A 144,179-nucleotide genomic window follows, 5' to 3' on the forward strand; every position below is an offset into this window, starting at 1 on the left:
ATGCCATGATTAGGACACCTTGTGCATATCACATGGCTGATTAGAGATTTGGCAAACCATGAGATTTAAAAGCACTCAATTGAGTGTTTTCACTGTGAATTGCCCCTATTTTTTCCCACCCTTTACATCCTGCATATGTAGCCATTTGTATGACTTATCATTCCAATTTAATTACTATTTTGTTAAAGGAAAACATTTTCAAATAATTATGTGGAAAAAATATGTATACAATTTTATAATTAGGGAAGGTTGATAGAAAGGTATATCAGATAGAAGGCAGATGAGGAAAAATGGCCAAAGGCATGTATACTTCAGATTGGGACAGAAGGAGAAAAGCTGAGAGAAGGTTGGCTGAGAGACCAGTGCAGGTGTGTGGATGGGAGTGGGGTTGGGAGTGACAGCAGGCCAGAGGGAGTACTGTCATACTTGATTTTATATCCCAATTTATGGTTTGCAAAAGTGGCAAGACTTGGTTTTTATGTAACATTTGTAAATCAGACACTCCGAGTGTTACCTAGCAATTTATTTTTCCTTTTGAATAATTTACAAAAGCTTGATTTTTGGCAGGTTGATGGTGTGGCCCAGGACAGTGTCCTCCAAGTTCTAAGGGAGTCTAGAAAAGAAACTAGGATTTCAGTGCCCAAATAGGCTCCCTTCTTCATGTCTTCCGTCAGCTATCCATAGCCTAATACATCAATCACAAGTGAAGGCATGTATTTCAGGCCTGATATGTGGGTCACTAGGCAAGAAAGCAACCTGTACAGGACTCCAGGGTAGAGAGAGAGGAAGTGAAAAGACCCTCTTCACCTTGTAATTTCACATATTTTGTATCCCATGATTCCAATTTTCTGGCCCAAAAGAAAATAATGACTCAGAATCCAGAGTCCTAGAATTAGAGGGTGTGAAAGCTTGGACCTTAAGACATAGATGCTTGCCCTACCCGACTGTCAGGTAAGCTCTGCATTGTGTGATCACACAGATATTGTGTAATGCTACTGTTTTCTCCTATAACTATTTAAAGTGAAAAGAGAGCTTTTCACATTTTGTAATGACATGGTGACATATGAGGCAGCCGTTTTAAAATGAATTACATTTGAATACGTACTCACTCAGATATCTTTTGCAAAAAAGCTTGAATGAGAAACAGGTGAGATAGGATTCATTAAAATCACCACTGGCTGTGAAATCATTTGTCAAATGCAGCATCTAGGAGAGGGACGCAGGCCTGTTACCACAAGTTCACATATAATGCATCGTAGTATTGAATTGGCAGGTTCTCCAATCCATTAGAAAATGGCTTCCAGTTCTTTCTGTTAAATTATCAAAAAAAGAAGAAGAGCTTGACCATGAAAAGCGAACACATTGCCCTTGAGATACTTTTATTTTCAACCAAATTATTATACTTGCCATGGACAAACTCTTGACTGGGATGTGCCCTAAGAGGTAAGCAGGACTGACTGCCTGGTTTTATATTCCAGCCTTGCCATGTGTAGAAGTGTGATGTTGGCAGATTACTTAACCTCTCTGTTCTCCTGTTTTCCCCTCACCTCCTATGAAGACCTACCTCTTTAGGTTAATATGAGGATTAAGCAACTTAATAAATAATAAATACTTATAATAATGCCTGGAAAATGCTATGTAAGTGTTAGCTATTATTATTTCTACCCAAGTCGAAATGTGATCATTGGGTAGAAACTTGGAAGAATGTGGTGGAAATAAATTTTTGACAAAGTAGATTTAAGGATATAGGGGGAACAACTATTTCATTTATAAGTAAAAAAGAATTGCAAACCTATTAATAAGAAATTGTAGCATAATATTTATTTCAAAAGATGTAAAAGACATTGCCTCATATGAAATGGATCACCACTGCCCATTTCTCTCTGGCTTGGACTATTGAAAAAAGAGAGAGAGAGAGAAACCGAGTGACCTTTTTTCTCTGCCTGAACATTGATTCCTTTAGCACCATAGAGCCATTGGAACCAGTGCCTTCTAGGCTGGCTAGAACAGCCTCCGTCCTTTATTTTTTTTTAGCAGATAACTAATCTTTACTCTTCCTAGGGCTGCCCCAAGCTCAGCTTCTTAATGTTAAACTTTGAATAGTGATGCCGTTCCCTGTGGCTTATTGTTATAAGAAATGTCAAGAATCCTTGGGCTACTGATTCTCAGTATCTGTCTAATCCAGCTAACTAACACTTGGAGGCTTAGAGCCAGAGCCTGGAATTTCGTACATAAAGCACAGTGAGGTTATCTGAGGCAAACTGGCCTGTGATGGACCTGAAGGCAAAGACATGCCTGAACATGCTGTGGCTCCATGGCATGGCTGCAGCACGGCAGCCTCCCCACGTGTGCCTGAGGGACTTTGCAGCGTGCCCCAGGACTCCTCGGATCACTTTTAATGACTGTGTCATGGAACTAACGTGGTGTCTCATGAATATACAGGTTGGCCATTTGCGGTAACTCCTGGGCTGGTTGGAAATAGTACTAATATCTCCGGAGTGCCTGAAAACTACTGGAAAAATACATGAAAGAATAGAAGCAAGTTTAAGGGAAAGGAAATATAAAAAAAGAAAAAGAAGCCCCACTACGAGCAAAGTGTTCATTTTCTTGCTAAGTTACCTTTTCTGCCCACCCCACACCACGTTTCCCATTTCAACCTCCACCTGACCACCAGAAGTTTCTAACACTGATCTGATCGTGTCACTCCTCTGATTAAACCCTTCTCTAGCACCTGTAAATCGAAGTGTAAATTTGTCAGACCTTCATTTTGACGTGGATATCAGGTACCCATTATACCTTGCAGGTTTCATCTCCTGTCTCCACCTCCCTGTCTGAACCAACCAGCCCCAGTCCCTATACCATATGTTCTAGCCACATTTAACTACTTAAAATTCCCTGAGCATGACAGGTGGCATCTTGTCTCCATGTCCGTTATGCCCTTACGCCTCCTGTTTCAGTGGTAAATGCTCCTAGATTTCAAGGCCTAGTTCAAACCACTCCAAAAATGAAGCAGCATTTCCCCCTTCTTTTTTCTCATTGTGTTTCTTTCAGAACTTTCTAAGATAATGTTTACTATTGATGCTTTTCTCTTTCCTCCAGTAGACTGTAAACTCCTCAGTATCAAGCCTGGATATTATTCACATTTCTGTTCATAATACCTAACTCAGAACTGCAGGTGTATGCAGTCAGAGAGGAATGAAAAAATGAACAAGCTTGCCTCTCTTTCATTTTCTATCCCCCTTTATTATTGTTCTCACCAGGGAGTCATTTTGCTAATCACAGGTGGCAGTTCTCACTACTCTGATACTGCATCCCTGCAAGAACTCAGATATAAATGAAAGGTACATCTCAGTGACTCCTCAAGAGTAAATGAAGGATGATCTATGGAAGCTCCTAACACAAAATTATAACCTTATAAAAACAGCTGCCCTGCCTCACCTGCTGTCGTCACTGCTGTTCCAGAAGCTGCTAGCAAATTCAGCTTTCTGATAACTCAGAAGCTATTCAGCAGCCTCCCTGCTGATTTGCTTTCTAGTGGAGCTGAATAGAAACCAGCTTGTAGTCAGAAGGCCTGAATTCTAGTCTTGGCTCTGTGGTTGAAATTCATATGACTTCCTATAGGAACTGAGTCTGTTTCCTTGTGTGCAAAATACGGAAAACAATCCTTTCTCCTGTTCTGCTGACCTTACTGGATTCTTCAGAGGATGTGAAGAACTTGAAATCACTTTATGAAATAGAAAATTCACCAGAGGGACAGAGAGTTATAATATAATATTGTTTATATCTTAACCCTGCCGGTCTGTTTTCCTCAGGAAGGTCAAATTAAATAAAGTGCCTGAAATACAGGCCTCTATTTATTCAGCAGTTATCAAGTTGACTCCAATGCCTGAGACCCGTTTTATAAAGCAAGTGAAAAACCAGCCTCTACCACCAGTAACCTGGAAGCTTTCCTACACTGTCCCTGTTCAAAGCATGTTGACCAGTTGTCACCATTGGTAGCATTTATTTGTGAGGCCACATGTCCAGACTCAGTTTAGCTACATGGGACCTGGGCATTGACTACAAGGCAAATAAAAGCCATGTCTACAAATATCTGTGCACCTATTAGAGAGGTGACTCACTAACCTTCATGGACAATCCTGGTTATATCCTTAGAGCAATGGTGTGGCTCTATGTTATTAGACATACAGAAGGACATATAATCTTATTCTGCTTAGAATAGAATAATAAATCTATTTTGGTTGAAGTCTTTAAAATAAATCTATTTTGGTTGAAGTCTTTTTTTTATAAATAATAAGGAAAGCTGTTGTAGAGAGTAATAACAGCTAAGTCCTACAGAATGGTCACTATATACTAGGGACAATCCTTAACAATTGTCCTGCATTCTCTTAACCTGCACCAATCCTTTGAGGAAGGTTCTCTTGACAGCTGTATTTTACAGTTAAGAAAAATGAAGTCACAATGCTTGAGCGTGCAGAGACTGACTCCACAACCTGGATGCCTAACGCTATGTGTGATTGTGAGACTGTGTTTTAAGCAATAAGATGAAAATGGAAGCATTTTGTCCATAGAATAATTTTGTGGTATTGAAATAGAAGAGTTCCCTGATTTCCTCTCACAAGACGTGCACCAGGGGTGCGACTCACCTGTTTGTGTCATCCCACAGCTCAAACACCTAGGGGGAGCTTGCAGATGGGCAGGTGCAGAGGCCAGGATAAGTGCTTTGGGCTCTCGGCCCTGCTGTAATGTCTAGGACTGGGTGCTGCAACCCCAGTGTTACAAAGCTCTTTCAGCTTTGCCATCTGCAGACGGCTTGAGTGTTAATCAGCTCAATGGACCCTCTGCCTTATCATAAGGGCAAATGGCCAGTGTGACAGCCTTCTGTGTCCTGAGCTCTTGCCCAGTGTCCCAGAAGAATCGGATCACACACAGGCTCAAAGGATGACTGCAAGGTTTTATTGAGTGGTGGAGGTGGCTCTCAGTGAGATGGATTGGGACCCGGCAGCCGGGATGGAGTGGGACGGTGATCTTCCCCTGGAGTCAGGACACCCAGCAGCTGGACTCTTCTCCAACTGCCCCCAGCTGAACTCCCCTCGGCCTCGAGACGTTCCTCCTCTTCTCTCTTTCTCTGCCACGTTGTTCTGCCATCACTGGTCTGCTGGTGTGCTGATCTGCTGGTCTACTCTGAAGCTTGAGGTTTGGAGTTTATATAGGGGCAGGATAGCGGGTGTGGCAGGCCAAAAGGCAACTGTTCGGGCATGAAAACAGAAATACCTGTTCTGATTTAGGGCTCCGGGTATCTAGGCTTGAGGGTGGGGCCTTTGCCGGGGAACTGCCCTCTTCTACCCAGTATGTCCCTGTCCTGTCTGTATCAGTATTTACAGAAAAGGGAGTTGACGCAGCTGAGAGGAACATCCTCTTTCCTCCTGCTTCTTCATTTCTGTTGTGTGACACACAAACACGAAGGCAGAGCCCTGGTAGTTGTATTGGACCATGAAGTGACCTTATGCAGAGAGACAGAAAAAGCCTGAGTTCCTAATTACTTTTTTGGAGTATTCATGTCAGCACTGCTACCCACTTTACCTTCTTTTATACTAGAAGAATAAATCTGAGAGTTTAAGTAAATGCTATTTTGGTTTTCCTCTTACATGCAACTACAACTAATCCTAATTGATATGAAGATTACCTGGTTTGGCTTCTGTTTCATAGACATTTCACCGAGGATTAGCATTTCAACTACAGGGAAGTTGCAAACTTAATCCTGTTCACTTTGCTTACTTTTCAATACAACTGAGAAGAAAAATTTTAGTCCGGAAAAAAGGCTGAATTTATTGATTAAAATAAAATCTGGAGGTTTCTTTCTTTTTCTAGCCCAAGTTAAAATAACTAGTCAAGAACTAATTGGATTTGAATCCTACAAAGAGAAAGAAAGACAGCCCTTTTCATCTTCTTTACTCACAGGGTAGTGTTGTAGGAAAGATCCAGGCTCTTGTCACACAACCTGGATAATGTAGGCATGTGGACACATTGTAGGGTGAGTAGGACAGCGTATATTGGGTGAAAAAAAAAAGGGAAGCAGGAACCCTCAGCAAAGTGAGATAGAGTCCTGCTAGCCAGTGTCTCGCCCCACAGATTGAACCCCAGGTTGTCACATAGGAACAGGAGAGGCAGGCTCCTCGCCTCCGCAAACAGCACAAACTTCTGGAGGCGCCAGTCGTCTTCCCAGTGCGCAGGCCGGTCAGAGATTCTCCAGCCACCCCTTTTTACTTGGCTGTCTCAGTAGGAGGTTTGTCCTTCCTTAGATAACAAGTATTTTCTATTCTATTGTTGTAAATTATGCAAATTGCCCACGTTGAGCCTAGTTACGTAAATCAATTACTGCTGGCCAATAGTCAAACTGGAATTTGCCTGGGTCTAGGGTAACTTATGAAATTATAAAACTCAAGTACATTTCTGAGGTATCTCTAACTTTTGTTTCAGAACACTGTGAAATATATCCATTCACAAGTGCTTTGAGGAGACTGATTTCTGGCACAGTAGTATGAGAAGCTCCAGGGACCTGTTTTCCAAAAAAACTTGCAAAAATTATTTTTTAAAAGACAAAACAAACTTTTGAAGCCTCTCTGGAAACGGTCATAAGGGTAAATAGCAAATGATGAAACATCTATGAACATATGGTAAGAAAGATGAGAGTCTGTGGTAGCTGAACAAAGATTGCTTTTTTCCTTTTCCCTCCAAGCTAAGCCAGGTGCAGATTTCTGCAACCAAGAACACAGAGCCCCTCTCCCTTTTGCTCCCAGCTAGAGAGCTTCTTCCAGGGAGACGCAGGAATTTATCATTCTGCCTTCAGCTGCTCATTGCTGAGCTTAAATCCGAAGTTGGTGTGATCGCGTGGAGGCTCCACTTCTCCACCCAATTTCCACTCATGGATCTGAGACTCCACCTTGAGTGTGATATGCTTAAAATACTGCAGCCCCCTAAAAGCCCTCTGCTAGTGAGGTGCTAGTTTCACACTAAAAGTGACAAACCTAGAGGACCCCAGACTATTGAATCTCTTCCCCTTCCCCTTAGCTCTCAGCTTCTAGAGTGGCGTGTCACTGGGAAAAGAGCTTGCCATTGTCCCCACCTCCACTTCCAGAGCCCCGGCTCAGAGGTTTTGCCTGGAGAAGAAGCCAGCCATGTAACAGATCACGCCTAATCTCTTCCCTAAAGCTGACTTTAGGTGCAATGATACGTGGAGAAGTTTAGGGCCACTCTGCGGATAGTAGAGGTTGGAGTACTAGAAAGTTGGGAGGAGATCCGTGGGTCTAGTGAAGATACAGCCTAGACTGTAAGCCAGCCACTGTGCAGGAGAGAGCCAGGGAATAGGACAGCTGGGAGAAACACTTCTAGAGTTAGGACAAATACCAGACTTTTACCTCGGAAACTGTTCTGTCAGGGTTACCTCGGAAACTGTTCTGTCAGGGAACTGAAAGTTGATCAGACTGGTTTGAGGAAGAATTTATCCTCAGAGCATTCTTGAAAACAACAGAACTCTCAATGGGCAAGTAACAGCTAGAAGGTCAGTAGAGATTAACAGCTGGATATGGTCAGGAAAAGAGTAGAACATAGTGAACATAGACCAAGTTCCATCTCCCTGAGCACAAATATCAGAGGCTGAACGCTATGGAGCTGACAGGCTAGATTTAACTAAACCTAGGGAGTCACTCAACAGATAAACAAATAAAGAATAATTAGAAGCCCCAGAGTCCTGGCAGTACCCCGAATTGCTACCATCTAAAGTGTTTAGTTTCTAACAAAAAATTACAAGGCATGAAAAGAAACAGAAAACTATGATACACCTAAATAAAAGAAGGCAAGAGAAACTGCCTTTCAGAGTGACCAGATGTTGTAACTGCCCAAGGGGTTCACCTTGCCCTCTGCCTAGACAGAGCTGATTTATCAAGACAGGGAATTGCAGTAGAGAAAGAGTTTTATTATTACTCAAATCAGTCTCCCCGAAAACTCAGGGATCAGAGTTTTTAAGGATAATACGGTGGGTAGGGGGCCGGTGAATCAGGAGTGCTGACTGCTGGGCTCGGGGATGAAATCATAGGGAGTCGAAGCCGTTCTCTTCTACTGAGTTAATTCCTGAGTGGGGGCCACAGAACTGGCTGGCAGGTCCAGGTGGGGCTATCTGGTTGTTAGAAATGCAAAAACCTGAAAAGACATCTCCAAAGGCCGATCTTAGGTTCACAAGTGTCACCTCGAAGAGAAACTGGGGAGGCTGCAAATCTTATGACCTCTGGAATTATGGCTGGTAATATTTAGAATTCCAGCTCCTCTCATCTTGACTTGGTGGCTGCTGGCCTTTCATTTGTTTTGCAAGAACAGTTTAGCCTTTTGGGAAGGGCCGTTATATAAACTATATACTAAATTCCTTTCCAAAGCTAGTTTGGCCTATGCCCAGGAATGGACAAGGACAGTTTAGAGGTTAGAAGCAAGATGAGGTCAGCTAGATCTGATATTGTTCACTGTCATAATTTTCTCAGTTATGATTTTTGCAAAGTCGGTTTCAATGTCAGACTAACAGAAAATGATTTTAAGGCAGTTATCACAAATATATTCACAGAACTAAAGGGAAGCATAATTAAAGAAGTAAAGGAAAGCATGATGACAATATATCAAGTAGAGAATACCACTAAAGACATACCAGTTACTAGAAATAACCAAATGAAAATTCTGAGGTTGAAAAGTTCATAATTGCAATAAAAATAACTAGATGGGCTCAACAGTAGATTTTATCTGGCAGAACAAAGTACTGGTAAAGGAAATTAAGAAATTATAAAAGAAACTATAAATGCATGTGTTTCCTCTTTCTTCTGCTAATAGATTTAAAAAGCAATTGTATAAAATAATATATATATCAGCTGGGTGTGGTGGCTCACACCTGTAATCCTAGCACTTTGGGAGGCCGAGGTAGGCAGATCACCTGAGGTCAGGAGTTCAAGACCATCCTGGCCAATATGGTAAAACCCTGACTCCACTAAAAAGAGAAAATATTAAGCAGGTGTGGTGGTGCACGCCCGTAGTCCCAGGTGCTCAGGAGGCTGAGACAGGAGAATCGCTTGGATCTGGGAGGCAGAGGTTGCAATGAGCCAAGATTTTGTCACTGCACTCCAGCCTGGGAGACAGAGCAAGACTCCTTCTCAACAAATAAAAAATAAATAATACTAATAACATGTATCTAATGTATTTTGGAGACTATAACAATCATATAGAAATGTAATGTATGTAATGTATTTGCCAATAAGAGAACAAAGAAGATGAATGGGAGCAAAACCATATTCCCTAAGGAAATAAAGATAGACAGTAAATTAAAATTATAATAATATATTGTCAGGTTTTTAACATTAATAGATATGTATGACAATACCACAAACAAGGAGGAGAAGGGAATAGAGAGCTAACAGAAGTAACGTTTCTTTACATTACTAAAATTAAGCTAGTATAAATCCAAAGCTGATTCCAATAAGTTAAAATTCGTGTAGGAAACTTTAGAGCAACCATTTAAAAAAAAAAACCTCAAAATATATGATGGAAAAAATAATGGAATTAAAATGCTACATTAGAAAACATTTACTCAGTGCAAAAGAAAGCAGTAAGGGAAGAATAGAGTAACAAAAAAGACAAAAGACATGGAAAACAAAAAGTAAAATGGCAGACATATCTAAATATAGAAAAAATAAAATGTGAATGGATAAATAACCCAATCAAAAGGTAGTTATTTTCGGACTAGACAAAAAGCATACTCTAAAGCCTGTCTTATGTAGATCACATATAGTAGATGAGCATGTCTTATGTAGACGACATATAATAGATGATAGTCTACTATATGTCATGTACTATATGTCATCTACATAAGGCACACTAGTCATATCTAGTAGATGACTACATGTCATCTACATAAAACGCACTTTGGATTCAAAGACACAAAAAGATTAAAAGTAAAAGAAAGGGAAAAGATATATTATGCAAACAGCAATCTCAAAAAAGCTTGAGTGGCTATATTAATGTCAGACCAAATACATTTTAGAATACAAAAATTACTAAAATAAAGAGGGACATTTGATAATGATAAAAGGATCAATTAATGAGGAAAATATAACAATTATAAATATGTATGCACCTAATAACAGATCACAAAAATACATGAGAAAAACTGACAGAAATGAAGGGAAAAGGAGAAAGTTTAACAAGAGTTGGAGACATTAACAACCCACTTTCAATAGTGGGTGAAACTAGACATAAGGTTAACAAGGAAATAGAAAAAAACTGTAACTAACTATACCTAGAAGACAGCTACAGAATATTTTACAAAACAACACAATATGCATTTTTCTCAAGTGCACACGAAACATTCTCTAAGATCAATCACAGTAAAACCATGAGAAAAAGTTTCAGTAAATTTGAAAGAATGTAAATAATGCAAAGCATGTTCTTTTACAACAATAAAATGCAATTATATGTCAATAATGGAAAATTTGGGTAAACTCACAAATATGTGGAAATTGAACAACACACTCCTAAATAATCAATAAAACAAAGAAGAAATTAAAAGAGAAATAGAAGATACTTTGAGATGTATGAAAATGAACACATAGCATAAGAAAGCTTATAGGATGCAGCTAAAGCAATGCTTAGAAAGAAATTTATTACAGTAAAAACCTATATTAAGAAAAAAAGAAATAAATCAATAGCCTAATTTTGCACCTTAAGACACTGAAAAAGTATGAACAGACTAAACCTAAAACAAGCAGAATGAAGAAAATAATAAGAATTAGAGTAGAAACTAATTATATAGAATAGAAAAAAAATAGATAAAATCAGTGAACCCAAAAGCTGGTTCTTAGAAAAGATCCACAAAATTGACAAACTTTTACTAGACTAAAAAATAAGAAAAAGACTCAAATTACTAGAATCAGAAATGAAAGAGAGGACATTACCACTGACCTATAAAAATAAGACGGATTATAAATAAATACTATGAACAATTGTACGCCAACAAATTAGACAACTTAAATGAAATGGTCCAAGTCCTAGAAAAACACAAATTACTAAAACTGACTCAATATGAAGTAGTTATTCATAATAGACTCATAATAAGAGATTGGATCTAGAATTTTAAAACTATCCATGAAAAAAGCCCAGGCCCAAATGGCTTCACTACTGAATTCTACCAAACATTCACAAAGGAATTAATACCAATTTTTCATAAATTCTTCCAAAAAATAGGATGAGAAGGAACATTTTCCAAATCGTTTTATGTGGCCACTATTACTCTGATACCCAAACCAGAGAAGGGCATTACAAGAAAAGTAAAACTACACAACAACATCTCTTATGAATGTGGATGCAAAAATCTTCAATGGCATACTAGCAAACCAAATCCAGCAACATATTAAAAAAATTATACTCTATGACTAAGTGGGATTTATTCCAGGAATTTGAAATTGGTTCAACAACTAAAAATTAATTAATGTAATAATTCATATCAATAGAACAAAAAAACTCACATGGTCATTTCAATAGGCACAGAAAAAGCATTTGACAAAATCCAACACCTTTTAATAAGAAGAAACCCTCAGAAAACTAGGAATAGAAAGAAACTTTCTCATTCTGATAAAGACAACCCATAGAATAGGATGAAATACTTGCAACTCACATATCTGATAAGGGACTTCTATCCAGGATATATAAAGAACTCCTACTAAAAAACTCTTATAATAAAAAGACAACCAAATTTTAAAATGGGCAAATGATTTGGATACGCATTTCTCCAAAAAAATTATACAAATGGCGAATAAGCATATGAAAAGACACTTGACATTAGTCATCAGCATCCACTAGGATGATGAGAATAAAAACTAACAAGAAATGTTGGTGAGGATGTGGAAAACTCAGAACTTTCATATAGTCATAGTGAGAATGTAAAATGGTACAGCCACTGTGGAGAAGAATCTGGTAGTTCCTCAAATGATTAAACCTTGAGTTACTATGTAACATAGCAATTGCACTTCTAGGTATGCATCCAAGAGGGATGAAAATGTATGTCCACACAAAAGCTTGTACAGAGATGTTAATAGTAGCATCTTTCATAACAGCCAAAAGACGGAAACAACCCAAATGCTCATCAGTCTACAAATGGATCAACAAAAGTGGTATCCATACAAGGAAAATTATTTAACAGGAAATGAAGTACTGGTACATGCTATAATGTGGATTAACCTCAAAAACATTATGCTAACTAGAGGAAAACGTTACAAAAGACCACTAATTATATGACTCCATTTATTTATAAGTCCAGAATGGAGAAATCTAGAGAGATCGAAGTATGTTAATGGTTGCTTTGGGTCGGGGCAGTGGAAGAGATGGGGGAATTGTGGAGTGATTGCCAAAGAGTAAGATATTTCATTTTATGGTGGTGAAAATCTTCTAAAATTGATTGTTATGACGATTGTATATGTCCTACAAACCATTGAGGTGTACACTGGAAATACAATTTTATAGACTGAATTATATTTCAATAAAGCTATTTAAAAGTTTTTAAATTACTTGTCTAATTTTATGTTTCTTTTCTAAATACATATAGAGACAGATATCCCTCTTTATATTTTCTGACAAATGATATCACAACTGTCACTTATCTATGTGTAAAATAATATTTGCATGAGGAAATGTTCATTTGAAGCAGATTTTTCCCTACCACGAATGCCAATTCTGTTAAATTCCTAAACTATATTCAGTTTTCACTGTTACACTTCCTCCTTTTGACTTGGATATGAGAATCTTAGCGCTAAATGAATATCATGTTCAAATGTAGTGAATCACTCAGCAAGCGTCTAGCGTTGTGACTAGCCATAGTAAGCAATCAATACATAACAGCTGCCATCATCATCAGTACCAGCGTTGCATTACCTCCACCACCACCCCAGGTTTTTGACATCTAATCTATGCCCCTTTTCTGCTTGGTTTCTGGTATTTTAACCTGATTTGACTTGTAGTTGTTCCATAGTGTGTGTAAATATGTACATATTCATATGCATTTGTGCCTGCGTTTGTATTTATGTATGTATGTGTGTGTGAATTGAAAACTTTCCAAATTCCTTAAAGAAATAGTTGAATTATAATTCAGTAACCTGATTGAGGAATACTACAAAAATCTGTTATTGACTACAAGAAGGTTTTTCTGCCATTGTTTTCATCTCCATAGGTTATTGGGGAACAAGTGGTATTTGGTTACATGAGTAAGTTCTTTAGTGGTGATTTGTGAGATTTGGGTACACTTAATCACCTGAGCAGTATACACTGCCCCCTATTTGTAGTCTTATTCCTCACCCCTTCCCACCCTTTTTTCCTCCCGTGTCCCCAAAGTCCACTGTGTCATTCTTATGTCTCTGCATCCTCATAGCTTAGCTCCCACTTATGGGTGAGAACATGTGATGTTTGGTTTCCCATTCCTGAGTCACTTCACTTAGAATAATAGTCTCCAATCTCATCCAGGTCTCTGTGAATGCCATTCATTCATTCCTTTTTATGGCTGAGTAGTATTCCTTCAGATATATATACATATACATAAAACACCACAGTTTCGTTATCCACTCCTTCATTGATGGGCATTTAGGTTGGTTCCATGACTACAAAAAGTTTTGATAATTTTACAAAGAAGCTAAATTGTGTTCTCACTTTTTTTAGCTGTCAGGTATAATAGCTTTCTGCTTCACTGATTTGCAGATAACTGTTAGGTGCCTATGCTAAGCCTTGCAATGAGTTACAGCTCCCTATTTGGAGGAGAAAAGTAAAGAATGTGTTTTTCTCCTATGAGATTTGTAACAGGTAAGTGAGGAGTGTCTATTTAAGAATACGGCACAGATGAGTTTGCTCATGGTCCACTTAAAACAAAGGATTTTTTAAAAAGCCACTAATTAAGGAAAGTTTAGAATTTCTCAGGACAAAAGATAAATGTTGATACTGTTTAATCTGTCTCACTTGATACTAAGCCCTCTTGCCATCCTTCCGATTCTCCAAAAAAAAAAAAAAAAAAAAAAAAGAAAGAGAAATTGAAGTTGAAAGTTCCCATTAGATAAGTTTGGTGAAGCAAGATTTTGCTGTACATGACTATTATTGTGCTCCTAACTCAGGCATCTGAATAATTAATTTCTATTCTCATAACCCAATTAATTTTTTACTAGTTTCACATTGAATTAGTCATTAAAGCAAAGCTCATTAAAATGCTGACATGTGTTGTGTTTAGGTTGCTTTTGAACAGTAGAAAAAATTAAAATTATTCATCCAAATATTCAAAAGAGAAGGTAAGATAAAAAGACATAAGAAGAAAGTCAACCAACTATGTACCAAGATGAATATCTCTATTTCCTAAAAGATGGAAATTGACATTTTTTAAAGAAAGTGGACACGGTGTTTCATTGTTACAGTAGATGCTTTATGTTACTAAGTACAGAAAGTATTCCGAAGAGTAATAGTTGACCTATTAATGGTAGTTATAACTGAAGAGTAATAGCAAAGAAGTAGGTACAATTTAAGTAGTAATTTTTACTTCTTTGAAAGTTTTCAGGAATATTGCAAGTGATAACCTCAATTGTAAGAATCAATAAAGACGATATGATTATCCATTGTTTACATTCCTTATTGATGTATGGAACTGGAAGTTATGCACTTTTATTCAACCTGAATACTTAAGTGCTAAACTATGAACCATCAAGGTCTTCTCTTGTTATGATTTGGCTGCAGATTTGCTGCTTTTTCTTGAACAAATCAATGTTTTGTAATTTGGATTTGTCTCTAAAAGACTGAGAATAGAAATGTTTAACATTCTCTCCAGATTGATTTAAACATTAGTGGAACCTTCAAATAATTATTGTTAATTTTGTATTTATAGTTGACATATAATGTGGATATTAATGGAGTATAGTGTGAGGTTTCAGTACATTTATATATTGTTTAATGATCAAATCAGGATAATTAGCATATTCTCACTTTTAACATTTATCTTTCCTTTGTGGTGACAGCAAGAACACCAGAACTTATTCCTCCAATCTAACTATAACTTGGAACCCATTGACCAATCTCTCTCAGTCCCCTCCTCCTTCTTGCCTTCCCCAGCCTTTGGTAATAAATACTCTGCTCTCTAATTCTATGAGATCAACTTTTAAAAATTCCATGTATGAGTGAGATAATGTGGTGTTTGTCTTTCTGTACCTGGCTTATTTCACTTAATGTAATATCCTGCAGGTTGCTGTAAGTGACAGGATTTCATTCTGTTTTGTGGCTGAGTAGCATTCCATTGTGTATGTATACACATCACATTTTCTTTATCCATTCATCTGTACATGTGTGTTTAGGCTGATTTCATATCTTGGCTATTGTGAATAATGCTGCAATAACCATTAGGGTGTGGATATCTCTTCAGCATAGTGACTTCATTTGCTTTGGATGTGCAACAAGTAATAGGACTGCTGGATCATGTATTAGCTCTATTGTTAATTTTTTGTAGAACCTCCATGCTGTTTTCCATAATGGCTGTACTAATGTACATTCCCACCAACAATGTATAAAAGTTCCCCTTTCTCTGGATTCTCATTTTTTTAAATAACAGCCATTTTAACTGGGGTAAGGTGATTGATATATCATCGTGGTTTTGATTTACGTTTCCCCTATGATTAGAGGTGCTGAGCATTTTTTCATGTATCTGTTAGCCATTTGTATGTCTTCTTTTGAGAAACATCTATTCAGGTCTTTTGTTCATTTGTTAGTCAGATGATGATGATGATTATTATTATTGCTATTGAGTTGTTTGACTTCCTTATATATTCGGTATGTGATGGTTAATATTAAGTGCCAAGTTGATTGGATTGAAGGATGCAAAGTATTGTTTCTGGGTGAAACAATAGTACCCGAAGTATTGTTTCTGTGAGGGTGTTGCCAGAGGAGATTAATATTTGAGTCAGTGGACTACCAGAGGGAGGCCCACCCTCAGTGTGGGTGGGCACCAGCCAATCAGCTGTGTGGCTAGAAAAAGCAGGTGGAAGAAGGTGTAATAAGCCGGCTTACTGAATCTTCTGGTTTTCATCTTTTCCCCCATGCTGGATGATTCCTGGACTCTTGGACTTACACCAGTGGTTCACCAGGGGCGCTCCAGCCTTGGGCCACAGACTGAAGGCTGCACTGTCCGCTTCCCTACTTTTGAGAGCTGGGGACTTGGACTTAGCCACTACTGGCTTCCTTGCTGCTCAGCTTGCAGACAGCCTATTGTGGGCTTCACTTTGTGATTATGTAAGTCAATTCTCCTTAATAAACTTCCTTTCATATGTACATATATCCTATTAGCTCTGTCCCTCTGGAGAACCCTGACTAATATGCAGGATATTTACCTCCTGTCAAACGCAAAGTTTACAGATACTTTCCCATTCTGTAAGTTGTCTCTTCACTATACTGATGGTCTCCTTAGCTGCACAGAGGCTTTTTAGTTTGATGCAATCCCACTTGTCTATGTGTGCTTTTGTTGCTTATGCTTTTGAGGTCTTATTAAAAACAATCTGCTCAGTCCAGTTGCACAAAGCCTTTTTCCTATGTTTTCTTCTGGAAGTTTCATAGCTTCAGGCCTTCCATTTAAGTATTTAATATATTTAGATTTGACTTTTATGTATGGTGAGAGATAGGGGTCTAAATAAATAATCTCTTAAATATATAAATATATATACACACATATAAATATATAAAAATCCATATTTATATATGTAAATATACAAAATACATATATGTAAATATATAAATACATATTTGTGCTATATGCTATGTAAATATATAAATGCATAAATGTGCTCTAATTCCTAGCACATTTATGTATTTACATATATAAATATGGATTTTATATATTTATATGTGTGTGTATATTTACACACACACACACATACTCACACAATGGATATGTGGATTCAGCCTTAAAAATTAAAGAACTACTGACTCAAGCCATAACATGGATAAATGTGGAGGACATTATGCTAAGTAAAATAAGCTAGTCACAGCCGGGCAGGGTGGCTCACGCCTTAATCCCAGCACTTTGGGAGGCTGAGGCAGGTGGATCACAAAGTCAAGAGATCGAGACCATCCTGGCCAACATGGTAAAACCCCGTCTCTATTAAAAATACAAAAAATTAGCCAGAAGTGGTGGCAGGCACCTGCAGTCCCGGCTACTCAACAGGCTGAGGCAGGAGAATCACTTGAACCTGGGAGGCGGAGGTTGCAGTGAGCCGAGATTGCGCCACTGCACTCTAGCCTGGCAGGAGAGCGAGATTCTGTCTCAAAATAAATAAATAAATAAATAAATAAATAAATAAGCAAGCAAGCTAGTCACTAAAGGACAAATACTGTATGATTTCACTTACATAAGAAAGACAGAGAGTGGAATGGTGGTTGTTAGGGGCACCATCCAATCAGCTGTGCGGCTAGAAAAGGCAGGTGGAAGAAGGTGTGACGAGCTGGCTTGCTGAGTCTTCCGGTTTTCATCTCTCTCCCATGCTGGATGCTTCCTGCTCGTGGACATCAGATTGCAGGTTCTTCGACCTTTAGATTATTGGACTAAAGAATCCTTTGGATTCCCTTTAGGGCAAGTTAGGAGTGGGGAGTTGGTATTTAATGGGTACAGCGTTTCAGCTGGTGAAGATGAAAACTTTCTGGAGATGGATGGTGGTGATGGTTGCACAACAATGTGAATGTATTTAATACCACTGACCATTACAATTTAAAATGGCTAAAATGGTAAATTTCATGTTATATGTATTTTAGCACAATTTTCAAAAAGAATGACAATAACTAACATTTACTGAATACTTGAAATGTGGCAGATGCCCTTCTAAGTTCTTTCCAAACAGAATCTCATTAAATTCTCGCAGCAAGCCAGTGAATAATTATCATTATTCCTCTTTCACAGGTGAATAAACTGTGCAGATAGAGGTGTTGAGGGACAATTTTCCACAGGACTCTCATGTTTCTCTATGTTTTGTGAGCAGAGGTTACCCTTTTTCCAGACTACCTTCTCAAGAATACATGTATAGCAAATAGACTAGGAAAATAAGCATAGTGTCTTCTTTCAGGGCATAAGCAGGTTTGTTTATTGTCCAGTATAATAAAGATAATGTCTTCCTTCAAGGTGAAGTTCAGGCAGGCTGACTGCCCATTACAAAACATCTGCGTTCCCTATACCAAGGAGTCCTCTCCTATAACACAATCCACTGTATGTGATGATATCGCCTGCCTTCTTTGCATCACCCCGTAAGAACTGGGGCTTAGGGAACTGGCATAAATGCTGATATTTTGGCTACTGATGTTGCCATGAGTAACAAAGTCCTTTGTTTCTGAGTCAAGAGTCTCATGTCTTCTGCCAATATCCATGAAACTGTGGCAGTTAACTTGTTAGCTTGCAAGTAGGGTGAAATATCAGACTCTTCACAGTTCTGAAAACAGGTTCAGCAAGTTTCCCAAGATCACTCAGCCAGAAAGTAGTGGAGTTAGGAATTGAACCAGCTCAGTTCTAATTCCTAGCACATGCTTCCCCCATCCATCTTGCTATACTGAAAGAAACGGTGGCCAGAAGACAGGAGATAACACTCAAATATGCTATTTAAAAGTTAATAAACCATATGTATCCTTTAATAAGCCAGCCAAGTTATAGTCGATATACTTTGCCTCCACTAATTATGGTCAATTTACAGGGAATGAAAATGTATCCAAAATGATTAGTATAATCAATGTGTCAGACAGAACTGCTCTTCGTTCTGTCCTGATCTTTCCAAACCTTTAGTTTTCTGCTTTTATTTCAAGGTATCATTTAAAACATTATATCTTGCATGAATCCCTTCCTATTCCTTCATTGAAAAATAATGTGACATTTCCCTGAATTCTGGATTATTTTGCATTTCTCGCTGAGGTCAACATTGCAGAGCAATTGAGAACGTGGTTTCTGGAGCCAGACTGCCTTGATTCTAAACTTGGCTTGCCATTTCTTAGCTATGTGACCCTGGGCAATTCACTTAAGCTTATGAGTCTGTTTCCTCACCTGAAAAATGGAGATAATAATGTTGATAGATCATAGGTACAGCCATGATAAAGCAAATGCATCTGTGTGTCACTATACCCTCATGGTTTAAGAAGAAAAACGCACATTTTCTATGAGTACACTTCAGCCTTTTTTGGCTTTGCAGCCAGTTTTGTTAGGTGTGCAGCCCAACATAAAATGTCCTGTGTTATGAGATTAAATGAGTTCCTCCACTTAAAGTGCTCTGAATACCACCTGGCATATCATTAAGTTTTCAATAAATGTCTGCTATCTGTATCCATTTCTTACAGCCCTTTTAAATGCTATTTGGCTTACTGGCTACAAGTGTATGTTACCTCCAGTGAGTACAGATGTAGTCCCACCTATTCTGCCAAATATCATTGACTGTGACCCTCTTCCTGATTATTTTCGAAATATCAAAAGAAAATCACAGTTCCTTCTAAATTATCCTCAAGACTGTTTTCATGTTTCCGTAATCAAGTCCTGATTAAACATTACCCCCTTAATCAGCCTGAGCCTCAACACTTCTTCAGTGGTGTCACTTAGAGTTGGAATTCTGAGACACACCAGCAGCACTGCCATCACCCGGGACCCGGTGGAGCTGGAAAGCTGCTACGTTCAATGTTGGTAGAATGGGAACAACTCAACCACAGACATGTCTGCTATCACTCTTACATAAAAGAGACAACACACCTGTGCGATACCTGGGCCGATAAGAGATCCTCAACAAGATTGCCTGCACATGCTGAGACTTCAGGCTTCCGGGATGTAACAACTCTCTCCCCTGTTTACAAAAGTGGAGCAACATGAGTCTGTTTTCTCAACGACGTGGTTCTCAGGACTTGCATTTTCCTCTGGCTCTGTTACTAAGGATGTCTCCCTGTGAAGACTCCTTTCTCTGTGATCAATTATTTTCAGTGACTCGCTTCGTCTCTCTCTCTGCAGAGTATCAGGTGTATCTGTCTAAATGCAAATGGCAGAGGAGATTCAGGTTTTTTCCAAAGTGGCTGCCATCCTCTCTGCTTGTCAGTGGGTATGAATGAAAACTTTTGGAATAACTGAAGTGAAAAAAGATTGACCAAAAAGACTGCCCATACCAATTTTTGGAAAGGGGTGGAACAACTAGAACTCTCACACATTGCTGATGAGAATTAAAAAAAAGGTACAGCCATTCTGGAAACAGTTTGTCAGTTTCTTAAAAAGCTAAACATACAGCTACCATATGACCCAGCCATTCCACGCCTTGGTATTTACTCCAGATAAATGAAAGCATGTATCATTTCCAGATGTCCATGTAAATAACGACTTCATAAATATATGAATATTTAGACCTTTATTTGTAGCAATCAAAAACTGGAAATAACCCCAAATTTCCAACAAGAGATGTACGGATAAACAAGTTCTGGTATATATTTAGTAGACTATTACTTTGCAATAAAAATAAACTATTGATACAAAACAATGTGTATGGACCTCAAAATAATGACACTGAGTGAAAAAAAAGCCAAGCAAAAAAAATAGTACATAGAGTATGATTCCATTTATATAAAATGATGAAAATGCAACCCAATCGATAGTGACAGAAAGGAGGTCACTGTTGTCCTAGGGATTGGGCAGTGGAGCCCACGAGGAGCAAGAGGGAGGGATTACTGAAGGCACTGGCAATTCTGTGGGGCGATGGGTATGTTCATCATCTTGACAGTGATGATGGGGTGTCTACATATATCAGAACTTATCAAATTGTCCCTTTCATTATATGTGGTTTATTGCATGTCAGTCAAACCTCAATAAAGCTGTTTTTACAAAATGAGTACAGGGGGAAAATGTGCCACCTAATCCTTTTCTCCAGAAGTGATTGAGTGCTGTCCCCTCCTACTGAATCAAAATTCCCTGCTGAATATCCATCACTTAGTTCTTAAAAAACTAGGAGCTAGCTTGTTGAGGGCAGAACTGACTTTACCGACCTTTGTGTTTCCCAGGAACCTTACCCACTTTACCTAAGTTTGCCTACCTTTGTGTTTCCCGGGAACCTTAGCATAATACCTTGCAGGTATCACAGGCACTGCATATAAGCACATGAAATGAGTGAAGAATAAATTAACTAATGAATTGAATAATTATGAATGGTAACAGTTATTTTGTTATTAGCATGTAGCTCTACAATTGCTAACTTCCCTCTCCCTAGGATAAATTATTTCCTTTGATAAGCCAATACTTCTCACTCCAGATTATCAAGCAACAAACCTTTGTTTGAAGATCTATGAGTATAAATGATGCAATTCATAAAATAAGAAGTATTATTAATTTCTCTTTAAACGGAGCACTGAGGTAGTCTCTTATGTGTCCTTTCAGCACCATTAAAACTTGGAATTGTGTTCAGTAGCTCCTCAATTCAGTAGATAAAGTGCTGCCAACATTCAGGAATCTGAATGTAAATGGAAAAGGATCTGTAAATAGAAGGAAAGCTTTAGACCAGGAGATGGGATCCTGGTGTTTCACTCCAGAATGTGCCACTTACTGACTGTTTGCTTCATCACTCTTGGGCTTAAATTGCTTCATCACTCTTGGGCTTAGTTTTCCAGTCCTAAAAAAAGATGATGAAGCAAAATTACTCATGGGGATTTCCTATGCCAACATTCTGCGATTTGATTCCAGGAGGGATCTATAGACTATACCAGGGCTGAAGCGTAGTCTTTTGGGGAGGAGACCAAATGAGGTAGGCAGTTGAGGGATTAAGTGGAGGAGGAGAGGGTTAAATTTGCAGGATATTTCTACTCTTAGAAATTCTAGTACATGGATGGGGGTATTCAGGTCCCAATTCTTTACTATTGAACTGTGTCCTTGGAGTATACCTCTCATCACATTATACCTCTTCAGGAGAACATAGAGCATTAGCTATGTGTCCTATCTACTTGCTGTGGGTAAGCTGTATAATGAAAAGAGCATGGCAGCTTTGATCTGAAGGAGTATGAGCCACTCATTCAGCAACTTTTCCCTGCATGTTTTGTATTTAGGGACATCAGGCAGAGATTTGGCATAGTCTATGTTCAATCACTGTCAGAGACCAGAATTGCATTTTCTGCCCTGTTTCTACTTGGCAAGAGTCCTTTTTGTGCTGATGCCTAATGGGATGCAGTTTCCAGAAGAGTGATTGATTGCCAGGTGCAGGCATGATTAAGCCAGTGCAACTGTGGGTCACCCCACCCCCATAGTGTAAGAAGCAAAGCACACATTTTCTGCAAGGACACTGTAGCTTTTTTTGGCTTTGTAGCTCACGACAAACACCCTATAGTAAAAAATAAATAATAATAACCTATGCATATACTCAGCAAACTAGACTCCTTCATGGAAGCAGAAAGTGAAGAAAATAAATACGTTACTGTCAGGACTTGGGATCAAAACCTAAATATGAAAAATGGAAGCATAAAGGTCATTTGAAAAGACTGCTTTACTAGTGGTGTCATTCCCATGCTGTACTTATTTAGCCAAATTAATGTGATATGTGTGTAGCCCAGTTATATCTCAGTCTGTTGTTCCAAACTTGAAGTCTATCTCTGTCCCAAAGAAAAAAATATCAGTTTCTGAAAGTCTTGAAAAGCTAATGTGCTTGGAGAAGAGAAAAAGGATAATTGAATGCAATTCAGCACCAAGATCTCTTGGTGATACGAGTATCACCAAGAGATACTTTCCATCCCTTCTGGCTATGGCAACTTGCAGTTTGACAGTGTAGAAAAGACAAATTTCTGCCACTCTACCTCCTATCCCACCACACAGGGATGGGCCAAGGCACAGGATCCAAAGAAAGGTTCCCCTTCAGGATAAGAAAGTACGGGGAAACTCAGGACTCACTGGTCCATGGCAAGGATGGAATACTGATGGATGGGTCTTACAAAGGACTCTTGTTCTATCATGGAGAAAATTTGTAACAAACCTTGGACTCAATTTCTGGGAGGAATTCCCTAGACTATTGTTTTCTATGGCCCCTAACTCTCCCATCTGGGAAGTTGGAGGCTTAAAAGTTTTCACAGTCAAGACTTTTAAAGTGCAGGCTTGTTTCTTTTAGCAATGCATTTCCTTCAAAAATATAATGGGCTTCTGATCTATTTACTCCCAGTCAATTCCATGTGCGAATTACCATACCCAAAGTTATTCTCTAGACAGAGCGCTCAGGCCTCTGTATTTGTCTGCTTCCTTACCCCTGTGCTGAACTCTCTAAACTTAAAGCATACCAAAGTATATCTAAAACAACAGGCTTGGGCAGGAAGAGAACATTCTTAACTTGATCTATGCTACAGTATTGAGTTTCTTTGTAAGTCCTTATAGACCTTTTCTTGTTCAAAGTCTTTATATTTCTTGCTGTTTGGATTCCAGAAGCAGTTGGCTTTTCAGATTCAAATTTCTAGATTGCTATCACCTTTTATTTATGCTTTTAAATCAGCCAATCCCTACAGGTACTTATTTCTTCTTTACAATACCTTGCTAAACACAGTAACACACACAATGCACACACAGATGCACTGGGTTTTTCTTACCTATTCCCCTAGAACTAAAGATTTAGAAGGCACTTATTTTGACTTCCAAGTTGCTGAAAGTGACAATATTACCAAAATTTTTTGCCACTTTATGCCATGGGTTGTCATCTTTCCAGCCTCTGAATATTTGTTTACTCCTCAGCAGATGCTTGACCACTAAGCAGAACCCACATATTTTCAGTTTTCATTAAAGCAGAGCCCTACTTCTGATGTCAATTTCTAGTCAGTTGTTGGGGACATAAAATAATCATGCCAACAAAAAGACCATTCCACACCAATATTGAAGAAAGAAAGAGAACCCTATTATTGGGAAGCATTAGCGGATTTATACACACGTAAAGTCATAAAAAATGTGACTACAAAGTCTGGAGAGAATTTCACACAAATTTATACAGTAAAGTAGTAGAAAGAGCAATTAAAACTTCCCTTATTTCCTCAAGAGACAAAGAGGCTGAAGTGTGTGACAATTCTCGCTCACCTCCTGAGATGCTTCTGAGCTAATTCCAGGGGTACACTTCTACATAAACAGCTATCTCATGGCCTTGGAGATATCTCTATATTGTAGAACCTGAAGACTAGGCTTAATATCTAAAAAGATTTATCTTTATTGCAAAGGTTAGAATAAACACTCAGATTTATTATGGCTCCAAGAAAACATTTTAAGGGAGAAAGGGGGAAATGGTCTCTTTGCCCTTTATAAGCAGAGAAAAACATCTTTATTTATACTCACACTGTAAGTATAAAGCATCATGACTTTAACATGATGAAGGGTGTCTGGAAATAAGCAACTGGCATTTTCAAGACCAGAAAGCCTACTAAAAGGGTGGCAAAAAATAACGTGTCTGACCATGTGCTGAGGCCAGTAACTGATGTGGCAGGAGGCTTGGCTAGGGGAATATAAATTCTGGGAAATTCAGAGCAGACCTAGTGGGGTCAAGAGCAATATCGAGTTACTTCTTCAGAATCAAGGTCATTCTGACTGAGATTGACCCTTTATCATGTTAAAGTCATGATAAGAAATAGACCTAACATGAATATGGTTCTAAAACAATAGAAGTTTTTTTTGTTTTTTGTTTTTTTGTTTTTTTGTTTTCACATAATAGTCCAAGATAGGTGTTCCTGGTCTGCAGGTCAACTTTCCTCCACGCAGTTATTCAGGGACCCATGCCGACAATGCACCTGCCATCTTCAGCCTATGACTGGCAAGATCATCCTGGGGATTGCCATCCCAGTTAACCATGAAAGCATGGAGGAGGCTTTCCTCTTTTTTTAAAAGCCTTAGCTTAGAAACGATACCTATCACTTATGCTCACATTCCATCAACTCAGTCCTATGGCCACACTTAACCTGCAAAAGAGTCTGGAAAATGTGATCTAACTCTGCCCAGGAAAATTAATTGCCTGAAGAAACTAATTTGGTAAACAGCTAGCCATGTCTACCACAGGAAATTAGACAAAGCAATATGAGAGCAAGATCACAGGACCTGTAGATAAATTAATTAAAAGGCAGTGTTTTTCAGAAGTGTTTACTTTTCCAGTAGTTGGTGCAGTCTCTAACCCAACTGATCCACTCCTAGAATTACAACCTGGCAACGCTTCTGGTAGCTCTTCTGCAACAGCATCTTCTGTGCTGCATTCTTCTTGCTCATTTAAAAGACAATCTCAGTCAGAATGACCTTGATTCTGAAGGAGTAACTTGATATTGCTCTTGACCCCACCAGGTCTGCTCTGAATTCCCCAGAATTTATATTCCTCTAGCCAAGCCTCCCTCCACATCAGTTACTGGCCTCAGCACATGGTCAGACAAGTTATTTTTTGCCACCCTCTTAGTAGGCTTTCTGGACTTGAAAATGCCAGTTGCTTATTTCCAGACACTCATTCAATTCTAATGTGAGTGTGTTGAGAGCAGGGTCCTTGTTTATCCCGGCACATGAAGAAGCTTCTGAGACATATCTACTAAAGTATTTTTGTTTGAAGATATGAAAGACACCAATCTATTCTGTAAGTGTCCTAGCCCCCACCTTTCTCACTTGTATTAACCACGTCTCCTTATTTTCTGTATTTTGATGCTATGACATCTGGCGCCTTGCTCTCTCTGGAAGGACTACAGCTCCCAAGATTAGCCAGTTCCTAGAGATAATAAATAACTTGCCTAGGAGCACGCTTTCCAAATGTAAACTAACCATTCCAGAGCCAGACCCAGCCACTTCCTGTATTGATCTTTCTTACTGCACACCCGTATCCATCTGTCCTCATCACTCTAGGGCCAGTGTATTAGTCAGAGTTGTCCAGAAACATAACCAAGAGGATAGATGAATACAGATGCTGCTTGACTTATTATGAAGTTATTTCTCAATAAACACATCATAAGTTGAAAATATCATGTCAAAAATTCATTTAATATACCTAACCTACTGAACATCATAGCTTAACCTACCCTACTTTAAATGTCCTCAGAACACTTACATTCAGCTACAACTGAGCAAAATAACCTAACACAAAGTGTTGAATATCTCACATAATTTAATGAATATTGTACTGAAAGTGAAAAACAGAATGGTTGTGTGAATACATTAAGTACGATTTCTACTAAATGCATATCACTTTTGTGCCATTGTAAAGTTGAAAAATTGTACTTGGAACCATTGTAAGTTGGGGATTGTGTTATAATACAGAGAGCTTTTTAAAAACAGAATTGGTTCATGTAATTGTGGTGGCTTGATAAATCCAAAATCTGCAGGGTAGGCCAGCAGACAGGTGTATTAGTCCATTTTCACACAGTTATAAAGATACTACCTGAGAATGGGGAATTTATAAACAAAAGAGGCTTAATTGACTTACAGCTCCCCATGGCTGGAGAGGCCTGAGGAAACTTACAATCATGGCGGAAGGCAAATGGAAAGCAAGGCACGTCTTACATGGTGGCAGGAGAGAGGAGGAGAGTGAAGAGGTAACTGCCAAACACTTTTAAAACCAGCAGCTCTCGTAAGAAGTCACTCACTATCATGAGAACAACATGGGGGAAACCATCCCCATGATACAATCACCTCCCACCAGGTCCCTCCCTCAACATCTGGAGATTACAATTAGAGATGAGATTTAGGTGGGGACACAGAGACAAACCATATCAGCAGGAGACCCAGGGAAGAGTTGCAGTTCAAGTCCAAAGGTAGTCTGCTATCATAATTCCTCTTTGCTCAGGAGAGGTCAGTCTTTATGCTATTAAGACCTTCAACTGATTGGATGAGGATCACCCACATTTTGGAGAGTAATCTACTTTATGCAAAGTCCACAAATTTAAATGTTTACTTCATGCAAAAAACACCTTCATGAAAGTACCCACAATAATGTTTGACCAACTATTTGAGCACCATGGCCCAGCCAGGTTGACACATAAAATTGATTATCACAGCCAGGTACCAGATAACTCAAGACAGCTCCTCTGCTCCAGAGCCCATGTTTTCCCCTCACTCCCTCTGCCTCCTGACAAACCTCAGTGCTTCCCCATGTAAGCCCCTATGTGGCATGCCATGCCTCCTGTTTCTAGGGATCTGTGAGTATAACAAATTCTTTCTTACCATACTTAATCAAAACAAATCCTGGTTACCCTTATAACATCACTAAATAGGGGAGGCCTGGTGGCTCATGCCTGTAATCCCAGCACTTTGGGAGGCTGAGGTGGGCAGATCACAAGGTCAGGAGATAGAGACCATCCTGCTCCTTTGTGGACACAGTGAAACCCCATCTCTACTAAAAATACAAAAAATTAGCTGGGCATGGTGGCACACACCTGTAGTCCCAGCTACTCAAGAGACTGAGGCAGGAGAACTGCTTGAACCTGGTAGGCAGAGGTTGCAGTGAGCTGAGATTGCACCATTGCACTCCAGCCTGGGTGACTGAGTAAGACTCAGTCTCAAAAAAATAAATAAATAAATAAAATAAAAAATAAAAAATAAAAATAAAAAAATTCACTAAATAGGATGTTCCAGGTATTTTTCCTACAGGATAAATTGTATTACTGGAAAACCATCTCTAATTCTGGAATTTAAAATCTTTATCATTTTTATCATAGGCTGAATGGCTTTTGCTCACTTACTCTGTGTTAGCTTTCACCTCTGAGTCTCATATTTTCAGACTGACAAAGTAGTAGTATCTGGTACCCCAACTGTGAGAGTAAAACCAACGATTGTGAGCTTTTCCTTCTCCAAGAATTAAACTCTGAGGCCTAAACATAGCCCTATTCAATCTCAAAGTCATCTTGAAGCCTCCAACCCCTGAACCTTTCAAATATAATAAGCTAATTAGAGCTCTTTTGGGGTACTGTTCAGACCTCATTCTCACCCCTTTCAAATCCAAAGCCTATGTTTTTAATGACCAGTGAGTTGGCAGAACAATGTTGGTTGCTGTATGTGAACTTCAGTAAGTGACCCTTACCAAATCTGGCCATCAGTTGTTGTATCTCTCTGGTTCTTTATGAAAATGCAGGATACCTGCTGAAGGCTCTGCTGGTTATTTCTCATTTTCCATGCCCACTCCCGTATTGATTCTCTGCTCTTCTCTGCCCTGTTCAATGCCCCAGGAAGCTCTGACTATATAACCTAAGCTACCTTGCTCCTGGCTCCTGCTTATGTTATGCCAGTGGAAGGCACTAGCAAAAGAGAGAAGGAATGGATATGGCTCTCCACATCCCTCCTGCTCCACCAAAGCATTTCTGACAATTGCTGTATGTCTTCAACAGCCTACTTTCTGGAAGGCAGCCCCTTCACCAGGGTTCCAGTTCTCACTGATTCCAACAGAGGTAATTTCTACCCTTATTCCATCAGCTCTGGGGAGGAGTGGCAGTGGCAGTGGTAATGGCTTGCCATTGTTTCTGGTCTCTGGGTTCCTCGCCTTTATGTTATTGTTTCCCTAATCTGGCCCACTTCTCTGGAAATAGTCCCTTCACTGAATTCTCTTCATTTGAAACATTTATGCTCCCTGACTCAAATAGGACCTTTGCAACCTACAGTAGTTTTGACAAGACAGGTGAAAGAGGAAGAAGCATCTCCTAACATGGGGAACTGGCCTAACACAGCTAAGCCTCAGTGTTGTGAAAGCAGTTCTGGGGGTCACAGCTACACCAGGTGCTCCCTTATTGGACGAAAATTATCTAACGGACCGCCAGCATCAGACAAGATCACTCTGTGACCTTGATGAAGTGAGACTAAACAGGATCACTTCATAATGTTTGTCTAAACACAGACAAAGACAAGGTCTTTATGCAAACCACAAAATGTCAAATCTCCCTCTCCTGGCTAATATGAGTGACAGTTGCTGGTCCGCCAATTATAGCTTTAGCCTTGCTTTAGTCTTGCCCTCCTTCTATATAAGATTTATCGAGATGCCCAATTATAAGATTCTTCACACTTTCTAACAGCACTCAATCCTGAGCAAACCCACATTTCCCGGGACCCTCTCCAAAATCACCTAACCAACACTTTTAGGTCATTTCTAATATTCTTACTGAGGCACAGTTCCCCATGGCGACAGTCTCGCTGACTTCAACAAGGAATAAAACCACTTTGCTCAACTGCACATGTGTTTCTGGTAGTCTTAGACCAGATTCTGTAACCACTGGAAATGCTCTGTGCCAGATGGCCTGAGATCTTTGATTTAAATTCCTCCTTACCTTTGCTCTAAGCAAAATTGACAGGCAGAAACATTACAAGAGCCCTCAAATGGGGGAGAGCTGAGGTCGCCACACCTAGAAAAATACTTTTCCTAGAAAACTATGTGTCATCTAGCCCACCCCAATCCTAGGAAAGCAAGACAATCCAAACCAGGCCATCACTAATGCATATGCATAACAATGCCTGGTCGAAATTCGTAGCCACACAAAGGCAGCTGATCTAGTTGTGACATCTACCAACATGTCAGGCCACCAAGCCTACTAGAAGCCCAAAACATGATCTTAGGTTCTTCCAGTACCTCATGGGGTATGCTTCAAAATACCCAAGTATTTAGAATGGATACCCTTGGATTAGAGATGGCTCAGAGAGGCCTAAAGACCTGCCGCAATTTCTGTCATCTCAAACATCCTGGGATATTATCAGAAAGATATATTTTAAGTGCTTGGCTTCCTGATGGCCAAGACATCATCCCAATAATGTTACATGCTTTTGCCAAACTGGCATATTTTCTAGGTACCAATATTCCACTGCTACTCCTCTGTATCACCCATAGCAACTGTCTTCATCAAAAAGATCTACTTTCACAAACTGCCCAACTCTCTGATCTCTGACTATGCCCTTTGGTTTCTCGTTTTGGTTTCTTGTTTCCAAATTCTTGTTTTGGAAAATGCTCTCTGAGTTTGGGCTTACACATCCATACCAACCAGACTATCACGTACCTCTCCTGGGCCAACAACAACCTGGAGTGGTCAACTGAGCCCTAGAATATTGCAGATAATAGAACTAGCCAATCAATCCAGATGCTTTCCAAGACCTAAACTTTGCCTATAATAACTTACCCTGCTCCTCTACACAGACTGTCCTCTTTCAAAAGTATCGATTTGTCCTCCAAACTCCTTACACCAAACACCTCACCTCCTCAGTAGTCAGAGTATTTAAGAAGACATGGAAGACATACTCTCTCTTGCACCCAAGAATAGGGAATGTGTCGGCAGGGAATCTAGAATGGGAGATGATGTGCAAAAAGCCCTTGCATCTGCTAAAACCAGAGGATGGTGACGTGAGTCTTTCAAGTTAATACCTATAGTCAACTCTAGTTTTACAGTTTGCAGCTCCAATCACCCTCTATTATTTTGTCCAACCTGTTTTTATGACTCTCTGCTCCATCTGGACTACTAAGACCCTGTTCGTTACATCTTCCAGGTTCCAGAATCTAAGATTGGTAACCTGAACATGTTGTCGAAGGCCTTCTGAACTCTTGCTTAAACTATTTCCAGTCTCAGGACTTTCAAGTCCTAGGTGGTGACACGGTGACAGTGTATGGGATAGAACACGTACTCTGGAATTTAGTGTCTGCACCCCTCGAATGAGTCTAAAAGAGGGTTCTGGAAATGGGAGTATCTCCCTCATTCCTGACTCTACAAAAGAGCCAGTCCTCCCACAAATCCTCCTGGGATAGACACATCAAATCTGATGAGGTAGCAGTATCTATTTTTCACAAATACCCTAAACTATTTGTTTTATAAGTACCCTGTAAGCAATACATGCTCTGTTTTAAGTCCCCTGTGAATGATATCTGTAAGTACCCTGAACTGTCTCACTTCTTTTCAAGCTACTTTCCAACCCAAGATTTAGATATTGATTCTGGCTCACAGTTGATGATATACTTCAACTTCCATCTCTATCATACTCAACTCCACCTTCTGACTGAGTGATATGCCTCCTTCCATCTTCTCCTTCTCACGGGAGAAACTCCTTCCATCCACGAATCCCAGGAAACTCTGTAGCTCCAGTCAGCCCTGGAAAGTGCTGGGGAAATTAGGTGCTTTGACAGCTTCTGTTTGATAACCTCTGCTCTTCTTTACATTCTGATCATCCATCTTTCCATCTATCTACCTATCCAAATGTCCAGTCAAAATTTTTAAGAGTTTACTATATGTCACAGACTATGTTAAACTCTTGAAATAAAACAAGTGCATATCATCGAGTCTACAGTGTAATGGTGGAAAGCAACTTAAAAAAAATTGTATTAAAAAGCCTTTATGTCCTAACAAGCATAAGGAACAGCATGTTGTGGGAACTTGATGGTACCTAACTGCCTTGCTTTCTACCTCCTGCATTTCCGTGACTCCTCTCTGATCCCTCTATCTCTTCCTCTTCCAACACGCTTTAACTCCTGAGCCTACTGTCTTATCACAACTGATGTGTCTCCTTCTAGTTTCCCATATTTTCTGTCTTTTCCTTGCATATGACATGAAGCCCCACAAGAGATACATTATATTAAAATTTGTCACTAATTCCATGGCAAGGCATTTAAATGAGATTTTTGTGAGGCTAAACTCAGTACGAAAAATTTGTGTTGGGATAATGTCTTGCCTGTGTGCATATGCTATCTACTGTAGAAGAGCAGATGAAATGAAATGCCCTCTGTAATTGCTGTCTTTGGGGAATAATATGGGAGATAGGACAAAGTGACATTATTACTGCATCAACCCAGCCCCATGAATTTAAAAATGTTTATGTGAAAGAAAAGAATTTTCAACCCACACTTTCATATGCAGCCAAAGTAAGCTTCATAAGTGAAGGAGAAATAAAATCCTTTACAGACAAGCAAATGCTGAGAGATTTAGTCACCACCAGGGATGCCTTACAAGAGCTCCTGAAGGAAGCACTAAATATGGAAAGAAAATACAAGTATCTGCCACTGCAACAACATACTAAATTGTAAAGCCCATTGATACTATAAGGAAACTGCATCAATTAACAGACAAAATAACCAACAAGGATCATAATGACAAGATCAAAATCACACATCACAATATTAAACTTAAATGTAAATGGGCTAAATGCCCCAATTAAAAGACACAGACTGGAAAACTGGATAACGATTCAAGACCCGTAGGTGTGCTGTATTCAGGAGATCATCTCATGTGCAAAGACACACATAGGCTCAAAATAAAGGGATGGAGGAAGATTTATCAAGCAAATGGAAAGCAAAAAAAAAAAAAAAAAAAAAAAAAAGCAGGTGTTGCAATCCTAGTCTCTGATAAAACAGACTTTAAACCAAGAAAGATCAAAAAAGACAAAGAAGGGTATACATAATGGTAAAGGAATCAATGCAATAAGAAGAGCTAACTATCCTAAATATATATGCACCCAATACAGGAGCACCCAGATTCATAAAGCAAGTTCTTAGAGACCTAAAAAGAGACTTAGATTCCCACATAATAATAGTGGGAGACTTCAATACCTCACTGTCAATATTAGACAGATCAACAAGGCAGAAAATTAACAAGGCTATTCAGGACATGAACTCAGCTCTGCACCAAGCAGAACTAATAGACATCTACAGAACTCTCCACCCCAAATCAACAGAAAATATATGCTTCTCAGCACCACATCACACGTATTCTAAAGTTGACCACATAATTGGAAGCAAAACACTCTTCTGCAAATGCAAAAGAATGGAAATCATAACAAACAGTGTCTCAGACCACAGTGCAATCAAATTAGAACTCAGGATTAAGAAACTCACTCAAAACCACATGACTACATGGAAACTGAACAACCTGCTCCTGAGTGACTATAGGGTAAATAACGAAATTAAGGCAGAAATAAAGAAGTTCTTTGAAACCAGTAAGAACAAAGACACAACGTACAGAATCTCTGGGATTCAGCTAAAGCAGTGTTGAGAGGGAAATTTATAGCACTAAATGCCCGCAGGAGAAAACAGGAAAGATCTAAAATCGACACCCTAACATCACCATAAAAAGAACTAGAGAAGCAAGAGGAAACAAATTCAAAAGCTAGTAGAACACACGAAATAACCAAGATCAGAGCAGAACTGAAGGAGAGAGAGACAAGAAAAACCTTCAAAAAATCAATGAATTCAAGAGGTGATTTCTCAAAAAGATTAATAAAATAGACCACTACCCAGACTAATAAAGAAGAAAAGAGAGAAGAATCAAATAGACACAATTAAAAAAATGATAAAGGGGATATCATCACTGATCCAGGAGAAATACAAACTACCGTCAGAGAATAGTATAAACACCTCTAGGCAAATAAACTAGAAAATCTAGAAGAAATGGATAAATTCCTGGACACATACCTCTTCCCAAGAATAAACCACGAAGATGTCAAGTCCCTGAATAGACCAATAACAAGTTCTGACATTGAGGAAGTAATTAATAGCCTACCAACCAAAAAAAGCCCAGGACCAGACAGATTTACAGCTGAATTCTACCAGAGATACAAAGATGAGCTGGTACCATTCCTTCTGAAACTATTCCAAACGAGAAAAAAGGGACTCTTCCGTAACTCATTTTATGAGACCAGCATTATTCTGATACCAAAACCTGGCAGAGACACAACAAAAAAAAGAAAATTTCAGGCCAATATCCCTGATAAACATCAATGAGAAAATCCTCAATAAAATACTGGCAAAGCAAATCCAACAGCACATCAAGAAACTTATCCACCATGATCAAGTCAGCTTCATCCCTGGGATACAAGGCTGGTTCTATATACTCAAATCAATAAACATAATCTGTCACATAAACAGAACCAATGACAAAAACCACATGATTATCTCAACAGATGCAAAAAAAAAAAGGCCTTCCATAAAATTCAAAACCCCTTCATGCTAAAAACTCTCAATAAACTAGGCATTGATGGAACACATCTCAAAATAATAAAAGTTATTTATGACAAACCCACAGCCAATATCATACTGAATGGGCAAAAACTGGAAGCATTCCCTTTGAAAACCGGCACAAGACAAGGATGCCCTCTCTCACCACTCCTATTCAACACAGTATTGGAAGTTCTGGCCAGGGAAATAGGCAAGAGAAAGAAATGAAGGGTATTCAAATAGGAAGGAGGAAGTCAAATTGTCCTTGTTTGCAGATGATGTGATTGTATATTTAGAAAACCCCATCGTCTCAGCCCAAAATCTCCTTAAGGTGATAAGCAACTTCAGGAAATTCTCAGGATACAAAATAAATGTGCAAAAATCACAAGCATTCCTATACACCAATAACAGACAGAGAGCCAAATCATGAGGGAACTCCCATTCACAATTGCTACAAAGAGAATAAAATACCTAGGAATCCAACTTACAAGGAATGTAAAGGACCTCTTCAAGGAGAACTATAAACCACGGCTAAAGAAAGTAAGAGAGGACACAAACAAATGGAAAAACATTCCATGCTCATGGATAAGAAGAATCAATATCATGAAAATGGCCATACTGCTTAAAGTAATTTATAAATTCAATGCTATCCCTTTCAAGCTACCATTGACTTTCTTCATAGAATTGGACAAAACTACTTTAAATTTCATATGGAACCAAAAAAGAGCCCGTATAGCCAAGACAATCCTAAGCAAAAAGAACAAAGCTGGAGGCATCATGCTACCTCACTTCAAACTCTAGTACAAGGCTACAATAACCAAAACAGCATGGTACTGGTACCAAAACAGATATACAGACCAATGAAACAGAACAGAGGCTTCATAAGCAATGCCACACATCTACAACAATTTGATCTTTGACACACCTGACAAAAACAAGCAATGGGGAAAGGATTCCCTATTTAATAATTAGTGCTGGGAAAACTGGCTAGCCATGTGCAGAAAACTGAAACTGGATGCCTTCCTTACACCTTATACAAAAATTAACTCAAGATGGATTAAAGACTTAAACATAAGACCTAAAACCACAAAACCCCTAGAAGAAAACCTAGGCAATAGCATTCAGGACATAGACTTGGGCAAAGACTTAGTGACTAAAACACCAAAAGCAATGGCAACAAAAGCCAAAACTAACAAGTGGGATCTCATTAAACTAAAGAGCTTCTGCACAGCAAAAGAAACTATCATCAGAGTGAACACACAATCTATCCACCTGACAAAGGGCTAATATCCAGAATCTACAAAGAACTTAAATAAATTTACAAGAAGCAAAAAAAAACAACCCCATCAAAAAGTGGGCAAAGGATATGAACAGACACTTCTCAGAGAAGACATTTATGTGGCCAAAAAGCATATGAAGAAAAGCTCATCATCACTGGACTTTGGAGAAATGTAAATCAAAACCACAACGAGATACCATCTCATGCCAGTTGGAATGACTATCATTAAAAAGTCAGGAAACAACAGATGCTGGAGAGGATATGGAGAAATAGGAATGCTTTTACCCTGTTGGTGGGAGTGTAAATCAGTTCAACCATTATGGAAGGCACTGTGACTATTCCTCAAGGATCTAGAACCAGAAATACCATTTGACCCAGCAATCCCATTACTGGGTATATACCCAAAAGGATTATAAACCATGCTACTATAAAGACACATGCACACATATGTTTATTGCAGCACTGTTCACAATAGTAAAGACTTGGAACCAAACCAAATGCCCATCAATGATAGACTGGATAAAGAAAATGTGGCACATATACACCATGGAATACAATGCGGTCATAAAAAAGAATGAGTTCATGTCCTTTGCAGGGACATGGATAAAGCCAGAAACCATCATTCTTAGCAAACTAACACAGGAATAGAAAACCAAACACCACATGTTCTTACTCGTAAGTGGGAGTTGAACAATGAGAACACATGGACACAGGAGGGTAACATCACACACTGCGGCCTGTTGAGGGGTGAGGGGCTAGGGGAGGGATAGCATTAGGAGAAATACTTAATGTAGATGACAGGTTGATGGGTGCAGCAAACCACCATGGCACATGTATACCTATGTAACAAACCTGCATGTTCTGCACATACATCCCAGAACTTAAAGTATAAAAAAAAATTATGCAAAAATACTAAAAAGAGATGCATCTTATATACTTGCACACATGTAAAAGAGACTTGGATCAAAGTACTGGAAAAAGTAATGAAAAGAAAATATAATTTACCATACAAAAGGTCATTTCAGATGTGTGTTGGAGTCTCTGTCCAAACCAGGCAGGGTCAGAGCCTTGCACCTTGGGGTGCCCTAGTGCTTTGGTGGCTGCATCCCCCTCTCTCACAGATATCTTGGCAAGCTGTCCAGGAGTGCTGGCCAGTTTCTTTCATTTGTTTATTCATTACTTCATTCAACAAAGATTTGCAAAGTTCCTACCATGTGCCAGGCTCTCTGCTAGGTTTGAAATACAATTGTGAACCCGAAGGATCCACGCTTTCATGAAGCTTATATTTTAGTACTGGAAGTGGCCGAAACTAGAGGGTAATAGAATGTAACTGTAATAGTTCTAATACTTAACTTGGATGTGCCAGGTAGTAAATGTTTTACTTATATTAATACTCATCGCTACCCTAAGGTTAAGATTATTATTCTCACCTATATTTTTATGAAATTTGTTATCCTCATTTGACAGAGGAAGAAACTGAAATTCCGAGGAATTAAGTAACTTATCCCAAATCAGTTTTATTTGCCCCTATAATGGTTAATATTGAGTGTCAACTGGATTGGATCGAAAGATGCAATATATTGTTCCTGGGTGTGTCTATAAGGGTGTTGGCAAAGGAGATTAACATTTGAGTCAGTGGACTGGGAGAGGCAGACCCACCCTCAATCTAGGTGCTGTACTAGCATTTAATCAGCTGCTAGCACCAAGCAGGCAGGAGAAGATGGAAGAGCAGACTTGCTGAGTCTTCCAGCCTTCATCTTTCTCCCATGAGGGAGCTTCTGCCCTCGAACATCAGACCCCAGGTTCTTCAGATTTTGGATTCTTGGATGTACACTAGTGGTTTGCCAGGGGCTCTCGGGCCTTAGGCCACAGGCTGAAGGCTGCACTGTTGGCTTCCCTACTTTTGAGGTTTTGGGATTTGGACGGGCTTCCTGGCTCCTCAGCTTGCAGACGGCCTGTTGTGGGACTTCACCTTGTGATTGTGTGAGTCAGCACTCCTTAATAAATTCCCCTTTAATAGACATCTATCCTATTAGTTCTGTCCCTCTAGAGAACCCTGACTAATACAGCACCAAATCACACAGTTAGTAAGTGCCATCTTTGCTAAAAGCCGTGTGCTTAGTTACTGTGCTCTTGAAGTTTCCAAAATGAGAAAGCTGAAACCGATCACCCAGCAAGGGGAAAACATATCTCTGTCTCTCCTTCTAAGGCTGAGAATTAAGTGGATAACACCTGGAAGAAATGATAGCTGGGTTCCACCGAAGCCCCATATATAAAGGGGCACGTCGGGTCTCTGAATCAGATTTTTTCTGAATCAGTTGCCCTGACCTACCTCACGTTCCACTTTCCAATCCATTCCTCACCTTCCATTTAAATCTCAAGTCTCCTTGCCCCTCAGGCCTGGCCCTTCTGCTGCGTCTCTACTGTAAGCCCCAGCTTGGTCTGGGCCACCTTCTGGAGCTACTCTCCAGAGTTCTAGATGAATGATTGCTTAAGGTAGCACAGCTACAGGAGCTACACCTCACAATTCTCCAGGTTCACCTGGCCCCAGGCAGGAGAACACAGGCATCCCTATGAGAGTCCATACATATCACTTATACAGCTGGATATAGTACAGGTGCATTTGAGGCTCCCGGGAAAACAAAGCCTTTGATTTTTTATCCTTCGCTTCTGCTACAATCTAAACCAATAATTCAATTAAAGATAATGTAAAGCTGTATCAGAAAATCCTTTTTCACTTTGTGCTGAGCTTGGCTTATGGGGAAGTAACATAGTAACTGGATTTTTCTTTCTCTGCCTTTGTTAGCAACTGAAATTGGAATTATTTAACTTTTTTTCTTCTAGTTTCATTTAGAGATTTAAACACCTTTTGTTGTGGTTCTCTGCAAAAGTCCATTGTATCTTTGGGGAAAAATCTCTCTCTTGCCTTATAATCTTCTTTTATCAGGAGGAAGCAAAGTCAGAATCAAGTTTCAGGAGAAAAGTCATCACTTTTGTCGCTTGACAAGAACTAAAATGTGGGGTTTTGACAGATGACAATTCATTGTGATTACAGGAATTATTTAAGTCTTGAAGGCCATACTTGAAGAGTAAGAATTTTTCTGTTTACAGGTGTAAAGTTAAAATGAAACTACAAATTGCTTGACAGCTGTATTTTCCATTGTTTTTTAGGACAGTTCTCTCCTACTTCCAGCCAGAGAGGGAATGTTTTATAGGCATGATATTCTTGTCACTGTGTAGTCAATGTAGATATAGTACAGGTGCATTCAACAAGGTTTGCAGAATATAAGAGCTAGAAAGAAACTCTAAAACTATCTAGTTTAAAGAACTCATTTTCCTGTTAGAGCAATTGAGGTCCAGAGAGAGGAGCTGCTGCTTGGCAGAGGTAACTCAAGAAATACATTGTGCCTGGGTCTTTGAATGTCTCTCAGTCAGGCATCCTCATGTCTGCTACCTCTCTGCCATTTCTATGCAATTCCTAGACATGGCGGTGAGTATGCACCTCCCAATCAGCTGTACCCAGAGCTTTGTGTGTGTGTGCTGGAGGAGGAAGATTGCTCTGTACAACGACTTGAAATAATTTAATTATTAATGGTAAAGAAGAGATCCAGCTGCTGCTGCTGCTGCTGCTGCTGCTGCTGCTGTTGAAGGCTCATCATTCTCACATCTTTAGTGACACCTCATTTATCAAACAGCATGAGAAGATGACAACTTCACAGGATGAAAAATGCTGACTTTATTTTATCGTGCCTAAGAAACGTCTTTTTCTTTGGGACAAAAAAAGTCAAAATGAAATACTTGTTTTCATAGTGTAAAAGTGCACTTCTCCCTGTAAAACTCTCCTGTTATTCCATGATATACAAAATGTTTACAGGGCTCAACTGCAAACTCATCATTGGGAACATATGTATATACACTTAGAAATCTCCATACATGTCTCGAGAACTTCCTGGAATGATTTTGAGTGGAGGAGTATTAGAGAGAAGAAGGAGCAGCAAAGCTTATTTTCCATCTAAAAATTAATTTAAAAGGTGGTTGTAACCATGTTTGCTTTTTAATTAGGCATATAAATTTTTAATAAAATTAATAAATAACATCCACACAGCACCATTTCCCAAAAAAGTAATCCATTTTCTATTACTCCCACAAGATAATCTATTAAAAATGGATTCTGTGGTTGAATGAATTTGGAAAATGCAGATAATACAGTCCCTTGAAAATTTACAACCCATGTCAGCTTTTTATGGCACTGAGGTGTCCTGCTGTCTAGAAAAATGCATTTCTCCAGGTATTTTATAACAGAGCCATTTTACTTTTTCACAGAACACACTTCTGAAAACAATGCCACAATAATACTTTTCAAAAGATCAATATGAAATATCTTTAAAATTATGAATACATTGAAAACAGTGAAATAAAAGCAAGAAAACTAATCTTGGGTTTCTAGTATTGACAGGTCTAGATTCATGCTTTAAAAAATATAAGAATGGACATAATATATGAAGTAGCTGCGTTTAGATGTTGGACATCAGACATATTCCTAAAAGAAGAAAAATGCTTTAAGTGAGCTCCAGGTTGATTGGCCTTTAGCCTGGGGCACTGCTTGGTAGGGTGAAGGGAAGTGGAGCCTGAGCAGAGCACCTTCAGCAGAGGAACAGAGATCAGAGTCTGGGGCTGCTGAGCCAGCTGGGGCTTGAGGAGTATGATCTTTGAAAGGAGGCGTGCACAGAGAAGGTGCTTGGAAATCTACATAGAGGTCCTCTTGTCTTGGGCCAAATACGATGTCACGCATGCACAGGAGAGACTCAGTGAGACCTGGCAGAAAAGAGCTTCCGGATTGTCATGTATGCCACCAAGTGAATTCCTCAAGAGAAAGTCTGAAGGTCCCACAGTGTGCCAGGAGCCATCAAACTCTGACCATCCAGACTCAGAAGACCTTGCTGAACACGGTAGGCCGTCTACCAAGACCCCCAAAAGACTCCAGCCCCAGACTAAGGGCTCCACTGGACCCCACCTAACAAAGCTTATAAACAAGCTTCAGAGGGATCCAGCCTATCTGCCAGCAAACTACTCCCGGCCATAACAAAATTTCACATTTCTTGCAGGAAGAAAAATATTCAAACTCTCAAGAGTGGAGCATTTCAAATATCCAGGATGAAATTTTAAAATCACTGGATATTTATCTTAAGAAAAGAAGCCAAAAGATATGACCTCATAACTATGCTTCTTCCTCCTCCAGCACTCTTCAACTCCTGAGCCTGCTGTTTGACCACCACTGATGTGTCCTTCTAGTTTCCCATCTTTTCTCTCTTTTCATTGCATATGACATGAAGCTCCACTAAAGGTGGGTGGCCATGGGAGTCAATAGGAGCAGACCCTGAGATGACCTGGAATTAGCAAGTAAATGCTTAAAATAGCTCTTATACATATTTATATATTTAAAATGAAAGATGGATTTAATGAGTGAACAAGTTCTCAAACTAAAAAATACAGTACCTGAAATAAAACAAAACCCCAGTAAGCTTGCAAATACATGTCATTCCTTTTAATACTTTAAAAACATCTAGTTTTAAATTACTTCCAATAATAAAGTGTTCAGTTTTAGGTTTAGATTCTGTACTTAAATTTTACAGATTCTGGAGATCTAAAAGAAACCTCAGTGCAGTTAAAAAAAAAAACTTACAACTTGTGACTGAAAAAGACATGCAGATTATATCTAGATATAAAAATTAGAACTTGGCTGTTAATGGCAAGTTATAAGTGATTCATTAGCTGGTTTAACTGTGGGGAGTCAAAAAGAATAGTTTCCTTAGTGAGACGCAATGAAAGAAAATATTTCAAAACTAAAATATGAAGCAAAAGCAAGTCATAGACAAATATGGTCACCCACGTAAAAGGAGTTTTATATGATTTTATCCTCAGTCAAAACTGGTTCTTCACATTTTCAGGAGACATTTGCCTCTTTTGATTTTATCTTTTTTTATGATGCAGCAAGTCAGCATGACAGAGCACCAACTTTTGCTGAGTATCTTCTGTCAGAAGACTTGTAAGATCCTTTGGATCTTGCGTCAGAAAAGTCAATCGGCATTGCTAAATGGTGCATTGGGAGGTGTAAAGAAGAGCTATATCCCGTAGCCTGTGGATTCTCATTGCAGGAACGAAGTTGCCTCTATTCCTTAACACAGTGAGAAGACAAGGAGAGGCAGAGCTGTAGTCCACTGGAAGTGGAGTGTAATGTCTCTTATCACTGACATCGGTTACAATCACCAGCACATGGTAATAATGAAAAGTAGATCGACTTCTGGTTGGTTTTAAAATTCTCCATAAGGGTTACTTCCATTGTCTCTCCCCTCCCAAGATACACCACCACCTGAACATTTTGCTAGTTACTTTTATAGGCCATCCTTTTTTCATTTTCTTGGGTATTAAAATCATCAGTTGAAATAATGCTCTTACACGCTGTGCTCTAGAGCAGATTTCATTAAGGGACCGAGTTTATCCCAGGAGCTTTAATTGTGTCTTATATGGACCTATTTTTCATTGTCCTCAAGAGACAAAATGTTCTCATGCACAGACTCTAAGGATGATATAGAAAAATCTGGTAAACTTAATAATGTTACATTTATATAGCAACTACATAATTTTTTAGATTCAAATTTCATTTAAAACTCTTAGTGCTGTTGTATCCTTATAGATGTAGACAGATATTATTACTTTCATTTGACACATGATGAAACTAAGGCCCAGAAAGTAAACTGTCTAAAGTCATAAAGCTCATTAGTGACAGTGAGGGGACTGGACTCCACTCTTACATTGCCCAGTTCTGGTTTCTTTCTAGTGAATGATGCTGCACCATTTGTATGTCTAGTCTAGTTAATTACTCCTTTTAATAAGAGACTATCAAGAAAGATCTATTGTAAATTTAGATACTTATCTTTAATATTCCCATTTAACCAATAGGGAAGCCAAAGCTTGGGAACGGTAACTAACATTTAAGGTCAAGGTGCAGCTTGTTGCCTTAGGATGGGAAGTTGAGCTCTATACCAAGATGCAAGGCTTGATAACCAAGCCTGGGAGTGTCGCCTGCATGGATAAGGACTCTGGCCTACCGTGAGGATTCAGGCTCATGGCAGCAGTGGGAAGGTAGGAAGATGTGACCTGGAGGAAAGTTTGTTCTTTCCAGCCCAGGGGAATAGAGGTAGAAGAAAGGTATCTGGGGCAGAGAAGTCGTTGGGGGCTGTGAAAAGGCCCAGTGTCCTGACTTCTCAGCTCTGGGCTTCAGGCTGCACAGAAGGAGGTGTTTTACACAAGCTATGGTGGAGCCTAAGAGCGGAGCAAACACAGCTTGTTCCTTATTTCATGCTATGAAAAGAATTCCCCTGCTGGACTGAATTCCCCATACCAACCATATCAGAATAAATTTATCAACACAATTAGATAGAAAGAAGCTTTGAAATTTAGTTTTCCTAAGCATCTCCAAGTCCTCGTTTAGAATACACCACCTTATTTCTACCTAAAAGCTAAGCACTTTGAATTGACCTGAGGAATGAAGCCCTTAGCCTCATGGGGCCAAGGGCTTATACAGACATACACTTGTACTGCCTCCTAGTGGGAGGTCTCAGAAATAACTGACTTGAGATGCAGATGGCTTGCCACAGAACCCTGTAGCAATGGAAGAGGAAACCCCACAGTAGAGGCTGGGGCTGAACTGCTTGGGTCAGGATGCCACACAGAGGACATGGCAGACACTCAAGGGTCTAAAACGCTACTTGAGAGTATTTCTGTGGAGGCAGCCAGGGAGCATCACTAGGCTGTGATCAACCCAAGAGAGATCAGATGACAGTACACAGACACACCAGTGAGAACAGACAATTCCTCAGAGACCAGAAGAACCAGCAGATGGTATAAGGAAGCCAAGTAAATCTGATCATTCTTCTGTCTTTCTCAAAATCATGGTGTTGCATAAGCTTCTTCCTTCAGAAAGGAGAGTCAAGCAGAGAATTTTCGCTTAAACTAGAACATTATCTGAAGCAACTCTTTAAATCACTGCATTGGAGTATGTTTTTTTAATCTTTAAATAATCTCAAACTTACAGAAGAACTGCAAATACAGTATAAAAACTGTACTCCCTCAGAACCATTTGTGACTAACTTGCTGAAATGATACATCTTAAGACCAAAATAAATCAATATATCATATTTCAAAAAAAAAACCAAGAAAATTATCCTCTATGACTACACTACAAATATTAAAATTAGGGAATCAATACTGATAAATTGCTATCATTTTATCCTCAGGCTCCATTCCAACTTCAGGAATTGTCACAATAATGTCCTTTATGGCAAAAGGATGCAGTTCAGAATTGCACGATGCATGTCTTTATTTGTATCTGGAACACTTTCATGGCCTTGACTTTTTGAAGATTAAAGGCTAATTTGTAGAATATTCCTCAATTTAGGTTTTCTGATGTTCCCTTGCAATGAGATCTAGATTGTTTACTTCTGGCAAGAATATTCCAGAAGTGATGCTGTGTATTTCTCATCGCGTCTAATCAGGTGGCGTATGATTTTCAGTTTGTTCCATTACTGATAATGTTCACTTTGATCGCTCCATTAAAGTCTGCCTTATCCATGGTAAGGGTACTCTTTTTCCCTTTTCAATTAACTGTTATTTTGTGGAAAGGTACTTTGAAACTATTTAAATATCCTGCTCTTTCCATACGTTTAGTTTACTTATAAATTGACTCATATTTTCTTGTGTTTATTGGGTTGTAATTCTTTCCTATCCTCATGTATGTTGATGCTCTGTGTCCTTTTGATATACCCGTTTCTTTCTTCAAGCACTTCCTTAGTTTTCTGGCAAACGGGTGCTCCAGACTCTGATCTACCTTGCTCAACTCCACCTAATGACTTCAGGACTGAATTGTTCAGGAAGGGAAGAGAAGGGAAGAGGAAGAGCTGACAAAGTTAATTTCTATCCTCCTTACCTCCCTATCCGATGTATGAAACTTCAAAGGAAACCAAAGTGCTTATCCTCTGCTATTGTGGATGGTAGTGTAAGGACATTTAAAACCTTGCTAAATCTATGTTACCAGGGAGAAGTGTTAGGAGACCCGTATTCACAGCTCATAGACTTCGTGGATTCCCTGGGTTGGTTACTTGTGTTCACGTTTTGTTCATCTCTCTATAGCGCTTAGCAACAAATCTGTGAAACAGCAGTAACATGAATCTGTTTTAGGATCTTCAATAATGGAAGAAGTGGTGAAACTTTAATACTATTCTAAAGTGAGTTCAGGGATTGGGCACAAGAGAGAAGGTACACTGGTAAATAAGCCCAAATCTCTGGAGTCTGAGAAAATGGAAAAAATGGAGAACACCAAAACTTGTCCAGGACCCAAAGGAGACCTGATGGCTTAAGAAGCAGAGGACAGTGCCTTGCCAGCAGCCCTGCACAGCTTCTCCCAGGGTAGAGGACGGCACCTTGCCAGCAGCCCTGCACGGCTTCTCCCAGGGTAGAGGACGGCACCTTGCCAGCAGCCCTGCACAACTTCTCCCAGGGTAGAGGACAGCACCTTGCCAGCAGCCCTGCACGGCTTCTCCCAGGGTAGAGGACAGCACCTTGCCAGCAGCCCTGCACGACTTCTCCCAGGGTAGAGGACAGCACCTTGCCAGCAGCCCTGCACGACTTCTCCCAGGGTTCGCAGTGTTCCTGGAGATTACAGGCCAGGCGACAACACTAGCGGTTCTACACCCTCAAAGCGGCTGCTTTTTCATAGAGAAATACAACCTGGGTAAGATAAATTTTTAATAACGTTTTCTCTCTGGGAAGTGGTGTTTTGAACAATATTCATTTTCTAGGTTTTTACATTTGTGATATGTTGGGGTATTTTACAAAATACATATTTTTTGTAATGAGAAAAATTACAGATGTAAGAAATAAAAAGTTAATGAATAGGGTGCTAAGTGGTTTATTAAAATATCGCATTTAGTTTTTTCTAAGATATAGTGTTACATTTAGTAAAATGTATACATCTTAAATATATAACTAGGTGGATTTTTACTTATGTGTACATTCCAGTAGCCACCATTTGGATCAAGATAGAGAATATTTCTGTCATTTAAGAGAGTTTTTTTGCATCTCTTCCTAGCCAATCACCAACCAAGGCACCACTCTTCTGACTTGTATCACATAGGTTATGTTCAGGAAGCAGGTCCCAGCTCTGCTTTGACCCTTAATGTACAGTGCCAACCTACACAAGTCCCTCTTCCACTGTGTGTCTCAGGAAATGGACTAAAAGAACTTCATGAACCCTTTCCGTTGTACTATTCCACAAAAAAATATGATAAGTAGGGCATTTTCTCCAAGAGTTGTTAATAATTGAGCAGAAAGAATTATCTACCAACTTCCATACCTGACTCCATCTACCAAGCCACAGGGCTTTTGCAAAAATTAGTTCCTGAAGCTGAATCAAATAGTTAACTCAAATGTGAAGGGGATGCTTAATTTTGAAATATTAGGTTAAGGCTTCACTCATTCACTTATTCTACCAAAACTTTTTATTTTTACTATTTGTGACTTGCCCAACCTTTGTTTGGCAGGAAAAGGGCTTCTCTGGGGAGGCAACGATAGTCACAGCGGTGCCTGCTCCTCAGTCTCGTGGAAGAATGTGAACACAGGTCCAGGTGCCTGTAATGGAGGAAAGAAGTTATCAAGGTCACGAGAGAGAAACAGATACAGTTCTAAGAGGGGAGAAAACTCCGTTTCAGCTGGAACATTAGCTCAGGCTTCATGGAAGGGAAAGGGGGCGTGACTGAAGAGCTAGGCCTTGAACGATAAGCAGTAGTTGGATGCAGAGAAATGGAGTTTACTCAAAAAATGTGCTCTTCTTTCATAAGGGTGACATGCTTCAGCTACAGGGCTTGCATAGGGAATTCTTTCTTCCAGCAAGATTAATGGTTTTGTGCTGAGGTCCCCACAGATTCTACCTGATTTATATCTGCCAGTCTGAAGGCCATGATTAGGGAAGTTTTTTGTGTAACAAATTGACGTCAAGTAATCTTTCACACATCATATGAAGAAATTAAGACATACAGAGAAAATTTCATGTTCGCAGGGCAGCTGTATATGAGTGATTCTGGTCACAACCCTCAAGGCAATTCTGTGTATTCTGTGTACACCCAAAGGGCTCCGAAGTTGTCTGGTTGGGCTGAACTGTAGATGTCTGTCCCAATGCCATGGGATTTTCTTTTCTGGAGGAAAATAGTACATCATAAATGTTGTCTTTTTCTTGTATTGCTGGTGTGAGTGTTTCTTTATTGATCTGACATTTGTATTATTGACTCTGAAAACATTGAGTGGCCCAAGACCTCACTTCACTGATTTCTGTGTCGAAAAACATATCCAGAGATCTTCAGATTTGAGCTCTCTTGGGGTGCTCCCCTGTGCTGTCACTGTGCATGAAAAAATCTTTAAATGAAGGCAGTGAGCCAAGAACCATATGCCTGGGCTCTCAAAGGAAGTCAGGAAAGGGAAAGTCACAGTTATTGGTTTTCTTTTGCTATTTATTCATTTTTAACAATATATTTAAAATTTTTTTTTACCCACAATTTGATCTACATTATCATAACGTTTTTATTGCATATTATATTTTTCCTAATAGAAAAAAATTTCTTTTGAATAAACATATATTAAGCTCCACTTACATGATAGGAGCTGATATTCTACGGAAATGCAGAAGAAAGAAGATTATAATTTCTCTGCATCATGTATCATATCACTCTCTATGTACAGGTAGTTTTCTAGGTGCTGGGGAGGGAGACAGGGTCTCAGAGGTGATCTCTTACAACCCTGCATTTTTTGGATGTAGAAATTACAGCTCAGAGATGTTATGTAATTTAATCAAGGTCTTGTGGCTAATACATTTCACAACTAGGATATGACCTTCTTTCCTAGATTAGTAGGCTTTCCATGACCAAAAATGTTCTTTTCATAGGAATAAAAGCAAATCTGGCCAATGTTTTCCTGAATTTGACGTATTTTGATAGGCTACGAACTGTTGGCTAGGGAACTTGAGTAATCTCTTCTCAATAGAACAGTATAGATTGCACTGGAACCATCAGATTTGTCTTGCCAAAGTGTGTTCACAAAGTCAGTTTGCATAGTTTGGAGTGGGAAAGTCATACAGCCAAGAGAGAATATATATTGATGAGAGAAAGACATTTTGCTACAGGATTTAACTTGAACGAATTTATTTATAATAGGTAAAAACTAAAAGGACCAAAATATGATCTGTTTCTAAAAGGGACAGTTGGTACCCACAGTATTATAGTGACTGCCCAAGCTACATATGTAACTAGAGTCAGAAATAATTTCAGGCTAGCAAATATATTACTGTCTTATCCTAGCCTCCATCAATTGAAATATGACTGCTACTATTATTCATGCTCTCTTTACCTCTACTTTCCCCTGTTTGGATCTAATCTGAACAAAAACAGACAGCCCTCATTTTTCATACACCAATCTACATAAGCACAGAACCACAGATTACTTTTTTTAATGTAAGTTCTAGGGTACATGTGCACAACGTGCAGGTTTGTTACATAGGTATACATGTACCATGTTGGTTTGCTACACCCATCAACTCGTCATTTACATTAGGTATTTATCCTAATGCTATCCCTCCCCCAGCCCCCCACCCCATGACAGACCCTGGAGTGTGATGTTCCCTGCCCTGTGTCCAAGTGTTCTCATTGTTCGATTCCCATCTATGAGTGACAACATGCGGTGTTTGGTTTTCTGTTCTTGCGACAGTTTGCTGAGAATGATGGTTTCCAGCTGCATCCATGTCCCTGCAAAGGACATGAACTCATCATTTTTATGGCTGCATAGTATTCCATGGTATATATGTGGCACATTTTCTTAATCCAGTCTATCATTGATGGACATTTGGGCTGGTTCCAAGTCTTTGCTATTATGAATAGTGCTGCAATAAACATATCAGTGCATGTGTCTTTATAGCAGCATGATTTATAATCCTTTGGGTATATACCCAGTAATGGGATTGCTGGGTCAAATGGTATTTCTATTTCTAGATCCTTGACAAATCACCACACTGTCTTCCACAATGTATGAACCAATTTACACTCCCATCAACAGTTTAAAAGCATTCCTACTTCTCCACATTCACTCCAGCTGTTGTTTCCTGACTTTTTAATGATCGCCATTCTAACTGTTGTGAGATGGTATCTCATTGTGGTTTTGATTTGCATTTCTCTGATGATCACTGATAATGAGCACTTTTCCATGTGTCTGTTGGCTGCATAAATGTCTTGTTTTGAGAAGTGCCTGTTTATATCCTTTGCCCACTTTTTGATGGGGTTGTTTTTTTCTTGTAAATTTGTTTAAGTTCTTTGGAGATTCTGGGTATTAGCCCTTTGTCAGATGAGTAGATTGCAAAAATTTTCTCCCATTCTGTAGGTTGCCTGTTCACTCTGATGGTAGTTTCTTTTGCTGTGCAGAAGCCCTTTAGTTTAATTAGATCCCATTTGTCAATTTTGGCTTTTGTGGTGATGGCTTTTGGTGTTTTAGTCATGAAGTCCTTGCCCATGCCTATGTCCTAAATGGTATTGCCGAGGTTTTCTTCTCGGGTTTTTATGGTTTTAGCTCTAACATTTAAGTCTTTAATCCATCTTGAGTTAATTTTTGTATAAGGTGTAAGGAAGGGATCCAGTTTTAGCTTTCTTCATATGGCTAGTCAGTTTTCCCAGCACCATTTATTAAATAGGGAATCCTTTCTCCATTTCTTGTTTTTGTCAGGTTTGTCAAAGATCAGATGGTTGTAGATGTGTGGTGTTATTTCCGAGGCTTCTGTTCTGTTCCATTGGTCTATATATCTGATTTGGTACCAGTACCATGCTGTTTTGGTTACTGTAGCCTTGTAGTATTGTTTGAAGTCAGGTAGCGTGATGCCTCCAGCTTTGTACTTTTGGCTTAGGATTGTCTTGGCAATGCAGGCTCTTTTTTGGTTCCATATGAACTTTAAAGTAGTTTTTTCCAATTCTGTGAAGGAAGTCATTGGTAGCTTGATGGCTATGGCACTGAATCTATAAACTACCTTGGCAGTATGGCCATTTTCATGATACTGATTTTTCCTATCCATGAGCATGAAATGTTCTTCCATTTGTTTGTGTCCTCTTTTATTTCATTGAGCAGTGGTTTGTAGTTTTCCTTGAAGAGGTCCTTCATATCCCTTGTAAGTTGGATTCCTAGGTATTTTATTCTCTTTGAAGCAATTGTGGTTGGGAGTTCACTCATGATTTGGCTCTCTGTTTGTCTGTTATTGGTGTATAGGAATGCTTGTGATTTTTGCACATTGATTTTGTATCCTGAGAATTTCCTGAAGTTGCTTATCACCTTAAGGAGATTTTGGGCTGAGACGATGGGGTTTTCTAAATATACAATCACATCCTCTGCAAACAGGGACAATTTGACTTCCTCCTTCCTATTTGAATACCCTTCATTTCTTTCTCTTGCCTATTTCCCTGGCCAGAACTTCCAATACTATGTTGAATAGGAGTGGTGAGAGAGGGCATCCTTGTCTTGTGCCAGTTTTCAAAGGGAATGCTTCCAGTTTTTGCCCATTCAGTATGATATTGGCTGTGGGTTTGTCATAAATAACTCTTATTATTTTGAGATACATTCCATCAATATCTGGTTTATTGAGAGTTTTTAGCATGAAGGGGTGTTGAATTTTGTGGAAGGCCTTTTCTGCATCTATTGAGATAATCATGTGGTTTTTGTCATTGGTTCTGTTTATGTGACTGATTATATTTATTGATTTGAGTATATTGAACCAGCCTTGCATCCCAGGGATGAAGCTAACTTGATCGTGGTGAATATCTTTTTGATGTGCTGCTAGATTCAGTTTGCCAGTATTTTATTTAGGATTTTTGCCTTGATGTTCATCATGGATATTGATCTAAAATTCTCTTTTTTGTTGTTGTGCCTCTGCCAGGTTTTGGTATCAGGAAGATGCTGACCTCATAAAATGAGTTAAGGAGGATTCCCTCTTTTTCTATTGATTGGAACAGTTTCAGAAGGAATAATACCAGCTCCTGTTTGTACCTCTGGTAGATTCAGCTGTGAATTTGGTCCTGGACATTTTTTGGTTGATAGGCTATTAATTATTGCCTCAATTTCAGAGTTATTGGTCTATTCAGAGATTCAACTTCTTCCTGGTTTAGTCTTGGGAGGGTGTATGTGTCCAGGAATTTATCCATTTCTTCTAGATTTTCTAGTTTTTTTTTTTTTTTTTTTTCTTTTGGCACAGAGGTGTTTATAGTACTCTCTGATGGTAGGTTATGTTTCTGTGGGATCGGTGGTGATATCCCCTTTATCATCTTTTATTGCATCTATTTGATTCTTCTCTCTTTTCTTCTTTAGTCTTGCTAGTGGTCTACCAATTTTGTTGATCTTTTCAAAAAACCAGCTCTTGGATTCATTGATTTTTGAAGGGATTTTTGTGTCTCTATCTCCTTCAGTTCTGCTATGATCTTAATTATTTATTGCTTTCTGCTAGCTTTTGAATGTGTTTGCTCTTGCTTCTCTAGTTCTTTTAATTGTGATGTTAGGGTGTCAATTTTAGATCTTTCCTGCTCTCTCTTGTGGGCATTTATAGTGCTATAAATTTCCCTCTACACACTGCTTTAAATGTTCCCAGAGATTCTGATACATTGCATCTTTGTTCTCATTGGTTTCAAAGAACATCTGTATTTCTGCCTTCATTTGATTATTTACCTAGTTGTCATTCAGGAGCAGGTTGTTCAGTTTACATGTAGTTGTGTGGTTTTGAGTGAGTTTCTTAATCCTGAGTTCTAATTTGATTGCACTGTGGTCTGAAAGACAGTTTGTTGTGATTTCTGTTCTTTTACATTTGCTGAGGAGAGCTTTACTTTCAATTATGTGATCAATTATAAAACAAGTGCGATGTGTTGCTGAGAAGAATGTATATTCTGTTGATTTGGAATGGAGAGTTCTGTAGATGTCTATTAGGTCTACTTGGTGCAGAGCTGAGTTCAAGCACTGGATATCCATGTTAACCTTCTGTCTCAATGATCTGTCTAATATTGACAGTGGAGTGTTAAAATCTCCCATTATTATTGTTTGGGAGTCTAAGTCTCTTTGTAGGTCTCTAAGGACTTGCTTTATGAATCTGGGTGCTCCTGTATTGGGTACATATATGTTTAAGATAGTTCGCTCTTCTTGTTGAATTGATCCCTTTACCATTATGTAATGGCCTTCTTTGTCTCTTTTGATCTTTGTTGGTTTAAAGTATGTTTTATCAAAGACTAGGATTGCAACCCCTGCTTTTTTTTGTTTTCCATTTGCTTGGTAGATCTTCCCCATCCTTTTATTTTGAGCCTATGTGTGTCTCTGCATGTGAGATGGGTCTCCTGAATACAGCACAGTCTTGACTCTTTATCCAATTTGCCAGTCTGTGTCTTTTAATTGGGGCATTCAGCTCATTTACGTTTAAGGTTAAAATTGTTATGTGTGAATTTGATCCTGTCATTATGATGTTAGCTGGTTATTTTGCCTGTTAGTTGATGCAGTTTCTTCCTAGCATCGATGGTCTTTACAATGTGGCATGTTTTTGCAGTGGCTGGTTATTCCTTTCCATGTTTAGTGCTTCCTTCAGGAGCTCTTGTAAGGCAGGCCTGGTGGTGACAAAATCTCTCAGCAGTTGCTTGTCTGTAAAGGATTTTATTTCTCCTTCACTTATGAAGCTTAGCTTGGCTGGATATGAAATTCTGGGTTAAAAATTCTTTTCCTTAAGAATGTTGAATATCAGCCCCACTCTCTTCTGGCTTGTAGAGTTTCTGCTGAGAGATCTGCTGTTAGTCTGATGGGCTTCCCTTCATGGGTAACCCGACCTTTCTCTCTGGCTGCCCTTAACATTTTTTCCTTCATTTCAACCTTGGTGACTCTGACAATTATGTGTCTTGAGATTGCTCTTCTTGAGGAGTATCTTTGTGGTGTTCTCTCTATTTCTTGAATTTGAATGTTGGCCTGCCTTGCTATGTTGGGGAAGTTCTCCTGTTTGATATCCTAAGGAGTGTTTTCCAACTTGGTTCCATTCTCCCCAACACTTTCAGATACACCAATCAAACATAGAGTTGGTCTTTTCACATAGTCCTATATTTCTTGAAGGCTTTGTTCATTTCTTTTTACTCTTTTTTTTCTAAACTTGTCTTCTCACTTTATTTCATTTATTTGATTTTCAATCACTAATACCCTTTCTTCCACTTGATTGAATCAGCTATTAAAGCTTGTGCATGCATCACGAGGTTCTTGTGCCATGGTTTTCAGCCCCGTCAGGTCATTTAAGGTCTTCTCTACACTGTTTATTCTAGTTAGCCGTTCATCTACCCTTTTTTCAAGGTTTTTAGCTTCCTTGTGATGGGTTAGAACATGCTCCTTTAGCTTGGAGAAGTTTGTTATTACCGACCTTCTGAAGCCTACTTCTGTCAACTCGTCAAAGTCATTCTCCATCCAGTTTTGTTCCATTGCTGGCAAGGAGCTGCAATCCTTTGGAGGAGAAGAGATGCTCTGGTTTTTAGAATTTTCAGCTTTTCTGCTCTGGTTTCTCCCCATCTTTGTGGTTTTATCTACCTTTGGTCTTTGATGCTGGTGACGTACAGAGAGGTTTTGCTGTAGATGACCTTTTTGTTGATGTTGATGCTATTCCTTTCTGTTTGTTAGTTTTCCTTCTAACAGTCAGGTCCCTCAGCTACAGGTCTGTTGGAGTTTGCTGGAGGTCCACTCCAGACCCTGTTTGCCTGGGTATCACCAGTGGAGGCTGCAGAACAGCAAATACGGCAGAACAGCAAATATTGCTGCCTGATCCTTCCTCTGGGAGCTTTGTCCCAGAGGGGCACCCACCTGTATGAGGTGCCTGTCAGTCCCTACTGGGAGGTGTCTCCCAGTTAGGCTACACAGGAGTTAAGGACCCACTTGAGGAGGCAGTCTGTCTGTTCTCAGAGCTCAAACACCATGCTGGGAGAACCACTGCTCTCTTCAGAGCTGTCAGACAGGGATGTTTAAGTCTGCAGAAGTTGTCTGCTGCCTTTTGTTCAGTTATGCCCTGCCCACAGAGGTGGAGTCTATAGAGGCAGTAGGCCTTGCTGAGCTGTGGTGGGCTCTGCCCCGTTCAAGCTTCCCAGCCGCTTTGTTTACCTATTCAAGCCTCAGCAATGGCAGATACCCCTCCCTCCCCCAGCCAGGCTGCCGCCTCACAGTTCAATCTCAGATGGCTGTACTAGCAGTGAGCAAGGCTCTGTGGGCATGGGACCCACCGAGTCAGGCACAGGAGAGAATCTCCTTGTTTGCTGGTTGCTAAGACCTTGGGAAAAGCACAATATTTGGGCTGGAGTGTCCCGTTTTTCCCACTACAGTCCGTCACAGCTTCCCTTGTCTAGGAAAGGGAAATCCCACGACCCCTTGCGCTTCCCAGGTGAGGCAGCACCCTGCCCTGCTTCAGCTCGCCCTCCGTGGGCTGTACTCACTGTCCGACCAGTCCCAAAGAGATGAACCAGATACCTCAGTTAGAAATGCAGAAATCACCCGTCTTCTGCGTCGCTCACGCTGGGAGCTGCAGACCGGAGCTGTTCCTGTTCAGACATCTTGGGATGGAAGCCCACAGATTACTTTTTTAAAGCATGATTTCAATGCTATTTATTCATTAGCTCATTTTAAAATTCATTTAGCAAACTTATATGGAGCATCCAGCTGTTAAGTGTATCAGGTTCAGTCCTTGACATAGAGGATACAGTAATAAAAAGAAAAGACTAAATCCCTGCGGTCAGAAAATTTACATGACAGTGGGAGAAGAAAGGTATAAACAAAAACATACAGAACATGTTGGTCGTTAATAAGAGCTCAGAAGAAAACTTAATTGCATTATGAGGTGCAGAGGAAAAGATTGGCAGGTGGAGGCTGTATTTATAGATACTAGTTGAGGAAACCCTTTCCAAAAGGATGACATAAGATGAGGCCTGAGTGAAGTGAGAAACTGAGTCATTAGCAATAGCATTCCAGTCAGAGGTAACAGCGAGTGCTATGACCCTGAATATGCTTAACGTGCTGAAGAAGAGCAACGTGGTCATTATGGCCAAAGGAAAGAATTGGGAAGTAAATCATGCAAGGCTCTATGATTAGAAGCCACTGGACATTGTAAGCAGAGGAATGGAATTTTTTTCATTTTTATCTTGAAAGGCTCATTCTGGTTGTTGAGTGTAGATGGTAACTAATGGGCAAGGGAGGGCAGAGTTTTCTTTCAGAAAGCCATTTAATAGATAGGGTCTATGGAAGATTGAAGCCTTGGACCAGGGTGGCAGGATGGAAGAGCTGGGAAGTGACCTGATTCTGGATATAATGTGATGATGAAGTCAATAGGAATCGCTAATGGATTGACTAAGACTTATGGAATAAGGAAAGGGGTCAAAGTAGGTGTCAGAATTACAATGGTAACTAAAACGGACAGGGCCCTGACCTCAGGGAGTTTATCTACTGGTGGAATAGGCAGCCAGTAAGCAAATAAATGTGATTACATTTTGTGATGAGTACTGAAAAGGAGACAGCAGTTATGTTGCTACAAAATAACAAGGGGTACCTGCTTATAGCAGAGGAGTCAGGGGCAGCCTCTACGAGAAAGGGGTATTTAAGCTAAAGCCTGAAGAATGAGAAGGAACCTGCCATGCAAAGATGCAGGGGTACAGTGATCAGGAGGCTCCAGCAAACATAATAGCCTGGAGGTCTCAGGGCTGAAAAGAAGAAGTCAGGAATTAAAGCCGTCTGCCCAGTCTTAAACCTGTTGTATTCAACTCTTACCTGCTCTAGCACAATGGTTTTCCGGATGTGATCTGTGGACCCCAGAGTTCCCTGAGACCTTTTGAGGGCTTTCTACGAGGTCAAAACTCTTTTCATGCAAATACTAAGACATTATTTTCACTTTTCCTACACATTCTCTCATGAGTATACAGTGTTTTTCAAAGGCTACAAGGTATATAATGTCACAACAGATTTTTTTTTTTGAGGTGGACAGGGTCTCACTGCACTCTAGCAGTGATGCAATCACACTGGTGCAATCACAGCTCACTGCAGCCTTGAACTCCTGCCTCAGCCACCCAAGGAGCTGGAACTATGGGTACATGTCCGCATGCCTGGCTAATTTTTTTTTTTTTTTGGTAGAGGGGGGAGGTCTCCCTACGTTGCCTAGGATGGTCTCGAAATCCTGGCCTTAAGCCATCCTCCCGCCTCGACTTCCCGAAGTGATCACAACAGATTAAATGCAAAGCAAATATGAAAATCCAGCTGCCTTCAGTTAAGCCAGGCATTAAAGAAATGTGGCCAAATGTAAAGCAATGTCACTCTTCTAACTAAATTATTTCTATTTTGTGGAAGAATCATTTTTCATAACATATAATTTGTGTTAACAAGAGAAAGGGTTATTAATGTTATTTTTTAACAAAGTAATAAATATTTTTAATTGTTCAGTATTGAATAACGTAAATATAAATGAAAATAATCCACAAAAACAAAGGTTCTTTGGGTCCTCCGTGATTTCTAAATGTGTAAACATCTTAAGACCACAAATCTGAGAACTGCTACTCTAGTACTAATGTTAAAGCTCTCTCCAATTTTCTACTTTGTCTCCACATATAAAATACCTTTAACACACAGAACTTTCTGTAACAAACAGTAGAAACAGTTACCAACATTTATTGAGTATTTACTACATTCTAGGCATGTCCTAAGCGTTCCACATATTTTAACTAATTTAATCCTCTCAAACAAACCCATGTATTGGATAATTTTATTCTATCCATTTTAGGAGGAAGAGACCCAGGAACAGAGACATGAAAACTTGCCCCAGGCCACACAACTAGTAAGTGATAGAACGGATAACCCAAGCAGTCTTGCTCTTTAGAAAACATCTCTATCCGCCAGCAGTAATTTAATACGTATGAACAAATAAAAGAAGATTTAGTTCGAATGCTATGGAAACCTCCCTTGAAAGGGATGACAGTAGCTCCACCTGTCTGGTGGATCCAGGTCAAGCAGAGTGGTGGCCTGAAATATAATGCGGTAAGAAGCACCAAAGGCAGGCGAGAACCCTGGCCAGGGCGCAGTGAGCATTGAGCCATAGAAACTCAACTCTGCCATGTCCCACAGGCAAGCGTGAATCAGGATGACAGTCAATGCCACAAAATCCAAAGCCGTGTGGGTGCTTTGGGGGCAGGAGCAAGGGCAGGAGTGAAGCTCAGGCTTCTGCACCAACCCAGTGAGACATCAGTCATCTCTAATTGCACCACAGCAATCTGCCCCTCTGATTCTCAGAGGAGGACCACAAGGACCATATTCCATAGAGTCATAACTCCAGGTGAGGCCTTAGTTGAAGCTGGAAAATATTTCCTCTCTTTTTCCCACCCCACTAACTGAAGGTCACTGAATTAGAAGTTTCCAGACAAACAATAGGAAAAGGGCTGGAATGCTTAAGACTTATTTTGATTTATTGAAGAATTCATAGGATCCTTCATAGGAATTTGTAGGACTTCATAGGTGGATCACCTGGTTTAATAGCATCAGGATAGGGAAACACCCACATCAGAATATATTTTGCAATACAAGTTGAGTATCCCTTATCTAAAATGCTTGAGACCAGAAGTGTTTGGGTTTCAACTTTTTGGATTAGAGATGCTCAAATTGTAATATACTTGGTGAACTAAATAATCACACATGGTTTGCAGATTTTAGCTTCAAGAATCTTTTAAGTGACACAAGAATTCCTAAATGCAAATTTGTTATAATCAGGCATAAAGACCAGAATCAACAGAGAATAAAAATCTAATTATATTCTACTGAACATAAATATCATTTATAATAGCCATTTGAAAATGTCACTTAAAGTTTTTCTGCTTAGTAGAATGAGCTACAAGTTTCACTTTCAGTATAAGGCAATTGTGAGATAAAAGGGAAATTTTTGTATATGAGAAGTCAGCCTCATTTGTCACAGACGATAAAACCTCTTTCCCTCTCCCCTGCCCTGAGATGAGTATAACCTCACCAGAGTGTGTATTATGCAAATGAGGTGATGGATAAGAGGAAAGGAAACTTGGAGAAGCCCATTTGGTTTATATTGGAAACAGATAATATAAAATAGACACCTCCCTTGAGAGCTATCTTCAAAGCCCCCTTTATGTCCCTCCCATACCATTCCCATCCCTACCTACAAAGGTAAGCACCATCTTAACAGTCTTACCATCTATTTTTTTCCTAAAAATAAATTGTTTAATTTTGCACGTTTCGAACAGTAGGTGAAATCAGATTGTATGTGCTCTTCTGCAATGTGCTTTGTACACTGCACTCTCAGCTCCTGAGTTTCATCCATGTAGGTGGGGCTTATTCTTTTTCTCTATTGTGTGGAATTCTACTATTGGCCTCATTCACATTTTCTTTGTTCATTCTCCTTTTGACTGACAGTTTGGTTGTTTCCGGTTTTTTCTCTATATACAGTGCTTCTGTGAACCACCGTGTGCCTGAGTCTTTGTGCGCATCCCTGAGGGTCGCTTCAGATGTACATCTAGGACCAGAATTGCAGGGTTATGCGGGATGCACGTCTTCAGCTGCTCTGAATCATGCCATTTGCTTAATCAGTTACTGAGAGAAATAAGCTAAAATCTCCCGCAGCGTTGATGGATTTTAAAATTCCTCTTTGCTGTTTCAATAATTCTGGTGTTACAGCTTTAAACTGAGAGATGATTCCCTTCACATTTACTGTAAATTTGTGAATAATTTGTTTGACTTTACTTATATTGCTTTATATTGTCTTATTTTTACATTTTCTGTGAACTTTCTCTTTTCTTGACTACTTTTCTTTTTTTTTGAGACAGTCTCTCTCTTGTCACCCAGGCTGGAGTGCAGTGGTGTGATCTCAGCTCACTGCAACCTTGGCCTCCCAGGTTCAAGCGATTCTCCTGCCTCAACCTCCCAAGTAGCTGAGATGACAGGCACCCGCCACCATGCCCAGATAATTTTTGTATTTTTAGTAGAGATGGGGTGTCACCATGTTGGTCAGACTGGTCTTGAACTCCTGATCTCAGGTTATCTGCCCAACTTGGCCTCCCAAAGTGCTGGGATTAAAGGCATGAGCCACCGTGCCCAGGCTTTTTCTTGACTTCTTTTTGATTTATTGAAATTATGGTGGATTATCAAAATGAGATTCAATCATTTCTCTCCCTGTAAAAGGAATCCCTTTGGTAATAAGACTTTGCATTTCCTTCTATCAAGAGGTGAAAGAAGCTATACCAGCCCTAAGTCTATGCCAGGAGTTAGCAAACTAAATCCCATAAGCCAAATCTGGCCTGCTGTCTGTCTTTTAAAATAAAGATTAATTGTAACACAGCCACATTCATTCATGTACCTATTGGCAATGGATGCTTTCTTGCCAAAACAGCACAGCTGAGTGGTTGCAATTGTATGGCCTGCAAAGCCTGAAATATTTACTATCTGGACCTTTACAGAAAATGTTTGCCAATCTCTGATTTAGGCCTCAAGAGACCTTGTATTCATTCTATTGGACTTGTCCAGTTGATATGTGAACAGAGCAGGCTGGCCTGTTGGAGGATGAGAGGCTACAAGGGAAAGAGATGAGCTGCCCAGATAAGGCCATCTCTGACCAGATCCCAGGAATGAAGCGTGAGTCATTACATGAGTGAGTCTATCCAAGAACAGCTAAATCTAGCCCAAATTAATGGAACAGCCTAGTTAACCTAGTTAACCTACCAGCTGATGAGTAATAATAAATGATTGCTCTTTTAAGACATTAAGTTTTAGAGGAATTTGTTAAGCAGCTGATACAGAAGTTTGCGGCGTTTTTCTTCCTCATTTCATTTTTTATTCTAGCAGTGAGAATTTATACCCTCTGTTATTTTCTATTTTTAATTCTGTTAGTGCTCATTCTAAAAATTCTAGTGTGCATAGTCTAAAGTCAATCATCTTCTCCTTTCTCATAAACAATACGAGAACCTCAGATGACTGACTCTGATCAGCCTCCTCCCAACTTATATACTATTATTGTACAGAATTTTTGTTCTACCTTACAAAACTCCATAAATTAGATATTATTGCTATTAATTATTGTCTTTCACTGTTATGTTGTTTAGATTTACTCATAAATGTATGTATTTCTTTGCTCATTATTTCTTCTTGCACATGAAACTTTTCATGTTTTAGGAAGTTTTTTTGTGAGAATTGGTTATTTCCACATTCTTTCAGTTTTTTTCTGAAAGTATTTTATTTTGCCTTCGTTATTAGAAGATATGTATTACCAAGTATACAATTCTGGATTGATAGTTATTTTCTCTCAATAATTTCACTATACCATTAGACTTTCTCTCTGGCTTTCATTTTTATTTTTTCCTGGGGAACCAGCTGTCATTTTGACATTTGTTCTTTTTAAGAATATTTGTCTATTTCTTCATACACTCAACTTATCTTCAACTTATCTTCTCTCTTTTTTTTTTTTTTTTTTTTTTTTTTGAGATGGAGTCTCACTCTGTCACCCAGGCTGGAGTGCAGTGGTGTGCTCTCAGTTCACTGCAACCTCTGCCCCCCCGGGTTCAATTCTCCTGCCTCAGCTTCCGAGTAGCTGAGACTACAGGCATCCACCACCACACCCGGCTAATTTTTGCATTTTTAGCAGAGATGTGGTTTCACCATATTGGCCAGGCTGGTCTCAAACTCCTGACCTCATGATCTGCCCGCCTCAGCCTCCCAAAGTGCTGAGATTACAGGCCGCACCTGGCCATCTTCTCTCTTTTTCTAATTGTGTTCCACTATACTGTATCTAGTAGTATATTTCTCTTTTTCTTACTTATATTCAGAATTCGTTCAGTTTCCTGAAATAAGAACAGGTTTTTAAAATACATTTGAAATATTTTGGGGCGTTAACACCTTACATATTGACTCAATTCTATTTTCCCTCTTCTCTTCATTTGTAACTCCAGTTAGATATATGTCAACTTTCTCATTCTCTTTTACATTACTTACTCCCACTGTCACATACATTTTATTACTTTTTCTCTCTGAGAAGCATGTTGAATAAATTTTTCTGTCTTCCAGTTTACTGATCCTTTCCTCATTTATATAAAGTCTGCTATAACATACATTAGTTTTTTAAAAATTGAAATAGAATTCATGTACCGTAAAATTTATCCTTTAAAAAAGATGTACAATTCAGTGTTTTTAGTAGATTCACAAAGTTGTACATAATCATCAATGTCTAATTCCAGAACATTTTTATCATGCCAAAAAGAAACCTCACACCCATTAACAGTGGCTTTCTTTTCCTCCTCTCTCCAGACCCTGGCAATCATTAACCAGGTTTGTCTCTATGGATTTGCCTGTTCTGGGCATTTCATATAAGTGGGATCATACAATATGAGGCCTTTTGTGTCTGGCTTATTTCACATAGCATAATGTCTTCAAGATTTATCCACGTTGTAAGTGTGTATCAGTATTTCATTTTTTTATTGCTGGATAACATTCTGTTATAGAGGTAATATTTTATTTATGCATTCATCAGTTGAAAGACAGTGGATTGTTTCTACTCCTAACTATTATGAGTAATGCTGTTATGAACATTCATGTGAAGTGTTTGTGTGGACTACGTTTTCAGTTCTCTTCCAGGAGTGGGAATGATGGGTCATATGGTAACTCCATGCTTAACATTTTGAGGAACTGTCTGATTGTTTTCCATGGCGGCTCCACCATTTTACATTTCTACCAGCGTTGTATGAGGATTCCAATATCTCCATATCCTTACAAACACTTGTTATTTTCTGCTTAAAGAAACAATTTATATCCATCCTACCAGTCATAAAGTGGTATCTTACTGTGGTTTTGATTTGTATTTTCCTAATAACTAATAATGTGAACATCTTATTTTGTGTTTATTGGCTATTTGTATAACTTATTTGGAGAAATGTCTGTATAAGTGTTTTGCCCATTTTTAAGCTGGATTCTTTTGTCTTTTTGTTGTTGTAAGATTTCCTTATATATTCTGAATACTAAATCTTTATTATATATTTAATTTGCAAATATATAATCATACATATTTTCTCCCATTATGTAGGTTGTCTTGTGTTCTTTACCTACATTTTCAAATTTTGATTAAGTCTAAATATTATTTTGTTGTTGTTGATTGTGCTTTTAGTGTCATAGCTAAATCATTGTCAAATGCAAAGTCATATGATTTATTCCTAAATTTTCTTCAAAGACTTATATTTTCTGCTCTTACATTTAGGTCTCTGATTCATTTTGAATCCGTTTTTATATACGGTGTGAGGTAAGTGTCTAACTCATTCTTTTGCATGTGGCTATCCAGTTGACCCAACACCATTTGTTAAAGAGGCACAAAACCTTTTTAAATTTAATGACATTTAGTTTTTCTATTTTTTCTTTGGTTAGTTGTACCATAGGTGTCTTACTTAAGAAACCATTACCTAATCCAAGATCACAGAAATTTATACCTATTTATAACACAGATGTTAAATTTAAATAGCAATATTTTATTCCTACATGTTCATTTGATTTTTTCCTAAATCTGCCTGACCAATCTTACAGTCTCTTATTCCTTAGCCAAATTTTCTTTTCCTACTTATTTTTTTATGCATAGCAAACATATTATTCTATGTCAGTCTAATAATTCTAATATTTGAAATCTCCAATATCTGATTCAATTGTCTGTTATTTCTTGCTGGCTTTGGTTTGCCTTATTTCCAATGAGGGCCTTATGGTTTTGACTGCAAGTTTGAAATTTTATCTGTGGGAATCTTAACTTAAAGATAAATTCCCATAGAAAGATTTTTAAATATTCTTTTCCAAAAGCACAGGATTGTAAGAAAAAACTAGGTGCACTTTATTTTTATAATTTGGCAGGTGAGGGAAGGTGTTCAGGGTATCTAGTCTGTCATTTTTCTGGAAATGAGTCCTATAATTAACTTCTACTTAATATTATAGTTACATATATATAATACACACATATATGTATGTATATGTTATTAGACTCTCAGCTGCTCTAAAGAATATCTGATTTTATTTCTTTCTTTCACAGCACCTAGTATTATGCAATGCCTAAATAAATGCTTTTTAAATGTTCAATTAATAAATTAATAAATTAATTTGTGCATATAAATTTAATGTTAATTAATTGAAATTCTTAGCTGATGAGCTGAAAACATCTGAAGGCCTTGGGGTGTAATAAGAATTTATATGTTATATGTTAGCCAAACACAGCTATAGACACAGGTACATTTTACATAATTTACTACATGTAAATTATAGTGTGATTATTTAAAGATAAATTATTACAAATGTATATTCTGCTAAATTCATAAAAATGTGTGGTCCTCACAGTTCTCCAAGACACCAAATAATAAAACTGCAAGTATTATCACATCTGCATAATTTTTTTTTTGTTTTGAGATGGAGTCTTGCTCTGTCTCCCAGGCTGGAGTGCAGTGGCATGATCTCGGCTCAATGCAACCTCTTCCTCCCAGGTTCAGATGTTTCTTCTGTCTCAGCCTCCCGAGTAGCTGGGACTACAGGCGTGTACCACCACACCCAGCTAATTTTGTATTTTTAATAGAGACAGGTTTTCACCATGTTGGCCAGGATGGTCTCCGTCTCCTGACCTCATGATCCACCCGCCTCAGTAATTACAGGCATGAGCCACTGCATCCAGCCATATCTGTGTAATGTTACACAGGTTGTAAACAGGTTGTACTAAAAAAGTTGAAACTACTAACATTAACATAGCATGTCTGGATCATTGTTATGGGTGAATTTTAGTAGTCGGTAGATTTCTTGAAGAAATTTAAATCTAAATCTCCTTCCTGGAAACGTACCTCATAGTTAAATAAGTGACTTGTCTATACTATTCTCTTTAGGAAATAATCCTTCTTAATGTTGTGACATGGGCTAGGGTGTTTGCTCTCCAAAGCAGCTGCTGCACTCAGTACCATTTTTCAAGGCATTGCTTCTTTCTCTCTCAGTCAGTATCACACATAACTAAGACTTCATTGAAATGGTCACAGCATAATGTGCCTAAGAATTGTTTTTGCCTTGTCATTTCATATGTCTTTCCCCAAAAAGATTTATTTAATCATTTGAAAGAACAATTAGTCAATAGAGTAGGGAAGTATTTAACTTTCAGAATATTCATATAAGTGAATCAAATGCAATAAAAGATGTGAAATAACTATAAAGACAGTAAACCACTGTAAAAACAAATAGAATTATTTTCATTATCAAGGCATTAATATTGAAATTGATAATGTTTAATAATATGATAAACACTTGGCTATGCTCTTCTTTTTGGGGACAGTTATAAAAGCTAAGAAAGTAATTATGGATATTTTTATATAATCATTGCAGTATTTCTAATTAATGCCCCCTTTTTCCATACATGGAGGATGAATTCAGAGAAGTAAGATCTTATTTTGTTTTTAACCCTCAGGATAATAGGAAGTTTATATGCCATTGAAGAGGCAGAGAGGAGCTGCAGCATGTATTCACAACTCAGAACTCGTCTTGTGAAGGAGGAAAACGATGCCCCTTAGACCGAAGAATTAAGAGATGACTTACATTTGAAAAACCACCCACAGCTGCACGTTGATGTGTAAGTTGCACTCAGTGCCTTTTGGATGTGACGTGGGAAAAAATCCCCATTGTCCACATTGGCCTCTACAGAAGTTTTGTTGAAAACTCTCCCCAAGGAATCCTTCTGCATTTTGTCTTTGTGCTTGTGCTTAGTGGTGGTAAATGGATTAACACAGCAGTCTCTGATAGTATGATAGATGGAGTCGGAAGAGCAATTTTCTAAACACCCTTTCCTTACTTGATGGATGTCTCCATTGCTATCTCTTCCCTCGGGGCTCTTTGTGTGCAAAATCTCTCTTCTGAAAAGAGTTTTCATTGCATGCTATTAGTAGTGAGTGAATTTATGGCGTCCTCTCGTGCAAGCAGCCTTTCTGCCATTCTGTAGGTATTATAGAATCTGCTCTAGCACTATATGCAAAATGACAACCTAGTTTTTTGATCAAAAGGTTCCACTGGGTTAACATTTTCAAGTATGAAACAGAATTTAGCTCCAAAAAACACTGATTTTCTTCTCACCACACTGAAGTGCAGCTGAAACTTACTGTCCAGCTAGAGCAGCATTTACCTTCTTAGACATTTAGCTAATCCTGTGGTACTCCTCTGCTGTCATCAGCACCTCCATCAATAATCTTACTTGGTTCCATCATAAACCTCAGCTGGGGCCAGAGGATACATCTTGATTACACTAATCAGCATGTATTTCTCCTCCATGACCCCTCCCATTTGAACCCTGAAGCATGTGGGTCCCTGTGATGAATGGGAAAAAAGTTGCCAAGACCAATGAACAAAGACACCAAATTTGGGAAGGAAGGGTTTTTGGTAAACAGCAAGGATGTAGGTGTGAGGTGTAGAATTTAAAAATTGTTACTATACATCTGAACCAAATCTTTTTTCTTACTTTTTCCCATCTTCTTTGTAAAAGAGCAATCTCTGGTAACAGAGAGTTGAGAAGTGGATTATGTGCTCCAATAATTGGAACTTAAAATGGTGAACAGGGGGCAAACTCCCTCTTGAAATTAGGGAATTAGAACCAGCTTCCAGCTGAAGATTTTTGAGAACAATTTCTTTTCTGGCAATAGTCTTTGTACCACCTGGCCAAGCAGAGAGCAGTGAGGTGACAGGGTAATGAACATGGATAGGAGAGACCTGAGGACAGCTCCCTCCTGAATCTTCCTGCTACCCCACAAGTGGTGAGGAAGAGATGCAAAATTTTATCCCCATAAATAGAATGTGAAATATTTCTGCAGGTGAGAGCCACCACCTGCTAAAAAGTTCTTTAAAATAAGTGAGAAAACTTACATTGAAAGAGGTGTAATATTTCAGTCACCAGCTGGAAAATGTGGAGCTGAAACCTTATAAGTGTCACCCCTGCCACAGAGACAAGGAAGAGGACCACATTTTTTCCTTGCCAGAAGAGTCACCATGCATAACCCAGGGGTACAAGACAGACTATCTATTATTATTAGCAGCAGCAGACACTATATAGATACTGTCAGGGACCCCTGGCTCACCTTCACCCCTCCTGCCCATCCTTGAGATATAAATCTCCCCTAAATTAAAACACCATTCCCTGAAGATGGAGAAGACAGTAGAATCTTGAATTGACAATATTTTAACCTATACTGACTTGGAAAATTACTAGGGTAGACTGAATAAAATACCCACTTTTTGGCAGGCTGTACAATGCAAAGCCAGATCACATTGAGTTATATGAGTAAAGTTTACCTGCATCCTCAAGATTGTAGTAACTGTGAAAGTTAAGATGCTAAAATTTATTTATTTATTTATTTATTTTTTGGTTTATGAAGAGTACAATAGGATACCAAGATCAAGTAAAATAGTTTTTCTTTTTAGGAAAAATGTGAATATTCAATATGGGGATTGGAGGAACGGGCAAGAGAATTATAAGAAAGTTTCTTAAAATGCTTACCATTTTTAGAGAAATATTAATAGTAGATTTTGGGGTGGGGGGAAAGAAAACCTTGCATTAAAGCCAAAAGGAACAGAATCTGAAACTTTTTATCTGTGAAAATGTTATATTCTGGAAGATTGTTAAGAAAAGCAAATTCCCATAAATTCCAGGACAATTTTAATCCAAATTAAGCCTAGATTCCTGTGGAAGAAAACAACTACTGGCTTTGGAACGAAGAAGAAAGAAAAATGAACTAGCAGTGGACTGTGGATATTTGAAACGCCCAAGTCTACAATTTGCCTCGTTTATACTTTTTTTTTTTTTTTTTTTTTTTTTTTTTGAGACAAGTCTTGCTCTGTCGCCTAGGCTGGAGTGCTGCAATGGCGAGATCTCGGCTCACTGCAAGCTCCGCCTCCCAGGCTCAAGGGATTCTCCTTGCTTCAGCCTCCTGAGTAGCTAGGACTACAGGCGTGCACCACCACACCCAGCTAATATTTTGTGTTTTTAGTAGAGACAGGGTTTCACCATATTGGCCAGTCTGGTCTTGAACTCCTGACCTCAAGTGATCCACCCACCTCGGCCTCCCAAATTGTTGGGATTACAGGTGTGAGCCACCACGCCCGGCTATTTGTACCTTTTTAAAGTAAAACTGTCCCACCACAGATTGCATGCTTCAGACGACTCATTAACAATGCAAGAAAAATGGCAGAAATATGTTCTATGAACCCAGGCAAAGGATATTTCCCAGGTGGAAATTATCGTTGCAAGATAAAGAATCATCAACAGCAAAGCAAAAGTGGGTTTAGATACTTCTCAGGTTCACGTTTTAGTGACTATCATCATTTCACCTTTGGCGACCAGAACAAGTTACGCTGTAAGCATATTTTCAGTGGACTATAAATGATGGAATAATAATTATTTGAAAATAATTTCAGCTTTGGCTTTAATAACCAGAGACTGTATTTCTCAACATATTAGATTAGAAGAGAAATCGGATTTTAACAGCTTGTCTTTTTAAAAAATCCTAATTCCAAAATGGAATGCAGCTGGTTATTTTTTATTATTGTCTTGAATATTCTCCTTTCATTCATGTATTTCAATATCTTTTGTTTTTTGAAAACTAAGGAATGGACTAAGATAAACTTAACCCAAAAACGTTACCTTAAATGAACTTTAGTTCCGACCTTTCTAGCCAGTTAACTCCATCTAATACTAAAAAGTGACATTTACAAAATACTATAAGGAAATTTCAATCTCCAATGCTTCCCCTTCATTAGAAGGCAAGACCCAGTTCCTTGGGTAATATTTTTTGTGGCAAACTCAAACTTGCTCTTTGGGCAAAAGATTAAAAGCCTTTGTCTCAGGCACATAGAAACATTTTCAGCCATTGTGTGGAAACCATTGCAAAGTACCACAGAAATCCTTCACACCTTAGTACTCTGAATAGCACACTCCACATCAAAGTCTGCTAGAAATCCAAGGCAGCTTGGTGAAAAACAATAATACTAAATTATCTTAATCACCATCTCTTTCAGATATATTTCATGAGTGTGTGAAAAATTAAAATCACAAAGAATTTTTCAAAGAAGAAACATCTTTGTCATTTATGTTTGTTTTCAAGGCCTTAACATATGGCAAGGGTGCTAAATCAGTCCTTTATTATTGTAATCAGTAATAACCAAAGGAAAATGAGGTCCAAAGAAAACTCAAAACAGAATGAATCATTGGTAAATGAAAAGGCTTTCAGAGGTAACCTGACATCTTGGCAGATGGAGCAGCTTCAGCTTTACTTCCTGTCCCTTCTTTCTTCTATCCTAATCTCTGCCTTCACCTCCTCTTACTGGAACAAATAAAGCTCCTCTTAACTGAATTTCCTGTCTCTATGCTCTCTTCCTTCTAACCCATTTTATACCTCATTAGTTTTCCCAAAACATATTTTTATCATTTTATTTTAAAAACTATTAATTTATACATTTTTAAAAACTTTTGGGGTTCTTCATGGAACTCTCTCCTGCTAAACCTCATTTTAAACTGTGGCTGAGAGCGGTGAGTTTAAAGGGCTATAACTACAGTCAGCTGCTCCTCTCATCAAGCACTTGAAATGGCCTCCTGTTTTACATCGTATCTGGTGCTGAATTCTCCCTCTCATTCAAGTCTCTCTGCATGCTCTTGCTTACCCCCTACCTCCAAGTTTGTTCTCTAGATCTCAATTCCTATCTTTGATAGTAACTTTATTTCACATGATCTCAACACCCATTTCTGACATTCCTACTTTCCAACACTGTAACCGCCATCTAAACTTCTCCAAACACGATCAATAATAATCAGTAGATATATTCTGTTCATTAGCATTACAGAGTAACTTGAATTCAAACGGTCTGCAATTCCATCATCTTTCTGAGTTTCAAGTGACAGCAAATAACGTCTAAAAATCTACATGTTGGGCTGGGTGCAGTGGCTTATGCCTGTAATCCCAGCACTTTGTGGGGCCGAGGCAGGCGAACCACTTGAGGTCAGGAATTTGAGACCAATCTAGCCAACATGGTGAAACCCCATCTCTACTAAAAATACAAAAATCAACTGGGCATGGTGGCCGGTGCCTGTAGTCCCAGCTACTCCAGAGGCTGAAGCAGGAGAATTGCTTGAACCCGGGAGATGGAGGTTGCAGTGAGCTGAGATCGTGCCACTGCACTCTAGCCTGGGTGACAGAGCGATACTCTGTCTCAAAAAAATATATATATATATATACATGTTTCCCTTCTTTTTTCCAGCTTTTATTTGAGAATCAGAGGTACATGTGCAGGTTTGTTACAAAGGTATTGTATGATGCTGTGGTTTGGAGTATGACTGAACACATCACCCAGGTAGTGAACATAGTACCCAATGGGTAGTTTTTCAACCCTGATCCTTCTCCTTCCCTCTCTCCCGCTTCTGGTGGTCCCAGTGTCTATTGTTCCCCTCTTTATGTTCATGGATTCTCAATGTTCAGCTTCCACATGTAAGTAAGAACATGTGGTATTTGATTTTCTTTTTCTGTGTTAATTCACTTAAGATGCTGGTCTCCAGCTGCATCCATGTAACTGCAAAGAACATGATTTTGCCCTTTTTATGGCTGCATCGTGTTTTACGGTATATATGTACCACGTTTTCTTTATGCGGTTTATAACAGGGTTGATTCCATATGTTTGCGATTGTGAATAATGCTGCAGTGAACACGCAGGTGCATGTGTCCTCTTGGTAGAATGAATTATTTTCCTTTGTGTTTCTCTTATTTTCAATTGAAACAACATAAACTCACTATAATGATATTAAAATTAAGACCTCATGTTCTCTTTGCTTAGATTCCAGGCAAATAATTTCTCAGCAAAATTGAAACTGTTAACTAGAAATATGTTGCATCTGTTGCTCTTTCCGTTCCACAACAGAGAATCAATGTATTTGGAAACTCTGTGAGAACTAACTGATTAATGTAATAAAGTTTATTTCAATTCAACAAACATTCAGTATTTACTACATGAAAAAGACTATGCTGGCCAAGTTGGAGAATACACAGATGGCTAAGACACAGCTTCTGTCCTTCAAGAATATAAAATCAAATGGGAAAGAGACACAAACATAAATATTGTTAATATATAAGTTAGAGGACAAAAGAGATTTGTTTTGACTGAACTGAGCACTGAAGGATTCTTGGAGAAAGCAGGATTTTAGTTGGCCTTAAAAGATTTACAGGATTTTATAAGGCAAGGAAAATCTGGCAGAGGTCAATCAGAGTTCATTCCTCAGCATCATGATACAGCATAATTATTAGGTTGGTGCAAAAGTAATTATAGTTTTTGCTATTAAAAGTAATGAAAAAACTCACAATTACTTTTACACCAACTTAATATTTGTTTAAGTGCTTTTCTCCTCCAACTGAATATTAGTTCTCCAGGAGTTCCTGCCTTCACGATCTTTGCGTTCCCAGAGTCTACCAAGGGCCTAGTTACTGGAATTTCTAAGTAAATACTTGCCGAATTAATTAATAGATAGCTATTAGGCTCCTAAAAATTGTTAATGCCTCTCAAATCTGTACCTAGCAGTTGCTTAATGAAGTTTCACTAAGGCTATACCAAAAAACACATTCAAAAGACTAAAAATGCAAAAACTCCTCTCACTCATATCTGTTATCTCTGTAAGACTGGATCATTCCCACATTGTCCTCTGTGATGGGTCTGTTGATGCAAAAAGTCAAACCGTAAAATATTTTTAGAGATTTATTCTGAGCCAAATATGAGTGACCATGGCCCATGACACAGCCCTGAGGAGGTTCTGAGAACATGTGCCCAAGGTGGTTGGGGTACAGCTTGGTTTTGTATATTTTAGGGAGGCATGAGACATCAATCAAATACACGTAAGAAATACATTACTTTGGTTCAGAAAGGCGGGACAACTCAAAGCAGGGACTTCCAGGCTGTAGATAAATTTAAACATTTTCTGGTTGACAATTGGTTGAGTTTATCTGAAGACCTGGGATGAATAGAAAATGTTCAGGTTAAGATAAAAATTATGGAGACCAAGTTTTATTGTGCAGAGGAAGCTCTCAGGTAGCAGACTTCAGAAAGAGAGAGAGAGAGCAAGCAGGTTGTAAAATGTTTTTTATCAGACCTAAAAGGGTGCCTGACTCGTAGTTGATGATCTTCTGGATCTGGGAAGGAAGGAAGGAAAACAAGGAGAAAAGGGATTCTCTATAGAATATGGATTTTTCCAACAAGAGACGGCTTTGCAGGGTCATTTCAAGATAGGGTGGAGAAACATGTTTTGGGGTAAAATATTTTGATTTTTTTCCTCGTTATGCCAGAGTCAGATTGGAAATTAAGCCACTATTTTTAGGGTTAAATAAAACCCATCTGATGAGAATTTTTGGTTTGTAGAGCATGACTCCCCAGACCCCTTAGATAGGAATTTGGGCAAGTTAAAAAAATCAGAGCTTAGTCCTCAGTGTGTATGAAAAGCACTGTACTGGCACTAACAGCATAAAACTGAGGCCAACCAGCACTCTGTGAGAACTGGACAATCTCTCTTTCAGGCCTTGAGTGTTCTGTGCAGTTGAAGAATCTCATTCCTGCCGGTTGAGGGGTCGTGTGAGGAAATGAGAAGTGCTGAATGAACTGGTGTCCCCTTAGGAATCAGTGAGCGGTTACGGTCACATTTGTGAGGTTAGCGTAGTATTTGTGATTCTCTTACAGCCTTAAATGAAGAAACAACCAAATCTTACGTCATAACCACCTGTACCTATAAGCTTCCCCAAGAGAAAATTAGATAAGATGAGGAACAAAATACTGCTTTCTAAATAGATATGTAAGAACTCAGTCACTTCCCACTCAGGGTCTTCTTGTAAGCTGTACCTGATGGAGCACATGGTCTAATGTTGAGAAAAGAATGGTTCTACTTCTCCATCTTTACTCTAAGTTCTAGGATCAAGGTGCATTTTCAGTAAGAGATATATGCCAAACAAGCCCTGACATAATTTACCATTCAGTTGCATATTTCAGGGGGATAGAAAAGAAGAAAGAAACCTGGTTAGGCCTGTGTCAAAGAGGCAAACCCTGTCTACATCTGCAAAAGGAAAACAAAGAGACTGTAATAGTCAGAGCTGCTCATCTTTAAGGAATGTTGGTAAATGTACCCCAATGAATGTTCTAGATTCTGACCAATGTATCGACTCTTCCTCCTTCAAGAGACTGAATAAATGCATGGGTGTGGTAACAAGAGACCAATGTGTCCATTCTTTGTATAGTACCTATCACATCCATGTGCTTTAAAGCATTTTTTTTCTTTTCTTTTTTTTCTTTTGAGACAGTGTCTCACTCTGTCGCTCAGGCTGGAGTGCAATGGCACGATCTCAGCTCACTGCAACCTCTACCTCCCAGGTTCAAGCAACTCTCCTGCCTCAGCCTCCCAAGTAGCTGGGATTACAGGCATGTGCCCACCATGCCCAGCTAATTTTTTATTATTTTTAGTAGAGACGGGGCTTTGCCATGTTGGCTAGGCTAGTCTCAAACTCCTGACCTCAGGTGATCCACACGCCTCAGCCTCCCAGAGTGCTGGGATTATGGGTGTGAGCCACCGTGCCCAGCCCGAAAGCATTTTCAATTACACTTGTCTACCAAATATCCATTTAGCAGTAGATTTTTATTCATTCAGCATATATTTATTGAGTGTTTTTATTTACTAGGTGCTCCAGTAGACACTAGAGATGCAATGGTGAATGAGATAATCATGATTCCTGCCTTAATAGCCTTTGTAGTTTAATCAGGAATGAAGAGAAACAAACAGGCAATTTTAACACAATATAAAAGTGCTGTGATAAAGAAAGTACAGGTGGTACAGGAAAAAACAATAGGGGTAACTAGTTTAGAATCGACGGCATTGAGGTTGGCCAGGAAAAGTTCACAGTGGAAATAATAGGCAAGTTGAGACCTGAAGAACTTAGTTAGGTGTAAAGCACATCAATTAGTTGTGTTAGTTGGTTTTTGCCTGATCATCATTCTTTCCTCCAACTTCTGCTATCAACACCTCGATTTCCCTTTGGGCAACTACCCTTTCCCAACTTTCTATCCATGAGGGTTGGCTAAGGCGGGCATCAACCCTATACTCTAGGAGTCAGAACACTGTTCAGGTCAGTCAACTAGAGCATTTCATTCCTACGGTCCTCATGATTGGTTCAGTTATGTGCATGTTACCTAAGGTAGGCCAGTAAGACTGATTCCAAGGGCATGTGTTAAAACTATGAGACCAGAGGCCCTCTGATGCCCTGAAATTTCTTACCTAATAGAATGTAAAGCCAGAGCTGTGCAAAGATAGGTAGCAGATCATGTTGGTGTCTGAGGTATAAAGCAGGAAAAGGGGTGGGGGAACATGCATAATGCCTCCATCTATATTCTTCTATCAGGAAAGCAAAATCTTTCTCAGAAGCCCCACTGAACACTTTCCTTCGTCTTGCTGCTGAGAACTGGGTCACAAAGTCAACTCTACTTGCAAGAGATGTTGAGAAAATAGGATTTTCAGAGTTGGCCTAGACCAATCATGGTCTACAGCCTAGTGCTGGGCACAGTGCTGTTCTCTCAATAATAATAATAATAATAACCAAAAAGAAACAAAAAACTCAGGTTCTATTAGTGAGGAAAAATAGGAAAATGGGTATTGAGAGGAACTAGCTGTGGTAACCACAGCATATGAAGATATTAATATTTAAGATTCTTGCTCTTGTATTAATTCTCTAGGGCTGCCATAAGAGAATACCACAGATTGGGTGACTTAACAGGATAAATTTATTTTCTTGCAATTCTGGAACCTACAAGTTCAAGATCAAGATGATGGCAGGCTTGGTTTCTTTTGAGAGCTCTCTCCTTGGCTTGCGGATGGCTGCCTTCTTGCTGTGTGTTCACACGGTCTTTCCTCTGTGGGCATGCTTCACCGATATCTCTGAGAGTCCAATTTCCTCTCCTTCTAAAGACACCATTCAGGTTGGATTAGGGCCCACTCTAAGGCTTCATTTTAACCTAATCACCTCTTTAAAGGCCTATCTCCAAATATAGTCACATTCTGACATACTAGGGGTTAGGATTTCAACATATAAATTTGATAGGGGGGTGGGACACAATTTGGCCCACAAAAATTTATAACATTAATTTGGTCCCAGGAAGTTCATACAATGTATTCATTTTAGCAGTAGCAGTAAAACTCTTTCTCTCTTACTACATCTTTAAAAAATTAAGAATTATCATTTTACAAATCTCTTTAAATTTATCAAAGGAAAAGATATTGATTGTTGTAGTGATTTACATTCCTTTGTACCAGCAAATGTAAGCGCTTTTCAGGTATATTTTTCTCACATTAATTTCATCTTTTATTATACCAGACACCTCTCAGCTTATCTTGGTTCCAGCCACAGCTCAGGCAGAGGACTCCCTTGGCGCTCAGTGTCTTCTGTCCTCCTGCCCTCAGGGTCTCTCCAACACGGTGGAGCAGAATGTCAGTGAGATTTCACTCTGCAAATAGCTCAGAAGTGCTAGAGAGGTGGTAGTCCCGGAAAACTTTCAACCAGTGGGGTGTGGAAGACAAAGAGCAGATTCTTTTCTCCAACAGTCCTTGGGTGGCCAATTTTGAGCATTCCCTGCACTCTTGAGCACATCCCAGTGGGACCGAACCTCAGTTGGTGGGCAACTCAATCACACACCTTTGTATGGACTTTCTCTTCTCCTCTATTTCGATTTGCTCAGTTCCTCACTTCTGCCTACCTGGGTTCATCCCCTCACTCCCTTTCCCAAATAGATTGCTCACACACAAGTCCTATTCCAGCCTCTTCTTTCAGAAGCTACAGCATCTGCAAGCTGGTCTTTGGTTATGCCTTTTTGGTTTTGTTGTTTTTCTCAAAAACATTATTTGCCATGAATGTTTTATGTATCACGGACATTAACCTTTGGAGAAAATGTCAACAGAGTTATGAAGGGAGTATATCCCTTAGATTCTATGCCATGCCGAGCTATATTTGAGGTCAAAATTCTTGTACTTGCCTTAATATTTGAGAAATGCAATGTTTAAGAGTATCTATTTTGCAGTTGATTTTAACCAAAAGGCTGAGAAGTGATAGAAGTGTCCATTTTATATTGTTGTTTCTGTCATAGTTTCTAATTTAGAAATCATTTTTATATTTCCATAAAATTCTACCTGATGTAAGATGGTTTCCTCTTCAGGGCTATTTGTTTTAGCTTTAGAGCTAGAGCACCCTTTTGAACTTTCTTGAGAATAAATAAAATCATTTTTTAGTATGTCTGTTTCTTTCACTCCAGCGGTTTTTGGTGAAGAGCAACTCTCATTCTTCTGCGTGGTCCGTTTCCCTTGAATCACGCTTCAGTTTTGCTTCTTTGCTTTTACTGGTTGTTCCTCCTTAAAGAAAGTCTGTGCTTTCCAGAAGTAGCTTCTGTTTCAGGAAGGGTAGAGGTGCACTCTGTCAAATCACTGGGGTTTTGCCTAAACCTTTTTTATAGGAGCTTTCAGGTTAAAATCAGTTCTGAGATTTTTGAAGACATCGTCTGACGTGACTATCCGTCAAGTCTTGAGGTGGAACTGCTAAGCCATTTTATACCTGATTTTAACCGAGCTGGCCAAAAACAGTGAGTTAAGATGAGAAACAGTCATATATAAGGAGAGAAGAAGGGGAAACAGGAGAGTGAGGCTTGGAGAATTTCCCAACTGACCACTACCCAGCTATAGAGACATGGAATATGATTCATGGTCTGAGGCTTAAAAACTGGAGGTAGGACTGGATGCAGAGGCAATGATGAGCACTTTAGATGAATTTATTACCCCTACTTGTAAAGTCAAGGGAAGAATAAGCTTATTTTACCCTTTCCAATTATCTTTGTTTAAAACTTTGTCTAGTAAATTTCATTTGAGGATAATTGGCAAACATCTGGTGTTCTACAGCTATTTCCCTCCCCAAGATATAGATTATTCTCACTTGGGTGAGCATCAGTGGCATTCCCTCTCCTTTCTGAGGAGGATTTCAGTAAGTAGGAAATCACAGTCGAATTGAGTGCTGTTTCTTACACGGGGTGATGTAGTTTGCTCATCTACAGCTACAGTAGTAGTCAGTTCATTTTTCCATTTTAGCTGCCACTGGTCATGATAGTCAAGACAGTGACTCTGCAGATGTTTCAAATAGTTTTAAGAACATAACAAGGAGGTAATCAGTCTTTTATTCAATTTGTCATTTAATTTTTCTAATTGTAACTGTCCTCCTGATAAACACCTTGAAGTTAGTGTTTTGAGCTGAGGCAGGAGATACTGAATTATAGATCCCAGAGTTACCTGAAAAAGATCATCTAAAATCAATACGAATATTCATACAAAAAGTCCAACTGAAGAACTGATTTGAAGAATCTAAGCAAAGAGGCAGCTTTGAGGCAAGAAGTAAGAAGAAATATGAATGAGATAATTTAGAATACCTGGTAGAGACTATACCTCGAGAGGTTCCCGGAGACCCAGAACTATAGTTCCAAATTCTAGTTGCAGAGTATTCAGGGCCTTATACATGAGAGAATCCGGAAATATTAACAGTACTGTATTAGTCCATTCTTACACAGCTATAAAGAATACTACCTGAGACTAGGTAATTATAAAAGAAAGAGGTTTAATTGACTCCCAGTTTTGCAGGCTTAGCAGGAAGCATGGCTAGGAGGCCTCAGGAAACTTACAATCATGGTGAAAGGTGAAAAGGAAGCAAACGCCTTCTTCACAAGGCAGCAGGAGGGAGTGAGTGCCAACAGGGGAAATGCCAGACACTTACAAAACCATCAGATCTCATGAGAACTCACTATCATGAGAGTAGCATGGGGGAAACTGCCCTCATGATCCAATCACCTCCCTCCCTCGACACATATGGACTACAGGTCCCTTCCTCAACGCGTGGGGATTACAATTCGATATGAGACTTGGGTGGGAACACAGAGCCAAAGCATATTAAGCACCAATTCCATTCAGACATTTCCCTCACTTCATAATTCCTTCCTTTCCTCTTCACAAAAGTTTTCATCATGAAACATAGTTCAAAGTGCAATAAATTACATATTTATCTACATTAATACATATATATATAAAGAAGAGAACAGAACTATTAGATATTATTGTTACCTGAAATGAACTACTTAATAAATTTAATTAAACAAAGTGTTTGTTTTAATTTGTGGGTAACAAAAACAAAAAGGATGATATAACCATTGTTGTTTGGATGGGATAGGAATTTGTCTGTTGTGACTTTTCCCTTGTGATTATGTTGAAAAAACATTGTGGGAATCTTATGTGAACCATTTAGCTAGCAACATAATGAAAAATATCATTCTTTTTAATATGAAGTATTCTATCAATTCCTGAAATCTCCCAAATCATCATCTCATTATACATCACCTGTTGGTAGTGGGACTCATGAGTGGCTTAGAATGAGATCTTACCTTTTTTTCTGCAAAGTACCGCGGGGCATTATAAGCTTACACTAGCTTTTGACCTAATTTCTTGGCTCGGAAGTGTCCAGAATACAGAGATAATATAAATTTGAGCCAGAGAAGGTCCAAGTCCCTGGTTACTAATGTTCAGGACAGGATTATTTCCACCCACAACCAAGCCCGAAACAGGCACAGCTTTCTTGTAATTGAGCTGGGGAGAGTATTCCAGTTCACATTTTGATTAAGAAAACAGTAATGTCAGGCAGTGGTTGAAATTTTGGCATCCAGTGGGGAGCAATTGTCATCCTGCGGGGAGCAATATTAAGATTTCTCTGCCCTCAACAGCAGAAGTGGGATACAGAAGCAAGGTCCAGAACTCAGATGCATTACCTGACTTGAGCCTTGGGGTCGGTACCACCAAAAAAACCCTGAAAACTTTAATTTGTTATACCTTTCAACTGTTTGTTTCAATTCAACATTCACTCTACTGACTCATCTGCTTCTGATTATCTTGACTTCTGGTACCTTCAATAATTTCTTGCACCTGGTTTTGCTTCACGCCTCAATCCTGATACTTATTTCTGCTGCTGTTACTCTGAGTTCTGGATTATTTTCTCGATTGCAATTCATATTTGCCAATTTAGCTAAACACAACACCCAGTTCAACACAGTCCCAAAGACCCTACACACAGGTACAGGCCCTTAGCTTTATCATTCCTATCGAATTCACATGCAGAATCAGGGAAGGGAATTAGTCCATGCCTGGCAGGGAGGGTGTCTTAGTCTGTTTCTGCTGCTATAACAAAATTCTTTAGACTGGGTAACTTGTAAATAATAGAAATTTATTTCTCACAGTTCTAGATGCTGGAAAGTCCAAGATCAAGGCATAAGCAGCTTTAGTGTCTGGTAAGTTCTCACTCTCTGCTTCCAAGATGATTCCTTATTGATGCATCCTCCAGAGGGAACAAACACTGTGTGTCCTCGTGTGGCAGAAGGGATGGAAGAGCAAAAGGCACTAGGGTGCTCCCTCTTCTAAGGTCCCATCTCATAATACGTTAGGGTTTAAGTTCTAACATACGAATTTTGGAGGGACACATACATTCAAACCATAACAGTGGGGCTCCAGTCTTAGAGGAAAACTTAAGGAAGGTTTTCAGAAACTTAAACGACTAAAACTTTAGTTCTGTTTTTCCTTTTCTAGCCAAAATTAAAACATTTCATTGACATATATTAAAGAAAATAAATTATAATCTTGATATAGAAGACTAATCATAAAGATGTAATTATCTCAAAACTGGTTTATATTTTAATATAATATCTACAAAAGTTCTTATAGGAATTTTTATAGAATTTGACAACCTAATTCTATATTTGTCAGAGAATAGCAAATGAACAATATCTAATATAATAGTAAAGAAGAACATGGTACAGGAAAATACGCTAACCAATATCAAAATTTATTATAAAGTTTTCATACATAAAAAGCATGATATTAATGCAAAGTTAGAAAAACCAATTCTTGGAACAGAATAGAGACCTCCTAAAATAATAAGGATGCTCAAAAATTTGATTTGTGAGAGTCTGAGTATTGAAGATCAGTGGCTAAGGGATAAGATACTCTATAATTAACCTCAAGAAACTCAATTATCAGTATGGAACACAATCAATTCCATATAAAAACCTAAATGAGAAAGATAAATTCATAAAAATAATTTTCATATAGTTAAGAATTTTTAAAATAAGGCTTAAAAATCATAAAAGCTTGATAAAACTGTAGTAAATTTTAATTTTTAATGAAATGAAAAGACAACAGAAGTTTTTAAGAGCAAACTACAACTTTGTAGAAGATGTTTGACATACTTAAATTGTAAACATTTATTCCAAAAACATGTAACATTTAGTTCTTGAAAGAAGCCTGGATCTGTGGATGGAATAAATGCTGAAGAGCCATAGAAACAGGGAAAAGGGGTTGAAATAGGAGGATGCAAGGGTGTCCCTGGATTGTTCCTGGGAAAAGCAGGTTCTGCCATAAAAGAGACAGAGAAAAGCAGGGACACACTAATCACGCCTAGGCTTCTACATACTAGGCTTGTGGAAACTGACAATTCCAAGTTTCATCAAAAGCAAGTTAGACCATATGATTCAGCAGTTCCATTTTGGAGTATATATCCAAAAGAAATAAAGACGGGGGTTGATTATTTGTACATCCATGTTCACAGCAGCCTTCTTCACGATTGCCAACAGACAGACGCAATCCAAGTGTCCATTAATAGAAGAAAGGATAAACAATATGTGGTATATGCATGCAATGGAATATTGTTCAGACTTAAGGAAGGAAATTGGAACACATGGCACAACATGGATGAACGTTGAAGACATTATGCTGACATGCCAATCACAAAAAAGAAAGTATATGATTCCACTTATAGGAGATACCTAGAGTAGTCATATTCAGAGACAGAAATCTGTACCCTATGTGACATCTCTCGGTTCTTCTCTCCCCACAGCCAGGAGGGATATTGTGCAATGGGTGAGAGTTTTGTTTGGTGAAGATGAAAAAGTTCTGGAGGCCGGGCGCGGTGGCTCAAGCCTGTAATCCCAGCACTTTGGGAGGCCGAGGCGGGCGGATCACGAGGTCAGGAGATCGAGACCATCCTGGCTAACACGGTGAAATCCCGTCTCTACTAAAAAAACTAGCCGGGCGTGGCGGTGAGCGCCTGTAGTCCCAGCTACTCGGGAGGCTGAGGCAGGAGAATGGCGTGAACCCGGGACGCGGAGCTTGCAGTGAGCAGGGATCGCGCCACTGCACTCCAGCCTGGGCGACAGAGCGAGACTCCGTCTCAAAAAAAAAAAAAAAGAAAGAAAAAGTTCTGGAGATGGATAGTGGTGATGGTTGTACAACAGTGTAATTGTACTCAGTACTACTGAACTATACACTTAAAAATGGTTAAAATAGTAAATGTTAAGTGTATTTTATCATGTAAAAAAATGAGTTTGGGATGGGTGGGTTTGTGGGAGGAGTGAATGATAGAGATATTAACACATCCTGCTTCTATGAGAAAATATCATCATTGACAGTATAAATGCAGGCTATTATTTAATCTAGTTGTGAGGGGTGGAAGAAGACAGAGTTAGAAAAAAGTCAGCAGGGTTTAATTTCTTATAAATTTGGGCTTTCAAGGCCAGAAATAGGTTAATGAGTTCTGCCAATAATCTAAAGTTATATAGATTTGGAGAACTCTGATTTTTGTTTATTTTTGTTTTAAAATTTTTATTAAGCACTGTTATATGCCAGGTACTTTTTTTATCTTTTTATTTTTTTTTTAATTATACTTTAAGTTCTAGGGTACATGTGCACAACATGCAGGTTTGTTACATATGTATACACGTGTCATGTTGATTTGCTGCACCCATTAACTCATCATTTACATTAGGCATTTCTCCTAATGCTATCCCTCCCCCATCCCCCAACCCCGACAGGCCCTGGTGTGTGATGTTCCCCACCCTGTGTCCAAGTGTTCTCATTGTTCAATTCCCACCTATGGAGCTCTGATATTTTTAAATGTCTGCTAACATTCAGTATTAGGTAGCGTTCTCCAGAGAAACAGAACCAGTCGGATATACACAGAAATAATATATAAGTATTTATTGTGGGAATTAGTCCACATGATTTTAGAAGCCAAAAAGCCCCATAATATGCCGTTGGCAAACTGAAGAGCCAGGAAAGCTGTTGTGCTGTTGTTCAGCTGGAGACCAGAGGCCGGGGATTGTGGGGAGGCAGCGTTGATAGTGTAAGTTTCAGAGTTAAAAGCCCAAGAACCTGGAGCTCTGGGCAGGAGAAGGTGGATACTCCAGCTTCAAAACAGAGAGGAATTTTGCCCTTCTCTGCCGTTCTGTTCTATCTGGGTCCTCAATGGATTGCCTGTCCATATTGGTGAGGCTGATCTTTTTTACTTAGCCTACAGGTTCATAACCTAATCTCTTCCAGAAACACCCTGATAGATATACTCAGAAATAATGTTTGCCAGCTATCTGGGTATTACTTAACCCAGTCAAGTTGACACACAAAATTATCCATCACACATGCTTCACACATAAAACATCACATGTGCACTGCTCTCTTCCTGCTTGTGTAATCCTCTAATCAATTTAGCCTTTTGAATTTGCAAGCTCTTGGCTCAGTTACCCTAGTCCTTGGGGATCCCCTCTGAAAGCCCTCAGGTATGATGAATGGGCTGGTGGGCCAGTCGGTGGTAGAAGCAGCAAGAAACCCACTCGAGTGGACAGCACTTAGGGAAGTTCATAGGGATTTGGCTTCAGAGGCTTCTTCAGCTCATGGTCAGTGGTTCCAAATGGGCAAAATCACCAACATATGGCTTTAATCTTGGAATTGAGCCAATATCTGCTCTTCGGCTTTGGCTGCAGCCTCAGCCTTTGAAAGGTCCAATAGCGAAATGCCAAAGTGCAATAGCATTCCTGGCATTCCTGAAATGATGGGTGATCAAGGATCATGAGATTTTGTTACTCTCATGTCTAAATAATGTATCAATATCAGCAATAAAAACAGATCACGTCATTTGGATGTGTTGTTATTGCATAATATTCACTTTCAAATGTGGATAAGCATTTTAGATATAGGTAGGATTAAAACCTCCTTGTATGCATTAGTTTTTGAGATTCTGTCAGCAGAATGCAAAGTAAAATGCTGCAATAATTAATGTGAATTGTGAAAGCTGTTAACTTTATACATAAAAATTAGATTCTTCAAAGAGTTAAATAGAGAGAGAAATATTTGGCTTTGGGGATTGCCTCAGTGAAATTGTGCCATCATCACTGACTAAATTATCAAGTCCAGGAGTGGAAGAGGAAGTAAGTTTTCACTTCAGTTATCACTATAAGAAAATACAGAATGTTTTCACTATATTATTTCACTATATATTATCACTAAAAGAAAAACATCCTGACTGCAGCTCCGACTTGAACAGTTACCTATATTGGCAGTGTTAGCCAGAAAGATCTTCTTTCTCCAGTGACCTCAGTTGAAGGCAAATATCTGTTCCCATCCCCAGTGTGCAGTTAAATTAATAAATAGTACTGAGAAATTATTGTTCCTTTACTAGCTGAAACTTTCAAATTTTGACTCCCGAAAATTTTAACAACTAACATTTTTATAAGACTTCAGATTTTTTCTATCCAGATATTCATTCTATGATTGTTAGAGTGACCAACTCTTTTCATTTACCTGGGACTGAGGGTTCCCAGGCATGGAATTTATGTGCTAAAATCAGAAAAGTCCTGGGCAGACAGGAAGGAGTTGGTCACCCTAGTGATGGTATTCTATTTAGCCCTGGATTGGGCTTAATATTTGCTTGAACATTTAGCCAAAAATCTGTATTTGGTGTACTTCTGCCACTAAAATCTTGCAGTGCTAGATAGAGTTATTATTTAGTACAATGCCGACCATTTCTCTGGCATAGCTCAGGGTGACCAGGTCTGGAGAGAAAGTAGAGAGTTATTGTCTGTTTGTTTTTTTTGTTTTTTGTTTTTTTTTTTTTTTTGAGACGGAGTCTCGCTCTGTCGCCCAGGCTGGAGTGCAGTGGCGCGATCTCGGCTCACTGCAAGCTCCGCCTCCCGGGTTCACGCCATTCTCCTGCCTCAGCCTCCCGAGTAGCTGGGACTACAGGCGCCGCCACCACGCCCGGCTAATTCTTTGTATTTTTAGTAGAGACGGGGTTTCACCGTGTTAGCCAGGATGGTCTCGACCTCCTAACCTCGTGATCCACCCGCCTCGGCCTCCCAAAGTGCTGGGATTACAGGCTTGAGCCACCGCGCCCGGCCTGTCTGTTTTTTAAGACAGAGTCTCGCTCTGTTGCCCAGGCTGGAGTACAGTGGCACGATCTCTGCTCACTGCAACATCCGCCTCCCAGGTTCAAGAGATTCTCCTGCCTCAGCCTCCGGAATAGCTGGGATTACAGGTGCCCACCACCACGCCCGGCTATTTTTTTTTTTTTTTTTTTTTTTTTTTTAAGTAGAGATGGGGTTTCACCATGTTGACCTGACTGGTGTCAAACTCCTGACCTCTGGTGATCCACCCACCTAGGCCTCCCAAAGTGCTAGGATTACAGGCCTGAGCCCCCGCACCTGGCCGAGAAAGTAGAGAGTTATTTAGCGACCTATTGGACTTTTTGTGGAGTACCAAACTTCCAGCACCTCGTGAACTGACCCAAAATTCAGGGCCCTGAGAATGAGCCCTGGCACCCACTTACCTAATTTCAACACTTTCTACTCTCCTTGTTATTCCTAATGTTAGCTTTACACAGGGCAAGGAATCTGCTTCAATTTTTACCTATTAGCCTGTCTGCTATTCCAGTTTTCACTTGCTAAGCCCTATTCTTTGTCTGAGTCCTTTAAATAAATGGTTTTGTAAGTTGAAGGCAAGTCTGTGTAGTGCTTTGGAGTTTTTTTAACATAGTCTAGCTTGATGAGTCAGGTCCACTACTTTGCTTTCTCAGTGTATGAGAACATAGCGAAACAGAGATCACGAGCTGTGTTACTGTGCCTGTAACTGCTTCCTACTTACATAAATGATTATTTGGTGAAATGCAACCTTTGATTTATAGAGAAAGATGATGATTAGTTTGTATTTTGGGCATTTAAGAAGATTTCCCTTTCTAAAAAGGAGTGATGATGATGGTGATGATGATAAATAGCTAACATTTATTATAGTCATGTTCTCAGTTCTTTACAGGTATTGATCTGCTGAATCCCCACAGCATCTTTGTCAGTTGGGTACGGTTATTGTGAAGCTCTCAGACTGCAATCAGTGCTGTTATTGGTTAGGAAACCAAAGCCACAGTCACATAGCTAGAAATTGGTGGAGTCGTAATTCGAATCCAGATCTGCAATGTCTGCTACACTTCTATTTCTCACGGTAGATATAACGTAGTCTTTAATGTTTCCATAGTGTAATTTTGTAGCTATTGTGTGAAAAAAAAAATTTCTAACTCTAATTTTAAACTTTATTTTTTCTTTATTTAGAAACTAATTTAATTTTCCTCAAGTCATTTCACCTAAAAATTACACATGATCACGGAATAATCTTGAGGAGTTGTATGAGATTCAGCTTCCCGCTGCTTATGATTTCAATCAATGTCAGCATTCTCTTGGTGGTAAAGAAACATGTAACTCCTCCTACACGAGGGCTGGTTTGGGGTAAAGGAAAGGGGTGGGGAGTTATGGAAGTAGAAGCCAAAGAATCTTGGGGCAGTTTGCTTAGAATATTGTTTCGTCTAAGAGAATGAAAAAAATTTTTTATTATATTTTTAAAAGACTGTGCAGTCATATCATAATGAAGAGGGACTTGCCATCTAATACTTGTCACAGATCAGCCTTGTCACAAAATCAACTACCTATTATTGTAGACCCAAAGATACTTAGCACAATAAAAAAGACACAATAATCTCTTAGGACTCTTCTGTTTTAGAATTTTATAGTTATGAATTAGACAGTTTCACTGCTTGCCTACACGTTCTCTACTGCCCAGATCTGCAAAGACAGGCAAGTATCCAGGAGGCTGTTTTCAAGGTTGGTCGGGGTGATGTCTAACCTATAAAATGCAATTAATGGTCACAAATGGATCAAAATCACTTACCATCATGAAAATTAATGGTAATGTCTCCGGCTGGATTAGAACTTGCTTGAGATATACAAAGCATTCTCATGGACTCAATCAAGTGTCAAAACAACCCAGAGAGTTAGGAGTATCATCTCCAGTTCACAAGCAAAGGGAGAGAGAGAAATGCTAAAGGTCTCTTCTGGAGACACACAGTATCACACAGTATTTTCTTTCTTTTTTTTTTTTTTTCGAGACAGCGTCTCACTCTGTTACCCAGACTGGAGTGCAGTGGCATGATCTTGGCTCACTGTAACCTCCACCTCCCGGGTTCAAGCGATTCTCCTGCTTCAGCCACCCAAGTAGCTGGGAGTACAGGTGTGCACCATCACACCCAGCTAATTTCTGTATTTTGAGTAGAGAGAGGGTTTTGCCATTTGGCCATGGCTGGTCTCAAACTCCTGACCTCAGGAGATCCACCTGCCTCAGCCTCCCAAAGTGCTGGGATTACAAGCATGAGCCACTGCACCCAGCCGAGTCACACAGTATTTTGAGTGGAGGACTAGCATAATTGCACTATAGGTAATACCTATAATTAGACGTGCACAGTGAGACGAACAGACTCCTTCAGATTTGTGACATTAGTAAAGGGCTTCAAAAGAAATAAACAATAATCCAGCATAAAGCTTATTTCAAAAGTGAAAAAACAAAATTGAAAGAAATCTGTACTAAATTCCTGTTGCTAATACTTTATCCTCCCTAAGGACATGAAGAGAAATCTTAAGCCCTTAGAAATCTGTATGAAATCAGACATGTTTTTGTTCTCTTTCTCTTTTTCTTTCTCTCTCTTCCTCTCTGCATGTGTGTGTGTATACACACACACACAATAAAACGAGTGGAACTCTTGTTTTCTCTTTTTATTTCATTTCTGGTGATCATATATATACACACAGAGAGAGAAATATATATATATGTACATATACACACAAGAATGATATATATCATATATATAAATATATTTATATGTAAAGTTTTAACTTAATTTTAACATATGCAGAACAACTACTTACAGAATTGTATAAAAATAAATGATGCTCATGTTCGGGCGCGGTGGCTCACGCCTGTAATTCCAGCACTTTGGGAGGCCGAGGCAGGCAGATCACAAGGTCAGGAGATCAAGACCATCCTGGCTAACATGGTGAAACCCCGCCTCTACCAAAAATACAAAAAATTAACCGGGCGCGGTGAATGGCGCCTGTAGTCCCAGCTACTCGGGAGGCTGAGGCAGGAGAATGGTGTGAACCCGGGAGGCGGAGTTGGGAGTGAGCAGAGATCGCGCCACTGCACTCCAGCCTGGGCGAGAGTGCGAGACCCTGTCTCAAAAAACAAAACAAAACAAAACAATGTTGCTCATATCCACGTCCACTGAAAATTGAGGTGCCTTGTGCATGGAGTGTGCTTTACAGAAATATTGATGCTAATGGGATTGATTCAATGAGAGCCATGCACTGTTAGGTTATAACCATTTTTTTTTAATTTCATTTGCTAAAAATGTTTTATAAAAAGCTATTTTTCAATATGCCTTGATAACTATTACCAGGAATACCTCATGTTGACTGCCTTCCTCTACATAAAATACACATTGAAACTCAGAATTAACAAAACAAATATTTGTTGTCATGTCTAGTTTAAGGGGGAATGGTCTACAATTTGGTTGCAAGACGAAGACAGATACGGAAATAATATCACTGTGGAAGTGGAAATTCTCCAACCTAACTCACTTTTTTCCTTTTATTCCATTACCAGGCTAGAGTGGCTTGTTGATGGTCCCTGAAGTTGGGGTTCTGGCTGTACCAGTTATTTACCCTTTGGTGAAAAAAATACTTTAATTCTGATTGAAAATCACCAGAAATGAAATAAAAAGACAAAACAGAATTCCACTTGTTTTATTTTGCTTTATATGTGCTTCTCATTTTACTTGCTTATTTTTTTTAATTAGTCAAATTTATTTTAGTCTATATATGAACCAAATATTTAGTTTCTAGAAAAAATATGAAGTTAACTTGACATTAGATACCACATGATCACATTGGTTACTATGAAAAGGAACCCAAGAGATTCTGGAATATGTTATGGCATTAAAAATAAACCCACTAACCATATGTCTGGGATAGATTTTCATTGGCTGGACATACAATTGTAAATTTTCCAATACTTTGTATGATTGGCATGAACTAAGTGGTAAAACAGAAGTTTTCATTTTTTTGTGAGTCAGCATACTTTGTAGTTGAGAGAAATGTATTTTTTGATTACTCATAACTCTGAAAGGCCTGTTGAAGAAATTAGGGCAACATTTTCAAACTCATAAAAATCCATTGCAATCACATTACCATGATATGTAAATCTTAACCTGAAAACAGATGCTCATAGTTTTTCATCTTTTCACAGAAAGACTCTTTCCTTTCTGGAGAAGATAGACATTCATGAGTCATGCCTCAATCACATCCATTGGAAGAGAGATTATAAAGATGGCATGTTGAAAAAATAAGTACAGCATAACTTGCCATACTATACACTGTATTTCCAGCCTTGTTGGTCCACAGACACTCAGGAACTTACTCATCTTGGCAGACTTCACAAAACCTAGCACAATGGTTTGCACGTTGCGAGTGCTTGATAAATGTCTTATGTGTTGGGTCTATAAGCCAATGACACCCATCCTGAGAGCATTCATACTGCTCCCTAGACAGACCTGGTCAGAGCAACTTCTTGTCAGACATTTTTTCACACAGAGTTGCTTCTATACTGTTACCCTTGAAAGTACAAGAAGTTGGAGTTTGTTGTCATATTTGAAATAATCTATAGTTAGGATGACAATGACAAAAAGGCTGCAGCCCAGATACTTGAATGACCATGAGTCACCTTAATATAAGGACATTGTATTAATCAGAATTCTCCAGAGAAACAGAACCAACAGGAGATTATATCCATCTAGGTAGGTCGGTCAGTCAGTAGTTAGGTAGATAGGTAGGTAGGTAGATAGGTAGATAGATAGATAGATAGATAGATAGATAGATAGATAGATAGATATAATGATCTATTATAAGGAATTAGCTCACATGATTATGAAGGCTGAGAAGTCCCAAGAGCTTCAGTTGGCAAGCTGGAGACCCAAGAGAGCTCATGATATAAGCTTCTCAACCTTGGGACTTCTCAGGCATTTTGAAAGCCTGTAGGTTCGAGACCCAAGAAGAGCTGATGTTTCAGTTCAAGTCCAAAGGCAGAAAAAGACCAAGGTCCCAGCTCAAACAATCAGGCAGAAGGAATCCCCTCTGACTTACAAAGAGTCAGACTTTTTGTTCTATGCAGGCCCTCAACTGATTGGTTGGGGCCCACCCACATCAGAGAGAGTAATCTGCTTTGATCAAATGTTAATCTTGTCCAGAAACACGGTCACATACACACCCAGAGGAATGTTTGACTAAATATCCTGGCATTCCATGTTCCAGTCAAGTTGACACATAAAATCAACCATCCTAGGCTTGAAGGCTTTATGGGGCAAACTTTGATGACTTATGAAAAACGGCATGGGAAGGAGCTAAAAAATTATTTACGCTTCCTCCTCTGGAACAGGGATTTCTGAGGTAAAATGGTTCCAGTCATCCATTCTGGAGGCTGCTGTGTGGCCAAATGATTGACTAGGTTTCTTGTCAGCTACTCAGAAATGCACCACCACTTATAATTACTTCCTTTCCTTTTTCCATTACTCCTTTCATCCTTAGAAAAAAAAAATCATTTTATTTATAGGTTGTCAACTTGACAAGCTTATATCTAACTTTCAACATGGTCTTTATCCATATATTTTCTTTATGCGTGTGTGTGTGTGTGTGTGCACCTGTAATTGGTTGGAACTGTGAAGGATAGAAAGGCGGCTAAGAGGAGCACTTCCTTCAAGGTAACTTACATTATCATTGAGGAGACAAGACACATGCAACTGAAAAAATAACTAATACAAGGTAGCATGTTGTGCCTTAGGTGTCATAGATCATGCTTTTGTTTTAGAGTACATTTTAGCTCACAAATAATCTTAAACATGTAATAAATATCTTTATCATGTTATGAACTATAATGAATACCATCTGACCAATGTTTTTTTCTTTGAAAATCGCTTTCTTACTCATCTTATTTATAAAAACAACCCAAGCACTGTTCAAATATTCAAAGACCTTTTAAAAAAGGCACTGGAAATTTCACGACTCAGAGTTAGTAACTATAAAAATGTTTGCTGAGGTCAAGAGTTCGAGACCAGCCTGGTTGACATGGTGAAACCCCGTCTCTATTAAAATATACAAAAAATTAGCCAGGTGTGGTGGTGCACGCCTGTAATCCCAGCTACTCGGGAGGCTGAGGCAGGAGAATCGCCTGAACCCAGGAGGCGGAGGTTGCAGTAAGCCAAGATAGCGCCACTGCACTCCAGCCTGGGCAACAGAATGAGACTCTGTCTCAAAAAAAAAAAAAAAAAAAAAAAAAAAAAAAAAAAAATTGGTATAACTTTGTATATTTTTCTGTATAAATTTCAAGATCTGCTCTTTCATGACCTGTGTTTACATTATATTGCACTCAAAATAGATTGAACAATTGCAATATTGAATACGTATTGTGCTTAATTTTTTTAACATTCAGAGTTTGGATTTCTTTTAGATTCAGGGGATATATATGTACTTTTATTACATAGATATATTGTGTAACAGTGAGGTTTAGGTTCCTAGTGTACCCATCACCCAAATAGTGAACATTGTACCCAGTAGGTATTTTTTCAACCCTCATCCTCCCCACTTTTGGAGTCCCCAGTGTCCATCACTTCCTTCTTTATGTCCGTATGTACCCATTGTTTAGCTCCCACTTGTAAGTGAGAACATGTGGTATTTAATTTCTGTTTCTGAATTATTCCATGTAGGAAAATGGCCTCCAGCTTTATCCATAACATTCATAGTTTTCAAAGTCAATAGTATTACTAGGCTTATAAAGAAAACCATAGGTTTCTTTAATACCTCTTCACACACTGATTCTTACTCTCTGGAAGGAACTTTTTTTTTAATTTAGATATTTCTTTAGGCACTAATCTCCATTTTTCTAAACCACATTACATATTATAATATAAAATTATCCTGTTGTTTCTAGATTTTTCTGTTTTAACTATTATGTATTGGTATCCTACAAGATGAGAATTTTATTCTGTATGTCCTCCTCTCTCTGTCTATCTCTGTCTCTCTCTCTCTCCCAATCTTGTTCTCTATCTCTTTTCAGCTTCTCAGTACATGGCCCTTTTTGGTTCAGTCAATGTGTTATTCTATGCTCCCCAGAAAACAGTGCTTAAGACAAAGTTTACATGCTGAGGCTTGATTGGGTGCATCCCAAGACACAAGAGTAGGAGGTATGGGAAAAAAGAAGAAAGCAAATATAAGTGGTGATGCATTACTGAGCAGCTGTAGCCTGACAAGAAACCTAGCCAACACTTGGCCACATAGGGAGGCTCCAGAATGAAAGACTGGAACCACTTAACCACAGAAATGCCCTGTTCCAGAGGAAGAAGAGTAAAGACTTTGTTAGCTCCTTCCCATAAGTCATCAACGTTTGCCCCGTAAAGTCTTAAGTGCTCCACACTTGCAAGTTGTGTGACCCAGCCTTCCAACCAGTCACAGGAGAGGGGTACTCTGTGGACCTGAACCTGGAGCTCAAGGGCTCCTGTGGGGGATGTGATGCATGCACACAGATGCCCTGCTCCCACCCCAGGAGGGCTGAGATGAGGCAACAACCTAGTGGCTAGTACTCTCCACTGAGCAAGGGGCAAAAGCATGGAGTGGGCAGTGAAGAGCAGGTGAGGCCAAGCAAATCTGGGTCATACAAACTGGGTCCAGGACAATAAATATTGATGTTGATATTTTTAAGACTAAGTAGATATTCATAGAAGAGTCATACATTGTCCTAGATTACACTTTCTTGTATAATTTTATTTTTCTTCTTTTTTTCTTACTTTTATTTTCTTATTAGTCATTATTTTATAATTAATTTATTTCCCAATTCTGACAGAATTGTATATATCTGACAAGCAAGCCAGACATTCTGTTAGACATTTTTTTCTTCCTTAGATACATTTCTGTGGAGCCCTCTGCCTCTCCTCTCTAATCTTGTCTTGTTGCTCTCTAGCCTTGCTCAAATCTGTTGTTCTGGGATCTCTTTTTATCATGATTTTGAAATTGGCCTTTGATTCTCCCAGGTATGGCTCCTGTTTCCTGAGGCCAGTGTTTTCCTCTTTCACAGTTATGTTCCCATTTTGCTGGAACAAATATTCCAGTAACATCGTGGGGAAGGTAATATTTTTGAGGTCTTACACATCTGAAGATTTGTCTCCTTACCCTTGATGGACAGTTTAGCTACGTACAAATTTTAGTTTCCCTCAGAATTTAAAAGACATCGCTCTTTTTTCTTTTATATCCCAGTTTATTTTTGAAATTTTTAATGCCATTCTAGTTCCTGAGCTTTTCATTAGCTCAGCCTCGAGAAATATATGTGTGTGTGTGTGTGTGTGTGTCTGTGTGTGTGTGTCTGTGTGTACGCATATGTATATATATAGTGTTGGGAACTCAGAAGACTCCTTCAATCCACAAACTTGCATCCTTCCTTCTGGGAAATTCATTGCATAATCTTGTCTTAATTTCCTCTCCTACATTTTATGTTTGTTTTTCCTGAAACTCCTATCATTTGGACAATGAAACCACTAATGTGATATTTTACATTTCTGACCTTTCCTCCACATTTTACATTTCTTTTTGTTCTCCTCTCTGAGAGACTTACTCAACTTTATCTCTCAACTCTCTTTTGAATTTTTTATTTCTGCTATCAAATTTTAATTCACAAATGTTCTTTCTTATACTCTCTATATTCCTTTTGCAGAACTTCCTTTTCTTTTCCTGGATGCAATCTCTCATCTATCTCCTCTGCTTCTTCTTTCACCCTCTGAATGTTGATGTACTCAGGACTCAGCCCTCAGATGTCTTCTTTTCTCTACCCACATTTTCTTCTTATGTGGTCTTATTTACTTCCATAGCTTTAAATATTATTTATATGTTGGTTACTCCAGCCTTTCCTAGTACACTGTATAAGATAGCTCTCCTTAGCCACTGCCATCTGCCCCATCACTCTCTATTTCCTTCCTTTCCTGTATTTTCTTCATTGTTCTTATTGCTATGTAATGATTCTAGTATGTTGTCTATAGTGTAGTACAATTAGCACAGTAGAGTAAACATTATATAACTCCATAAGGAAATATCTTTGTCTATTTTGTTAAATGTTATAATTTGAATACTAGAAAATACTTTGTCATCATGTTTCACAAATTTTTTTGAGTGAATAAATATCTCTGAGAATATGAAGTCAGATTTTAAAGTGTCTCCTTTCATTTTTTAAACTGTTTCTCTTTCCTCCTTTCCCTTTTTCTATAGGTTATTTAAAGACAAATGTAGGCTTTTCTTTAATCCCTAGATATTTTTGGCCATTCAAATAATAATAATTATTATTATTATCATCATCATCAAAAATACAGATTGGAAGTGATGAACATGAAGAGAATATTTATTGCCTGGTAGGCTTCACTGTAACATGATCAGGCAGGAATTTTGCCATTTTGTTAGGAACCTCAAATGTCAGGATCTGGGGTCTTTTCTACTAGGCCAATCCATTAACCCACAATTTTCCATTTTTTCTTTCTGGAGGTATAACTAGGGTTGCTATTCACCATGTATTCAATGGTATAACCATTGCAGTTTTCAAAATATTGACACACACAACAGAAGCCCCAGGCCCCCCATTTCATCACTGTCTAGCAATAGCAAGTATAGCTGAGAGCCAGTAGGTCCACTGGGACCCTGCTCTAGTACTATTTATTACCAGCATCAGTGACTATGATATACTCATTGCCATGTTCCATATGTATGTAAGCCACTTCTCCATCATCTAGAAAGAGGACGGATGTTCACAGTCACTGTGCCTACTCACCCTTCATGCTCTTATTTAACGCGTACCCTCCTCACACTTGTCTTTTGTTATACCAGGTGTCTCTGAGCCTGGAGCCTGTATGTGTTGTCATCTTTGAAAGGAAAACCTCCAGTATTCTGACAAGGAAGGGTAAGTATATGTTGATTTCTAAATATCCTTTATAAAGTCTTTCAACCAATCTTTCTCCAGCCCAAATATGTACCTCTGTCTTAAAAAATTCCTAGCATCTCTCACAATAGAAACTTCTTAGAGTTTTGCAGTGTGAATACACCAGCTTCCTGTTCGTTTACTCAATCCATTCTGATTTATGTTTCAGCTTTTTCTGCCTTTCTAAGTCAGAAACTCATCCTTGTGCTTTCTAGATACCTCAAATTTAGCTATGGTTGCCTTCTTTCCAATTCTATTTGTCTATTTAGGTTTAAACTTTTTTTTCTTTGCTGTCTTTTTATATTAAATTGGGTTTCAGGACAGAGTGGAGATAGATGAATGTGTTCAATCCACTACCATAACTGGTATGGATTTTGACCAATAAATTTCACTAACTAGATCCTAACTCAGTCATCTGTTGGTCTTATATATGAGAAATACCGCATGGCCAACATCTAAAAATAATGATCATGAATCTTTCTGCTAAAAAAAATTACTTTTACACACATATACACATATGCATATATTCATTTTAACTCCATAGGAGAAATAGTTTTCCAAGTCAACCTATAGATATGCCCAGGGTTCTCCTTTGAAGAGATTTAATCATCAGCTTGATTCTAAACAGATTTCATGGAACTGAACAAAGAAGGGCTTGTTCCAATTCTTTTAGGGCTTGTTTAAGAGCATGAAGTGCCTGCTATTCTAAGCCATTTCTTTCTAGAATTTCTATTAAATTGTTTATATTTGGACCATTTGTTGCAAGACAACTGCAATTCAAAATAAAAGGATATCTATGTGGTAGATATTTGTTTAGACCTTGATGTCCTGTCAATTGTATTTGCTCGATTTTCCCCTCTTTTTTAGCAAGCATGGATTTTTCTGACTGATTGAACTAAATGTAAACGATTTCTTTTGGCCCAAAAACTAAAATAAAGCTTATTGGATTGGAAACCTAATGTACCCAGTCTTAGGAGTATGCTGGATGCCCAGAGAAAAAGTCTTTGAATAGCTTTTTAAGAATGATGTAAGAATAATTTTGAACTTCATAAACTTTTTTTAAAGACCTGAAATAAATAAACAAAAAAGTAATGGCCTTTAAAACACATGGCTATGACAGAGTTTGAAAAAAATATGTATTATTAAGAAAACTCAAGAGGTGGAATATGCAAAAAAAAAAGGTCACATTTTTGGCCAAACAGCATATTAACTCCTCCAACCCCATGATCAGGGGGAATTCCTACCTCATAAATTTTGAAGGGAAGCAGAGCCAGCCTTTGACTATATAAGCCAACAAGGCCATATTATAAATTTCCCAGCCTCCTTTGCAGCTAGAGTATGAACACACAATCTAGGTTGGCCAATCATGTTCACCCACGTAAGAATTTGAATCAGGAGCCAGTGATGCAAGAATGCAGGGCTTAGGGAGAATTTACTTTATTGGCAGCAGTGGCAGGGTGGTTAGGGGCTGTATCCAGAATCTAGTAACCACTGTGAAGATGGTGTCCAGTGTCATCTGTGGCCATCATGGCAGCAGCATCCTCATCAGACAAATTTCTCCTTCCATTCTGTCTCTCTATATATATAATGAGCTCCTTTTCTGCTGAAATCAGATCGATTCAGTTTATCTTGCTTAAAACCAAACACACTGATGAATACTAAAACACTGACTCAACTCTAACAATCCTTTTAAATTACAAGTAACATTTCCATTGGAAAGGTTGGAGTTACTCAAAAAGAAATGGAGTGAGCTATGTTAGAAACTGAACTTGGAGGATTTTGAACAGGTTGGCCTATGTTTCCCTTCCTTTTGTTCTTCAATATAAAACTTTGCATTCTTAACAATGTTCAAATTCCCTTTGTCTCAGAAGATATTATAGTCTCCATTTAGAGGCTATAGTTAGAAGTGCTTTAGCATTTTTTGTAATACTAGGGTTTGCCGGACATAAATGAAGCAATATATTTTCGGCTTCAATGCAGAAAAACCAGGAAGGTTCATTTATGATTTTTTTCAGGATATGATGCCAAACATCCACAAGAAGATTCACAAATCAAAATGAGACCACCAAAGACAGCACTCTTCAAACTGGCCCTCCCTTAAGGTTGCATTTACAGGCTTGCTCTTTCTCTTTTCTGTGTCCTCAGCTGCTTGTCATGAGATGTAGATTATTGTGGTGGATAGAATAAAATGCACTGGGAAGGAATATAAAAGATATTAAAATATAAGCAATGGCTTCCATAAATCTCTGTGAAAGCTTACTCCTTAGAGCTGTGCTTGAGACGTTGAACCGCCTGCTCCCGTGATGCTCAGTCGGCACTCTTAAATTTTAAAAAATCTGCTAAGACCATACAAACTAACTAGTCACTGGTACCCAGGGAGTTGACAACTCAACTTATTGTCTAGCCGTTGTGTGCAGTGAGAAGAAAGTTTAACATGTTGGCCAAGTGCACAGGCTTCAGAACCGGGCACCTGGCTCATTCCTGGCTTGCCTCCTGCTAGCTGTCTGATCCTAAATAACTCATTGGTCTCTCTGAACTACAGTTTTCTTATATATGAAAATGTCCTTAAAAATAACCGGTTTATAGTATTTGAGGATTCATGTAAAGGTATTTGTGTCACTGTCAACATGCCTAACACATATTAATAGTAAGAATACACTACATTACAGCAATCACTATTATGATCAACAGACTCACTCTTGGTCCCTAGTCTTCAGCATCTTCTATTGGGTAGGTCTCTGGCTGGCTTTCCTCATGAGTCAGCTGCAGGAATCTGTCATGCCTTATGTTTTGTGTTTTGGCAATGACTCATTTTACTACTTGGCTCTGTCCTCTACCACTGATACACATGCTCCCTTCATTCTTAAACACGTCCAGTCCCACATGGCCAGTTTCCATTTCTATGTCAAGCAAAATCTAAGTGTTATGACAGTCTGCATTAATGGAAACAACAAACTAAAACTTGTCATTCCTGTCACTCTGCACCACTTTACTTGTGTAACTTCTTACAAATGTCATTCATCCTATTACAGCAAAGCCAGAGAACCAATAGAAGTCTAGTCTGGACAGGGTCAGGCACTGTATCCCTATCCACATGGAAAGACGATACATTGCCCTTTTTGCTTCTGGCCCATTGAACCAATCCACTTACTCAAGCATCACAAAACTTTAAGTTTCCAAGGTACACTGTAAATAACAGCCGATATGCAAATTAGTTGCTCAGGGTGTCCTCTTATGTATTCTCAGCTGCTTTTGTTTTGATATTACCTTCACCCAACCTCAGGCTCGGCATCCTTGGCTCTTTTGGATTTGTTTTCTCTGATATTGAGTTCTCAGATTGCTCGTGTTGATTTTCATGTGGCCCACTCTCCTGGCCCTAGGCATTTCTATTAGGTAAAAATCCTCTGCTTTAGTTTAGGCTTCACAGAAAACATAATCCCTGTTTTAAGTCATGGAGTGTGTGGCAGTAAAGAACACCATTCTAGAAATTCACTTATCTAGGCTCAGCCCTACTTTTTTCACTTTCTAGCTATGTGGCCGTGGTCAAGTGCCTTAACCCATCAGAATCTCCATATTTCATCTGAAAATTGGTGTTTATATTGCTAAAACTATCATACAAGAATCAAATGAGATACATAAAATTCTTAAAAAGTGCTTTCTAAACTACAAGGGCATTATGAACTATTCAACACTAAAATAAAAGATAGCTCGTAAAAGGTCAGCAGGTAATAAAAGGAGCTATAATCTCCCTTGTCCAAAATAAAGATCCATTTTTCTTAAGACGCATTTCTTGAGTTAATCCCTAATGCCAACACTTTAAAGCAAATAGAAACAATAATCTTCAGGGTCAGAAAAATTAAAATATTTGCCACTTTTTTCCTTCATAATATTTATTATGAGCTTTTTAGCTTTTACAACTTAAAAGAAATTATTAACAAGAAAATTGTAAATTACCTCTTGCAAAATTAGACTGGTGAAGACATGAGATTTTTGCTATATTTTTGCATATAAAATACATTTTCTTCGTATTAAGAAAACATGTTTCACCTAAGTCTTCCTTTTGTCATATCCCTGATGACACAAAACAGAGCAGTTTCCTTCATTCAGGTTGAGTAATGGGCAAGTGCAGTTCCCATGAAATGAGATTGCTTGCTGTTGATAAAATAGTACATTGGGTCACCTCATGCCTAGCAAACTTACGCCAGGACTGAATAAAAGAAATGGGTCTCCATTTGCATGTGAGGAAGTTTGAGACGTGAAGGTTGACTTGTGTTCATTTAGGACTGCTATCTGATATCTGGATTTCCAAGGCAGAACCTGTGGCACACTTGCAAGATGAAACTAAACCCTTCCTTCAGGAACTAAGAAAGAAAATGTTTCAATATTAACATCTGAGGTTCCCTGTAAGACACAATTCTCCAAGCCTAAGGAAAGAATTGATTCAACTGAGAATCAAAATGTCTTCTAATTATCCTGTGTGATAGAAAAACAGAGCAATTAAGGAATTGATCCAGTTATATGATGTACACACACCCACCAGTTACACAGCTAACTTGACATTCACTGCTCAGTCCCAGAGTCTTTGTTCTTTAAAAAACCCTTTTCCACATCTCTTCAGGCAATTTGATTTATCATAAATTGTACTGTTACCAACATTCCCTGAACATTTGCTTTTTTTTCCCACTATGAAATTAACTCAGACGTAACAGATGAATGCTTGAGCTAGCTCTGCTCTGTGTATGTGTGTGTTGACTGTGAAGTGGTTCTGTCACTGCTGGATGTCATCTCTAGGCACCGTGCTGCAATCTGTGTGTCCTCAATCTGGACAATGGAGGAGAGAGTGTGGGATCCTTTGGTCACAGGTCTTAGAGGCTTAATAGGGATGGCCAATCAGCTTTATCCTCCCATGCCAACTCCAACAATTGATGGTAGCTGCTGGAATGTTATGAGAGGGATTTTGAGATTGGGTCAAGACTTGGTAGGAAAAAGTGTAGTGATTAATTAGCAATGCTGACTGTGGGCTCAGGAATAAGAGAAGCTGCACCTGTGCCATGTATTTCCCTTCCCTAGGAGCACTCAGGTCCTTGAGTGTAGCAAACCCATCTGCCTAGGGAAGCAGCATGATAATTCCTTGTGGCAAGAGGTTCAACCTGGAAGAGGGCAAGATTTAGAATGTGGGATATTTATATAGCACTTTGCCCTTTACAAAATGTTTTCCCCACATAGGATATCAGTAATTCCTCCCATTCCTACCCGTGGGGCAGGTGTCAATTTTATCTTCATTTTGCCGCAGAGGGATTTAAAGCTAAGGGAATAAAAATGACTAGCCTGAGGTCCCACACGGGTCATAAATGTCAGACTCACTACCTAAACCAGACTTCCTGCTTCTAAGTCCTGTGCTGGAGGGTAGTGAGTCAATCAAGCACTAAGTTTCCCCTAGAGTCAAAGGATGAGACCACACGTTTGCATTGGATTTGTGTAGCCTCTGAAGCACATCTGGATTTCAACACAGAAGCACAGCACACACACTCAAATCCAGTACGGGCACACTCGTGCTTTTTTATTCCTTTTCAGGCAGGCTTCTTTGTGAAAGCATTACAATGGTTTTCATCACACACACATAGAACAGGCAAACAGTTGTTGCTAAATAAAATATAATGCACCTTATTTAAAATGGCTTATCCTGCTTTATTTGTAAATTGATGTTAATCCAACTACTTAGTCTGATATGTTAATGCCTTTGCTACCTATCTTCTGCAGCGTAAAAAGTGAGGTGACTGTTTTGGAAAGAATTAACTTCTTTCTTGAGGGCAAAAGGCTAAACTCCCTCCTGAAGATTCTAGCCAATGATTCTGATTAGGACACACAGATGTACCTGATACAAATGAAGTCTCAGACCACAGATATTTAATGATTTGGGGGAAAGTTTGGGTACAATAAACTCCCTTCACAATTTTGCACCAACGTCACATATCTTGAAATAAAGAAGATATTAAGAATTTCCCCATTTCCAATGCTTAGGATCATATGTAGGAGAATGATTAAACTTACATGAGCGATTTATAATGTTCACAGTGATTCTGCCTGTATTAAATCTCAGCATCAAAACAGTCTGTGAGATAAATATCATTTTTTCTCACTTTTCAGGTGAGAGAACCAATATACACAGAAGCAAAGGAGTGACTTGTCCTACTAAAAATAGTCCCTTTAAAATTCAAATCTGGCATTCTTTAGGCCTTATCTTCTGTTGTTTCACTTATAGCACCCTCTCCATAGAAGTAAATACTACCTTACATGTGTATAGCACTTCACAGTTTATAAATTCTTTTCATTCAAATATTTTAATTCATGGTTTTGCTACTTTAATTCAAACATTTATTCACCATCTACAATGTACCTGCCAGACATTATTTTAGGTACAAATGGTATAAGGTCTCTGCTGTATTCGTGTTTATATTATTAGTTGGAGGGAGACAACTGAAGAACAAGTAAGCAAACAAATTAAAATAAATTCAAATGGTGATAATTAGTACCAAGAAAATAAAACAGGATAATGTGATGGTCTATGACCAGTTGGTGGTAGGAATGAAATGTACCAGTGTGAAGCATTTGGCGGGGTGAATAGAAAAAGCTTATTTGAATAAAAGATGTCATGTGAGCTGACAGCAAGATGGCAAAGAGAAAGCAGAGGGTGTTGGGGGAAAAGCATTTCAGTCCTGATGTGGGAGAGAGGTTGATATTTGCGCAATAGAAAGAAGGCGTGTGTAACAGGAACTGAATGAGCAAAGGGAAAGAAACAGAAGAGGAGATTGAAGAGATAAGCACAGGCTATGACAGAAGGGTCTTTTAGGTCATTTGTTAGAATTGCACTCCAATGTTTACAGAATGACTTTGCAGAGTTTTTAGAAAATTTAATTCCCACAATAATCTGTGTTAGGTTTGTTTAACAAATTAGAAAACTTGGAGATTTACCTAAGGATACACAACTAATAAACAACAAGACTCCAGTCTTTAGGATCCTAGACTAGGCTTACTTCCTCATATCCTAAAGGAAAAAATGAAAACGAACTCACAAAGGAGGAATATAGTACAGCATCAGGTGACTATCCCGTGAATATAATGGGTGAATTTCCTAGGGCAGACACAGGGCTCACTCATTATGGGAAGTCTTACAACTGTTTGGCTCCAGCTGGAAGAAGATACTACATTTCTGAAGGACTTTTGGCTTAAATTTAAGACAAATATTTTATTAGAGTTACTACTGAATATTTAGCATTATTGAATTGCTCCTAAAGCCTAATTTGTTTGACAGATTGCTTTGGGAAAGTAGCCAGTGAATGCCCAATTCTAGGGGATGAAGAACAATCACAATCATCAAGCAACAAGCTTTGCGTTACTTCTCTTTCCACCTTTGCCTCCCATTTCACACTGCTGATCAACGGATGGTAACTCATGCATGTGGCTAAGATGGAAATAGTCCTTCCAGCACACAACCTGAAATCTAGCTCATTCATTCATTCATCACCCATAATATCACTACAGCCCATCTTTCCCTCTACCTCTTTAAGGCAAATTGCATGAGATTAATCATTCATTCATTCATTCATTCAGAGCATCTATCTGTGTTATGGACTGAGTCTTTGTGACGTGTTGAGTATATGAATGCCATGCAGTCTGAGACCTTACAGCTTTCACAACCCAGTGGTCTCTCAGACTTACTACCTCTTATGACCCCTTTTGTTCTCATTGTTCCGTTTAACTTGAGTCCACTAGCACAAAAGTAATGCAGTTGAAGAAAAAAAGTTGCTTTGGACATTGCCCTATCCTTCTAAGAATATTACCAGCTGCCACTCAAGCTTTATGACCCTCACAGGCATCAGGGAAAGAATACAGCTATGTCCCTTAATTGTCTGATTTCTGTGTGCTAAGGAACAGCCTGTACTTATTATCTTCCATTATTTTTAACTAATACCCCCACATCCTCATTTTCAAAAATCTTTCCTCTAAAATTGGTTTCCCTTCTTTGTCTTGCCTATCCTGCTTCCCAGCACCTCTGTGGCTTTTGTCCAGAAGAGGGCGAGATCACCTTTGCTACTTAGAATTCATCTCGCTCTTTTTTTTCTTTTTGCAATTAAATATGATTCATTGATCTCTTGGTCGCTTAGCTTTCTCTCCTGAATGAGAAAGTCAAAGTCCTTGAAATTTCTCCAGCAAAATTTATATTATGGGTATTTGTATTGCATTATGTGATTTTTAAGAGGACTAGCAAGAAGCTCTAAAATGGCAAATAATGAATTATAGCTGAATAGGAGAAACCTGTGAAGAGTTAGGACCAATGATCACTGTAGCCTTTCCCATGCTTTTGCAATTAGGTTTTGCTAATACACAGACTCTTAGCATGCTGTATTTCAGGGAACCTTAGAAATTACCTGGAGATGCCATCATGCTGTGTTAAGGAGACTGAGGCATAGGGAAGAAATAACTTACCTGCTAGAACTACTATGACGTTAAACTGCAGAAAAAGATAATAATTCCATATCCATACACATAAACAATTTAATAAGGGGATGCTTGTAAGAATATTATCTGGGCTTATCATTCTCAGCAAAGGAACACAGGAACAGAAAACACCACATGTTCTCACTCATAAGTGAGAGTTGAACAATGAGATCACATGGACACAGGGAGGGGAACATCATAGACTGGGGCCTTTTGGGAGGTGGGGAGCAAGGGGAGGGAGAGAACAAATACCTAATGCATGCAGGGTTTAATACCTAGATGACGGGTTGACAGGTGCAGCAAACCACCATGGCACGTGTATACCTATGTAACAAACCTGCACGTTCTGTACATGTATCCCAGAACTTAAGGTAAAATTTAAAAAAATAAAAGGAAGAAGCCTGAATCTTCCCGCTCATCATGATGAAAAAAAGAAAAAAAAAAAGAATATTACCTGGGCTTTTCTTGCCATCTCAAGCTTTATCATTCATTTCCCCCAGATCATCCTGTATCTAGAGTGACAGCTCTCCCCTCCTCTGCCTCCTTTGCCTAGACCTCATGACAATGGGGAGGTTCCATTGCATTTGTACTCTACTTCCACACTGGGAGTAGCACTGGCCCTGACCCACAGCCCACTTGGCTGAAGCCCTAAAAATCTACTTAGCCCTCACCATCCACAGGGGTCAGGGCACATCAAGGGAAGTGCTCTGCTAGGATCCTGCTTCAAAAATGTCCTATTGCCTAGAATCCTAAATAAACATCCCCAACCCCCATTATGAGCACAGCATATCACCTGCAGGTTAGATGCACTGGTTAACAAAACAAGTCCCAATCATATACAAGTTGGTCACACTCGATGTTATATTCAAATTCCAGGCCAGACCCCCTCTTCCCGAAGAAGTAGCAACCCTGAGGCTATATTTATCCCTATCCCAGTCCTCACTCACTCTTTTCTCCCATAGCCCCTATTACTGAGGCTTAACAAGCTAGTAGGCCAAGGTCATATAAGGTATGATGATGAATACAATATGTTTATTTTCTAGGTAGAGACTAGGACTCATCTTTGACAAAGTTCATTCTTGGTGATACTTTCTGTTCTGTTTCCCTGCACCTGTGTGATTGCCCCCAGTCAGAAGACACATTAACCACTTGAACGTCAGCATCACTGGCAGTGTTTTTCCACAGAGTGATTTACATAGTAAGCTTTCTCTTATCCTAAAGTGCAATGATTCACAGGTTTGAGTGTGCATTAGAATCACCTGGAAATCTTTCTAAAAGTACTGATGATCTGAGCTGGGCACGGTGGCTCACACCTGTAATCCCAGCACTTTGGGAGGCCAAGGCGAGCAGATCACTGGAGCCCAGGAGTTTGAGCAACATGGTGAGACCACATCTCTACCAAAAATACAGTTAGCCAGGCATGGTGGCATGCACCTGTGGTCCCGGCTACTCAGGAGGCTGAGGTGGGAGGATCACCTGAGCCTGGGAGTTCAAGGCTGCAGTGAGCCACGATTGCACCACCGCACTCCAGCCTGTGTGACAGAGTGAGACCCTGTCTCTCAAAAACAAAATCAAACAAACAAACAAAAAACTGATGACCAAGCCTCATGATGATTCATTAAATTTGAATCTCAGAGTATGGAGCTGGGCATTGGCATGGCTTAAAACTTCCCCAGGAATTTCAACTTTTCAGTTAAAGGCTCTTTAGAGTTTGGGGCACTGTGAATACTGAGTGGATAACATTTCTTTGGGAGGGGCCCTTTTCCTGGTACTTCAAAAACCAACCCATACAAACTATTACATACTTCGCCCATATTCTAAACAAGTTTTCCTGAAAGCCTATAAGACAGCATGAGAGACTTTCTGATGTCTTTCCCAGGAGTTTCTGAAAAGAGAATTAAGCTCATAGTTTGGGGAGGAAGCTTAAAGTATTCCACCCCTTAGCTGTGGCCAAGAGTTAAGAAGAACTGGTAGGTGCTTGAAACAAATAGAAGCAGAAGTAAAAATCTCAAAGAAGGGGCCAGATATCATGTCCAAAGACAAATGGACCATGAATCCTGCTTGGTTCTGAGGTGTGATGCAACGACTAGGGGGAGTTTAGCTTATGGGAAGAGGACAGGGATACAAGATGAATGCAATAGGAGTATAGGGCAGAAGGGTCATTCAAGGACATGAGAGGGGTCATGGTGGGAATTGGGGCTCTTTGACAACTGGCTTAGGTGTAGGGTAGACATATGATTTAGGCATATGTTTGCAGAAAATAGGGAAAACCCAGGTACGCAGGAGATTAGAACAGAAGAGGACATAAGAATTTCAGGGGGGCGGGGAGGTTTCTACATTGCAATGTTACTGAACTGGGATGCTGAGATGAATTCCCACTCCACCAATTCATAGGAAGGTTATTGATCCACCAAACCACAGGAGATAGGTTATTGCTATCCTCTAGTTAGTCCCAGAAGAGGGGAGAGAATAGCCCGCTGAGAGGCTGGAGTTCATCATCAGGTGCTGAGATGGCATGAGTCTCATCCCAAAGACAGACAGTGTAGAGCTTCAAGGACACCATTAGCCAAGAAACACACTGAGCTTGCCACAGCATGCCGGAGAGGAGCTGAAGCCTTTTCATTTGAAAATCATGTGGAAAATTGACAAGAGAGACTAGAAAGTTTGAGGATACATGGGGACAAATATCTTGGTAACAGATCATTAAAAATGTTTAGGTATTAAGAATAAATGGAAAACATTTTAGCATTTAGGTGGAATAGCCAGAATGTCACTATAACAGAGAATAAGTCAGTTCCCTGTCACTAGAGGTGTTTTGGTTAAAGCTGAAAGACAGACGATGGGCTGTCCTTTCCGGGACACCATTCAGTGACTGTGGGATGTTCCTTGGCCAAACAAGGGAAGAATGCTGACAAGGAAGGAAAAGGAAGACTTAAAAACCAGGAGCTGAACAGGGGGATGTCCAGGACATCAGCTGTGTAGCAGGCTAGAGGGCAAACAATCCGTACGGCAGCGAGAAGTAGGGAGCTCTGGAAGCGGAGTCTCCAGGGAAAAGCAGGTGAGTGTGTTGTGGGAGGATACACCCAGTAGAGAATAGTGTCAGATCTGGTGAGGTGCTTGAAAAAAATTAATACGATAACATCAAAAGAGAAATAGTCATAGTGATTTTTTTCACCATACCCAAGATAAAACAATGTTAGGAAGATGGAAGTGCCAGGATATAGAGGGTTTATAAGAACCCTAAACTCTCATTTACAGTAAGGGAAAGTCAAAAGGAAAAGGTAAAAGCAATTTCTTTTGGGAGAGTTGGAGTTGTAGGGTAGGGAGCTAACTATTTTTTTATAAAAAACACATCTCAGCATTACATTATTTTTGTTCTAACTGGGTGCTTGAGCAACTTAGGTAAAAATAAAATTGAATAATTGTAGTTAATTAAAAAAAAAAAAAGAAGAGATAATGGACCAGTTAGTAATGGAGATATTGAAGAGGAAATTCTATGGTCACCTGCACCAGATAACAAGGTTGCTTTTTTATCTCCAATTTAAAAATGCCCATGTTTCTAGGTCCTCTCTCCTTTCCTTGGTGTGCTCCGTTCAGCTCAGTATGTGGGCTGTAGAGATGCAAGGGTGTAGGTGGTCAATGTAGGTTGGGCTGGAAGCACCGAAGGTTGGAGTAAGATATCTTGCTCCTGATGACCTCAGTTCTCATACTGAAATCCAAATCTAGGTGTTCAAGCAGTGTAGACCGTGAACCCTAAAATTCTACATGTTTCTGGAAGGCAGTAAGAGAAAATGCCCCACAGGTGATTTAGCGATGACCCACTTCCAGCGTTATGAGGTCAATTTTGATGGCTTATCGATCATTTAAAAGCCTTTGTTTTCAAGGGAGTGCCTTTGTGTGTTTGACATCTGTACTCCCACAGAGACTTGACTCTAATAACCTAATAAGCCATACACAGGTCAGTGGTCACCCCATGGTGCTGCCAGGGACTTGCATACCTGGACTTAGGATCAGACAAACCTTCATTCAAGTCCTAGCTCTGACACTGATTTTCTGTGTGGCTGTGGACATTTTACTTGATCTCTGTCAGCCTGGTTTCCTCAGCTGCAGAAGGATGGTCACAATCATTCATTCCATGGAGACTTTGAGGAGGGAAAAAAGCAAGATAACTCACGTTTGTTCATGTGTTCATCAATGTTGGCAGTAAGTGCTAGCTTCCTGTGATTCCAGTCCCTCGTTCCTCTCCGTGTCTCACTCAGTTAGACGGCCACTGAACAGGCGGGCGCTCTTCCAGCTTCCTCACGTGGTGCAGAGCACACTGCTGCTTTGTAATGCATACTGATTATGATGATGACCAGCCAATTGTCTCCTCTCTGGCAGTGAGACACTGTCATGAAAAAAGCAGCGAAAGCATCTCTATTGCCCCCTGCATAACTGTGGTGCCGAGCAAGATAGCACTTCCATAATCCTTCTAGAACCCTGACCCTCCAGTGGCAAATAGAAACGCTGATTTCTCTGAAGTTGCCAGCCACGAAAATACTTTCCGGCTTGATGAGGCTGAAATGCATGCTGCCTGAGAAAGAAAAACCTTTGTCGGCTTTGGGAGTGTTAATGATGTTATGCCCCATGTGCTTCGCAAAAGGAAAGAGAAAAAATCGAGGAATAAGCTGCCTCCAGAGTTGCAGAATACCTGAAATGTGCCCAAAGAAAGAAATTCTCATTATATTCATATACTGTATGCTTCACTTCTCCAGAATGTCATGAATACAAATGTTAACTCCATATGCATACGTCAACCAAAAAGACAATGGTTTGCCTCAAAACCATGGAGACCCTGCGTTTTCATCTGGTTCCGTATCTCCTTTCCATTTCTCCTTCCTGGGTTCCTCACGCCTCTCTCCTGAGCATTACAGGTTTTCTCTAATGTCTCTGAGATTTGGTGGACGTGCATTCCCAGGGTGGCTGAGCAGTCTTCCCGTTATAGCAAGACAGGCCTTCTGCTTATCTCCTTCCTGTCCACTAAGGCAGCTGACTTGGGAGGAGCCAGGGTCACCGAAGTGTCTCCCAGCTGCCCCGCCCCTCCCAGAAGCATATTTTGTTTCTAGTCTTCCATATCCTCAGAACATTCCCATGGCAAATATTACTTGTGTATGACATGAGTAATCTTGAATCATCTCTTTGAGGGATTTTATGTCATTTTATTTCTGTTATAAATTATGTATCTGCCACTGGATAGCTCCACACTCTCCAGCTTCCTGGTGTCACCCTCTTCTTTTTTATTAAACTTTTTTTTTATTCTTTTTTCGACCCCAGTTCCATTTATTCTGAAAGCCCAGGACATCCCACTGACATTCTTGTTGCAGGAAGGGGTTTATGTTTCTCTTAGTGTTCCTGAAGATTTTGTCTCTCTCCATCTCTTCTGGTTTTTTGTTTCTGCTGAACTCTCTATTCTTAATCTTATCTCTCTCTTGCAATTACTGTCTCTTTTTGTACCACTTTGTCCCATATAGGTAACAACCTTTTTCCTCTATTCCCTTACATTACCACAAATCAAGCTGTTATTTCTATCACATTTTTACTGAAAATTTGAGGTAACCTAAGATATGCATGGCAGACACAAAATAAGTCAACTCAGAAAAGGCTTGACTGTGCTAAAATTATTTTTTGACTCCTTCACTCAGATGCTTTTTTTTTCTAGACAAGATAAATGGTACTTCATGGACCAAATACAGTCCAAAAACATATATAATTTGGCCAGCAGAGTAGTTAAATACAATTTTAATTAGTTCCCAACATTTTTTTAAATGAGATTTTTTTCAGATGTTGACTTTTCTTGAAAGACTGGACGATCTGACAGTGGCTGGATCTCCACCTCTGCATGGTAATGACTGGCTGGGGCAGAGCAGCACTGCCCTTGGCCAGGCCTTGCCTTCTGAAGCACCATCAAGCCTGCCCTCCTCGGCTCCCAGCTGCGTTACGGCATGAGCCCTGCCTGGCTTGTAAGTTTCGCTCTACACCGTTTCCTTCTACCTTTCTCCAAGGGTCCAGTTTCTTTCTCTAGCACCAACACATAATTCTAGCATTCCTGTCTCGTATCTTGCAGAGCATTTGTCTCTGCTAGGGCTGAATGTTTATGTCCCCTGAATGTTCGCCCCGAAAATTTGTATGTTGAAATCCTTACCCCAAGGTGATACTATCAGGAGGTAGGGGCATTTGGGAGGTAATTATATCATAAGGACAAAGGATTAGTGCCCTTACCAAAGAGACACCAGCGTGCTAGTTAGACTTTTCCACAATGTGAGGACACAGCCGGGAGACACCATCTATGAACCACGAAACAGGCGTCTACCAGACACCGAATCTGCTAGCACATAGATCTTGAACTTCCCAGACTCCAGAACTGTGAGAAATAAATTTCTGGTGTTCGTAAGTGACCCGTTTTGTGGTATTTTGTTATAGCAGCCCAAACAGACTAAGACGGCCTCTCTGGGGCAACCCCGCTTCATCTAAACTGGCACAGATGCCTCCATCTTTTTATAACCAGAAAGGCTTCGTGAGATCTTCAGAGTGTTTCCCTCCACAGAACTCACTCTTCATGATATGAATTTTGCCCCTCCAGTAGAAGACAGAAGTAATTAGCTGTGGGCATTTGGTTTATGAAGTGCTCCCAAATCATGTGGCTAATAAGCAGCAAAGCCAAGATTCGAATCCAGTTCTCTTAGTCCCAGTCCAGTACCTCCTCACCACCATTAATATATCAGATACATTCTGTAACGGGGCGGGCTTTATTCTGGGAGGCAGGTTTAGAGAGGAGGTGAGAGGGAGGCACCTGCCAGCCGATGCTGAGCATTTACAAATGCCCAGCTGGGCATTGATCTGCCTGTGAACCCTCCCCCTGTCAGCAAATAAGGGGTCCTTACTTGTCCAACACCTGTGTCGGACAGCTGGTCTACATCTTCTTTACTGACATGCGTCCACGTGAGTCTTCGTCACATGCTTGAGAGGCAGGACAATGTCAAATTGCTATGAAAGTTTCTAAATGCTTACTCTTGATTTCTGTATTCTGTACACATTGACAACCGGTAAAAAGTACTTTGTGGAGTGACATTAGTCGGTGCAGCACATTTTGAGGAGCCTTGGGCAGGAAAGGAGGAAGCGCCATCTGATTCCAGCTCCACCTCTTACCAGGTGAGTCAGCCTGGTTAGGGGCTGCATCTACCCCAGGGTCTGATTGTCGGTAATTGTTCCTGATGCAGGCTTGACTGTGCTAAACCACGTGCAGACTCAAGTACCCCACGTACTTGAGACAATAGTAATGAAAGAATGTCTTCACATCCTCCAAAACACCAAAGAAAGAAATAAAAATTTGAATATTATATTTTACAGAGAAACATTAATGTAGTAATTATGAGAAAATTCAGAACTTATTAGCTTGTTCTATACCTATCATACTGATACAGAACGGCTGGGCTCCCGGCTAAACCCCATCCTTAAGTCTGGAACTGCAGCCCTAAGTGAAATCAGCTGACCCCATTTTTTGCCCAAATGTTGCCTTTTTGGCCTGCCACGTCCCTATCTTGTGCCCATAAAAAGACTTCAGCTGGCAGAGCCACAGAGGCGGCTGATACAAGTGGTCAGGGATACAAGCTACTGAGTGTCGGGGATGAAAGCAGCTGAGAGTCAGAGACTGTGGATAGACACAGCTAACTTCAGACAGTGCGGCTTCAGGGAAAGATCATTTCTTCCTGCACCATCCCCTTTCCAACTCCTATCTTGCTGAGAGCCACCACCCAATAACATCCTTCACATAGGCTGGGTGTTGTGGTTCACACCTGTAATCCCAGCACTCTGGGAGGCCAAGGCGAGAGGATCACTTGAGGTCAGGAGTTCGAGACCAGCCTGGCCAACATGGTGAAACCCTGTCTCTATTAAAAATATAAAAATTAGCCAGGCATGGTGGCACATGCCTGTCATCCCAGCTACTCAGGAGGCTGAGGCAGGAGAATTGCTTGAACCTGGGAGGCAGAGGTTGCAGTGAGCCTAGGTTGCACCACTGCACTCCAGCCTGAGCAACAGAGCAAGACTCCCCCTCCAAAAAAAAATAAAAATCCTTCACATACACTGCCCTTCAATCCATTCATGTGGCCTGATTTTTCCTGGACACCAGACAAGAACCTGAGTGTCAAGAGGGCAGGGGCTTGGAAGCTGCTGCGGGGCCTGCACAGAGCCTGGTTCCATCGGAGAGGAGCAGCCTGCTGGTTCCAGCGTTCATTCCATCCGGTTCCCGCACTTGCTTCCTCGCACATTCCCTCTTCCAAGGAATGGCCAGCAGTGGGCTGAGTGAAAGGAGCACTCCAGTTCCCATTCACGAAGGGAGTCAAGGTCAAGGGAGCAATCCCGCCTCAATACTATTTAGAAATGTTTTCACACTGAAGGTCACATAAGGATAGGACAAAAGAACAAATACCTTAATCTTTGACAACTTAGCAATTTTAAAGATCTTAAACTGGCCCTGATTATGTTTTTTACTTACTTTACGTGATTGTTATAAGTCATATATAGATACATATATGACAAATGTTTCATGATTCATCAGTGTTCTTTTAGTCACAATGTTAAAGTAGTTAAACTTTGGCTTTTAAAAGAAAAAAGATAAATGTCATTTTTATATATTAATACATATATATAAAATTCCTGGAACTGGTGGAGATTGCAAACACCTGTGCATGCTTGCACCCTTGTATGCTTGCATGTGCTAAAATACACTGATTAAGAATTCAGCCTCTGGACTTAGGAGACAGTTTCAATTTGGTTCTGTCACATAATATTATAGTTGTATGACATTGGAAAACTTTCTCAATATTTTAGAGTTTCAGTTTTCTCATCTGCAAAATAGAGATAATGTTTGTACTTCTCATGAAATTAGTGTGAAAGACTAACTGAAATAATTCATGTAAAGCATTTAAAACATTGCCTGGCCCATAGTAAGTTTTCCAAACTAGTAGTTTTTAAAAAAAAAATAACAAGCAATTACTGTGGCAAATGCACACAGATCTACAGCAACCTCAATTCTTGCTTCCACAGAAGAAAGAATTCAACTGAGGGGCATAAGGCAGAAGGAGAGACCAAGATAAGTTTTAGAGCAGAAGTGAAAGTAAAGTACACTTGGAAGAGGGTCAAATGGGTGACTTAGGAGATCAGGTGCCGGTTTGACCCGACTTGAGGTTTTAGAGGTTGGCATACTTCCGGGGTCTTGCATCTCTTCTCCTCTGATTCTTCCTTTGGGGCGTGCTATCCACATGTGCAGTAGTCTGCTGGTGCTTGGGAGGTGCCTCATGCTCAGTGTGTTTACTGGCATTGTACACATGCTGACTGGAGGCATTTTTCCCTTATCAGTTCAGGGTTCCCAGAGGAAGGTCATCTGCCATTTTGTCTCCTAATGCGCATGCTTGAGCTCACCCAGCCAGTTCCTGAGATCTTATCTGGAAGTTGTTGATCACCAGTTTCAGGTGTTTCTATCTGTTGAGAGACTGCCTTTCCCTGGCACTGGCTGCAACCCATTATTATTTTAGAGAAACTGTAAAACTGCCTGACCATCACCTGAGAGTTGCCTGACATTTCTGGTACTGGGCGGGAAGGGGTGTTGGCAGCAGGGGTCTCCTGCCCTGCTCTGACTAGCTGCCTATTGTAACATAATGAGTTAATAATTGCTTTATATTTATGGAGGGTAATATTGAAGCATGTGACTAAAGCATTGAAATATACATGCCCAAAATTGACAACACAGACAACCATTGCTGTGTTTTTTTATAATAGCTACAGTTAGGAAGATCTCGGGGGCTACGGGAGAGCTTTCCCCTGGGACCTCTGAAGGTTCACTGAGAAGTCAACTCACAAAAGGCAGATTCATAGGACAAAAGGCATATAAATTTATTTCATGTGTATACATGGAAACCTTCAGAGTAAAGATCCAACTTCCCAATGAGTTCAAGAAGCTTATATACCGTCCTGAGCTACAGAGAGAATGTGGGCTTGGATCCTGGCAAAACAGGTTATAGGAGGTGGGTGGAGAAGAATTCTATTAAAGAGTAATAAATAGTTATTAGGAAGAATGAATAGACGGTGAACAGGGATTGGGTTGTAAATAGGTCTTTTTGGAATTTAAATGATCCTTGGGGACAAGTCGTTATACTTGTAAAAGGGTCTGCTCACGTGTGGTCACGTCTTGGTCTTTTAGGTAAGAGGGAGGAGAAGAAAAACAATGGTTCTCCTTGATGGGTGTGGATCTTAGGCAGATAAAGGAACTTCAGCTCCTAGGGAGAGACAGTGGGGGTGCAGGAGGTCAGAGAGAGTTTGAGGCTTGTTCAGTTCAGTGTGTCAAAAATGCCATATTTTGAGGTATTGGCTTCTGAATCTCAACAAACTCAAATGCCCAATATGAGTTTATTTCAATCAATTGTGTATGCACACATATACTTGGAAGCGTCATTTTTTAAGAATTTCTTTTTGAGAAAGGGTCTTGCTCTACCACTCAGGCTGGAGTGCAGTGGTGTGATAATGGCTCACTGCATCCTCGACCTCCCTGGCTTAATCAATCCTTTCACCTCAGCCTCCCCAGTAGCTGGGAATACAGGTGCATGCTGCCAGACCCGGTTAATCTTTGTGTGTGTGTGTGTGTGTGTGTGTGTGTGTGTGTAGACACAATGTTGTTGTCAAGGCTAGTCTCAAACTCCTGGGCTCAAGCAATCCACCTGCCTCAGCCTCCCAAAGTGCTGGGATTACAGGCAAAAGCTACCACACCCGGCCAGCATAATTAAAATTTAAGATAATGTACATGAAAAATCAACTCTTCACCTTAACTTTGGTTTTCTATATAGAATAATTTTTTGTTTTTCTGTTTTTCTACAGTGATCATATAATATTTGGGTAGTAAAATTTTTTAAAAAGGTCCTGTGCAGTCCTGATAAGGTAAGTAAGCAACAATGAGGAAGGGGCTGTCAGGCCTCTGAGCCCAAGCTTAGCCATCATATCCCCAGTGACCTGCACGTACACATCATATCCCCAGTGACCTGCACGTACACATCATATCCCCAGTGACCTGCACGTACACATCATATCCCCAGTGACCTGCACGAATACATCATATCCCCAGTGACCTGCACGAATACATCATATCCCCAGTGACCTGCACGAATACATCATATCCCCAGTGACCTGCACGTACACATCATATCCCCAGTGACCTGCACGTACACATCATATCCCCAGTGACCTGCACGTACACATCATATCCCCAGTGACCTGCACGTATACATCATATCCCCAGTGACCTGCACGAATACATCATATCCCCAGTGACCTGCACGTACACATCATATCCCCAGTGACCTGCACGTATACATCATATCCCCAGTGACCTGCACGTATACATCATATCCCCAGTGACCTGCACGTACACATCATATCCCCAGTGACCTGCACGTATACATCATATCCCCAGTGACCTGCACGAATACATCATATCCCCAGTGACCTGCACGTATACATCATATCCCCAGTGACCTGCACGAATACATCATATCCCCAGTGACCTGCACGTATACATCATATCCCCAGTGACCTGCACGTACACATCCAGATGGCCTGAAGCAACTGAAGAGCCACGGAAGTGAAAACAGCTTAACTGATGACATTCCACCATTGCGATTTGTTTCTACCGCACCCTAACTGATCAATGTTCTTTATAATCTCCCCCACCCTTAAGAAGTTTCTTTGTAATTCTCCCCACCTTGAGAATGTACTTTGTGAGATCCACCCCCTGCCCCCAAAACATTGCTCTTAACTCCACCGCCTATCCCAAAACCTATAAGAACTAATGATAATCCCACCCCCCTTTGCTGACTCTCTTTTCGGACTCAGCCCGCCTGCACCCAGGTGAAATAAACGGCCATGTTGCTCACACAAAGCCTGTTTGGTGGTCTTGTCACACGGACACGTGAGACAGGCCCCAAGTAGGGGAGAACAATTGTTCTGAGAGACAGCTAATCACAAACAACCTGCTGGCACAAAATCCTGTTCCCAAACATCTCATTCCACACATAGCCCCTCCAGCGTGACCTTGGAAAAGTTCCCTCCAGCCCCTGCCTCTTTGCAGACAGTCGCTTCTCTGCCTGTGCTTCTTCCCCTTGCGCCCTTGCAACATAACTTTGTACTTTCTCTAATAAATCTGCCTTTCTTTACCTACAACTGTCTTGGTCAATTCCCTTACCACCTACAATGCCGGCCCCAGACAGTCACACCTGGGACAGTGCTAAAACTGTAGCCTCTTTTTAAAATACCCCCGGATTTGTTTTCTAGGGTCATTCTCCCACCTGCCAGTAGTCCACTATTACCATCTCTAGGATGATACTCCATTTCCCTAGGTCTCACTTTCCTCTGCCAATCAAAATCTACCACTTGAAAAGGATCTGTTAAACTTGTTTTTAGTCCAGGTGTCTAGAGCCTATTAAGCTGAGAAAGCAAATAGAATCTTGGGACCCCAAACTCACTATCCCAAAGAGAAAGTTAAGCTTGGGAACTAAGTCACATAGTATTGCTTTCCTTTTGTTCTCAGATATCAGCCATTTCCCAACCCTGTGTCATATTCTCATCCATAAGCCAAGTTCTCACGATGATCAAAAGCAACATATAACCCCAGACTGCCTCTCTCACAAATTGCTCACAAGGAATTTCAGGATACATATTCCCCTTATAAACTAGCTCTAAATCTGAGTTCTGTTGAATTTCATCCTGACAATGTCAGTTATCAGCTTATCTTCACAAAGGACAAAGATAAGAGCAGAAATCATCCCTTCACCTAGCCTTCAGATACAAAATTAAGTTTTCCTTCTACTCCCTCTTTATCACACGTTTTCTTTATCTTATGTAGATTTACTTAGCATGAGACAATGCATACTTGGCTTTTTTCTTTACCTTTTCACAGATAAAATGTACACTTTCTGAGGCTAATCAGGGCCTCACGAGAATGTAAGCATCTGCCTCAGTCACTTTTTGTTTAACATGGCAAATTTGGTAGGAGAATTTGGGTATTTTTGTCCTAGGGGCAGGTTAAAGAATCATCTTATTAGAGTTGTCTGAAGATGGATAACAGGGAGAAGACAAAATCAGAACACAGCAGCAAGGGAGTGAATCAAACTTAAGAAAAAGGCAAAGGCTTAATGGAAATGATGAAGTCAGCCAACTGTTAGGAGAAACAGCCTGCAGCAAGGGTCAAATCAAGGAGGTCACGGGCTTGTGGATGAAATGTGTGTGGCAAGGAGTGTCTTTTCTGTGGCTCCACGCACAAAATGGAAGGCAAGCACAACAGCTTCTAGGAGCAGATTTTGCTGGATAATGATTGAGACTGTATTGAGAAAACAGCTTGAAATAAATTAAGGCGCTTTTTCTTTTGCATTTCCTCATACAAAACCTTCCCTTTATTCATCCAGAGGCATCCATTGCTGGGGGGAAGAACGGTATAATTGTAATAGGAACGCAAAGAGAGTTGATGCTCAGATTTTGAATTCTAAGAAAGGTTCTTGATGCCCACTTCAGAGGCAAAAAATTTATAAAAGCTGAAGCTTGAAGCTTTTTATTTTAAAGGGAAAGAGAGGTTTTTGTAAATCAAAAGGCAAAGCCCTAAAGGAGCTAAGCACAAAATATATCCACCAACAAAAGATGGGAAAAAGAATACAGGCAGCATCAGTTTCCTATAACAAGGAGGACTGGGTTATTGAGGATCTCTCTCCTGCTAAAAGCATATAAAAATGGTATAGAAATTTAAATGTTTAAAATACATAGCTGAATTTGAAAAAAAAAAAAAAAAAAAAGGACAGTTCACTTTTCAGCATTCAGAAACAAAGAGATAACTTAAAATCAGATGGGTGTCAAAGACAAAATGTACCAGACAATGAAGAAGAAGGTTTTATTGAGATTATTGCAATAGAGAGAATGTTGACTAATGAGGAACATCTTAAAGAAAAGGAAGGGAACTGGGGGATTTATAGAGGCAGTAAACAAAGGAGTCATTGCCAAGTGACTTTGTTTTGTGTTCCTGTAACAGAATACCTGAGAATGGTAATTTATAAAGAACAGAAATTTATTCTCTCATAGTTCTGGAAACTAGGAAGTCCAAAAGCAAGGCACTGGCACTGGTGTGGCCTTCTTACTGCATCCTCACATAGTGGAAGGCAGACGAGCAAGAGAGGACAAAAGATGTGTCCTCACATGGCAGGATAGCAAGAGAGAGCCCACTCCCACACGCCCTTTTAATAGCAGCATTATTCTACTCATGGGGACAGAGCCCTCATTATCTAACACCTCCCATGAAGCCCCACCTCCCAACACTGTTGCATTAGAGATGAAGTTTTCAACACATGAATACTGGGGGACACATTCAGACTGTAGCTCTGACTCTTGTGGTGGTCATGAAGAAGGCTGGAGCCTGGTCTTAGGTAAGTCATTGGGGAAAGATGGAGGTGGGTCTTCTCTTGAAATATGCCAGCACCTGCTAGCTTTTTGATGTTAGCTGGTTGGGATTAGCCTTTTTCTCTGGTATGACCAAGGAGTGAGGAATTTTTTTTTTTTCTTTTTTTTTTTTGAGACGGAGTCCCGCTCTGTCACCTAGGCTGGAGTGCAGTGGCGCGATCTCGGCTGTCTGCAAGCTCCGCCTCCCGGGTTCATGCCCTTCTCTTGCCTCAGCCTCCTGAGTAGCTGGGACTACAGGCGCCTGCCACCACGCCCAGCTATTTTTTTTTTTTTTTTGCATTTTTTTTTTTTTTTTTGCATTTTTAGTAGAGACGGGTTTCACCGTGTTAGCCAGGATGGTCTCGATCTCCTGACCCAGTGATCCACCCGCTTCAGCTTCCCAAAGTGCTGGGATTACAGGCGTGAACCACCACGCCAGGCCCCGGGGTGAGGAATTTTTTTAACTATCATTGTTTTCTGGGAGCACAGGGCTGAAGTAGAGTTCAATATTATCACTATCACCTTTCTGAACAACTCAGAAGTAATCATAAACCTTCTGATTGGCTGAAGCAGAGTCTAAGAAATAGTCTCTGATTATTGGTGGTGTTTCTGCAAATCAGCTGAAACAGCTGTTGAGAGGTGGTGGCAAAGGTCAGTTGTTTCAGGGTCCTGGCCACAAGGTATTTTAAAACATGCCTCAAATGGAAAGAAGAAATATTAATATAAAAGGGTTTCCTAAATAAAGAGCCAGGTGAACCCTGAGAGGAACCTGAGAGGAACCTGTCCAGTGGATTTCAAGAAGTCAATGGTAGAAAATCTTTCAGTTCTGCAGCACCACCCACTGAGTTTCTTGAAGCTCTCAAGCTAGGATGGCCATGCTCTTGGTGATTATGTCCACAGTCTTAGTTACCTCTTTTATAAGAGCATTGAAGGACACCAAAATACTTCACCCCGAAATACACTTCTTTATGTATTTTGAGATGGCTGTTCAGGGAGCTTGCAAACAAGAGTAGCCTTGCAAAGCTGTCTTTTGTGGAGATGATTTGCATCCGTAGAGAATGTGCATTGATACAGCCAGGCTTTCTCTGAGGCCCTCCCTTGTCCAATTTGGGAAAGCTATACTGAGGGTCTGACACCTTTAAAGATTTGAAAGAAACATTTACCATCTATCCTCTCTGCGGGTGACGACCTATTAGATTTTGTCTATGTAACAAGATGACCTTCGCTAGCCAGGCCTTTTCTTGTCTCCCTCCCATAACCTGTCCTGCCACATAACCTGCTTTCCCACCACAGCCTATTTCTATTTAAGGCCATGCTCCAAGCCCTCATTCTTTCTGTAACCTCAAGATGGTTTATGAGCTTGTGAACCCCATTTGGTGATTGCGGTAATCACTCTGTAGTTCTCCCCCCAGTGCATGTTAATAAATCTGCATACCTTCTCTCCTATGACTCTGCCTCATGTCAGTTGATTTTCAGTGAACCTTCAGCGTGCAAAGTGCAAGTTTGTCCTTGGCCCCCGCAGCACGTAGGACCCAACCATTTCAATAGACTTTCTTCACGGCCAAGACAGTGGCTTGTTGAGGGATACTTGTGGCCCACGCATGGTCTGCTTTAGTAGTGAGGTTTGCATCAAGTCATCGGGCTTCAGCTCACAGGGATTCTTCAGATTCTGGAGAAAAGAGCTGACTGGCCGCAAGGAAACTTAGAGTCTCAGGAGGAATCTGGGCAGCCAGATTTTAGTGCCTGCCTGTCGCCAGTGATGCTGAGTCAAAAGAGAGAAATTGGAAATGTTAGTTGGGAGAATGATGCCTAATCAGATATTCATATCAGATATTGAAGGAAACTCGAAGAATTGAAAATTTGATAAGCATTAACAATTTCAGCAAGGTAATAGGATCCATTCCAATTTTCACGTAGGATAAAAGCTGTTTTTTCACAGTGTGGGAGGGAGGATGAATTTTTTTTTTTCGACCAAATGACAAGATCATTTACATATCCGTTAGTTACTACAATTTCAAAAAAGGTGCCAAATACCTCAAAGACAATGAATAGCGTCAGAATTTAACCATCTGCAAGATTATGCTATAGACAATGCTGCAGACAAAAACTATTCATTGAAATACAAAATTTCTCTCTACAGTCACACCCCTTTTACTCAAAAATAATGTGAAGAAAAAGTATTATTCTTGATCACAAAATAAGAATGCTCTAATTTTATTTGGCTTCATTACTTACACAGAGGCAGCAAGAATGGTAATTTACCACATAGGTCTTCTTAAGTTTGCTTTGCTGGAAGTTTACATAAAGGAATATCAGATTGGAATTTCAAAAGCACCAAAAGCCCCTTGATACTAGAAAGTCAAGTCAATACCTCACCATCAGATTTCACCTAGGATATGAAATTCCTCTCTTTATGAAGTCTTTAAAGTATTTTAAGAGTCCTAGGCCTTCCAGGAAGTGGCCTTTCTTACTCACAATTAAGTCTGGGAACGCTGTGAGTCAAGTAATAGGCCAATTTTTCCGTAAGCATTGATTCCATAGTATTCACCTTAGCTCCTTAAAGGTATCTGGTTATATCAGATTAAATGAACATCATTCTCAAATATGATATTCCTGGCAAGATTTTGGTTACATAACTAATGTCTCCAATTGTATCTGCTAACAATAAGGTCGCCTTTATGGAACATATGCAAATAACTATATTGCTGTGGAAAAAAAAAAATAAGAGCTTTCAAATTCTAGAGGGATCAAGCAGGGAGAAAAAGACAACATTTACAAATGTTCCTTTTCCATTTACAAAAGTATAATCTACTTAATTTTTATGAATTACAGTTTATGAGAAAGTGGAGAATTCCTTCTATATCCAGAAAACAGAACATGAAAATATGGACACCATCCCAAGCAAAAATCACAATCAATTTTCATTACTTTATTGATGTATAATTTCATTATTGTTCTGCTTCATCTTGGGTTGGCAGTCTCATGAACCCACTTGTTTCTCAAGTAAAGTTCTAACAAACATGATTCAGTCTACCAGTGTGTTCTCAAAGCTGCCTAAGAAGGATGGGCTCCACAATACCTTACATAGTCCTTTTACATGAGACTCTGAGACAGCCCCTCTTTACTGAAGACAAAGCATTCTGGCCTGTAGCTGATTGCAAGTATTTTCAGGAAAGGATCAGAGTGAAATAAAAACTATTTATAGTTAACAACAGACAAAAGAGCTACGGTTAACTTATTGTTGATAATTTTCAAAAGTGAAACATCCGGTGAATGTTCATTACAAGAATATTGTAACTGACAAAGTGGTTTGCTTCAATTTCATGCAAAAGAAGATAACAAAATCAATCCCAAAGATTAGGCAAAATGTCTATACACATAATTATTAACCATATTTTCAAAGAAGAGTGGATGTTACATTTAATTCACAAAAATGAATTAATATAATCTTTCATAAAGTAATATATCTTCAGGCATAAAATAATCCTGAGATATACCAAACTTACAGTTAGAACATACCAAGAATATATCAAGAACTTCAAGTCTAGAGTAGGTCCTAAGCATCCATATTGATAAAATTCTGTAGGGAAGTTGGTGAATTCCCAGTTGAAAACTACTGTCCTGGCTAGATTTAAATTAAAGGATTAAAACTGCAATTCAGTTAACAGTTTAAAAAGCAACTGAATATACTGATAATACTATTATGACTGATAATATAATATGACTGATAATACTATATTGTTGTAGGCTGACATCAAGGAAAGCAGCACCAGGACTCTGATGAAGAGAAACAGACCATGGACCAAGGGCATTGATAAATCTCCAGGAACTTCTCATGCAACATAGAATTTCTAAAATATTTGTAGTAATAACTTTTTTTCATACTGTAATCCAGAGAGGGCTAAACCTCTCTCCTGATTTAACAACTCCATGCAACTCATCAATAATAACATGTCAAATAAACCTAATTATTTCTAGCACTTCTCCTTTTATAAATAGGAAGAATAAATCCTTTGCGATTTTCCAGGTGCCTTCAAGGAAATCTTAAAGATTTATGTCTTTTAGAGGTAAAAGATATTAGTTAGATTTCAATTTTGAAAAGGCAAAATATTGAAATTATCAGGAAATTTAAACTTGATTAAGATAGGAGCATGAGTTACTGAGAAATGATACTTAGAGACCTATTACACCAAGTGGCAATAAAAGATTTTGAAAGTAAACATAGGAGACAACATGTTTTTTAAAATAATAAAGGACTTAATAAATTTAACATAAACCATAGCGGTTATTTTGGCAAGATACAGAATCTTTGGTATCTAGGCAGATTACAAAAGGGGTAAAGAATAATCTTTTACAAACTCTTAGAAACAGAACACTATGCTAGTGGAAAAGTTTGCTGAAAAAGAGAGAAAAAAAAATTCTAGTATTACATCAACATAATATTTAATATCAAAGCTCTTTTTAAAAATATTATAAATAAATCTGTCACATCTTACCTTTGACTACAACAAACTTATCTTTCCATGAACCTTGTGTTATTTTCCTATAGTCATATACATCTTTTATAGCATAACTTCTCAGAATGGCAAAATAAATACTTTTAATAAAGGATTAAAATATGTATAGCCTATTTATACCATATAAAAATAAGAGGCAGAAAGTATAAGCATAAAATTCTGTTTAATAATTAATGTTTCCATATTCTTACTCAGAAATAATCTATGTATCTAATGAATATCCATTAATTAGCTCAATTTAGTTTTAGTCCAAGATTTTAAATTACCTAAAGAGCTTGGAAATTATCTTCAAGCTATATACTATAAGACCTAATTACTCTTGAAATAAAGTTTGTCAGAATAATGATTCAATTTGATAAACACTAATTTACATTTTGCATAATTTATACATTAAGTAGAAGTGATGCTAGCTTATTTGACCAGTAAAGATGTGTACGTTTAAGAAAAGCATAAGAAGTAGAATAAAGTCTATGTATATACTATATTTAACACTGATAAATCAGAGGAGATACAGTGTTTTCCAAATTAAACCAAAATATTAAACTGGTTTTATTTGACAAACTTTCCCAAAATTATGTGAACTTCTTAAAACATTTGTGTTAGTTTCTATAAAAAATTTTTAGCACATTTTACTAGAAATTTAATTTCCTTAATATCTGGGAATTTTAGGGGTATTCAATTTATATAAGCACTTAATCTCTAAACCAATTAGCACTGAGTTCCTTTAAGAGATGCTGTAATCTAATTTATTAATACCATTCAGAAAAGGAAAAGTATTACACACACAATGAGAGAGGCAAAGGTACTTCTGAACACGTCATATAAACATGCAGACAGATGCAGATAAGAGCGCATACAGCCTCAATTCTAAACTTTTAGCTTTGGATCAAGAAAAAACACTAATTCACAAAACACATCATTTCATGACTTTTATCAAAAAGACAAGGTATAATGGATGCTGGTGAGGATGTAGAGAAAGGGGAACACTTGTACAGTGTTGATGGGAATGTAAATTAGTACAGCCCCTATGGAAAACTGTATAGAGTTTCCTCTAAAAACTAAAAATAGAACTACCATATGATCCAGCAATTCCACTACTGGTTATATATCCAAAGAAAGAAAATCAATGTATCAAAGAGATATGTGCACTCCCATGTTTATTGCAGTACTATGCACAATAGCCAAAATATACAATCAGCCAAAGGGTCTATTAACAGATGAATGGATGAAGAAAATGTGGTATATATACACCATGGAATATTATTCAGCCATAAAAAGGAATGAAAATCCATCATTTGCAGCAACATGGATGGAGATCATTACGGAGGTTATTACGTTAAGTGAAATAAGTCAAAGCTAAGTATCACATGTTCTCACCTATTTGGGGGAGCTAAAAAGTGGATCTGATGAAGATAGAAAGTAGACTGGTGTTTACCAAAGGCTGGGAAGGGTATAGGGGAAGGGAAAAAGAGATTGATGGGTTGGTAAATATAGAGTTTAATAAAAGAATTGTGACCTAGTTTTTCTTTGTGGTTTTTTTTTTTTGTTTTTTGTTTGTTTGTTTTTTGAGATGGAGTTTTGCTCTGTTGCCCAGGCTGGCGTGCAGTGGCAGTGGCATGATCTCAGCTCACTGAGATCAACCTCCACCTGCTGGGCTCAAGCGATTCTCCCGCCTCAGCCTCCCAAGTAACTGAGATAACAGGCATGTGCCACCACACCCAGCTAATTTTTATATTTTTAGTAGAAATGGGGTTTTGCCATGTTGGCCAGGCTCATCTGGATCTCCTGGCTTCAAGTGATCCACCCACCTCGGTCTCCCAAAGTGCTGGGATTATAGGCATGAGCCACCACCCCTGGCCTAAGACTTAGTTTGTGATAGATAAGTAGGGTGACTCTAGTTTACAATTATCTATTGTATATTTCAAAGTAGCTAGGAGAGAATAATTAAAATGCTTCTAAACACAAACAAAAGACAAACATTTGAGGTGACAGATACACCAGTTAAACTGATTTGATCTTTACAAATTATATGAATATATTAAATTATCACATGTACCTTGAAAATATGTGAATATATTATATATCAATAAATAGTCACCATTTCATATCAAAAAGCTCTTCTTTATGAATGGGTATGAATTCTTAATTGATTTCAGTTCAAAATAGACAAACAAAAGAGATCAACACCCTTCTGTTAATATTTTGTTGTTCTTTACTCAACAAAAACAAGATCTCTATAAACCATCAATCCATTTATAGAAATCACTAAAAGGTCAGACCATCAAATCAAAAGGAGCAGCACCAGAAATCAAGTGCATACTCAAATATAATCAAAATCAAGTATTTGTCTTGCTACCTATGAACAGTAACCCAGAACATAGGACAAGGAATCACTCACACCATTGGTTACCAGATCACCAGTCAGGAACAGTGGACAAAGCTCACTGAGGGGCCCAATTAAGGGGATAGAGTTAACAGGGATCTGAAGGTGAGGTTCAAACCCTTCTGAGTCACAGCACCAAAGTATTAAAGACAAAATTCACCAGACAGTTAAGGAGAAGGTTTTATTTAGGCTATTGCAATTGAGAGAGCATTCACTAGTGAGGAACATATGAAAGAAAATAAAGGGGACATAGGAAGAGGCAAGTTAATAAGGGAATCATCCACAAGTCTTATAAGAATCAAGAGGGAACATGAAGAAGGATTTATCTGAGTCATTGGAGAAGGCAGAGGTAAGTCTCATCTTGAAATATGGGGGAACTGAAAATATGGGATGTCCTTTGTGGATACTCATTTCTCAGAAAATAAAAGGATGGGGATTTTGTAATCATTGCTATTTTCCCAGTGCGCAAGGCTCAGGTGAAGTTCAACATAATCAGAGGTAAGCTTGTGAGCTGTAACTACAGGTCAAGGTCAAATCTCAATTTAAGTTGTTATTGGTTGGGACTAGGTTTTTAATGCTTATTGTAGAGAAAGCAACATGACTTGCATAAGATAGGGAGCTGGAATTAAGAGCCAATTGAGAGAGCACTGTAAGTGGCTTCCTTCTCAGTGAAATGAGGACTGAAAAATCTCCATGCATCATTCCAGGGAAACAATAAGTAAGCTCGTCTATGTTTGAAGCTGTGAGAGGAAAAGAACTTCTATGAGTAGTCAGAACTCATTAGTTAAGTATCTAGATGGAGTCATACTACCTGTGTGGTGTGTGAATCTCCAAGCTATTAATAAAAGAGTAACATAAAATCTGGACCAGGACAAATAAAACCCTGCAGAGCCTAGTGAAACAAATTCAAACTCAAACAAACAACAGCAACAACAAAAACACTCTACTGAAGAAGAGCTGGCAACATTTTTTTAATGCAAGAGAAAATTGTTTACCATGAAAGACAGAATCAGCAGACACAAGACTTTGATATCATAGAAAAATGGGGAAGACTATAGAATATGTATGCTTTAAATTATTTAAAAACTAAAGGAAGGAACATAAGTTATTCTAAAATAGTAGGCTATTGCAAAAAATTAGAAATTTTAAAAAGCTTCTAAAAACAATAAAAAATATTTGAATACTTAAAATTTTCATGCTTAAAACACACATTAAGAAATAAATTAGTGTACTAGAAGATAGATCTGAAGAAATACCCAAATTGCACCACAAAAAGATTGTTTTAATATAATAAAGCTAGACAGCTAGTATGCATAAAACACAAAATTCACAAAAGAGAAAATTTGAATGGCAAGCATATATAAGAAAAGATGCTTGACCTACTATTAATCAGGAAAATGAAAGTAAAAATAAAAATAAGATAGCATATGATACCTATCTGATTAGAAAGTTAATATACATTATAACATAAAATTTTAGTGAGAACATGGAGAAATAGGAACTCTAAACCAATACAATTTTAGAAAACAATTTTAAAATTTGGCAACATCTAATTAGATATGCAATTAGGAATTTATTATCATCTGGCAATCTGACACCTAATAAGTATTTTAGAGAAATTTTGGCACATGAATACAAGGATATTTGTTGAAATGTGTTTGAATAGCAAAAAGAAAAAAACAGTCGGTAACCTCTTTTTAAATGTATGGGAATAGGATAAATCAGTTGTAGCATATTTTACTCTGTTTTCACCATGTGCTGTTCACCAATAACTTCCAGCTCTGTACTTTCCAGGAATATTCTAGAATTGTAATTCTCTAGCCACTTGATATTTTGTGTGACCTTATGACTTGCTTTTGCACAGAGAAAGGAAAACAGAAGTTCTAGGTTGAAGTTTTAAAATCAGCTCAGAATTCGCCATACTCCCTTCCTACTGTCAAAGGCCATGGAAACACGTAACAAAATGAAGCCCCCATAAACTGATGTTCTTGAAAGACTATAATGAGCAAAGCCATCATGTTGATTAACAGTGGACATATACATGTAGCAAGATTGACTCATAACATTTGTTGGCTATTTTTTTATCTAAGCAATGTTTGATTCTCAAAGAGGCACTTGAGAAGCTAGGCAGAGATTTTTGAAAGACTGTTAGGTCTATGAGTACAAAAACCTAAGTTTTAGGACCACAAAGGATGGAGATCCTGAACAAATTCAGGAAATGCTGAGAACCCCAGTAAGATACTTCACAAGATGATCATACCCAAGACAAAAAATTATCAGATTCTCCAAAGTCGAAATGAAAGAAAAAATGATAAAGGCAGCTACTAAGAAAGGCCAGATCACCCACAAAGGGAAGTCCATCAGACTAACAGTGGACTTCTTAGCAGAAACCTTACAAGCCAGAAGAGATTGGGGACCAATATTCAACATTCTTACAGAAAAAATTCCAACCCAGGATTTTATATCTGGCCAAACTAAGCTTCAAAAGTGAAGGAGAAATAAAAATCTATTCAGACAAGCAAATGCTGAGGGAATTCACTATCACCAGACTTGCCTTACAAAAGCTCCTTAAGGAAGCACTAAATATGGAAAAACTGTTACCAGCCACTATAAAAACACACTGAAGCACACAGATCAGTGACACTATAAAGCAACCACACAAACAAATCTGTATAATAACTAGCAAATATCATGATTACAGGATCAAATCCATATACGTCAATACTAACCATGAGTATAAATGGGCTAAATGCCCCAATTATAAGGAAGCATGGCAAGTTGGATAGAGAACCAAGACTCATTGGTATGCTGTCTTCAAGAGACCAACCTCACATGCAATAACACCCAGAGGCTCAAAATAAACAGATGGAGAAAAATCTAGCAAGCAAATAGAAAACATAAAAAAGCAGGGATTTAATCCTAATTTCAGACAAAACACACTTTAAACCAACAAAGATTTTAAAAGACAAATAAGTACTTTACATAATGGTAAAGGGTTCAATTCAACAAGAAGACATAACCATCCTAAATATATATGCACCCAAGACAGGAACACCCAGATTCATAAAGCAAGTCCTTAGAGATCTTCAAAGAGACTTAGACTCTCCTACAATAATAGTAGTGACAGCATTAGATCATCAAGGCAGAAAATAAAGATATTCAGAATCTGAACTCAGCACTGGATCAAATGTACCTAATAGACATCTACAGAATTCTCCATCCAAAAGCAACAGAATGTACTTTCTTCTCGTCACTACACGGCACATACTCTAAAATCAATCACATAATCAGACACAAAACATCCTCAGCAAATGCAAAAGAATTGAAATTATAACAACCACTCTCTCAGACCACAGCAAAATCAAATGAGAAATCAAGACTAAGAAATTTGTTCAAAATCATACAAGTATACAGAAATTAAATAACCTGACCCTGAATGACTTTTGTGTAAATAGTGAAATTAAGGCAGAAGTCAAGAAGTTCTTTGAAACAAATGAGAACAAAGATACAACATACCAGAATATCTGGGACAGAGCTAAGGCACTGTTAGGAAAGAAATTTATAGCACTAGATGCTCACATAAAAAAGTTCAGAAGATCTCAATTTAACAACCTAACATCACAGCTGAAAGAATTAGAGAACTAAGAGCAAACCAACCCCAAAGCTAGAAGACAAAAAATAACCAAAATCTGAGGTGAACTGAAAAAGATTGAAACACTAGAAACCATTCAAAAGATCAACAAATCCAGGAGTTGCTCCTTTGAAAAAATTAATAAAACAGATAAACTGCTAATTAGACTAATAAGAAAAGAGAGAAGATCCAAATAAACACAATTAGAAATGACAATAATAACCAGCAAAGAATATTTGCTGACCCCACTGACCCAACAAAAATACAAATAACTGTCAGAGACTAATATGAACACTTCTATGCACATAAACTAGAAAATCTAGAAGAAGTGGGAAAAGTCCTGGACACATATGCCCTCCCAAGACTGAACTAGGGAGAAATTGAATCCCTGAACAGACCAATAATAAGCTCTGAAATGGAATCTGTAATAAATAGCCTACCAACCAAAAAAAGCCTAGGACCAGATGGATTTATAGCCAAACTCTACCAGATGTACAAAACAACAACAACTGGTACCATTCCTACTGGAACTATTCCAAAAAATTGAGGAGGAAGAACTCTTCCGTAACCCATTCTATGAGGGCAGCATCATCCTGACAATAAAACCTGGCAGAGACGCAACAAAAACAGGCCAATATCCTTGATGAATATTGATGCAAAAATCCTCAACCTAATACTGGCAAACTGAATTCAGCATCACATCAAAAGCTAATTCACCATGGTCTTTATTCCTGGGATGCAAGTTTGGTTCAACATACATAAATCAATAAGTACGATGCATCACTTTAAACAAAACTAAAGACAAAAACCACATTATTATATCAATAGATGGAGAAAATACTGCTGATAAATTTCAATGCCTCTTCATATTAAAAACCCTCAATAAACTAGGTATAGAAGGAACATACCTCAAAATAATAAGAGCCTTCTATGACAAACCCACAGCCAACATTATACTGAGGGGGCAAAAGCTAGAAGCATTCCCCTTGAAAACCTGCACAAGACAAGGATGTCCTCTCTCACTACTCCTATTCAACAGAGTATTGGAAGTCCTAGCCAGGGCAATCAGGCAAGAGGATGAAATAAAGGGCATTCAAATAGAAAGAGAGAAAGTCAACTATCTCTGTTTGCAGATGGTGTAATCCTATATCTAGAAAACCTCATAGTCGCAGCCCAAAAGCTCCTTAAGCTGATAAACAACTTCAGCAAAGTCACGATACAAAATCAATGTGCAAAAATTACTAACATTCCTATTTACCAACAGCAGTCAAGCTGAGAGCCAAATCAGGAACACAACCCCATTCACAATTGTAAAAAACAAAAACCAAAAAACTAGAAATAGAGGAAGTGAAAGATTTCTGCAAAAAGACTACAAAACACTGCTTAAAGAAATCAAAGATGACACAAACAAATGGAAAACCTTCTATGCTTATGGATAGGAAGAAGAATCAATATTGTTAAAATGGCCATACTGCCCAAAACAATTTATAGATTTAGTTCTATTCCTATTAAACTACCATTGACATTCTTTGCAGACTAGAAACAACCATTTTAAAAATTTGTATGCAACCAAAAAGAGCCCAAAGAGCCAAGGCAATTCTAAGCAAAAAGAACAAAGCTGGAGGCGTCATGGTACTTGACTTCAAATTATACTACAGGGCTACAGTAATCAAAACAGCATGGTGTTAATACAAAAACAGACACATAGACCAATGGAACAGAAGAGAAAACCAAGTAATAAGTCCACACACCTACAACTATCTGACTTTCAACAAACCTGATAAAAACAAGCAATGGGAAAAGTATTCCCTATTCAATAAATGGTTCTGGGATAACTGGCTAGCCATATGCAGAAGACTGAAACCGGGCCCCTTCCTTACACCATATACAAAACTCAAGATGGATTAAAAACTTAAATGTAAAACCCAAAACTTTAAAAACCCTGGAAGACTATCTAGGCAATATCATTCTGGACATAGGAACAGGCAAAAATTTCATGATGAAGATGCCAAAAGCAATAGCAATAAAAGCAAAGATTGAGAAGTGGGATCTAATTAAACTAAAAAGCTTCTGCACAGCAATAGAAACTATCACCAGAGTAAACAGACAACCTACAGAATGGAAGAAAATATTTGCAAACTATGCATCTAACAAAGACGTAATATCTAACACCTGTAAAGAACTTAAGCAAACAAAATTTAAACAAAAGAAAAAAGAAAACAACCCCATTAAAAAGTGGGCAAAGAACATGAATAGAGATCTTTTCAAAAGAAGACATACATGCCACCAACAATCATATGACAAAAGCTCATCTCCGATCATTAGAGAAATGCAAATCAAAACCACAATGAGATACCATCTCACACCAGTCAGAATGGCTATCATCAAAAAGTCAAAAGATAACAGATTCTAGCAAGGTTGCAGAGAAAAAAGAAACATTTATACACTGTTAATGGGATTGTAAATTAGTTCAACCATTGTGGAAAGCAGTGTATCAATCTCTCAGAGACCTAAGGACAGAAATACTGTTCCATCCCATAATCCTATTACTGGGTACATATCCAAAGGAAAATAAATTTTTCTATTATAAAGAAACACACACATGTATGTTCATTGCAGCACTATTTACAATAGCACAAACATGGAATCAACCTAACTGCCCAACAATGGAAGACTGGATGAAAAAATGTGGTACATATACACTGTATTAGTCCATTCTCATGCTACTTATACATACATACCTGAGACTGGGTAATTTATAAAGCAAAGAGGTTCAATTGACTCACACAGTTCAGCATGGCTGGGGAGGGCTCAGGAAATTTACCATCAAGTGGAAGGCAAAGGGGAAGCAAGGCACCTTCTTTACAAAGTGGCAAGAAGGGGAAGTGTAAGAAGGGGAAATGCCAGATGCTTATAATACCATCAGATCTCATGAGACTCACTCATTATGAGAACAGCATGGGGGAAACCATCTCCATGATTCAATTACCTCCACCTGGTTCTGCCCTTGACATGTGAGGATTATTACATTTCAAGGTGAGATTTGGGTGGGGACCCAGAGCCAAACCATATCTTTCCAGCCCTGTCTCTTCTCACATCTCATGTCCTCACATTTCAAAACACAATCATGCCCTTCCAACAGTCCCCCAAAGACTTAACCCATTTCAGCATTAACCCAAAAGTTCAAGTCCAAAGTCTCATCTGAGACAAGGCAAGTCCCTTCCACCCATGAACCTGTAAAATCAAAAGCAAGTTAGTTACTTCCTAGATACAATGGGGGTGCACATATTGGGTAAATACACCCATTCCAAATGGGAGAAATTGGCCAAAACCAAGAGGCTACAGGCCCTATGCAAATTTTAAATCCAATAGGACCGTCACTAAAACTTAAAATTCCAAAATTATCTCCTTTGACTCCATGTCCCACATCCAGGTCACAGTGATCAAGGAGTGGGCTCCCATGGCCTTGGGCAGCTCCACCGCTGTGGCTTTGCAGGGTACAGCCTCCCTCCCAGCTGCTTTAATGGGCTGGCATTGAGTGACTGGAGCTTTTCCAGGCACATGATGCAAACTGTTGGTGGATCTACCATTCCGGGGTCTGGAGGACAGTGGCCATCTTCTCACAGCTGCACTAGGCAGTGCCCCAGTGGGGACTCTGTGTGAGGGCTCCAGCCTCATACTTCCCCTCCACACTGTCCTAGTAGAGGTTCTCCATGAGGGTCCCGCTCCTGCAGCAAACATCTGCCTGGATATCCAGGTATTTCCATACATCCTCTAAAATCTAGACAGAGGTTTCCAAACCTCAATTCCTGACTTCTGTGCATCTGTAGGCCCAACACTACATGTAAGCCACCAAGGCTTGGGGCTTGCATCCTCTGAAGCAACGGTCTGAGCTGTATGTTGGCCCCTTTTAGCCATGGCTAGAATGCAGGGCACCAAGTCCCAAGACTGTACAAGGCAGCAAGACCCTGGGTCTGGTCCATAAAACCATTTTTTCCTCCTAGGTCTCTGGGCCTGTGATGAGAGGGCCTGCCATGAAGACCTCTGACATGCCCTGGAGATATTTCCCCATTATCTTGGTGATTGACACTTGGCTCCTCATTACTTACGTAAATTTCTGGAGCCACTTGAATTTATCCTCAGAAAATGGGTTTTTCTTTTTCTATTGCATTGTCCAGGCTGCAAATTTTCCAAACTTTTATGCTCTGCTTCCCTTTTAAATGTAAGTTCCAATTCCAAACCATCTCTTCGTGAATTCATAAAACTGAATGCTTTTAAGAGCATCCAAGTCACCTTTTGAATGCTTTTGCTTTGCTGCTTAGAAATTTCTTTGGCCAGGAACCCTAAATCATCTCCTCAAGTTCAAAGTTCCACAGATCTCTAGGGCAGAGGCAGAATGTCATCAGTCTCTGCTAAAGCATAGCAAGAGTCACTTTTATTCCAATTCCCAGTAAGTTCCTCATCTCCATCTAAGACAACCTCAGCCTGGACTTCATTGTCCATATCACTCTCAGCATTTTAGTCAAAGCTATTCAACAAATTCTTAGAAAGTTCCAAACTTTCCCACATCTTCCTATCTTCTTCTAGCCCTCCAAACTGTTCCAACCTCTGCCTGTTAACTAGTTCTAAAGTCACTTCCACATTCTCAGGTATCTTTATAGCAGCACCCCACCATCTTGGTACCTATTTATTGCATTAGTCCATTCTCATGTTGCTAATAAAGACATACCTGAGACTGGGTAATTTATGGAGGAAAGAGGTGTAATTGACTCATAGTTCAGCGTGGGTGGTGAGGCCTCAGGAAATTTACCATCATGGTAGAAGGGGAAGCAAGGCATCTTCTTCACAAGTTGGCAGGAAGGAGAAGTGAAAGCAGGGGAAATGCCAGATGCTTATGAAACCATTAGATCTCAGGAAACTCACTGTTATGAGAACAGCAAGGGGGGTCCACCCCCTAATTCAATTACCTCCACTTGGTCCCACCTTTGACATGTGGATGTTATTACAATTTAAGGTGAGATGTGGATGGGGACACAGAGCCAAACTATATCATACACTATGGAATACTATGCAGTCATAAAAAAGAATGAGGTCCTGTCCACTGCAGGGACATGGGTATAGTTGGAGGCTATTATCCTTAGCAAACTAACACAGGAACAGAAAACCAAACACCACATGTTTTCACTTATGAGTGGGAGCTAAATGATGAGAACACATGAACACATAGAGGGAAACAACACACATCAGGACCTATCAGATGGTGGAGGGTGAAAAGACAGAGAAGATCAGGAAGAATAACTAACAGGTACTAGGCTTAATACCAGGGTGACGAAATAATCTGTACAACAAATCCCCATAACACAAGTTTACCTATATAACACACCTACACATGTACCCCTAAACTTAAAATAAAAGTTAAATAATTTTTTAAAAATAATCAAATACTAAGAATAGATCCAAAGCCTTATCTTCCAGGTAGGAATTATAAGAGGGTGCTGAAGGACATTCAGCAACTGCGCACAGAGACAGACCCTAATAGTCACATAAAATCATTATAAAGAAAGTATCCAGAGAATGACTAAATGTTTCCTCTCCTCATCTCATCTACAGTTAGAGTAGTACTAGTGGCATTTGAGACTCAGTAACACTTTGTTGTGGAGCACGATACAATTAGCCACATCCCTTCCCTGGACTCGACCCATGGGATGCCAACAGCAGCAGCTCCTTATTATGACAATAAAAATTGTCTTCAGATATAGCTTGAGAATACCCAGAGTGGAGAGCTCACAGAAGCCACCCATCTAGTGGGTAGGTGGATGATATTGTCAAAGTGAAGGAAGAGAAGAAGAAGAAAGGAGAAGCTGGAGCAGAATCCTGACATTGATAAAATCCAGGCAAAACTATCCCCAGTTGAGAACCACTGATTAAAGCTCCAAGAGAATTAAGGAAGAATCCCTGGGAGTGATGACTAAATATGTTTAAAGACTGAGAAAAGGAGAATGAAAAATAAACATGTTTGACAATTTACTTAGCCTACCACAAACCACAGTCTTCCCTAGAGGAAGGATGATAACAAATTAAAATCCCTTTAAGCCCTAGCTGGGGTAAGGGGTGGTGTCGCCAATGAAAGGTATCCATCCATGTAAGTCTGGTAGGGCTAACACTGTAAGTATTCTTAATAGTTAAAGAATATTCCAGATTAAAGAAAGAGCAAATCAGAAGAAGGTAATAACCTTAGAAATAAAGCTTCATTAGGACTAATGATAATAAGGATTTTCTTCTCGGAAATGACCTTTTCGATGACAGGCCAATTTGGATTACCTAATTATCATATTTACTGTGAAATTTTCAAATGACAGAATCTGACTTTACAGATCTTGTGGTTTAAACAAAGAAAAGCATTGAACAGACAAGAGTAATCTCCTGGACTCTTATAGGACACTTCTGGGCTATTGTCTGCAAATGCTTCTTGTGGCCTTTGATTACACTGTAAGTTGTAGCATCAATTCAACTCAGTGCAGCTGGTCTCTGTCAGGACCTGGGTGGGATAAAGAGATGCTCGAGGAAGTCTATTTGCCCTCAATGAACTTGCTGTCTGGTAATAGAGACAGGAATACTCTGAAATAAATTATATTAATTTCTGTCCCAATAAAAAATAATTTATTAAGTGACAAACATGGAATAGAAATGACCTTGGAAAACCTAGGAAGGAAGCACATAATTTCAGCTGACTGTGGTTGAGGAATAGGGATTATTTGGTGTAGATGTGGAACTAGGTCTTAAAACAGGAAAAGTTCAATAGTTACTAATGGAGGATATACACAAAATGATGTTATAGGTGGAAGGAACAAAAATGGCCAAAGCCAAGGGGTCAGAGGCATAGGCTGTGAGTGTGGAATGAGGAGTTAATCTCTTAGGACTGGGAGCATGAAGCGTGTGGAAACATGGGACATATTGCTGGAAAGCTAGATGGTTGTCAGCTGTGGAGAGCTTGGAATGCCAGGGTAAGGTACACATGATGGTGATTTGAAATTTCTACCTTATTACTCTGGATGTTATGTAATTGCTTCCATCTCCAGACATATTGATTATAAATGAAGAGTACATTGTTAGTAAATTAATGTAAATAAGTTTTCAAAAGCATAAATTTGTCTGAGATGACTTACCAGGTAGCAGCTGCAGAATTTATATCATAACCAAGCGGCTTTTCTGTCTTAGCCTTGATGCTGAATTTACAGGGCCAAGATAGTATTTTTACTAGAATTGTAAGAACCATGTGGAGTGGCTTTGAGGAAGACAGCGGAGTTACTGGAGAGGTAGAATTTTACGAAAATCCCATTTGGAGAATTTAAAACCTCTGAAAATCTGTTTGGAACTGGGCTTCGTTAATTAAGAAGCTACTAGGTTAAGGATTAAAGACAAATATATTTGTGCTCTATATCCAAGGATGAAGCGAGGCATTAGGTAACAAAATCTAAAACATTTACATATGCAGAAAAAAGCAGAAAAGTGCTCCTCGAATGTTATTGACAATCTTCTGGAAAATGCCCATTGAATAAGAGGGTCAGAAAACTCAAATACTTTGTTATCAGGTACTGTGCACCTTTTAAATAAGTAAGCATCCTTACCTTATTCACTAAACAATTTATCTTCCCCTAGAAAGTTCTGTCCTGTGGAGTTAGGAATGAAGGTTGCAACATGTCAAATTGATGTCAAACAGAAACTCACAATTCTATCAGTAAACTTTCCCACTGAGGGGTTCACCTCTGAAAACCCTGTTGTCAAGAGAGTTTGACCTATCCCAAAATAGTCTGAATAAGCACTCTTCTAAGAAAACAAAATGCCTTTGTGAAGGGTGCCATTAAAATATAGTTATGTAGATTTCATTATCATTGTCCTTGCTGTAGCTATTAACAGTGTATTTCTGAGACACTTCATATATGCAAAATCTAGACAGAAGGTTAAGGTCTACTTGAATTATTGAATAGAAAATAACATGTCATCCTAAGGTCACAATTTTTAAGTACCTAAATGAAGCCACTTGATGAATTTTATTTTAATTGTGAAAACATTGCTCTATTCTTAAAATTTGTAATTCAAATCCTTCTGTGCCTTCTGCTAAACGATGATTGAAATATTATTCCTTATTGAAGGATGTGGAGTGTCCCATACCCACCAATCTTGAAATCTAATTGTGTATCTGTATCTTTGTAATACTTCGTTTGTAAGCTGCCTTGTATATGAAAGCGTCTACTACAGCATCTACCTTACAGAAGCCAGTAACATTAATTTTGCCTTTAAATGAGTGAGAACTGCATTGAAAAATCAGTGAAGTAAATCCCAGCCTATCTTTACTAACTACACAAGAAAATCCTCCTTGGGGCTGCCTCTCTGTGCTCAGAAAGGAAGTTTACCTTCATTGTGAAGATAATTCTAGGTCATGATTCTTGCTTCCCTCTATTCCAGACACTATTTGGTTAGTATCCTGTGAAATACAAAGTGTCTACCTCCAAGAGAAACATTCTATATTATAAAAATCCAGCAAACTCTGGAGACAAATGGATTTGGGTTGGAATGCTGCCTCTGCTTCTTATTTTTCTCCTGAACGAAGTTATATAACTTCTGAGTTTTTGTTTCCTGGTTTACTCAATGTCTATAATAAGGGTGTACCTTATTATATATTATATTGTTATATTATATAGTGTTGTTTTGAGGTTTGGAGGGACGAAACACATTGATCTGGTCCATGCTAGGTGCTCAGGCAGTAGTGGTTGCTGGTGTGGTTGTCACTGTTAGAGCTTAGCTAGAACTGACCTGTAACACGTCGGCAGTGACAGATCTGAACCAGATGTTCTCCTCAGGAGCAGTGAGGGCAACAGAGAAGTAGAGAGCTCTCAGAAGCCACTTTCTACCGGTGAATAGAGTTGTCAGCACGGAGGCAGGAGAAAGGAAGAAAGGAGAGGCTGGAGCAGAATCCCCGAGCTGACAGGAATGGAAATGTAGGCGTAAGAGGGAACATCAACACCAAGAATGGAATTGGGTCAGGCAGTGGGCAACTGAGAAACTCATTTAAAAGAACATTTTTCCCTAGCAGAATCAGAAACTAGAAAACACAGAAACTCAGGAAAGTGGGCAATAATACTAACATTTACATGGGAACCTTTTAAATTCTAAAGCCCATTCACATCCCTGAGTTTACAGTGAGATAGACCCATTATGAAGCCCATTTAATAGCCTTCAGCTTCGCTGTTTAGAAACTTGGTAACCTTCATGTTTTACAAATCACCTCACTATATTTCTCACTATATATTAGAATAGGGGAGCGTATAATCACCTAAACTTCCACCTTTGGGAAATGTCTCACAATAAACAGCTCTTGCATGTTCTTCTAGAGAGCCTGGAAGTAATAAGCGCCCTCTGCTAAGCAAATCTGCACCGTCAGCCTGGTCACACATCAATGCCTGAGCAATCATGCACCTGAATGCTGGCTGGCTGGCTTTCTGCTGGACCAGGGCCACCAGGCAGTGCCAGAGAGGCTAATACAGTGTGCCAAAATGTACTTCCTGAAGGCCACAAATGCTGACTCTTCACTGGTTGCTAAGGGAGAAATAGCCTCTTTGCTGCCAGCGGGCTTCATCTGGGAAAATTGAGCTCTTGGTCATCCAGGCATTTTAATGGACTCTATGAATCACTGATCAGCCAAGAAAGAATGTGAAAGAGCCCAGGGTCCTAAGTCTGCTGATTGGCTTTTTTTAACACAGACAAATGGAGAGCCAGTCATTCTCAATGAAGCAGGCCACAAAAGAGAGGCTTTCTGCTAACTCCGGCCTCTCCTGTTTCTGTCCCTGGAGGACCATGGAGGCAAAAGCTACCATAAACCACGATTCCTTGCAGACAGCAAAAGAGAGTAGAGGAAACAAGGATAGATTGAACCACTCAGTATCCTTCAAAAAGTCTCAGCCTTGGTTCACAGCAAGAAAGGGACGTGAGATGACTGGGACCCCCCTTTTTTCACAAGCAACATTGAAACGACTGAGACGTGACACAAATTAGAAACAAAGGATCTTAGTTCTGGAAGGGAAATTAAAGGTCATTACTCTACTCACCCCAAACCATTTTATAAATGGGAAATTTGAGGCTGAGACAGGCAAAGAAAATTGTCCAAGGCCAGACTGTGTATTAAAGGCAGCACTGGAACTAGAACCTGTGACTCCATACGCTTAGTCCAATGTTGTTTGAGTATACCATGCCTCCGTGTGGGGGTGGGCTGGACCAAAAGCAGAAAGCATACCCTTTTATGAAGATCGTATGAGGAGTCACTTTTCAGAGCTTCTAGATATCGATGCCTTCACAGATATGTAAAGCAGAATGGCGGCGTGAATAACAGCATGACTTTCAACCGAACTGTAATATATTGAGGAGTCCCAAAGATGAAAACTTTGTCATTTTCTTGCTTAACTAAGACCTAGTTGGGAATTTAAAAAACATCTAAGTTTTATCCAAGGCATACCAAGGGAACATTTGCTGCCAACCAAAATGAAATAATAGGAACCAGTTTTTCTCCCTCCTGAAGAAAAAATCGAGAGAGCAAGAGGGAGAGCAACGGTGTTCAAATAAGTGGGAAATGGACATCCGGCAACCAAGGACGGTGATTTCTGAGAAAAACAAATCAAATGAAGCCTGTGATTGTGCCCAGACCACAGTTTCCAGGCTGCAACACAGGTTGGGGAACCTGGGTGGAGCCTCATAAACTCCCTGGGCTGGGATTCCAGGGAGGCCAATGTGGCTGGAGCATATGAAGGCAGGGTACTAAAGTGGAGAGAGCTACAGGGAAAAGGACTCTAGAGATTTTCAGAGAGTGTCCTGAGAGTCTTCACCTGAGAGTATTGAACAGTGAAAGTGTGTGAGGAAACAGTGAATTGATAAGTGATGGTATATCCATATAAGAGCATGCTACTCCGTTATACAAAGAAACACATTGGGCCAGGCGTGGTGGCTTACACCTGTCATCCCAGCACTTTGAGAGGCCAAGACAGGTAGATAGCTTGAGCTCAGGAGTTTGAGAACAGCCTGAGCCATATGGTAAAAACCTGCCACGAAAAAATAAAAAGAAAAATTAGCCGGGCATGGTGGCATGCACCTGTGGTCCCAGCTACTTGGAAGGCTGAGGTGGGAGGTCCAAGAGATCAAGGCTGCAGTGAGCAGTGATCTCACCACTGCAGTCCAGCCTGGGTGACAGAGCGAGACCCTGTCCCAGAAATTAAAACCAAACAAAACAAATGTATTAATATGTGCAGCATCAATAAATCCTAAATAATAATTATGATTTTTAAAAGTCAAACAATATTACATATAGTATGATTCCATTCTTGTAAAACTCTAGAGGATGCAAACTAGTCTATGAGAGAAATGCCAGTGATTGTCTAAGGAGAAGTTGTGGGACAGGTAGTGGTATGAGGAAGAAAGTAGGAAAGGGCACAAGGAAACTTAAGAGGATGGGGTGTGTGCTCATCACCTTGATCATAATAATTGATTATGGAGTAGTAATTTATGTATGTTTGGCAAAACGTATCACTGTATCACTGGAATCATGCAATGTATACTCCTGTGTCAAGCTTCTTTGGTGCAACATGTTTCTTAGATTCACCTGTGTTGTGGGCTGTATCAGTAGTTTACTCCTCTCTATTGCTGAATAGCATGCCGTTGTGTAAATATACCACAATTTTAAAATATTTTTTAAAGTTTTGTGGGTACATAGTACATGTATATATTTATGGGATACATGAGATATTTTGATACAGGCATACAATGAATAATAATTCCATCAGGGTACATGGGCTATTTATTGCCTCAATAATTTTTTCTTTATGTAGAAAAAAATCCAATTATACTATTTTAGTTATTTTAAATGTACAATAAACTGTTGACTGTAGTCACCCTGTTGTACTATCAAATACTGTATCTTATTTATTCTACATGACTATATTTTTGTACCCATTAACCATCCCCACTTTCCCCACTCCACAACCCTTCTCAGCCTCTGGTATTCATTCTTCTACGCTCTACCTCTATGAGTTCAATTGTTTTAAATTTTAGCTCCCACAAATAAGTGAGAATATGCAAAGTTTGTCTTTTTGTGCCTGGCTTATGTCACTTAACTTAATGACCTCCAGTTTCATCCATGTTGTTGCAAATGACAGGATCTCATTTATTATTATTATTATTGGGACAGAGTCTTGCTCAGTCGCCCAGGCTGGAGTGCAGTGGCACAATCTCAGCTCACTGCAACCTCTGCCTCCCAGATCCAAGTGATTCTCCTGCCTCAGTCTCCCAAGTAGCTAGGATTACAGGCTCGCACCACTACGCTTGGCTAATTTTTGTATTTTTAGTAGAGACATGGTTTCACTATGTTGGCCAGGCTGGTCTCAAACTCCTGACCTCAAGTGATCCCCCTGCCTTGGCCTCCCAAATTGCTGGGATTACAGGCGGGAGCCACCACGCCTGACCAGATCTCATTATTTTTTATGGATGAATAGAACTCCATTGTGTATATGTACCACATTTTCTTTATCCATTCGTCTGTTGATGGACACCCACATTGCTTTCGAATCTTGGCTATTGTGACTAGTACTACAATAAACATAAGAGTGCAGGTATCTCTTCGACATACTGATTTTCTTTCTTTGGGGGGTGGGGGTGGGTATAGACCCAGCAGTAGGATTGCTGGATCATATGGTAGCTTTTTTTTTTGTTATTTGAGGAACCTTCAGACTGTTCTCCATAGTGGGTTGCACATTCCCACCAACAGTGTCCTACGGGGTCCCCTTCCTCCACATCCTCGTCAGCATTTGTTATTGCCTGTCTTTGAGATAAAAGCTGTTTTAACTGGGGTGGGATGATATCTCATTGTAGTTTTGATTTTCATTTCTCTGATGATCAATGATGTCGAGCTCCTTTCCATACACCTGTTTGCCATTTGTATGTCTTCTTTTGAGGATTGTCTATTCAGATCTCTTGCCCATTTTTAAATCAGAGTATTAGATTTTTTTCCTATAGAGTTGCTTGAGCTTCTTACGTATTCTTGTTATTAATCCCTTGTCAGATGGGTAGTTTGAAAATATTTTCTGTCATTCTGTGGGTTTTCTCTACACTTTGCTGGTTGCTTCCTTTGCTATGCAGAACCTTTTTAACTTGTTATGATGCCATTTGTTCATTTTTACTTTGGTTGCCTGCACTTGTGGGATACTACTCAAGAAATCTTTCACCATTCCAATGTCTTGGAGAGTTTCCCAAGGTTTTATTTTAGTAGTTTCATAGATTGAGGTCTTACACTTAAGTCTTTAATTCATTTTGATTTGATTTTTGTATATGGCAAAAGATGTGGTCTAGGTTCATTCTTCTTTATGTAAGATATCCAGTTTTCCCAGCACCATTTATTGAAGAAACTATCCTTTCCCTAACTTATGTTCTTGGCACCTTTGTTAGAAATGAGTTCACTGTAGCTGTATGGATTTGCTTCTGTTCCATTGGTATCTGTGTCTGTCGTTATCAAAGTACCATACTGTTTTGGTTACTATAACTCTAGAATAATTGGAAGTCTGCCAATGTGATTCTTCCAGTTCCTTTTTTTTCTCAGAAAAGCTTGGTATTCTGGGTCTTTTGTAGTTCTATTTAAATATTAGAATTGTTTTTTTTCTATTTCTGTGAAGAATGTCTTTGGTATTTTGATAGGGCTTGCATTGAATCTGTAGATTGCTCTGAGCAGTATAAACATTTTAACAATATTGATTCTTCCAATCCATAAACACAAAATATCTTTCCTTTTTTTTTGTTTTTTTTTTTTTTTTTTTTTTTTTTTTTTTTGGTGTCCTCTTCAATTTCTTGCATCCATGTTATAGTTTTCACTGTAGACATCTTTCACTCTTTTGGTTAAGTTCATTCCTAGTTATTTTCTTTTGTTTGTAGCAATTGTAAATGAGATTAAGTGCTTGATTTCTATTTCAGGTTGTTCACTGATGGCATATAGAAATGCTACTGATTTTCTGTATGCCAATTTTGTATCCAGCAACTTTACTGGATTTGTTGATCTGTTCCAATAGTTTTTCAGTGGAAATTTCAGGTTTTTTCCAAATAAAAGATCATATCATCTGCAAACTACGATTATTTGACTCTTTACTTTCCAATTTGGATGCTCTTTTTTTCCTTATTTCTTTCTCTTGTCTGCTCTCAGCTAGGACTTCCAGTACTATGTTGAATAATAGCAATGAAACCTGGCATCCTTGTCATGTTTCAGATTTTAGAGGAAAGGCTTTCCGTTTTTCCCCATTTGGTATAATACTAGCTATGGGTCTGTTGTATATGGCTATTATTTTGTTGAGGTATGTTCTTTCTATCCTTTCTGTCTTTTCTGGGTATCCTTCTATATCCAGTTTCTTGAGGCTTTTTACCACAAAGGGATGTTAAATTTTATTAAATGCTTTTTCTACATCAATTGAAATGATCACATGGTTTTTGTCCCTCATTCTGTTGATATGATATGTCACATTGATTGATTTGCATATGTTGCACAATCCTTGCATCCCTGGAATAAATCCGTTTTGGTCGTGATGAATGGTCTTTTAAATGTGTTGTTGAATTCAGTTTGTCAGTATTTTGTGGAGGATTTTTGCATCAATGTTCATCAGGGATATTGGCCTATACTTTTCTTTTATTCGTATGTCTTTTTCTGGGTAATACTGGCCTTGTAGAATGAGTGTTTATTCCATTTACAACCAATGTTATTATGGATAAGTAAAGACTTACTCCTGACATTTTGTTGTTCATTTTCTCGTTGTTTTGTGTGCCTGGCTAAACATTAAAAATTCCCTTTGCCTCTACCCCCAAAATTTCTGATTTAGTTGAGTTGGGATGGAGCCTGCTTGTGATTGTTTTTTAAACATTACCCCGATGATTTTAATATTCAGCCAGGATTGAGGACTACTGCAATAGTGGGGAAAATGAGATTATTAGAACAGTTTTTTTCTGTCTACTCTCAATAAGTCAGTTACAGAAAACTTACTTTTCAGTAGTGTGTTAGAGCTGACTTACAATAGCTTATGAAAGCTGATTGCTAAAATTTCAGAAACTTTATTAACCCATTGGTGTTGTTTTGGTCAATGAAAAGTAGATGCGTGGGATAATTTACACAGTGGCGAATACTACAAATAACTATTTCCCCCTCCCAGCTGATGGCAAAGCATTTACCAGTACAACACTGCTCTAACCCTTAGTTCATTTTCCTTCACCTTGCTTGTCCCTGAAGCAGAATCTACATGTAACTAGAGGCACTCTCCTTTTAATGAAGTTCAGATGAAAGTTTTTTCCCTATAGTTCACTATAAAATTGTTCTGCATCCTCTTCTCTTAAATAGAAATGGCCGCCACAGTAGCCTAGGGTGAAGCCAATAAATACCTTCATAAATATGAACTGGCAGAGTTGAGAAGGCCCCACTTTCTGTGCAAGTCTATTTGCTCTTTTTTCCTCATCCGTCTGATAATTTATAATTATTGATCTAATTTTCATGGCTCTCCAGACCCACAGCAATCCTTTCGGTTCTACAGCACGAGTTATTTTCTGTGTATTTTATTGCAAGCGTATAAAATAAAATAAAACTTATCCTAGGCAGATGTGATATCAAGGAGTATCAGAAGAAAATGGCCTTATAAGTCATCTAGTCCAAGCCCTTCACTTTTAAAATAGTGTAATAGGCCCAGAGAGTTTAGGTGACACCCATGGTTATACCTCCAGTTACTGGCAGAGCCAGAGTCATATATAACTCAAGTCTCTTCACTTCCAAGCTACTTTACTTTTCTCTATGCCCTTGCATCTCAAAGTGTAATCTCCCCAACAGTGGCATGGCCATCACCTGGGCGCTTTTTATAAATACAGACTCTCTGTTATTACTTTTACCAAATAAGAGTCTGTGTCTCCACAAGATTTTGAGGTTATTTGTATGTGCATTAAAGGTTAGGAAGCCTGAATCCATCCAGACATTCCACTTCTAGGTATATACTCAAAAGAATTAAAGGCAAGATCTCAAAGAGATATTTGTACACCTGCGTTCATAGTAGTATAATTCACAATAGCTAAAAGATAGAAACAACCCACGTGTCCATTGGTGGATGAATGGATAAACAAAATAATGGTGTGTGTATGTGTGTGTGTATGTATGTGTATGTGTGTGTGTGTGTGTGTGTGTGTGTGTATTGGAATATCATTTAGCCTTTAAAAAGGAAAGAAAAAATTCTGACACATGATACGATATGGATGAAACTTGAGGACATGAAAAGTGAAATAATCCAGTCACAAAAGACAAATACTGTATTATTCCACTTATATGAAGTACCTAACACGAAATTCATAGAGACAGACAGTAGAATGGTGGTTCCCAGGGGACAGCGGGAGAGGTGAGTGGAAAGTTATGGTTTAATGGGTACAGAGGTTCAGCTTTGCACGATGAAAGGAGTTCCAGGGACTGGTTGCACAGCAAATGTGAATGTACTTAACACTACTATACTGTGCATTTTCAAATGGTTAAAAGTGTAAATTTTATGTTCTGTACATTTTATCACAATTAAAAAACTTTTAAAAATCTTCATTGAAAAAATCATACTGATACGATTCTGGTCTTCTGGAAGGTTTGATTCACCAAGTGAAGCAGATGTCAAGTGGAGAAATAAACAAGTAGAAAGACTATGAAAGCAAATTGAATACAACCAGTTTTCATTTATTTAAAACTTATTTTCACTAGGCTTTCTGTTATTGGCTCAGAATCCTCACCACAACCTGTAGATAGGTATCATTTAATCCTTCATGTTTTTAATAGGGTAACCAACTTGTCCATTTGCCTGGGACTCCAACTTTTCACATTGAAAGGCTCGTGTCCTAGGAAACCCCTCAGTCCCGAGCAAACCAAGAGAGTTGATCACCCTATTTATTAGTCTTAGAATCTTATAAAGGCTGTGCAGCAGCTCAGCATAGCCAACACTCAACCACAGAGCTGACTGACAAAAGAACCAAAAGAACTCCAATTAAACGAAAAATAAAGAGAGAGGCGTGAACCCAAAACCTCTCTGCCAATGTCACTGTATCATAGTAGGGTAATATTATTTTAATATCTCTCACAACAGTTTGGATTTCTATTTAAAAGAAATTTAGCCTGGCGTGTCAAATATTCTTTTTTTTTTTTTTTGAGACAGAGTCTCGCTCTTTTGCCCAGGCTGGAGTGCAGTGGCGTGATCTCGGCTCACTGCAAGCTCCACCTCCCGGGTTCAAGCTATTCTCCTGCCTCCGCCTCCCAAGTAGCTGGGACAACAGGCACACACCACCATGCCTGGTTAATTTTTGTATTTTTAGTAGCGACGGGGTTTCACTATATTGGCCAGGCTGGTCTCTAACTCCTGACCTTGTGATCTGCCTGCCTTGGCCTCCCTAAGTGCTGGAATTACAGGGATGAGTCACCGCGCCAGCCAATACTCTTAACTAGCTAGTTTCTCTGCCCCTGTTAAGGACGCCGTTATGACCACTGAAATTCTGGGAAGTTTGAAGGATGCTGCCCTTCTAAAGCAAAGGCAAATCTCTGCTTGTGTGTTGTGTTTAGAATGACTGTGGAACACAGGGAAGGAGCAGCAGGCAATGACTGGCCCCAGGCATGGAGTATCATCAGGGCTGTAATCGGTTTTCACCCCAAGTCTTCTTAACAAAGGACTTTGGGGAGGAATCTATGCTTTAAAAGTCATTGCAAAAAAAAATCACTACAACCTCTGGCAGTGGTCAAAGCATAGGCTGACAATTGGACGATCAAAGACGTTTGGATTACAGTCTGCGATTAACCATATTTGATTTTTTCTGCATTTACTGGAGAGGTGGCGGGAATGATCAGAATGAACAATAAAACCAGAAGATTGAGATTCACCTGAGGTCCCCATAATCCACTGGAGCTAAAAAATCTCA

General features: G+C 39.1%; 2 long non-coding RNA genes across 2 annotated transcripts; one reads left to right on the forward strand and one right to left on the reverse strand.

Annotated features, from left to right (window-relative positions):
• Positions 1-44,739: 44,739 nt before the first annotated feature.
• Positions 44,740-94,896, forward strand: LOC107128774 (uncharacterized). Its single transcript, XR_001488394.4, has 6 exons — positions 44,740-45,016; positions 61,589-61,630; positions 63,803-63,964; positions 77,695-77,745; positions 92,563-92,635; positions 94,669-94,896. It is a non-coding gene; the product is annotated as an uncharacterized lncRNA (long non-coding RNA).
• Positions 45,776-105,424, reverse strand: LOC135969589 (uncharacterized). The gene is made up of 3 exons (XR_010584860.1): positions 105,327-105,424; positions 53,824-53,906; positions 45,776-45,912 (listed from the first exon to the last, which is right to left on the reverse strand). It is a non-coding gene; the product is annotated as an uncharacterized lncRNA (long non-coding RNA).
• Between the last annotated feature and the right edge of the window lie 38,755 nt (positions 105,425-144,179).

The sequence above is a fragment of the Macaca fascicularis genome, chromosome 2, assembly GCF_037993035.2.
Source record: "Macaca fascicularis isolate 582-1 chromosome 2, T2T-MFA8v1.1".
In the NCBI taxonomy this organism is placed as follows: Eukaryota; Metazoa; Chordata; class Mammalia; order Primates; family Cercopithecidae; genus Macaca; species Macaca fascicularis.